The sequence below is a fragment of the Hirundo rustica genome, chromosome Z (assembly GCF_015227805.2).
Source record: "Hirundo rustica isolate bHirRus1 chromosome Z, bHirRus1.pri.v3, whole genome shotgun sequence".
In the NCBI taxonomy this organism is placed as follows: Eukaryota; Metazoa; Chordata; class Aves; order Passeriformes; family Hirundinidae; genus Hirundo; species Hirundo rustica.
The window spans coordinates 42,670,449-42,814,627 of NC_053488.1; the positions used below are offsets into that span (position 1 = coordinate 42,670,449).

General features: G+C 39.8%; 2 protein-coding genes across 13 annotated transcripts; both read left to right on the forward strand.

Annotated features, from left to right (window-relative positions):
• Positions 1–31,093: 31,093 nt before the first annotated feature.
• Positions 31,094–91,377, forward strand: SPIN1 (spindlin 1). 8 transcript variants are annotated; one of them, XM_040089911.2, is made up of 7 exons: positions 33,241–33,303; positions 44,290–44,480; positions 70,115–70,339; positions 78,332–78,380; positions 83,523–83,776; positions 84,737–84,970; positions 87,666–91,377. In XM_040089911.2, the coding sequence occupies exons 3-7, from the start codon at positions 70,288–70,290 to the stop codon at positions 87,863–87,865; spliced, it is 789 nt and encodes a 262-aa protein (XP_039945845.1). In that variant the 5' UTR covers positions 33,241–33,303; positions 44,290–44,480; positions 70,115–70,287; the 3' UTR covers positions 87,866–91,377. The 8 variants fall into 8 exon arrangements, with proteins under 8 accessions (XP_039945849.1, XP_039945848.1, XP_039945845.1 ...); XM_040089909.2 differs by lacking the exon at positions 33,241–33,303 and adding an exon at positions 33,434–33,521; XM_040089915.1 differs by lacking the exons at positions 33,241–33,303; positions 44,290–44,480 and adding an exon at positions 31,094–31,293.
• A 17,118-nt stretch (positions 91,378–108,495) lies between these two features.
• Positions 108,496–131,994, forward strand: NXNL2 (nucleoredoxin like 2). 5 transcript variants are annotated; one of them, XR_005704434.2, is made up of 5 exons: positions 108,496–108,854; positions 114,430–114,685; positions 120,718–120,779; positions 121,308–121,366; positions 123,218–123,650. XR_005704434.2 is itself a non-coding variant. In XM_040090441.2 (2 exons), exons 1-2 carry the CDS (start codon positions 108,553–108,555, stop codon positions 114,596–114,598), a joined length of 471 nt encoding a protein of 156 aa, XP_039946375.1. In that variant the 5' UTR covers positions 108,496–108,552; the 3' UTR covers positions 114,599–114,987. The 5 variants fall into 5 exon arrangements, 1 of the variants encoding a protein (XP_039946375.1); XR_005704436.2 differs by lacking the exons at positions 121,308–121,366; positions 123,218–123,650 and adding an exon at positions 131,886–131,994; XR_005704435.2 differs by lacking the exon at positions 121,308–121,366.
• Positions 131,995–144,179: the final 12,185 nt, after the last annotated feature.

Genomic DNA, 144,179 nt, shown 5'->3' on the forward strand with positions numbered 1-144,179 from the left:
ACATTTGGATAATTATAATTTCACAACATTCAAATACTATGTATCAACTCATTTCTCTTGTCAATTTTGTCTCTACATCAAGCTTGAAGGTTACAGCAAGAGCAGCCTAATTCCTTTTTTCAGAAGAACATTTCTTGAAGAAATATGGGGTTTTTCCAGCTAATTCCACCTCCCCCCCACCCCCCCCACCCCAGGAAAAAAAAATATATCACCTGAGGTGGTTATTATGATTATCTATGGAAACTACACTTACCAATTAATCTGTATGCTCTTTTACAAGCCCATTTGTCTATCTTGTTATCCCACACAACTTTTCAACCTGCTGGCTTATTCAATTAAATTATTATTTAAATTTCAAAAACTAATTTTCTAAAACTTTTGTGAAAGCAATGATTGAAAACAGCAAAAGCAGCAGAAACACTTTATTAGTAGTCCTTGGCCCAGATAAGACTCTACCATGATAAAGAAAAAGAATCTCAATGATCCAGCTTTCCTTCTCTTATGACAATGAGAGAGCTCTTGTGTCAGAGCTCCTGGTTATCTGCTGTTGCACATAAAATGCACAAATCCAACCATCCAGATGTAATTCTTCTAAGCAGCTAAAAAAAAAAAAAAAAAAAAAAAAAAAAAAAAAAAAAAGAGAGAGAGAGAGAGGGGCAGCTTTTTTTGGTTTGTGTTTTGTTTTGAGTTTTTTTGGTTTTGTTTGTTGTTTTATTTTAAGCTTTCATTTTTGGAAGAAAAAAAGGTTAAACCTTTCCTTTTTTAAAAAAAGTAAAGAGAAAAAATGTTGAAGCAGAGGATGTAAAAGACTATGGGGTTTGTTTCTAACGTTTTTTACAAAAAGAAGGGGTTTTTTTAAGTAGAGATGTCTTTTTTCTACTTTCAGAACTGTACTTCGAAGATTTATTTCTGTATTTCTTATGAACACTGAGATATATAATGAGCTTAAGATTCTGCCAGTTAACAAGGGGCCTTAACAGAGTCAACATAAAGACTAATTTAGTTTTCACAGGATTAATTAAGCCGATTTTAAGCAGCAGAAAATTTTGTTTTGTTTAACTTAGATCCCTACAATGATGCTAATAATTTAAATGAGGATTCTCCCATCGACTGACTCCCATGGTGGTAACAGGACTTGGTACTAACAGAAGATGTTTGTTTTGTTTCATTTTGTGAATTTAAGTGGGAATTTTTGCCGTGTATAATTTTGAAATTTTCTTTAATCCTTGAACTGTATGACAAACTGCTATAATGCTCATATATTACTTACATATCAGTAGTTGTCAGCTGTATTTAGGTATTTTTACTTCTGTTCACACTGATCCTTACAGTCACATTTCATCCATGAATTAGAAGATAGAGAGAAGGAATGTATGTGCATTTGCACAGGAGCATACACTGCTATCACTTTTCAGATAATAGTCATGATCTCCCTTTGTTTCACAAATGGAAAAGCAGGAGACCCCCCCGTCCCTGGGTTGGAGTGTGACTAACCAGGGAAGAATTCTCAGGAATTAAGTGGGATTATGTTGGTCTGTCATCTCTCCCAGCCCCCTGCAGAAAATGATCATGAAACTAAACATCCTCTCCAGAAGTCTTTAACTTTCCTTTTCTCAGACATTGCCATTTTAAAATAAAAATCCTCCAGATCACCCTACTTGATCACTCTTTCTCAAGGGTTATTGTCACTTTGAGACAGGGAGTTAGTACTAAGTGGAGCTTTGTAGGTTGAAAACCCCAAACTGATATTTTTGGGCTCATGGTAACAACTTCACTGGAATCTTGTTTCTATTGAAAGCCCAGTTTTCCAGAATCTGATTTAAATTTTCTGTTTAGAGCCAAAATTTCTGTATTTACTATAATTTAAATGCATTTGTTTTGGAAACATTTCCAAACTAGAGTGGCCAGTGTCTTGTCCATGAACACCTCTTCCTTGGGTCATGGTGACAGAAAGCCATCTCGGTTCTGGTCAAGATGCAAGGCTCAGTATGGATCATGAATCAACCAACCTCAAAACAAACCAACCAAACAAACCACTGGGGGGTACAGGAATGATTCACTGTCTTTGGAATCCCAGCTTCCCTGGTGGTCTCCACTTCATTTACGGTTCTCTTTCTGAGGCTCACCAACATGTGCCAGAGAGGCAGAGTGCACACAGCCAGGATTCAGCTCCTTGATTCACATATTTTTAGCAAACATTTTTTTACAGTCTCCTCTATGACTGTGTTTTCTTTCACAGCTTTTTTGGATTTTTTTTTAGTTGGTTGGGTTTTTGGTTGGTTGGTTTGGTTTGGTTGGTTTGTTTAGTTTGGTTGGTTTGTCTTACTTTTGTTTTTGTTTTTTGTGTATCAAAGAGCAAGAGTATACTTGCTTAAAAGATCAGAATTAGTCAGCAATTACGCTGACTCACTGAATAAAGCAAGCCACAGGCTTCACATTGTGAGTCCTGCATCTAATCTTGAAATGAGCTATTATGTCTTTAGATGTGTGTTGTCTCATATTTGTTCCAATATTTAATTATATGTCCCATTAAAACAGTGGTTCCTGCATAAACTTTCTTCTACCATCTCACAGCCACTGGACCTCATTACACCTTCACCTCCAAGACAAAAGAGGCACAACTGCAGCAGTGAGAGTCAGTATTATCCTCATGAATTCACACTCTTCCTCCTCTCAGGGGTTTCTTTTGTTCATAAGACTGCAGCATTCCTGCAAAGGCATTTGTTGCTAGATGTTTCTTCCATGCTCTTGCAATAGTGATGCTCTGTTTCCTAGTATTTGCATGACTCATTTCGAAGAGTCATTAAATTTGCACACTGAAGATGTGTAGGAAGTGGAGAAATAACTGTTGTGTGGAAGTAACGTTGCCTAATGAGAGACTTTTATATTAGATGTGCTCCTCAAGTCTGTTGGGTGCCTGTTGCCATTATATCCACTTGTAACTTTACCTTTCAAGATTGCAGTTTTCCTACTGCTGTAATGAGATGCAGCCTTTACTGCTTCTGTGTGGAAAGAGGCTCTTCCACAGAGGTGTGTTGATGACTAACACTACATGCGCGCTTTTCCCTACAATATTCTCCTCTAAATATTTCTGTACCCACCAACTCAGAACAGTAAGTTACTGGAACAACTTTGCCTCTCAGTTCTATTCTGCTCTTCTTCAGCACCCTATTCCAGTATTTGAGCTTTATTAATGTGATAATCGCATGCCTCACAAAAAACATGGACTTTTTTATAGTGCAAAGTGGTCTCTGAGCTACTTTCCAAACACTGCTCTTCCTTGACTTGTAAAAGTCACAGATACTTTATAAATGCAAGAAATAAGAAAAATATGTGAATTGGAAATTAAAAATTAATAAATCAATGTATTTGTTCAAGACACTAATAAACTTTCTGAGTTGAGGATCATGTTTATTTAATGTGCAATTTTTACTTCTCTTTAGGCTTTCCAATGTAACTAAACCATGAACCATGGAACATGTGAAATAATTTTCCAGCTAACAAATGACTACTGGTACTAAGACTTTCTTATAAATGTAGCCAGAAGACAAAAGAAATATTTAAACAGACTTCTCCTGAGTTTAGACAGTTCCTTACATGCTAATAACTTATTATCCGTATTTAATGTAATGATTTCTAGACTATGATAACTTTTTAAAAATATATTCTTTTTTATGAGATCATGAATGTGCTGTGTATGTATGCTCCACTTAGGAACTCAAGGTTTCCTTTTCTTTTTTCCCCAAGGTTTGTTTGTTTGTTTGTTCCTCAAGTATTATTGTTTGTTTGTTTGTTTGTTTTGTTGTTGTGTTCTGTTTCCAGTTGTGCTGGTGCTCAAGGGAGTAAAGAGCCAGTCTAACAATGAAGAATCATTAATCCTGATGGTCTTCTCCTGGAAGAAATGTGGTAGTTGTCCTTCAGCTTGGAGAATTGGTTTAAAAGCAAAAGATCACACAGGAACCAAGTCACCAGGCAAGCAGTGACTTGGATCAAGTCACTCCAGGCATACAGCTGGGTGCTGCTGAAGACACCAAGTAGAATGAGGGCTGTCTGCTCATCTCAGGTGTCTCTCCACAGCACATTCAGGAAGAGCATGAGTCAGAGCAGGATACTCTTCAGTTTAGTGGGTGTCTCATCAGTAATCTACATTTGACTGCTCCCAATATTGTAACTGAAGTGCATTCACCATTGTAAAGGTCTGGGAAGCCTACTTTTGTGATGGGAACTATGTCTGTGGCATGATCTTGGAAAGAAAAGAGTAGAAATCATACTTAAATCAGTGGAATACTAAGCTGCCATCCATTACTAATCCAGCACCTGAAATGACTGCTAGAAGGTCCAAACAAAGGCAAAGTGTGATATGAGAATGCTGTCTAGCTCTGCCAAGGGGAAAGCACACTTTATTAGGCTCATGAGTTTCTAACAAGGAGAAAGCAAGTAAGTCACCTGGAATAACACATTCTCATTCTAGTATTTCTGCTTGGGGGTCTATGTTGCCACAGTACTGCTCAGGAAGTTGTCCTAACTGGAGCTGGCACCTCCCTTTCCTCTTTTACAGGCCTCACATACCACATACTGTGGCTGCCATCTCTTTAGTCTCCTGTCCTGACAAGGCAGTGGATGGGGTCTCTTTTTCTTTCCTAGCTCATTAGGAACTTCTGAGGGTGAAGCTGTTTTAGGAAACTAAATTATTTTTCTTTGCGAAAGACGAAACAACATTTTTTAAGGACCACCGAATCATCTTGAATACAAATAATTCAGTATTTCTCTGAAGTCTTTATGTTGAAGGATAACAGCATACTGTCAAAACAGTAGCAGATTAAAAAAAAATAAACTCTTGTAGAAGGAACAGTGTAGCTAGGAAGAAAATTTGTATGTTCTGTTAATGCTGTCATCATCCTGCAGCTAGTAAACTAGTAGCCATTTGTGAGCATTCTATTCACATTGAAAAAAATTCTTAAATGGGCAGATTATTTAAATAAGTAGTTTTCCAGGGCTTGATAGAAGCTTACTCAAACACAAATATCCATCCACTTAGACAAAAATTACTCATTATCAAATTCTATTCACATATGCACACGTATTTCTTACTAACAGCATTGTTAAATACAAAGGATCATCATCAGAATTCTTGCTACATTTCCTTTCAATATTAATCCTTGTTCAATCTCCAGATTCTCATCACACTTGAAACAAACTGCTGCCACAGGAAGTCACCAACCCAAGTCTGCCTTGGTTTTACCCCATAAATACAGGTATAAAATAGGATAAAATAGATATAAATCTACACCTTCATTAAATTTTTAAAATTATGTTGATAAATAATAATAGTTATCATTATACATTAAATCCATAGAAATGTGAATTCACATGTGAGCTGAATATGTGTATGAGTTTTTTTATATTTAATCATATTTCCCTCTCTCTTCTATCATAGAATGCAAACAGTGAGATTTTCAACTCATTATATTTTTTTGCAGAACTCCCAAGTCTGATATGGAGCCAGGATTTATTCAGTGAATCTGGTTGACTACTCTTCATTTTAATAGTATTACATTGTATCTTTTTCCCTGTGTTGTTTTCATGCTATAGACTTTAGTGAATGCTTGTGTTTGAATTACCTAGCATGTGGCTGGGAGTACCTGCTTATAGAGAAAAATCCGAATATTATTTTGCCAGGTTTAAAATAGAAGACATGAGCAGCAGTTGTCCTCTGTGCTCCTCTGATTGATATTCAAAAGCATCTGAAACCTCTTTTGATTTCTCACAACAATGTGAAATGCATGTCTACTACTTTCAGCATGTTTCATGCAAAATATCCTCAGCAACTTCCACCTAAATCCTGTGTCTCACTTTCATTTATAAGGATGCTTCTTCTTATTAGGTCCTTTCAATCTCTCCACAATCCCTAGACATGCTTCGATCACTTTGGAGTTAGTGACTCAGACCCTTCTCACATAAAAGAATGGGCAAGACTGTAACTAGAGATAAAGAACAGTCATTCACAAAAGCATTGATAGTGTTATTCTGCTCAACAGCATGTATATACCACATAAAAGGCAGAACAATACTACGTAGGACCTGTAAAACAAATAGGAATATTTTAAGGTTCTAAACATTTTTAAAGGAGAAAAATGTCATTGGATTGAAAAGCAGGTAATTCAGATCAGCATCTACAGATATGAACCTGCATCTCCTTTAGTCTCTAATGGATTTCCAGATTTAATGACTATACGCTAACATTTGAATGAAGGATTGATAGTTTGATCCTTTTGCTGAATTCTTTTTCACAACAAATCTGGCTTCAAGTGGTAAATGTTGCTTCTCTTCCAATTTATAATGGAATTTGTATATTTGGATTCTTTTTTCCTATTTTCTGATGTTTGTTGGAAAACTTACAAGGATTTCATTTCTATACTAGGCCCTTCTGGTTTTTTTTAACAGCTACCTGTCCAGTATAAACATAAACATAGACATAAACATAAACATAACTAAAACTAACTATAAAACTATAACTATAACTATATCTGTCATTCAGAACCACTATTGTATCCTCTCCCAATTAGGGCAATTATTTCAGTTATGTAAAATAAAACTTGCTCAAAAAGCTTCACCACGAAGTTCATCAATACTTTTGTTGTCAAGCTGTAATACCTGTAGATATTTTTGAGTGAATCATGGTGAAGGCAGTCAAAGAGTTAGACAAACAAAAGCCTCTGAAAATTTCAGTGACAGGGATCCTTGCCAAAGTTCTCTTCAGCAACTAACACTGGAAGTCTGCTTGACAACCACCTAAAGTGGAGACCAGCCTGATCTCCCTGGAGCTACCCTTTACTACTGCATTCATGCCATTTCAGAATGGTCTAAAATACACTGAAGTAACATTTTGTTGGTAGTCTAAATCACTTGCATCACTCTTGTGTTGTGCTACAACATTGAAATTTTTTCTCTATTTTTCCACATTTTTCACTGAACTGTAGAAAATTTGGGAATAACCATTATATTGTACCTAGCTTGTTCTTGGTAGAAACATTTTCCTTTTGTAACCTTCTTCAGTGTTTATGTGATTCCACCACCTTCTTAATCAAGTTATTTCTTTGCTTACCTACATCCAGGTTTTTGATACTCCCCAAATAATACCTTATCTGCTGCAATCTAAGTAAATTGCATCTTGATTTCTCACAAGGTTCTTCCACAGTGGTGCTGTTTCATCCCTTTTGACCCTGTGTGAGACCATTCAAGCAGGAATTTGCATTCATATCTCTACTGAATCATTAAAATACAAATGTGTCCATCACCCTAAGCTGCACTTAGCTATGCTCATAGCTTTTGCTAGATTTTGTACCTGGTTTATCAAGTGGCGGAAATTGAATAAAGCAAAACTTTGTTTACAGTGTTTGACTCTTGACAAGAAAATCAGAAGGTAGCAGAAAGAGGGTGCAATATGGATAGGTGAATTTTGCAAATTAATCTTCAAAGGTAGGTATCCATTTTCATTGAAAGGTGAATACATTAATAATAATGTAGGAGAGGAAGTCTGCCATAACAGGGGAGGAAAAAAATGAAAACTTTTAGCCTTGACTAACAGAATACTATGTTCACAGAATCAGTTAGGATTTCATGGACAACTTCTTGTCTAACACTAGAAATTATATCATTTGTCCATCATTTTTATGTCAGTCTTTTTAATAAATTCAAATTTTCCCGCAAAGTTAATTTTTCAGTACTGATACATAAGCAACTTGTTGACATAAACATATCCTATGCAGAATAAAATCACACGGCAAGTACTCTTATTGTTTGAGAAAAATTGTCCCTGCAACTGGAAAAGGGACTATGCAGTTGAGACTTCTGGGTGGTCTATACTTCTGAATGCAACTTATTTGATAAAGCTGGGCTTTTCGTCTTACTTTTGATGCCACACGTTTCTCAGTAACCCCAAAAGTTTGCACATCTGTAAATAGTATTGTAATGGTTTTAATTTAAAAAAACTGGGCGGAAACTAATTAATGTAGGGGTTTTAGTGTTAATATTTTTTGTGCGAGGGAGAGATTAGGAGAAAAATAAACAAAGCAGGCTTAAGCTTAAAAATGAACAAAAATAGTTTTATTACCATATATTAAAAGACTGAGAAAAGAGGAAAAAAAAAGTTGAGAAACAAGAAAAACTAAAACAGAATGATACCTTAAAACACACTGCTTTCCACTTACAAACTACTAACTTTCTTATTGAACAACATAGAAAGACACAACTTGGGATTTTCAGTCAGTTTCACAACTTAGACATAACTACTCATTACTCTAGGAGAAGAGTCGTTCTAAGATCTTTTTATGAAGACGTTTGCTACAAGACAAAATAGTCCGGTGCTCTCATTGTTACACCTTCTGCTGCTGCCTGGAGTTTTCTCAGACTGTGATGTTTTATCCACAGAGCTTCTCAGTGTATCTGGGGTATTATTTACGAATACTTCTTCTTATCTAAAATTATCTTTGTCTCAAAAGGCTGAGACCTCCTTTTTGACCTAGGAACGTGGGTTTCAAAGTTCCCAAACAAATCTCTATTACATCAGTCCTTAATTTTGATTAGAATAGCATTCTACCCAAATAATACTAAGATGCTGCAAAGAACAGTTAATTTCTTCATAATTTACCTTAGAAAAGTCCGGTTAAAAAAGCCCACTTCTTCAATCCTATTCTAATATTATTAGTTCTTTCACTTCTTATCTAACTGACTTCATGCAGTGTCTGTTCCATGTACTTTCTGGTATTTTTTTCTTTCTTCTTTCTCTTGAGGAAGAATTGTGCTTTAAAAGTTCTGTGTTGCTAAGAAATGGTTAAATTTGCCCGGGCTTGCAAAGGCCGCTTGCACACACTGGGCTGCAGGGCTGAAGAAAAAATTGCAAGGCCACGCTGATATAGGAAGCTGGTAAAGGTCCTTTTTTCCACCCCTCGGTCTCATCTAGGGCAGTCCAGCTCAGAGTTGTTATGGAGCTGCAGGTTTGCTTTCTCCGCTGCCAGCGGTGATTAAGCTGGGCCATGTTTTGGCCCCTTGGGCCGTGGTCTGAGCACACGGCCCCGCACTGCCGAGCTGCCGCTGCCCCTCTCCCCTGCCCGCAGGCAAGGGAAAGGGGCTCAGCCGGCCCCGGCTCTCTCTGTGCGGGCAGCGGCCCTCAGACACCCACAGGCCCGGCCCGGCCGCCCAAAAGGGCAGCAAGGCCCCACCTGGGGCTGCCCGCCACCCACGATGTTATCTCATGGCTGATCCTAAAGTGAGAGAGTGAGCGGTCAGCAGCAGATTGGTTCTAAATGTTCCTACCAAAGTCACACTGACAATTCTCATTGGTCAACTTAGCTGCCAATATCCCAGCCTGCTTTTGGATAGGTCCTTGTCCTCCCCCTCCCAACTTACGATATGGTCAGGGCAGGGAAAAACATTTTACATTTCTCTATATCTAGAAAACAAAATTGTGCTAACCCATGATAAGTATTTATTCAAAACACACTACACAAAATTGCATACACTGAATTAAAAAAACCATACATGTTTCAAATCAAACTTCATCTATGTAGACACTTAAAATATAAGACATAAGGGAAAGGAAGAGCATGTATGTACAATGTCTGGCTGAGATGGAGCTGTTTTTCTTGAAGCAACCCATGCAGTGTTAAGCTTTGCATTTGTGGTTAGATCAGAATTGAAAACACACCGGTGTTTTGTCTACTGCTGAGCAGTGCTTGACAGCATCAAGGCTGTCTCTCCAACAGCCTCCATCTACCACCAAAGAAGAGTCGGCTGCAGCTGAGTAAGAATTTCACAGAACAGTCTCCAACGGACAGAAGACATACCCTGTATCACTCAGCCATAAAACTGGGGAAAAGGAGAAGCAGGGGGTGTTATGGTGCTAGTCTTTTGAAGCAACCCTATATATGTTGAGGCCTAGCTTCCAAGGCAAAGGATAGACATCTGCCTGACAATGGGAAGCACTGAATAATTCCTCTTTCTTGCTTTGTTTCCATGTGCAGCTTTTTCTTTTCTGGTTAAACTGCCTTTATCTCAGACAATGAACTTTTCCATCTTATTTCCTCCCGCTGTCTTGTTGAGGAGTAATGAGAGAGCAGCAGAGAGGGCCTCTGGCCGTCATTCAAGACAAAGTACAATGTATTACCGTTTATCCTTTTTCTGCAGTACTTGGAAAAGTACAAAAACATTGTATTTGTAACTCTTAATACTAATTTGTATGAAAAAAATTGTACCATTCTGAATACAGCACAGTTCCATTATGATAAAGGAGCAAGAGATTTGATACTTTGCTTATCACATCACCTGAACTGGTATTTATTTTCTGGGTCATTAAAGTAATTACACACCGGAAGCAGTCCTGACAGGTTTCAAGGCAGGATGGTGGTAATTCAATATAACTGAATTTATTAGCAAGTTTTTGAATAATTCACTTTTAGCACTAATTAATTTGAACAGACAAAGTATAAACTTGAGTTCTGCAGTAAATGAAAATCCTACTATCTTGATAGATTTCTGGTGTGGTTATAAAATCTGTTCCCAGGGGTGGTAAATAGTCAAAGTTGTACATTGTTGCTTTAAGACAAGCGAAGAATTGATGAGACTGGTTGAGTAAAACATGAGTGAGGCCATTGGCTTATCTTGCATCTGCAAGGCTCAAGCAAGGCTTAACAACAGAACGATGTTGGAGTGGAGACTCCCTCCTGATGTTGTTTCAGTGAGGCACAGAAAAATACTGCACCCCTGTACCAGCTAATTGTTGCACTCCCTTCACCAGGAAAAAAATAAGCCCTGGTTCATCAAGAAGATAAGGATGAGCACCTCTGAAGAAAGTCAGGCAGCCTTCGCTGCAATCTCAGTATGTGAAGGAGAACCAAAGTGTTATTCGACCTCTTTTGTCAACTATAAATCCTGACTAAAAGTAATCGAGACTCTTATTGAGTGCCATTAACAGATTAACTTGAGCATCCTCTGGGAAACAAATGAAGAACATGTGTTGTGCAATGCATATATGACCAAAGCCACCAAATCCCACACATAACATGTGATTGTTCCATCCCCTTGGGATGGGCCAAAATTTATAGTATAAAAGGTGGGTTTCAGGGCAGAAAAGGCTGGAGTGGGGAAAACACATGCAGAAGGGGGAAAAAACCTCTAGAGGAGGAAAACATCACTGGAGGGGAAAAATACCTCTGCCTGCTCGGCATTGATTGATAGACCATGTCTCTCCTCTTTCCCCTCTCCTGAAGGGATGCTCTTAGGTGAGCTTCATACCTCCAACTGCATTGTAGCACACCTGAAAATATTAAAATACATATACACACACACACACACACACACACACACACACACACACACACTCTTTTATATATATATATATATATATATATATACACACACAGAGCACTTGTTGAGGGTTAAGTTTTCCTGTGGAATTTTGCCCCCCATAAGTTGCTAGGAGACTAAATACTGATAGTTAAAGGGTGCTTAACCCCTACAAAAGAAGTGGATCACTTAGTTTAGCGGGAGGGAAAGGGTCCCGGGAGCTGAGGGTGGGGGTTCTTTTCGGCTCTCGGTTTTCCGGGGAGGATGGTCAGGTGAATGCTGGCTGCGTGGATTCCACTGTTAACGAAGGAGTTCGGTCCTGAGAATTCTATCATCTGTTGGAGTGCCCTGGAATTCGGAGTTTTTCACCTGCCCTGCTGGATTTTGGGTCAGCCCGGGTCCAGCCGCCCCGGGTTCTCCAGCACTGCCCACTTCGCCTGCCGGGACACGCCCTGCCCGCCGGGGACAACCCGCCGTTTCCAGCCATCAGCCCGGAGTTTTCCACCGTTTCGGCTTGGTGCTCTCGGGGTCCCGAGAGATCAGACTGCCCGGGACTCGTGAGACAAAGCCCCTCGGGGTTCTTGGTTCTGTCTTATAATTATTATAACTGCTGCTGTCGTTTGTCTGTCCTGTTATATTTACTAGTAAAGGACTGTTATTCCTTTCCTCATAGCTCTGACTGAAAAGGTTTTTGTTTTTTTTTTTAATCTTCCAAATTATAATAACACGGAGGGAAGGGATTGGAATTCCCCATTCCTAGAGAGGCCTGCCTCTTCCTAGCAGATACCTGTCTTTTCAAACCAAGACAGCACTATTAGAATATCTCTTAAAATAATTTCTGATGTGACACATCAGAAATATTCAGTATTCAGTATTTTTAGTGCATTTATTACTGGCAATCCTGAACATGCTCTTCTGTTACTTCAATAAACCTTATCATTGTGAATCTGGATTGTGCATGTTGCTTTTTGAGCTCAACCAGACCTACAACAATGGACTGGTAAACTGCAGCTATCCTTCAAATTCTCCTTTTGAACTTGATGGGATTTACAGTGCCAAACTGGTTATAATCAGGCAACACCCAGGCCCTCTGATCTCTGAAGGCCAGCTGGAACACAAGGGGTCTCATTTTCTGCTGAATTCCCATACTCTTAATGTGACACCAGGTAATTTGGTATGTGAAGTCTTAATTTACTGTTTTTGAAATATGCTTATGTTGACCTAAGTATAATTACAAAATTGTAACAACATTTAGATTAGATTAGACCATGCTGGATTGATGTGCTAGGTAAGTTAAATACCGAAGTAAATAAATATTTTAAAATTGTGTACTTTTCCTTTATATGATGTTTTTCCTAGTGCAACAGTAGAAAACATCAAAATTAGGTATGTTTGTATTCAGAAATATGTAATACCTTAGAATCTTGTCCAAAACAATTATATTTTAGATATACTTTTTGATCTTATTATGTATGTAATTGAAAAGTGCTAGTGACCTCCGCAGTAAGACTATCCATTATTTCCAAAAGATCTTACTAGAGATGACTATGCCTTGGAGTAAACATTTGCAAATTGTGCAAATTGGTCTTCACAATTAGGTTAAATGTCTAAGACCTAATTTACAGTTCTTTACAGATAAACAAGGCTAATCCAATCCAAGAAAAACATGTCTCATTTTTGACCATCTTGATTCATCTCTTAGGCTTCTTACGCAGAGTGGACCGATCCTAATTAGGTCAAGTTACTTATAAGGTTTTTTGCAGCATTATATGCTCTTACACATATTTGCTCTAGGATACCAGTATTACTTCTTTCCTTGAATTCAGCATACTGTAATAAAAGACACATTGGTGAATGCATATTTGTTAAAATATTGACTGAAAAGATCTTTTTTCCTTCTTCTCTTCATGCAGTTTTGGAGTGAAATGAACCAGATACACAGCTGCTGTCAGAAGGAGCAGTACAACCATTTATTTTTCTTGTCTCATTCCCACCCTTCCCAGTATGCTGATACAAATTAAAAAATCCCATTTTGTATTTTGTACAGATTATGTTTTCGGTGAAAAGGCAGTTCCCACGCACCACACAACTTCATTGTCACTAGATCCAACACAGGTTAATCAGTAGGAGTGCACATCAAAAGGGTGAAAAAAGGCAGGACCAGTTGGCAACAGCATTGCTTCAGCTTAATTTGAATCAGTCTTGAAGCATCTTCTGAGAATGAAAGATGTGAATAGGATATTTCCTACTTGTTTGTTTGTTTTTAATTTTATTTTATTTCAAGTTCAGAATAATTTTTGACTGCCTAGCAAAGTGACAGCCTGTAGACCTGTCAGATTTATTGAGTTTAATGATAGTCTATGGACATCCTGAATGTAGAAGTTGTGCGATTTCACGGGTCATAAACTTTTGTCATCATGCAAGCACTTTTCAGGCCTAAAGGCCTGGAAATGCCTTCCTGAAAAAATGGAGCATGAGTTGAATCCAAACACCTCTCCAGTCTTTCTCACTGCATATTTACTGAATATTTTACTGAAACAGTAACTGTTCATTATCATGTTATCATCAAACAATTGAATACAAAAATGGAATCAAGTAGCAGTATTGAGACCTTTGTTTTCAAATAAATGAAACTTCTCATATCTCTCCACATTATGGATAGGCTGCTCCTTACTTGAGTCTTGATGATTGATTCAAGCAATTAACTCTCCATAATTCAATAACAGTGCAAGGCTCTACAATTATCTCTGCAGTTATTTTACTTTTAAAAAAGAGGCACAAAAAGTAACTGTGAACTGACACAATTGTTTCTCATAAACACAATTAAAAGAGTAGTTCTCTATTCTAGGGGTAAGAAGATTACTTCCCTGTAACATATGAATTCACGGGCTGCATTACTCAGCTTGTAGATTGAAAATCATTAATTATTAAAAGACGCACTGATATAAAACTTATGTTAGTTTGAAAATGGAGTAAAGGTTCAGTAAGTAAGCCATGGAAATAGTACATCTTACTACTGCGCTGAAAATCCAATAAATCTGGCCAGACACTTCTGCATCCATTTGTCCTGGGAAACAATGAGATGATGAGGATGGGTTTGCAGTGAGTACTCTTACACGACACAAATAATGATGTTCTCTCATGCCAACACCTACGTTAAAAAAATTGCAAGATGAGGTTTTGATATGCTACTAATATAAGGGATTGGATACTACTGTTAACTCGTAAAGTATCCTATTTGCTACATTGTATAGATTACAAATGATTTGTAAATGAAAATGTCCTGGGTTGACTTTATGATGCTTGTATCCCCAATTGTATCCCCAATTGTCTGTTCTGTTTGTGCTGTATGCTGAGTCCTGTGCCTTTAAGTCTGGTTCTAAGAGCAAGGAGAAGCGCAGAGTTTGTTTTGAGAAAACTGCCTGACTCCTCCACATTCTCCTGCAGACGAGGTGTTCAGCGGAGGCTTGGAAAGACTGCGGGACAGAGATTTTTTTTGCTTTTAGTTAGTTTCACCTAGCTAGGACAGAGAAGTTCCCTGGACTGTTTTTTTTTTTTTCCTTTTTTCTTGGGGCTGTTTAAACCTGCTCTGGACTGAAAAACCCTGGGGAGCACTGGGGGCTGCACCTGCGGCCCACCGGGGCCTGGACCTCGGCATTTTCCAGAAGCGCTGGAGGGACTGATAAAAGACTGAGAGAGGGCTGAGCAACATCCATGGCAAGAACTTTCTCACTTTGCCATCTCACTCCAGAATGAGAGCGATCTGCTGAAGATGAGGGGTTTAAATGCCCTTTCCAAAGTCACATTGGAAAAACTAGCTGCCAATGTCTTGGCTAGCTTTCTGATTGGTCCCTGCTCCCCGCCTCTTGCCCTCCCCCCCGCCCCCGCCAAAAAAAAAAAAAAAAAAAAAAAAGGCAACTCTAAGGTCCTGGCAGGGAAAAACATTCCACATTTCTCTATAACTAGAAAATAAAACTGCCAACCCATGACAAAAGGTAAGTTTAGGACATAGAGGTGTATTTGTGTATTTGAAAATTTTGTCTTTAAAGCTGTTACCAAAGATACAATCTCTAGTCTATAATTCAGAATCATAGAATTATTTAGGTCAGAAAATACCTTTAAGATCATTGAGTTCAACCATCAATGTGACACTTACAAAAGCACATCCTTAACTGCCACATCTATGTGTCTTTTAAATATCTCCAGAGATGGTGACTCAACCATTTTCCTGGGCAGACTGTACCAGCACTTGGTAAGTCTTTCAATGAAGAAATTTTTCCTAATATCCAATCTAAACATCCCCCAGCATAACTTGAGGCTTCCTCCTGTTTAGTTACTTGTTACCTGCCAGAAGAGACCAACCCCCACTTAATTACAACCTCCTTTCAGGGAGCAGGAAGATCACCCTTCAGCCTCCTTTCCTTCAGCATAAACACCCCAAGCTCTCTCAGCTGCCCTCAGAGGACTTGTGCTCCAGACCCTTCACCAGGTCCATTGTCCTTCCCTGGACTTACTCCAGCACCTCTGTGTTTCCTCTGGACTGAGGGGCCCAGAACTGAACAACTGAACACAAGATTCAAGATATGGCCTCAACAATGCTAAGATCATGGGTATAATCACTGCCCTGGTCCTGCTGGCCACAGGGCAGGATGCCATTGGTCTACTTGGATACCTGGGCACAGCTGGCTCATGTTCAGCCACTGTCGACCAGCACCCCCAGGTCCTTTTCCACTGAGCTGTTTTCCAGCCACTCTGACCCCAGCCAGTAGCACTGCCTGGAGTTGTTGTGACCCAAAGGCAGAACCCATCACTCCACCTTTTTGAACCTCTCCTGCTAGAACTGTAACTTCCAGAATGCATAAACTAACTACTGTCACCTGAGCTTATTATAAAGGTATTAGTATATTAGTTATGTACATGTAGATTTCATACCATTGATACAAATATTATATACTAATAAATGTATCAGTTCACGCTGGATAACATATCAATTTCCAGTGTGCTGAGAAGTTCAGCAAAGCTTTAAATTGTATAGCCACAATATGTCTTTTCTAGGCTAACTGGAAGTAAGAGGACCAGAAGACACTGGGAGAATATCTGAGAAATAAGCTAAGACTTTCTGAAAGCAGAAGTCACAAAACAGCTGAAAAGCAAAACAGAAAAAAACAAAAACAAACAAACAAACAAAATTTGCTTCACACAGATTATTAATCCACTATTAATAATGTCCACATACATATGTCTTGGTTTTGAAAGACAGTTGTCTGCCAGGGAAAGCTAGAGCTTCCCTTGGAATGGAGAATGTAAGACCCCTTCCCTCCAAATTATAATAGTTTTGCAAGTAGGGGCTCTCAGGCAAGGATATGGGAATAGGACTAACAGTTCTTTACTAGGAATATTTTAAAAAAGGAAAATATAAATGTAGTAGTAAAACAAAACAAAACAAAACAACAACAAAAACCACAAAAAAAACTAAAACAAAAACAAACAAAAAAAACCCCCGACAGAGTCAGGGATATAAACTGACACCCTGTTGGTCAGGGTGTTGGAAGCAGTCCAAATAAGTCCTCCTGGAGTAAACAGATGTGGTTCTGTGGAGTAGAGATGGTCCTGTAGAAAGTTCAGTGGTGGCGAGATGGGTCCAGCCTTCCTCCTTCTGGGAAACCATTGGGAAAAAAATGGATACATTGTGTCCTTCAGTCCCAGTTTTTCTCTAGATAGGAACAGTTGGCTCCTCCCCCACTGTGCGGAGCACTTCACAATGGGATGATGGAATGTGCCATGTCATTGGTGGGCCCTAATGGCCCATTATCAGAAGATGTCCCCCTGGAGGAGGGAGGGGCGGTGAAAGAGATAAGAAACACTGCCCCACCTGGTTTTAACGGCTGGGCCATTATCAGGAGGCATCTGCCGCCCTTCCCCCCTGGAGTCACAAGAGATAAGGAAAAATCATCTCTCCAACAGCTTTCAACAGATGAAATAGAATACACTTTTTTTTTTTTTTTTTTTTTTTTTTTAACCCAAGAAAACATATTAAATATTAGGTACTTGTATGCAAATATTATGCAGATAAAAGGGATTGTGATGATGTTTCTCTGTCATAAAACTATGTTCTTCAGAGGTATTCATCTGCAAGCGCCCCAAGTTTTCTCTAGAATTTTTTATTGCTATTTAAGTATTCCCAGTGAAATTACCTTCCCAATAGGATGACTCACTGCCACAGAATAATCAAATAATTCAGACTGGAAGAGATTCCAAGATAAATTCCCAACCTTAATAGTACAATTTTCAGTATTGAATTTACATGTTTATTTCACATTGCATGCAGTAAGACTCTGTCTATTGCTGTTCTATGCGACTTTCATATGTTTTCTCAGCTGGTAATGAACCTTTATTTTAATACTGTTCCTCAGAAGACCCCAAAAAAAAAGTTTCTGGTAAAATCTTGTTTATGCAGAGCAGCTTTCTTAAACTGCTACAGGCCTCATGTGATGTCCAAGAATCAGTAAGAAATTGCTAACATTTTTTTAAAGTTAGCTTAAGATATTATACAGAAAGAAATGTTAATTTTTAATTTTATTTCTTATGCACAAACATATGATATTCATAATGTGACTCTCTAATTGAGAAATGAACAATCAACAAATTCATAGTATCTCACAATTAGATTAATGGTAGTGAACCCACTTTTGATCATCAGATAATATGAATGTGAATTAAACAGAGACAAGATTTTTTAAATTTTTCACCTGAAATAATTTCAAGAATGATTTAAACCAGCTCATTTTCCATGTTTTCTTAAAACAATTCAACTAATATTTGCCAAATAACTTCACCTTCTTACACTATGGACAAATCCACTTATTGCAAGTCACAACATAGTTCCTTTCTATTTTCCTAAGAGTAATCTGGTAATAGCAGGAAAAGAAAACAACATACAAATAAACAAAGCTACAGAATCCCCTCTGCCCTAAACATGGAAGTTTAATCAAAAATAATGATCTCCATAGAGTACATCCATTCACTAATCATCTGACCCACTTGGTTAAAGAAGAGTCACAGGAAAATAATTTTTTCTTTGGATTTTCAAAATGGGCTGCTTCAGCACTATAGAAGTACCTTAAAAAAATTAAAACTTTCTGCACTGATAGGAACAGGTATATAATGAAAATCTGAAATTATTCATGCCTGCATCAGAATTGTCTGAATTTGTGCATTTACTGAAACCTCTTTATCACAGGATTATTATGCTTTTGAAGTCAATGATCTGAGTAAAATATAATACCTTATATTCTGTAAGTGTTAATAAAGGGTTCTGGATGAAACTCACAAATAATTACAAACTCTGATTTAGATATTGTGTCTTCAATTAGCTTGTGCAGCAACTTGAAACTATATGCTAGTAATAATAAAATTATTACTTAATGTATGCAAATTAACCGCATTAGTACTGTATCTTTAAAAATGTCTGTATAATTAATTGCATTACTTCTTATTTTCCTCTGTATCTCATGCTCCTTGATCAGCTGAGGTGAACCCAAGCCCTTGGTTTCACACAGCTCAGAGCAGAAGGATGAAACTGGTTCCCACACTTATAAACAATGAGTCGGTGCAGAAGGGAAGACATTTTTTCTCTTCAACTAATGTGGTTGCCTATAGTTTAATGCCCTCTCCTGCTTGCTCCTAGAGTCTGCTGGTGTGAAAACTTTCCTAGAAGGATGCAGAAGAAAGAGCTGTCTAGAGGGCAAAAGTTGCATCTTATTTGAATTTATGGGAAGCACAGTTTAATAATCTGAAATATTTCTGAACAATATATGTTTTCTTGTCTTTTTACACTTTTTTTTTTAATATTAGTACTGTTTTTACTTTATTAGAAAATTGTAGGTTGATACTTCCCTGAATTTCTTGTTAATAGGAAAATAATGTTTCTGTGTCAAGCATTCATATGGGCAGTTTCCAGAACTTGTTTAAGAAAGCTTAGAATTGCCTCCACAGAGAAGAATGTTCAGTCCTGAAGTGGAATGGAGACATTAAATAAGTAGAATTTTCTCAACAGGATCATAGAGAAATTCTTAACATGTTAGTAGAGAAAATTATGCGGGAGAAGACCTCTGAAGTACTCAAAGCAGAGCTAACTTCAGACTTTGACAGGGCTGCTCAGGGACTTGTCTAGTTCTGAAAATCTCTGAAGATCTGGAAATTCCACAGTTTCTGGGCAGCTCATTCCAGGGTCTGGTCCATTTACCAGAAACAAGTGGTTGTTTATAGTGAGTCAGGATTTTCACTACTCTAATTTATGACTGCTGTCTCTTGGCCTTTTGCTGTGTACATCTGAGAAGTGTTTTGATGGTTAAAACTGCAACACACCCAATCACCTTGAAGAAACTGCTTACAAGCACAAGTTTGGATATCACATAATTAAAGCAAAGCACATACCTATGGCAAAAAAAAGATCCCACTTTTGAAGGAAAACAATAGGTTCCCTGTAAATCATGTTGAATTTACCTCACTTGCCAAAAGTGACTCTTCAATATATAATTGTTCCTCCATTTTCCCTTTTCCATTATGAACATCCAAAGTAAATTATCAAGAAAGTGGTTACACTGCAATAGGCAAACACTAGCATAAATAATGCGACAACTCATCACAGGCCTTATCTGAGTAAATAGGTATCCTAGAGATAGATTATGGGATCTGCATCTCTCTCTGGTGAAATGAGAGGCTTTAACCTCAAGACTCCTTTTGTGCTCACTCAGCACCTCCATTTTATACAACACCACTGTTGGTTAGACAACTTTAATTAATTACCATGCTAGAACAGGCATTTATGTTTCAACTACACTTTCACTGTAATTCAGACTTAATGGAGGAGCCTTAAGGGAGCTGTGTTCCAATCAAGTGAAGTAACACGTATTCTCATAAGAGGCCTCGGTTTATTTATTTGCAGTCTCATTTCCTCTCGTAGTCTTTCCTTTTTCAACATTTCCTTTCCTACATAGATCTCAATATTTGAAATAATATTGCAACCCTGGCAGTAAAGCTCAGATGAGACCTTATAAGAAGAAAACATTTATTTATTTTACAATAAAAGCGATTTCACCCACACTGTCATATTCATGTGCTCACCAGAGCACTCAAGTGCGTGTCCATGAGCTATGTCATCTGTCAAGCATCAGGTGCCACTAAGCGTGCTGCTAGTTTTCTTTACAGGATTCAGATGATGATGCAAAGGGCAAGGTACACAGACTATCAAGCCTCTTTACAAAAGACAATATATTCCTCATGATATGTTTATCCACTGGTTACAGCTATGTTTAGCATCTGTGTGTCTACTTTTAAATTACTTTTATCTATTTTGCCCGTTACTCTTTAAGTTTTCTTCAGCTTTAACTGCAAGGGGAACAGAAAATTTCTATTCTCTGTATTGTCTGTGTTGTCTGTCAGTGAACACAAAGGCAGAGTAGCAATCGCTTCAGCCCCACTACTGATACATATTGTCCTAGGTTACAATGTCAGGTGTGCCCAAAGTATGTATTCTACCACCATCTGCATGAGATGTTGAAACTAGGTTGGGCAGTGTTTCCCTTGCCCCCTCCCTCCAGACTATCTTCTGTTAATGGCCCATCAATGCCTTCCTACATGACTCAGAGATAACTCCCTCCAGGAGCTATCTCTGTTTAATGGGCAATCAAGGACCCATTGCAAGACTGATAAAATGATATCAGCCCATTGTGAGATGCTCCGCCCAGGGGGAGGAGCCAAGCATTCCCACCTGGATATAATCTGGGATTTGGGACAGCACAGGCAGCCTTACCCACTGGATTCCCAGAGGACAAGAGCTACTAGGCCTTTTCTGTGGGAACACTGCTTCAACAAGATCACTTCATCTGGACTGCTACCACCACAGTTTCAGGTTGTATTCTGACTCTGTCACTGATCTTTCGTACTACTGTATGTGTTTTATTTTATTTTATTTTACCTTTTTTTTCCTCTCCTATTGAATTGTTTTTTTCTGACTTGGAGCCTCTCACTGGTTTTGCCTTCAAGCCAGCACATATATGCAGCTGCAATCTAAATCCCCAGCTTGCATCCCCACTCCCCCAAAAGGATGCATGTTAGTGCTATTATTGGACAATCCATGTTACTTCTTTTCTCTCATTCATAGCTGGCCTACACAAGCAATAAAGACTTATTTTCTTCCTACATGAACAGAAATGGTATATATCTTTGGATTCTCTGGAACCATAGGTAAACAAGCTTCAAGGTTCTCCTTCCTCAATCCTGCTACAGTATACAAAAAATCATGATCGATAACTTCTGCAAGCAGTTACAGCTTCATTGATAAGTTTTTTTGGGAGTTAACTCTGAACATCCTAACAACAGGAGCTGTTAGGATGAACTCCTCCTAACAGCAGGAGCTTATAAATTATTTTTCTTTCTTAATGAATGCAAATCCACTAAGGATCAAAACCAGGAAAACTTTACCTAAGTATTTTTTGAACAATTTTCTTTCTGCTCTATCTTTGCTGGTAAGCTGGCTAGCTTATTTCAGATCCATTCTATTCATTAACACCTCAAGCCAGAACAGTTTGAAGCAACTTTCTTGTATTTTTCAATATTGATTTAATTTCCATGGCATATTATTTATTCTTCCCAATGATTGCATGATTTCATATTGTATATATTTTTATCACTGTGAATGATAGCTAAAGCAGAACTTTTTTTTTTTTTTTTTTTAAAAAAAAAAGAGGTGAAAATCTAACTCTGGCTAGACATGAATATGTTTTCCTCAATGAAATATTGGAATGACAATCCTTTGTATACTGTAGCAGGATTGAGGAAGGATTGCTTTGTAACCATCTATATTATAAATTCTGCAGGATGTAGAAAATAGTACAAAGAGTAAACAAATCAACTATGGTATCAAGAGATATGTTCCCAGATCACAAATTCATATGTTGGATCTGAAACAACACAGTGAAATCTTGTCAATTATTGTTCAGCATATTCCAAAAATGCATATTCATGGAAGGATGAGAGAAAATGCATTTTAGAGAGATCTATTCACCTGTGAGATGTTCATGTGAATTCTGATTTTTAATGTATACAGTACATGGAAATAGTCAAGATGTTTAAAAGGCACAGGTAAGCCACAGGAAAAAAACAGAAGAAACTGTTCTGCAATTATAATGATCACTAAGTACTATCACTTCGAGATTTTGGTGATCATAACCTATCTGCTTTCTAGAATTAACCTACATGTTATGTTTTGATGGTTTCCTTTCTAGTTAAGAAGTAAGGAAAATATTTAAAATGAAGGTGCTGAGAATCTCCATAAGTTAATGAGTTCCCTTAAATCTTCACAAGATTTACAGTGATCTTTATACTCCTATTAACTGTGTACTAGAAATACATGTAGTCTGACTGCTACACATTGGCTCCAGAAAATGGAAGAGTGCTCAGGCTGACTGCTCCAATATTATTAAATATAAACAGATTGAAAACAATTATTTTTAGACTGTAGACTACAGAATTTCATTGTATGAACAGTCAGTATATGCCACAGTTTGGTTAAGTCTGGCACAAGAAGCACAGGAAAGTCTTAAGAATCTTTACCTAGGTACTTGTGCCCACAAAAATGTTCATTTGTGGTACCACTAACAGGTGCTTATATAGAAATTTTTTTACTGCATCTACCAGTCCCAGAGGAAGTTGTAGGAAAAATCAAAGCAGATTAAGGTCTTTTGAGCAATCAAACAAAAATTTCACATATCATGCTAAGAACACTTACACTAAATTTAACTGAATTGTACAAATCAACATCAAAAACTAGAGAAAAAACAATGCTCCGCACCAAGAGTGTAGCAAACAATAGCAAGTGATAGAGGAAAGTAAGTGCTGGTAGGGAGTATTTGGAGTGAAATTTTAGATTACATATATAGAGGGAAACATATTAGTAACAATTTCTTCACTAAAAGGGTTGTCAAGCTGCTCAGGGAAGTGGTAGAGTCACTATCACTAGATGTATTTAGAAGACATGTAGGTATGACACAGAGAGACATAGTTAATGGTGGACTTGGCTGTGCTAGGCTAGTGTCTAGACCTGATCGTGAAGGTCTTTTCAAACCAAAAGAATTCTATGATACTAGGTTAAAATCTAGTATTTTTATAAAATTCAGTTAGGAACTTTTAGTCCCCTTGTATGAATGTTTGCTCCCAAGTGTGGTTTAGAAAGTATTTTTTTATTCTCCCCAGAAGAAAAATATTAAGGCACAAAGGACAGCTATTTTATGAAAATACTACAAATACTAAATGAATGTCTCTATCCTTTACCAGCTAGTTCAACGCTGATGAGCAGTGTTTGTTCAGCACAACACCACATTGTTTCCATGAAGACACATGATGGATCCAATGAAGTGGATCACATTCTGTTAAGTACATATATAGAATTATTATATTTTTATATTTCTGTGCTGGGAGGTACCTATTGCAATAGCTGCAAAGTTCTGCAGGTAAGTCTTCTATCCATCGTTATGGTGCAATTTGGTTGCATTTGCTGTATGGTTGCCAGGAAGCCCGACGCCAATGAGTCTCACAGGGCTGTGGGGAAATGAAGTTCCTGCTTTAAATATGTTTTATGAATTCTTATGGAATTTTCAAAGCAGAGTGGTATAAAATAACTTTGAGGTTTTGAGTGGTTTGAGTTACCACTTCATACTGTATTAATTCTACATAGGTTTTACTTAAATTTTTCTTGCCATGCTGAGTCTTGTGAATTACTTTTTCCTTGTATTACTCTTACTTGTTAATTTCTTTTCAGGTTCTGTTGCAAGTGCAGCTGAGTATAAAATTATTGAGGCTTTCATGCAAGCATATGTTTTACATGGTTGCAGGTTTTATGAAGGTGGATGTGTTATGTCTGAGTTTAAGTGTACCTAGTAGTCCACAGGTCACTATTTCTTTTCATGTTCGTCATCCTACTTAAAGCTTACTGGATAAGTATCACTATAAAAACAGAATCATTTGTATCCCTAGACCATCACTGTTGAGACCACTAAAATGTTCATCCTACCAAGGTTTGTATAGATTCCATCTTCAGTCTCAATACAGAACAGAGAAAAGTCTACTTTCCTTTTTATACAGCCCATGCATAAGAATTAGCAAACACATCTGACCTAGAAGTGACATGGCTGCAATTAAAGGAGAAGGGAAAAAAAAAAAAAAAAAAAGCAATGAAGATAATACACACAAAAAGTGAATGAACAAATGAAAATAATAAATGCCAAGTACAAGTTATGTAAATATTATGAAAAATTGAAACAGAATTAGATTTTATGCTCATAGTGCAACTTAGAAATACCTTTAAGTCCTAATTAATCCAACACTACTGGGAGAAAAATCACACAAGATAATCTACATCATATTTTCTATCTTGCATAGAAATATATTTGGCTTTCTTAAAAATAAATCAGTATTTCATGATTTTTCTTCTCCTTTCAGTATTAACTCCTTGAAAGAACAGTCTTCAAATCTTCTATGAAAGCTACTAATAAGTTGGGATGACGTGCCTTTTTTTCCCCCAAGATTTGTCACAGTGGTTTTCTTCCTTTTTCTTCCTGCTGTGTACTTTTCCAATATTATTGTTTGGTTCCCCTGGAAAGCTTTAAAGAACATTACACAGAAACCACATGTATCTCAAGTGCTCATGTACTTCCTTTAAAACAAAAATTATCATAATGGAAATGATTGTCATATATTTGCAAAATAAGTTGTTCATCAAACTTTTCATGGTTCAAAGCCCATATAACGGACATCAGGAAGAAAAGGTGTATTTTGGAGTAAATATCTTCCTTTGTTGTAATGCATTAATTGGGTTTATATTTCATGGGATTTGTAATGTTTTTTCTATGTATCATGTGATCTGTCCTTGCCCAGCAGTGCCCATCCCCCACACTGCAGTGTAACCCAACCCTGTTCCCCTCCCACATATCCCTGATTGGGTGGTGCCTCTGGGCCCTGCCCCCTGGGGGAAAGGACACAGTGGGGGAGGGGCCAGGGCACTTGGGCACCAGCGAGCGATCAGGACCGTCCAACTAATCAGAGCAGGACTTGAGAATAAAAGCTGTAAAATCCCCTTAGAAGCCCGGAGCAGACTCTCTTCTTTTGCCATCGGCAGCCATCTAATCTCGTGGGGGAAACTACATTCCTTTTCTTTCACAGAGATTTATTTCTTCTACTTATATGGAAATTATAAAGAGGAAAAAATGCTACACTTTGTCCTGCAAAAGGCTGACAACTACTTATTTTGTATATATGTGTGTGAAAGTAAGGAGGGAAGATACAACAGTGGGAGGAGAAGGGTTTAAATTTCTTGAATAGTAGTATGATCCATTTGGCATTCTCTATTGCTCTGACCAAATTAACTCTGTGAAGCAGGGTCCTATCTCATGTGACAGAAATATTTTTCTGTTTTAAAAGAATGTTGGGTTAATATCTGTGATTCTTCTCTCCAAGCACATTTCTTACACTCTTTCCCCTTCAGTAGTTTATCATTCCTTGACAATTAGTAATAGATCATTCAATTGTAAAAGGGATTTAACTAATAATGTCTTGGGTTGCCAATGCAATATCAAACCAAAAGTGTGTTGTTGTATTCTTCTAGAATGGTTTATTTTTGCCTTCCCTATATTTCATGTGGTAATGGTTTACCCCAGCTTTTGTATACTCCCTTTTGCTCCCTATATAGTTATTCCACACCCTTCCTTGTCCATCATCTAAACCCTGCCTAAACTCCCTGACAGTTACTGTAAAACCTATCCCTTTTATCCAGAAAGTTCTATGTCTGTTATGTATCCTTTGAAACCCCACTGGACTCTGTAACACAATCCCTCCAACAGATAAACCCTATTGGTTTCCCAAATTATACCATCCTCCCCTCTCCTCCTCCCCAGTTGCATCCCATTGGTTAATTGTTTAGATCAACCCCTATTACACCCCCTGCATAAAACCCCGTGCACAGAAGTGCTCCAGGCCTTTTCTTCCCTTGTGAACCCATTCACAATAAACACGTGGATTTACTTGAAAGAAGGTCCCTTCAAATTCTTTGTCCTGATCCTTGTAGACTCCAAAGGCTAAAGGAGTGTGCCTCTGCTCCTACAGGTTCCGTGCATCCTAAGGCTTTGCCGTAGGAGCACGATTTGTCACTCCTTGTGGAGATGCTGGGGTGCTGAGCTAGCTTATTCACCCTGAAAGCCAAGAAGGAATCCACAGTGTGTATTCTATTGCCATCTGCTTAAACTGGGTGGGGAGGTGTTTTTCTTTTCTTTATCTCTTGTATACCCCATTCCTCATAACTCTGGGGAGGGGGCAAGAAGCTTCGGTTAATGGGCTGGCTGTTAAAACCAGGTGAGGCAGTGTTCTTTATTTCTTCCATGACCCATCCTCCCTCCAGGAGAAATACCTGCTGCTAATGGGCTATTAAGGCTCACTGTATGACTGATAAAATTATATCACCCCCTTGTGAGATGCTCCACTCAGTGAGAGGAGCCAAGCATTCCTACCTGGATAAAACCTGGGATTCAGAACACCAGGAGAACCTGTTTGCACTAGATACCCAGAGGAAGGCCAGACCCATCTCACCAGCACTGGCCCCTTCTACAGGATCATCTCCAACAGAGCCACATCTGACACTCCAGGAGGACTTAACTGGATTGCTACCAACACCCTCACCAGCAGGGAGTCAGATCATATTCTGAATCTGTCAATGTTAGATTATTTGTACTACTACACTTTTACTTTTAATATTACTAGAAAAGAACTGTAATTCCTATTCCCATATCTTTGCCTGAAAGCTCCTAGATTTTAAAATTATAATAATTCGGAGCGGGGGGTTTTACATTCGTCATTCCAAGGGAGGCTCTGGCTCTTCCTGGCAGACACCTGTCTTTCAAAACCAAGACACTACACTAGTAAAAATGAAGACTTTTGTTAATAGTAAGAAAAATGTAATCATGAATTGAGAGTGAGCTATAGGAAAAATAATTAATTTAGCTTAAAAATCTTCATTATCAGACCTCTAAAATTTCAGTTAGTTGCTTCAAACTGAAGTTCTGATTTAGTTAATTTTAAACATTTCTTGTTTTTTACTTTTTATATGTGTTTCAATTCTAACCAGATTCATTGTAAGCCAGTCCTAGAAATTAAACACATTGATCAGAAGTCACTCTCTCTGTTAGCATATGATAGAAACCTCTGATAGATGCTGAGCTTCATTTTTCTAATAGCTGGAGAATCTCTTTAGGCTGAGCTTCATTCACCACACTGTGATATACACATAGATTAATTACAAAACCCACCAGTTCTAATATAAATCACCAGTGTTTGAACCTTATTGTTGTTTTACTTATATTGTTAGAAGACTGGTATTTGGTTCCGGTAGATGTGATACTACACAAATGTTGCAACTATGCCATTCAGCACACACATTAGGAGGCCTCTGTTTCTTTTAATTTTAAATAACTTCTGTATCAGCTTTCTAACAACTTGCTTGGAACAGACAGATTTACCAGAGAGTCAATTAAAGCTACACTTTAATACAGCAATTAAGTCCATTTAGTCCCTTAAAGAAAATGAAAAGAACAGGCAGACTGATCCAAGGATGTGGATTCAAAGTCAGGCTCAGACACAAGATGTCATTCCTCCTTCAAATTCACAAGCGAAGGTTTTCCCACTTGGTTTCCAAGAGTTCTTGATCCTACCATCAAGTCAATAGTCAATGTATTTCTTCTGGACTTAAGGCTGATTCTTCGTAGGCTATGAGGATGTTGAAAAAGAAAATGTTTCTGGAACTGGAGGGAAGCTGGTTCCTACCCAAAGCATCTCAACAGCATTCAAAGCTTGTGGGAGTTTTCAGCTGTTCAGTTCCAAAAGAACCTAAGCAGCACTTAGAGCATTACAAAATTCTAAGAAGTTTTTGTACAACACTTTATAAAAACCTAGGATACTAATAACTGGATTAAGCGGCTTTTTGAGCTCACAATATGATGGCCTCAAATTGAATTCTTCATGACTGTTAAGATACTCTTAAGGAAGCCAAAATAAGAGTGTTTTATGGGTCTCAAGGAATTAAAGTTTCTTTGTCTTATTCTGTAACATAAAAAGGTCACATTATGTCGTGTTATACTTGCCAAGCTCCAATGGAAGGCTTTCCAGCCTAATGGAACCAAAAAGCTAGGAGTACAAACAACAGTTCACCAAGGTCATCAGGACTGTGTGAAGAACTTGCAAACTGTGCTTTTTTTAGCAGGGAATTTTGAAATGTTCACCTACCCTTTTTTTTGTTTGTTTGTTGTTTGTTTGTTTGTTTCCTTGGTTCATAGATGACAAGAAGGAGACAAATTTAAAGGAATACTTCTGAAGGAACTACTCCTCCCGCATTTGAAGAAATACTGTTGTGTCTCTTCCATAAGGAAGACTATTTAATACAAAATGTAGTAATTGTGTTTGCTTTTGTCAGCATGTGAGGGGCTGTATTGGTCACAAATACTTTGCCTAGCCACATGAAATGCTAATTAGTTGTCAGCTAGCTGCACAATCCTGGTCTTCTCTGTACAGACATGACCACCAACATTTCCTCAGAAAAACAGAATGGACACAAGAGCTCCAAGCTTGTGCCAAGGAATCTACAGATTCACAGTCCAGCTGAAGCAGAAGTTCAGATCCAAAGCTGCAAGGGTTACACAATTCAATCTGCACTGTCCTGTCTACAGTCAGGCAGGAGCTCTTAGCAATTCAGAAGGAAGAACAAATAGCCTTGATGGGCAGTCATTTTAAAGAGCTTCTCAATCAAGTGATCTCCCATGCCTCAGGGATCATCACACCTCAGATGGAGCTAGGAATGGGTTGATAGAACTAAGGATCCTTTTCTATGAGGGTTTTCCAAGGTAATGGGTCTCCCATTCTTCCCAAGAGAAGAAAACAACTACTACCACGCTGACACACCTCAGGATTAACAGTAGTTACCGTTTTCCTTTTAAATTCCTCCTCCCACCTCCAACAGTATAACAAGACTATAATGTCAGCAGTGTATGCCGGATTGAAAGCAGTTTTTGCTTCTGAGACAGCAGAAACTACTTTGTTGATTTCACATGTGGTCTGGTGACTTCAGGAACAAGACCTCAATGGACTCAAACACTATTTCATTAAAAAGGCAGCTACATCCCATTTATGTTCTGTCCATAAATGAGAAACAAGCGCCTGTGGTACAATGTGAAGGCTTCTGGGTGGGCATGGTAACTGGAGCTTTTGGCAATGCACATTTTGGTCTGGCTTCCTGGGTACTTAGAAACATCTAAACTGACAAAGTGCAAGAAGTCTGGAATTGGTTCTTATGTACTCTGGCCTAAATGGAAGCCTCAGACCAAGTATAACAGAGACACCTTCCCATTGCGACAGAGGGTTCAGAAAAGACCCCCTTGCTTTCTGAACTCCTTCTCAGAGAGAAGTCTAGGTGTGGCTGTATCAAATCCTAGTCACAGACTTAATCAATAATTATGTCTAAAGAACTGCATAGGTGTGACTGAACCTTTATATGATTTTGTCCTGCAAGATTGAGGATGACAAACCAAATACAATTATATGAAGAAAGTAAATCAGTTATTCTAATTGATGATAGTGATTAGACTGAAAGACTTCAGTCAGAACCGTAACTACTATTTGTTAAATCAGTAATTTTGACGCTAGCTTAATAATTATTAAAAGGAGATTGATGTTACTTATCCATACCGATGACCATGGGCAAAGTAACCCTGAGGGGCATCACCACTCAAGGGAGGAATCTCCACATGCACTCCTAGGAGTGTGTTGCAAGTCCCTGCTGTAAGAAGAGGAGCTGGGCTTTCATAGTATAAAGGCATTGACTGTCAAATACATGTTTCTAGGCCAGCTGTGTCAGCTCATCAGCCTTTAGCTCAGCACCTTTAAATCGATTACAGTATAATCACTTGCTGGATTCTTTACTAGGATCTTTGTCTGCAGCCTCTTCAACAATGTCAGTTGCTGTCAGAACACTGTTTTTCACATCCTCAGAATGTTTAGTTTTAGGATTAAAGACTCAGGCTGGTTTCAGCATTCTTCAAAACTAAAAGCAGCATGAGCCCCTTCTCTATCACTGATAACTTTTACAAATAGGGTAAGGCTGGAGCTGCTTTAACCCCACTTAAGCAGAGCATCCTGCTACAGTCAATGACAGCTCAAAAGAACAAATACATCCTAGTGCCATTAAATTATTTCAGAAAAATAATACTGCAGGCACTACTGCTAAGCTGTTACTTAATATCCTTCCATGATGGAGAACACTCCACACCATATATTCAGATATCGGTAGTCTCTCTGAACAGTCAATGGACTGTTGGATACTCATAACCAGAAAATAGGATCCCTCAAGGATCTGTAGGCAGATGAGTACTGTTTAATGTCTTCATCAGTGTCAAAGACAGTGAGATCAAGTGCATATCTGCATATCAGCATATCTGCAAACAACACCAGGCTGAATGGTGCAACTGATCCAACTAAGGTATAAGTTACCATCCTTAAGGACCTGGACAAGCTCAACAAGTGGGCCCATGTGAATATAATGAGGTTTAACAAGACCAAGTGCAAGGCGCTACACCTGGGTCGGGACAACCCCCAGTATCAATCCAGGCTGTAGGATGAACATGTCAAAAGCAGCCCTGTGAGAAGGACTTGGGTGTGCTGGTGGGTGAGGGGATGGACATGACTCAGCCATGGGCACTCCCAGCCCAGAAAGCCAAATGTTTCCTGGGCTGCGTCCAAAGCAGTGTGGGTAGCAGGGGAGGGAGGGGATTCTGCCCTTATGCTCTGTTCTGGTGAGATCCCACCTGGAACCCTGCATCTAGCTCTGGGGGCCCAGCACAGGAAGGATCTGTTGAGGTGAGTCCAGAGGAGGGATACACAAATGATCAAATGGATGAAGTACCTCTGCTATGAAATGAGGCTGAAGGATTTGTGATGGTGCAGCCTGAGAAAGAGAAGATGCTAGGGAGGCCATATTGAAAAAGAGAAATTACTTTTTTTGTTGTTGTTTTTTGGTGGTGGTGGCATTGTTGTTTGTTTGTTGGGGTTTTGTTTGTTTTTTGTTTTTTCCCTGCTAATTAATGCCTTAGACACAATTTTGTCTGGTATGGCTTACCAAATTTCTTCCTTATGTCCCACTCCATCTAGATCATGCATGCTTCATGAATTAGAAAATACTCCCCATTAGGGCTAAGAAACTATTACTTTTCTCCTAGATGTCCTGGCATCTAATGCCAACAGTTGAAAAGATGACACACACTTATGCTCTGTCAATTGCTGAACAAGTCTAGACTACTTGCAGGTTTTTCATTACTGTTCTCTCAAGTACTGTCTCTCAGCCTGCCAGGGGCATGCAGGACGGCGCTTCAAGAGAGGGTAAGAATTTGTAACTTCTGCTTTTGTTCAGCACTGATTTTTGAAGGCTTCCCCACCTTTTTTCATGTTCTTATTGCACAGATCAACATATTTTCAGGGAACTCCTTTAAGTTTTGAAGGAACTACTTCTTCTTTCTCCCAGTAACGTTGCCTCTTCTAAAATGAGAAGACAATTTCACACAAAATGCAGTTGTTTGCTCGTATTATTTACAAATACCTTCCCTGCTCAGGTGAAGCGCTAGTTTGCCTTCTGGCATCTGCACTACACTCTTGACTTTCTTCAGCACCAAACCTGAAAGAATTCCAGAAGCGTTTGGACAGTGTTCTTAGTGTAATAAATGAAAACGATTCCTGCTAATTGCAACTATATCAATATTTTAGAAAATATTTGTTATAAAGTAATAAAGGAAAAAAAATATATGTGATCAGTGTCACACAGCAGATGGGCCCTTTGGCAGATGTTACATGTGAAAAGTAAGGATGTAGTTTGAGGTAAGCAAGTACTCCAAAGCTGGATTGGCCTTGGGATGGACAAAGTTGGGACTATTCCAAGGTAGGGAGTTTAGGTGGTGGTTTGATCTATGAAATGTACAAATTATTTTTTGGAAGATAACGCTTAGTTATGTAACACAAAACTTGGTGTGCATGCGCAACCGGTAAGGTTATTTAGAGGACACAAGGAAGAAGATGAGCCTTCATCTAAAAAAGACCATCAAAAAGCCAAGGAGACCCCCTAACAACAAGTGGAGTATGTGCTATGTAGTATAGTGAGGTAGATCTCAAGAATAGGAGGGGATTTACAGGAAATATTAACAAATATGCATCAGCATACAGTATGTAAGTTGGTTGGATTGCTTTTTGTTTGTACGTGAGGTAGGGTGAAAAGCCCCCTTCATATACCCCAGCTGATTTTGCTAATGCTTTATCTGAACCTTAATTATCTTTAATCACTGCCAAATTTTTTTGCACATGCTTGATTAGAACATGCCGCTCAAAATTGCTGCTAAATTCAACTTTGTTATTTATTAAATTAGGCACATAGAGCTTCATTTATAACACTCTTGACCTTCTTCTGTACCAAACCTGAAAGAATTCAAGAAGCATTTGAACAGTGTTCTTAGGCACATGGTGTAACTCCTGGGCATGTCCCGTGCAGGGGTGGGAGTTGGACTCCGTGATTCTTGCGGGCCCCTCCCAGCACAGGACATTCAGAGACGGTTCGGTGATCCTCCGTGCACGCAGAGGGCTGGACGCTGACCTAGGGTACCTCGGGAGGACACGCCGTGCGCCAGAATCACCCGACGGCCCAGCCGCTGACCCACGCCCGGCCGGGAGGGGCTCCCCCCACGCCCGCCGCAGTCGGGGCGGCGCACTGCGCCTGCGCGCCAGCGGGGAGGGGAGGAGAGGAGGGGGCAGCGCGGGGGAGGAGGGCGGGCCCCGGCCCTGTGTTTTGAACGGCGCGATGCGGGCGGCTCACTATTTGGCAGGAAGGTGAGGAGGCCTCCATCCTGGCGGCGGAGCTCGCGTAGGGAGAGGGGGATCCAAATGTGGCAGAGGCGACCTGGAGGCAGCAGCGGCGGCGGAGGGGGACAAGCGAGACGAGGAGAGCGGCCGTTCCCGCCGCCGCTGCTGCCGCCGCCGCAGAGAAGCTGAGCGGCCCGGCTGGGAGCGGCAGCTCTGGCACCCCCGGGCGCCCGCCCCGCCGGCAGGTGAGCGACCGGGGCGAGGGAGGGGACGGGGGAGCGCAGCCCGTCGCGCCGCCCTTGGCCTGGCCCGGCCCAGTACCGGGCAGAGCCGGAGGGAGTCGCTGTGGGGGGGGACCGGCGCTCCCAGCCCGGCCGCGCCTCGATTCCCTCGGGGCTCTCGCATCGTGGATCCCCCGCCCTCCCCACCCGGAAGCCGCGGGCAGCATCGGGGCCGCGGGGTCTCCGCTTTGGAGGTGTCGTCTCTGTTCTCCCTTCCCCCGCAAGCTCCCCGGCTGCTTGGCAACCCCCCCGCCCTTCCGGGCTTCGGGGCTCCGCCGCCCTCCCTCGGCACGGCCCGGCGCCGCATTCATCCGTAGGGGGAGCGGTGTCCTCCCCCTTTCCCCGCTGCGGAGCTATTGTGTGCGGGCTGGGGCCCGCCGAGGGGCTGCTGGCGGTTAAGCCTTTCCCGGGGGAGGTGGAGGCGGGAAACCGGGACGCAGGGGGCGTGAGGGCGGCGGGGGAGCCGGGGCCGCGGGAGACAGCGCCGGCGCGGTGTGTGTGCGCCCCGCTCGCTCTGCGCTGCTGCGATCCTTTGTCTGTGCTGCTTTCCCCTCCTCCCTCGCTCCTTTTCTCCCTCCTCCCTTCCCGCGTTCCCCTCTCCCAGGCTCCAAGCGCTGCTGCAGCTGCAGGTTTGTAAATACTGGACCAACACACATACACAGATACAACATGGCTGACGCTCGCCCTGCTCCTCCACCAGGGTCTCCGCCTTCTCCCTCAGCCTCCGCTGCTTAGCCGCTCCGTCGTGTAGGCTTTTGTTTCTTACCCCCTCCCCCTTCATCGCCCATTTAAAAAAAAAAAAAAAAAACAAAAAAAAAACCAACCAATTCACCTTCCTACCTTCCTTATTTGCGCGCATGGCGGGATTTCAAGGGTAAGGATCCTCGCTTTGGAAGCTTTCTCCTTTCGTTTTGCTGTTTACAACAAAATGAAACCTAAAATCAGAGGTGATTTGGGAACCTGTGCAAGGCCTGCGGCGAGGGAGGAAGGGAGGGAAGGAGGGGGAACTGTGTGAGCCCCGCTGAGAGAGGCTTGACTGGAATGTGCGTATCTTTTTCTCGTATTGGGTGGGGGGAGATTGATGCACCAAAGTGCCGGTATAGATGAAATACTGTGTTACACTTGGCAGAATGAACTAGGGCCTTTTCTTTCATTTCAGGGCATAATTCGGTATAAGGGGTCGACTCTGTGCAGTCACATTTAAAAGATCTGAACTGGTTATGTCAGAATAGGCATTGTGTAGGTAAAACCCGTAGCATAGACGTTTTGGATTTTTTGTATTTCCTGTATTTCCTTGTTAGTATCTGTAACTGCTTGCAAAACATGGGAGTACAAAACCAGAATTTACACTTGTCAGGTCTTCGTGTTGCTAGCTTTCTGTCACAGATTATTTTGCCCTTGTGATGACAATAGTACAAACCGAAGCATTTCCTTTTTCCTAGAAGGAGTGCTTTCAGATTTTTTTTTTTTTTTTTTTTGGTAGTTGTTGCTTTTTTATTTGTTTGGGGTTTTGTGAAAAAGGCATATTAAGTGAGCTCCCAATGGAAAACAAGACAGCATGCTTTTGACCTCTTTACTAGTGTAGGGCAGATGCTTAGTTCAGTACCCTACACCTCAGTTCCTCAGAGCACCCCCTTCTGGCTTTGATGAATATGGTTTCTTTTTTGCTGCTTGTGACGTAAAATCAAAACACTTGAAGGTAGTTCAAGCATATCTAAAGTGATCTGCCATGAAACGGTTTTATTTCTAGCTTGTAAATTAAGAGTGAACGCTGAAGGTGTGAAGACATGATACTTTATGTTTGCTTTCTAGACATGTTACTGTAATTTGAAGTAAGTGTTTAATTTTTCAAGGATCATACTTAAAGACATGGTCTTTATTTATACACATGGATAGCCATAGTTTCTGAGCACTGGATTTAAGTAACAAATGCCCTAGCTATGTCATCTTTTGTCTGCTTTGCTTTAGAAGCTTCTTATGGAGAAGCATTGGAATGGCATAACCTTGCAGCTTTTACTGAGATAGAAATATGCTAATTAAATATTGTATACTTTTGTTTATATATATATACATAATGGAAGAAGTATATGCATACTTCTTTCTTTCCATCCCCATTAATAAGCGCTGATTAGCAAACATTGATTATGGAGAATATAATATATAGAAAGAATTTATAATGACATAAACCAATAAGTCATCCAAGTTAAAATAACATTTTGGAGTGCCTGTCTACATCATGGCTTCTGAGGCAACTGTGTTAGGAAAAGTCAAAGCAGAAGTTTATGGCCTTACACATCAGTAGATGCCTGCAGCAGGCAGTTAGGGGGTTTTTTTACATTTTTCAGTCTGAAGGCAATATTGCCTAAACTAGAATAATTTTATCAGTTGTAGTTAAATTGTCCTTTATTTTGATAACTACTGCATTTTGAAATTATGCTCAGCTACTAAAAACATGAAATGCATTGAAGTATGCAACTCCTCCCTCAGAAAAGGCCTTCAGGTACTTAAACCGATTCTTAGTCTGAAGACCAAAGTAAACAAAATAAAAATAAGCCATCCACAACACATCTCTTTAAATAATAGACTTAAAAGTAGTCACATCTGTGTTACATTGCAGTTTTGTTTCTAGAGCTAAATTTTAGTCTGAAAAATTTGTCTCTATTTCATCATCTTGGTGAAGTTTCTTGTCTATAGCATCTTTACTTTAGCTTGTCATTGTATTCTTTTCTGTGACACTCAAAAGATTTTTCTTTCTGTCTTGGTTGTGTTAATTTAGTCAGAAATCAGTATTGTGGGCCTCCATATCCCAAAAGGAGCAGATGTAGTTGAAGAACTTGCCAAATCTCTGTATCTTCACTTAGTGAGGACACTCCAATGTTCTTGCCATTGTGAGTTATGTTAGGCTGTATTCAACCAAATTAAAAACCTGAGGCCAGTAAAACTTTTCTTCAAAAATTGTTTGGCAAATGAGACTGAGGAAAAAGACTGCAAGAAATGCAGTCTCAGTGATCAGTTTGCTGGAATAAGTTAGGAATTAGTAATTTTTTTAAAACCAGGCATGCTTTTCAATAGATCTTTAATCAAGTAAGTCATGGCTCAGTGTAGTTCTAAATATTTATGAAATCACCAAGTCACGTACAGGCCAAAAGGTAATAAACATTTAATGCATTCATACTCAGTACTTTATATTTTCTGAGTCCAAGTATTCTTTCATCCTGTTCTTACCCAGTATCTTTCCTAGCTATGTGTTGCGAGGCTGCACTCTTTGACATGTTCAGATCTGTACCCCTCTAGGTGATGCAAGAGCTGTGTGTTAATGTAATGCATGATTCGCTTAATGTTTGAAAAATTAAATATTTTTAGAAGGATTCTATTTACTGAAGCAAAACACCATTTTTTAATCTTCTTTTTTTCCTTTCCAAACAATGAAGCCTTTTGCTGCAAACTTCTCATCCTTCAAATTTTTTTCTTGTCTCCTTTCCTTTTTTTTTTTCACCACATAATAGAAAGATCAAACTTGATTTCTAGATGGTATAGCATGAGAACATGTTTTCATAGGTGACTAAAACCAATTCAGCAAACTGGTTTAGAAAACTGTCTTCAAAAGCTGTTCATTGAAGCTGAACCAAAAGAGAGAATACTCTTACAGAAGGTTATTTCGTGTTGCGTGGTTAGATAGCTTGTTTCTTACAGCAGGTGTGAGAGAATTTTTTGGTTTGTTGTTTTTTTTGTATTCCTTCTCTTGCTGCTCTTCAGAGGTCAGTGATTTTATGATGGAAGGGTGAATGCTGATCTTTCTTGACAGTGGTTCTCCTTATGAGTATCTCCTGTATATCAAGATGTCTCCCACTTGCTGTCCAGACGTTATCTAGATGTCATTGTGCCACCTACCTTAAAAAAATGAGGAATCTGACTTTGCTTTATGAATGTGTAGACTTCCTTCCATCTACATCCCTGACTTGAATATATGTTGAGATCCTTAAAACAGTGCAGATAAGTGGTTTGTATTTAGCTGTGAACAGTTGATTCCAGAGACAAAGGGGCCTTGTCACTGATCCATTTCAAACAATGCTAAAATAATTTAATTTGAACTGCTTTCATCATGTGGTGGCTGAAGTTAACTTCCTGTTATAGAGTAAAATGTTAATTTGCTAAAGACAAGAAGAATTAAGGAGGTGAACGGATTTGGCTTTCAGGTTGTGGAGCATAGTTCTGCAAATCCAGGTTATTTTTTTTATTATTATTTCTTTCCTGTAATACAGATTATGAAACTGCTGTAAGTCTATGTTATATGAGGTCTTGAATGACTTGGAAACTTCACTACTGTAATGGTTCCACAAAATGAAATGTATAGAACTAGTGGTATCTTCTAGCTGTAACTGATACCTAATAATATTTTAATTTTCGCAGTTATTGCACCTTGGTTGGGATGTTCTTGAAATATTTCATGAAGTTATACTCTTTTTGATAAGACTTAAAAATTCCTAAAACTTGATTAGCACGTTGATTGGGTTGGATTTGAGGTTTTTTTGGCTGGTTGAGGGAGGTTTTTAGTGTGATTTTTTTTTTTAAAATGTTATTGTGAAATATTCCAATACAGTATTCAAGTTCTGTGCCTACAAATACTGGTGAGAGTAGGTGCTTATTTCAAAAGCAGTTCTGTGAATTTCAGTGATTTAGTAAAGACTTGACTTTTGCAGAATGGGTGCTGAACTTAAGACCTTCTGTTCCATATAGTCTTTTGAACAAAATTGAACTGTATCAATTAGCTACTACTTTGTAGTATGGTAAGCTGTTCTAGGTGGTTTATGCCGTCATGCTGGTTTTGCCAAGGTCTGTGAAGTGTCACCAACATAGACTTCAAAAAAACCAGAATGACAACAAAACAAGCAAAACCCAATGCCCAACTTCTTTTCCCATTAACTTATTTGAATCAAATTTAAATGTAAAAGAACTTTGGTAGATTGTGATTTCTTACCCTAGGTGGATAAGGACAGAAAGAGTCATTAGATGTCAGACTTATAGTCCATGTGATTTATTGAAATCAAGTAATTACTTGTTTCAGAACTGTTTCAAATTTTTCCTATTTTTGTGTTTGTTTCCTACGTGGAAGTTGTTGCTAGTTAAGCAGAACTAAAGCAGCTCAAGTCCAGTATACTGTGATTTCAGTTGAAAATTTTAATTGGGGAAATTTTCACCTTTCTAGATTTAATGTTTTGTGAGCTGACTAGCACAAAAATATATATATATATATTCTAGATTAGTTCTCCAGCAAAAATTCTGTCAAATTTTGTTGATAACTTTTCCAGATACCATGACAGACACAGTGTTTGCTGAAGTCTGGAGTTGTGCTTAGGGTTCTTTTAGTAAGCAAAGGTTAAGTATGTGTTATGGACTGGGAAGTATTTATATGTATTCTGCCTATCTGTAACTTACTTCTGGTTTTAATTGTGCACTTAAAAGTGACTGCAGATTAGACCATCTTTCTTCAGTTTTTTAGGAATGATAAAAATTAGTAAAGATAATGCTTCAAATATGGAGTTTGTGTAACTCATAAAATTATACTTGGAAAAGAGTTGACTGATTCTGGACAATAGCTTGCATGTTGTGTTTAATAACAATGTATGTTTTAGACAGTGAGCTAAACATCACAGTGAAGCTAGAATGGGGCAAACAAGTTAGAGATCAATTTACTCCTTTCTCAAAACGTTCCAGTTGCAGTGAGCTTTGTTGAATGGATGTAATTACCTTTTTCTTCAGAAGTTCTTTGTCTTGTTGGTGAAAGATGACCTACAAACCCATTAATTGGTTGTTCAGGTGTCAGTAGAACTATAAATGAGATATTGTGGTGCTGAGATTTTGTGAGATATGATAGGCTAAAATATGTAGTCTGACAAGTATGCCTTCAAAAGCAGGTTAACAGTAGATTCTGACTTTTATGTGACATCACAGAAATCTGGTTTTGAGTGCTTTTAGGGTTAAGGGATATGCAGGTGTTCAGTATACTTGGAAACCACAGCTTGTTGCATATTCTTACGGTTTTATGTTGATAGGTGGAGCAGCTGGCCTCTGGGTCATCTCTCCCTGTTGCTGAAGGGAGGAATGAATAAGCGCAGAAGTCTTCAGTTCCTAGACTGCAGGAGTGCATCTCAGTTGAATTACATCTCTGTCTTCTGCACTTCCATTTTGTCAGTAAAGCATACATACTGTTAGATGCTGCACAGAAGACGAGAGGGCAAGCAGAGTTTGTTTCTGTTTGAGTTTGCGGGCATTTTACTCCTGCCTTCAGTTGTATCTATGTTTAAAGACAGTGTCTGCTAAGGAAGACAGGAGTCTCCCTTGGAATGCAAATTATGATGCCCTTCCCTCTGAAGTGTTATAATTTTGAAATTAAAGAGGCTTTCAGGCAAAAATATGAGAAATGGAGTAACAGTTCTTTACTAGTGTGTGTAACAAGGCAAACGAACAGTGGCAGTAACAACAAACGAGCAGAACACCCAGTGAAGTATCTTCCCGCTCTTGAAGTGCTTTCCCTGTTGGGGCCGTTATGGTTGCAGCCGGCAGGGGGCGCCGGTGGCTCCCGGCGGGCAGGTCGGATGCCATGGTTCCCCCGGCCTGCAGGGGGCGCTGTGGCGCGGGCCCGGCCATCTCTCTCCATGAAGACAGCGACGGATGCAGCCGGCCGAAGGGGTGGAGAAGGGGTTTCCTTTAAAAACGGCCCGGGGCAGCCGATCCTGGTGTCCCCTCTGGAAAGCAAAAGGAACTGCAGCAGGGAACTCAGAGCAGGGAGGGCAGGGATGAGCGAGTCCCAGAGTGGTGGGTGATATGTATCAGAAACTTCACAGCTGTAGCTGGAACCACAGGGTGTTCTGGCAGGCAGGATGTGCAGAGCTACAGTGTAGTGAAAACTCAGAACAGTGGCAAAAAACTCCACAAAAGGGTGGGGGTGGGGAAGCAGCAGCCCGGCTTTGAGCAGGGCGGGGAAAAGGCTCCCTGAGAGAGGAAAGGGCTTGAGTTCCACGGTTTTCTCCTGAGGCACCCCAGCAGATGATGAAAAGTCCCTTTTTTAGTGAGGTGGGTGATCATAAGGTCCCAGTTCAGTGGCTGCTCTCACAAGCAGAAGCTCAGCCCATGGCAGAAGAATGAGGGCCGGGCTGGGCTCCAACAGCGGCAGTGAATTCCCTTCTTCAAGCAGCAGCTCTAACTGTCCTCCAAAGCCGAGTGCAAGACAGCTAGGAGCTGCCCCAGCCCCTTTTTGCAGCACAATTCTCGAGGCGTCTCTGCCCTTCCCAGAGAAACTCCAGAGCTGGACCCCTCCCCTGAGCTGTGGCCATTTCTCTTGTCTCTCCTAAGTACCAGTAGTTATAGTCTCCTAGCAAAACGTATGAGAGAAGACTCCCTGAGAGAAAGAAACAAAAGAAAGAATCTTAAAACCCCAGCTCTGTGTTTACAGTCTTACACCTGTGACTTGTACAGAAAGAGATCAGACAGGTTAATGTTACTTACTGCCGCTAGGGATATGTGGCTGCATTAACAGCGGATGAAAAGTACATTTTCAAATGCTGTAACCTTGGTGGCTAATCAGCAGTGAAGAACTGAGTTTACTGGATTTGTTTGATGCAAGTTTTTTTGTTTTGCTCTTAGGTATAATTTAATTGAAGAAGGGGAAATGATGGTGTGCATAAACATCCCAAGTTTTGGTTGTACTTAAGCATCTAATCACATTTCTAGGAGAGTTTATATTTGTGTGGGGTTGGTGCAATATGGCACTGACATAAGCAAAAAAGGCAGAGTTGTAGTTGTTGTAGTTGTTGTGCTTTGATTATCTTCAGGACAGACTTCTAGAAGGCCTCACCTGATTTTATGGGGAAGAATATCCTGCTTCCTGAGATCCTGTTTGCTGGAAGATACATCACTTTTTCTCTTCTTCAGTTTCTGTATTTCTCCTCTGCTGCCCAACTGAGTAGGCTCAACTTTGTTTCAAGGACCATAAGACAATTTAGTCCTCCCTGCAAATATGCATGTGCATTTCCAAAAGGGAAGAGGGGTGTGTGTGTTTTTGGGAGGATTGCTGTTATTACCAATACGCAGGTTAATGCAGAATCTCAGGAAATATACTTAAATGTTTATTAGTGAATCTAGTTCAGATCAGACATAAAACTTTCCAGAGAGAAAATGAGATTATAAAGAAAAAGTAAAAAGACTACATTTACCTGTTGCTGCTGCTGCTGGAAGTTCTACCTCCAAGTTCTATCATAATTAATTTACTTTTTCATTTAATTTCCATTTGTGCTGCATGCGCAGTGCAGTAGTTTTAGAGCAGCATTTTGAATACAACTTGCCACCAAAGTAAGAAGGAAAGCAGGTTTACTGTGGATCAGACACAGTATGGTAGAGAACAAGTAATTCCAAGGTGATTATTGTTCTGGAAGCCTTGACATCATTTTGTTACCTTTCTGCAGCTAGAGAATGAGAACAACATAGTGGTTTAAGTCAGCTGTACTCAAACGCATACAGATGTTGTCTTAAAGTTCATTTCTTCACAGTCCAGTAAATAATTTCCCAGAGTAAGTTGAAATAGTTTGTCATTTGTTTAAATACTCCAGATCTACTAATTTGTTTCATGAGTATGCAGATATGATATTAAAATCAGAACTAATATTTTGTGCATTTTTCTTATGTGCTTTTTAAGAAATACTAGTTGTATAAGGATTGGTGTGTTCCGATGTCTTCACAGCTTTTAGGGAGAGTCACTGGTTTCACAGTTGAACTTTTTCTGTTGTCCTGCTTCTAACCAACAGTTGCTCACATGAACACACTCTTACGCAGGATGTTGTTTCACCAAAAGTGTGAAAAGACTGTACTCAAGCAAAGAAGATACTGTGTTATGTCACAGTGATGGTGGTTCTCAGAGAAGAATATATGATTGGTAGTTTAATAAGGTACCATTGCCTTTGATGAAGAATCCAATGCTGACTACGGTATTCAAATTAATACTGCAAATATATGATATAAATTCTACAGCTAGTTTCTCTTCTTTAAAGGAAGAGTTTTTCTTCTTTCACTGACCCTCCAGACTTACAGAAACCAGAGTAGTTAGCTGCAATTAGAGATCATATAATACAATGCTGAATTTTGTTTTCAGGGACTTGCTGTTATGCAGATTGCAGATTTGACATCTATTGCAGCTATTCACCATTTAAATGTGGTAATCTTTTTAGGCCAAGATTTTTAGACAGTAAATGAATACTCTCCAGCTGATCTGGAAAAACGAACATCTCATTTTTCGTTAGTAGCCATGGCAAGAGACTGCCATTCTTAAGAGCAAATGTTTTCATTTTAGTGGTTTATAATTCCACTGTAGACAGTTACATTAATGCATTTAGGAACTGATTTAATATAAGCTAAAATAGCTGAATGTGAAGAAAATAGGTAAGACAAATTAAGTTTAGAACTATTCAGTGTTTTCAAACTGTGGATTAAAGCTAAGAGATCATTTTCTCTGAATCCTTTTTTCGGTTTTGTTTTTTCGGGTTTGGTTTGGTTGGTTTTTTTCCCCCCCGTAGTCATTGCAGAGATAGGATGAAAAATGCTATTGATTTGAATTGTCTAACTATGTCTATATGCTTTTTTTAAAACCAGTTGTGTAGTGAGAAATTTTCTTATGTTTGTAATGTGAGTTTAGTACCTATCACTGTGATCATGCTTCAGTTTGCAAAAGTGGTATTGTTTGCTCCTTCATTGCAGTAATTCCCAGAAAAATTATCCATTTTCTTCTGACTAGAAGAGGCCAAAGTTTATCAGTATTTTCACTCTAATTCTTCTTGCTGCTGTCAGCTGATTTAAGAAAAGAGAGCTGTGTTTTTATTAGAGTAGGAGCAATCAGTGTGTGTGTCCAGTGGAAACCCAAGCTAATATCTGATTTATTAAAGACTGTCTTTTATGGTTGTAGCTACTGTAATGGTTATGGGAGAAATTTGGATACATGTGTCTCAAATCTGTGAATAAATCTTGTGGCAAATCTTGTCATAGTGCTAATTTAGATAGCTATTTTATAATCTTATCCCTTTTCAGTATTTTTTTGGCTTGCCTTTTTTTTTTTTTTTTTTTTTTTTCCTCCTCCTCTGTAAGTGCTAAATTTCTACTTATATGTCAATATTTTCACTGGTTACTTAGGCTGGGGTTCATAACAATTAAATTTTGATTTTGTGATCAATGCTGTGAATAATGGCTTGTCCTTATAAGATATTTGAATGTTTATGTGCTTTGTTTGCCTTAAAAGTTGGTAGGTAGTTGATGTGTTGGACAAGTATTTTCTTTGCACAAGTATTACTGTCACAAATTCTTACATTAGCTTAGGAATTTTTTGTATTATGCCTAGGTTTAATTTGGTTTTGCAGCAGCATCTTCTCAGAATGCTCACACATCAGAGAATAATTTGATACTTATGATGCACAGACTAAAAAGCTTGCAAGTGGTCCATCTAATAGAGATAATCCCCTTGCCCCTAAAAACTTCTTAATTGAAGGTGTGTGTGGTAGCACTGCTAGCCTGGATTGTTAAGTGGTTGTTACGCACTTAAAATGGCACTTAGAAAGATCAGCCAGCCTTCCCAAGAGTTGTAAATGCAAGAGTTTGGTTTGCCATGATTACTCAACCTAACAGACTTAAAAGTACAGTGACTTACCACTCTATTACGTTCTAACTGCAAGGGTACATATTTTTGCCCTAGGCTCGCTCTTCCAGAACGTTGGAGTGATCCTTTTGGCTTTGGATCCTTCTCTGACTAGCGCAATAGAAATTAAACCTAGTCTTCCAACAAAGGCTGACCAAAGTATACTCCTTGAGGAGACATGAGCAGAAAACAGAAGTGCCGTACTTTTTCAAGTGGACATCTTGCTCCCTGGTTTCCAGAGACCTGTTGTAAGTGTTTCCAAACCAAATTGGGTAAAGTTGCTTAGAGTTGTAATAAATTATTTGGGTCATTTCTGTCTGTAAAAGCATGACTAAGTACAAAATAATTGTATTGTAAAACTTAAAAGTTCACTTGCATTTACCATACAGTGGTAGCAAGCACAGTGATTGTGCGCTGCTGCTGTCATATCCTGGGTAGCTGTTATTTTTGTGCAAGGATTTTTGTGGGTTTTTTTTTTTTTTTTAAATTCAAGGGAAGGGAGCGTAGTTACCTACCAGGAAGGAAAGTTCTAGAACCACAGAATGGTTTGGTTGGAATGGACCTTAAAGATCACCTAGTTCTGACTCCCCTGCTAACTTTGCACTAGACCAGGATGCTCAAAGGCTCATTTAGAGAGACTTTGAACACTTCCAGGGAGGAGGCATCCACTGCTTCTCTGGGCAGCCTGCTCCAGTGCCTTACTAGCTGCGCAGTAAAGAATTACTTCCTAATATCTAATTTAAACCTATTCTCTCTTGTATTGAAACCACTGCCTCATGTCCTGTTGCTACTTGCCTTGGTTAAAAAGTCTTTCTCCAGCCCTCTTGTAGGTCCTCTTCAGGTACTGAAAGGCTGCTCTTTTCCAGGTGGAAAAACCCCACCTCTCAACCTGCCTTGTAGAGATGTGTTCCAGCCGTGTGATCATCAGATGAGAGGCTATCGTGGTTCATATTTGCCGTGATGCTAAAGTGTGCTCCTTCCGGTGATTACACATGCCTGTGACAACTCGTGCTGTCTGTGCAGGTTCTTGCTCTCTGCTTAAATGCAAAGTTATTTGAAGTAGACTGAAAAATTAGGAGGGGATTAAAGTTTACCTTTGCATGAAGTGATGCAAGGGAGGTTATCATGCCTTTGAATAAGTACTAGATAGATCTCTTCTACCCAATTTTTTTTAAAAGCCTTATCTTGTAAGATTACTTTAAGTGTGGAGGACCATTAAGGTCCATGATCAGGCTTTAGGTTAGAACATACATGAGATTAAATCAGCAAGTATTTTTGCATTGCCTTAAGATGATGCTTTAAAAAGAAATTATTTTACTTGAGTCTTGGTATATTGTGCAAAGTCATAGGAAGAATTGAAGCAATATAGTGAAAAGAAATATCTTCATGTTTCTAATTATACTATAAATGTTGTCACTGTTTTTAAAGCTGTTTGGCTAAACTTTAGTAGGTGATGATGATTCCACACTAGAGGGACAGAATAATACTGTAATCGAACCCTGTCTTCTCTTAGCTTGGGCAAATCATTCAGTCGTAAAAGAGGTTGTGCTTGTACATGCTGCTTGAGAGAAGAATAGAAAAGAGCTATAAGAAAAATATTTTTAAATGCACTATGTGTGTCTTTATTGTTCTTGTACTAAGGTGTGCATATGTTGCAGTATTGGGAAAATTTTTTTGTTTTCAGAATTAGTTTTGCTCTGCCATTTGTATGGATAGGAAAACATACATTTGTTCTTAGCCATTAGAAAGAAAATAGACTAGAAACTTCTTTATTTAAAAGCTACTACATGATTTAGTGTGAAACTTGAAAGTTTATGTTGGCAAACATACTTTGTTTGTTGGGGTTTTTTTTTAAGGAAGCTCCTGTTAAGCTCATTTGTCATGAGTCAGTTCTGTGACCCTTTCTGTAGCTTCATTTCTATTCAGTAGGACAGCAAATTTTGTGATTTTAATATCAGATTTAAGAATTTATTTTTTACATTTTTGGGTTCAGTTTTTTTGAATTTACTTTTTGAACCAAGAGAGAAGCAAGGAATTCTTCAAAGGGCAAATGTATGTCAAAATGTCAGTGAGTCCTTAGCCAAATGTTTAATCTGGTTGTAGTATTGCCTATGTGGAAAGCAGATCAAATAAGAAACAATTTCATTTCAATTTGTTTAATTCTAGTAAAATGCTCTACTTTTGCACAGCTTCACTGTTGATAACTTGTAAGAAGCCAGACTAAGCCTGCAAGGTTTTCTGAAATGAATTTCTAGAGAACTTCATTTCCCTTTGCTTTCTGGGCTATTTATTTATAAATGTTTAAAGTGGCAGCCCTGCAGTTTTCCTTTACCTTGAAATTTCATGTGAATTTTGGAAACATAATTGTATTTAGTCTGAGAGTAAACTTAAACTGGAGTTAATTGAGCTTTTTTAAAATTTTGTTTCTGCATTCTGGATATGCCATGTGTATGTCATTTTCTACTTTCGTTTACCTCATTAATCTTATTTTTCTTTAATTTATCACTGGTTTTGTCAGTGGGCTGGTTTTTTTCAGCTGTGCATGTTGATAACTAGCAGTTCTTTTTCAGGCAAAATCCTATGCCTATTTTTAATTGCAATCAACAGCTGATGTCTGGCTTAGTGACTATGTAATATTATCACTTCTTACTTACAATCAACCCATATGACTAGAGGTTTGGCATTTGAAAATTAGTGCTTTTTGGATGTAAACTTCATAACCACTGCCTTTAGTAATAGCATTGTATAGATGTTTTCTGTCCCCATTTCTTTCTCTGAAGAATTTCAGGAGCATATAACACATAAATAAGAAAGTTTTGAATGGAGATTCCCAGTCTCTTTCCAATTGATTCAAAGGCCCAGGCAAAGGAAGAAGCCTTGATCTGTGAACTTTTGGGCTGGGCCAGCTGTCTTGCAGGTGTGACTGTCTGTTCTTTATGGAAGATTGAGAATTTTAAAACGTCTGGACAGAGATGGGCTTATTCCCACACAACAATACTGAGCTGGATGTTCCATTAGTTTCACTATTGCTTTTTAAAGGAAAAAATAGAATGAAAAATAGATAAAGCATGATTAAAGTACACCTTTCTTCTCTTGAAAGTAAAGTCATTCCCTTTGTCCTTTTTCATGCATTTTTTGACTTCCACAAGTAGAAAGACCAGCTAGTCTTTGGGTTCATTTATTTGGTAGGAGAGGCGAATGATAACATGATGATGTACATCTGCACTTCCAGTGCTGTTGCAAAACTTGCTCAGTGTATAATGTACATAAAAGTGTTACAGATGCTAAGCAAGTTCCTGAGTTCAGAGAACTGTTAAAAATTTGCTGTTTATGTTCTACCAGCAAATTTTTATGTTGGTTTCTATATTGCTTTCACTCTAGTGATTTCTATTCCTGGTAGTTAAATAAGGGTGTAAGTTGAAAGGTTGTGGAGGTGTGGACAATTAAATAGTCATAAGTTTTACTGAAGCATTGTATGTCTGATTATTTACAGAATTTTCTACCAAAGGATGATTTTCCCAGCAGAAGTCTCTACCACTAATGGGTGGAAATGATGAAAATTTGTCTATAATCATTTAAAGGGGATTTCTCACTTTGTTAATGTAAGCTTAGTGAAACTGGTGAACTTCTAGTGCCTTTTAAGAAAGATAACTTTAAAACTATATTGAATTGTCTCCCATCTTGGATTGTATTGCTTATTAGGAGTAACAAGGCACATTTTATTGCTGTTTGCCTGAGGGTTGAGAGGTGTCCACTCTACCACTGCTATTAAAATCTGTGAAGGCAAAATGGAGAAATTGCTGTTGTTATAGGTCATTGCATTAATTTTTCTGTGTTGATGATGCAGGTATTGAGGTATACTTGTATAATGTGGTGAGTTAATAGGTGCATGTGCATACCAGATTGTCTGTCTGGAAATTTGTTGTTACTTCATCATTAATTAATTGTGTTTTTTAAAAAAGCATTTTATTTTTGCTCCATAAGGATCTGTAACTGAAGACAAAACCCTTAATATACTAGAAGTTTTTTTCTTAAATACAGTGTTGTGAGAGAGTTGTGTCAGAAAAGATAGTTTTCATCAGTCAGCTAAACTTCAGATGAAAACATGTCTTAATTTAACCTATACTTATGGGAGCTTTAAATATAAGTAATAAATTGTTGGTGTGTGTTCAGAGCTAGTTTTTGTAAGGAAGATGAGTTTCTTGAGCTGTAGAAGGTGCTTACAGGTAAGCAGGTAACTTGTTACAGCTTACAGGTAACTTGTTGCATGATCTCCTGAGTTCGGATAAATCATGGTTGCTATGTCCTTGGGATAGTTTTCCTTAAAGTTCCATTAATAATTTGAAGGATAAAAGGAAAGCATGCTTACAGAGAATAATTTTAGGCAGTGTATTTTAAAAATAAAAATAGAAAGTATAGATAAATGGTAAATAGAAATACAAGACTTGGAAATTTTGCTTTAGCTATATTAAATTTAACCTACCATCAAGTAAACGAATGAGAGTATAATTTTGAGGACTTTTAAGGCCTAATTCTCTAAGGTTATATTTTATTACACATGTTACAGGAAGGGGGAAAAGCCCTTACTATCTGTGTTTGAAGCTTTCACTGTAAAGGGTAATACAAGAGCAGTTGGAAAAGCTGTAAATGAATAAGGTAGACATAAGTTAAGAAAACAGTTGTTTTGGTTTTATATAAGTTAGTAACTTGTTTTTTTAAGAAAAACTAAAAGAAAATACTGATAAAACTAAGTCACAGAATTCTAGAATATGGTGAGCTGGAAGGGATCCATCAGTATTATTATGTCCAACTCCTGGCCCTCCACAGGATCATCCCAAGAATCACACCATGTGCCTGCCTGAGAGTTGTCCAAATGCTTCTTGAACTAGACAGACTTGGTGCTGTGACCCCTTCCCTGGGGAGCCTGTTCCAATGCCTAACCACCCTCTGGGTGTAAGACCTTTTCCTGATACCCATCCTAAACCTCCCCTGACTGAGGATCATGCTGTTTGCTCAAGGTCTGTCACTGGTCACGAGAGTGAAGAGGTTGATACCTTCCCCTCTGCTTTCCTCACAAGGAAGTTATAGTCTGCAATGAGGTCTCCCCTCAGTCTCCTCCAGGCTGAACAGACCAAGTGACCTCTGTCACTTGTCATAAGGATTCCCCTCCAGACCTTTCACCATCTTTATGGCTCTCTTTTGTATACTCTCTAATAGCTCATTGTGTTTTTTTAATACTGTGGGACCCAAAACTACACACAGCACTCAAGGTGAGGCTGTTCCAGTGCAGAGCAGAGCAGGACAATCCCCTTCCTTTTTCCTGGTCGGCGATGCTGTGCCTGATGCATCCCAGGACAGGGTTGGCCTTCCTGGCTGTCAGAGCATTGCTGGCTTATATTCAACTTCATTTTGACCAGGGCCCCCAGATCCCTTTCCACAGTGCTGCTCTCCAGGCCTCTTGTTACTCAGTCTTTACACACATTCCAGGGTTGCCCCAAGGTGCCAGAGTCAGCAGTTGCCCTTGTTAAACTTCCTAGGGTTGGTGATCACTCGCCTCTAATTTGTCGAGATACGTCTTTGTCCTTGAGGGATCAACATCTCCTCCTAATTTTGTGTCCTTGTCAAACTTATTTAGTATCCATTTGAGTCATGCATCCAAATTTTTAATGAGGATGTTGAAGAGAACTGGGCTGAGGATGAAACCTTGAATTCAGGTTAGTTAGTTTGGAGGGGATTTGATTAGGGCTTTTTTGGCATAGCAGGTTTTTTTTGTGGTATAACACTATATGGATCTTAAAAATCAGAGAATTTGAAGGGACTTCAAAGATCATCATGTTCCAACCCTCCTGTCTTGGGTGTAGGTACCTTTCACTAGACCAGGATGCTCAAAGCATCATACAGCCTGGCCTTGAACACTTTCAAAGGTAGAGCATCCACAGCTTTTCTGAGCAGCCTGTTCCGGTGCCTCACCAGCTGCACAGTAAGGAATTTCTTCCTAATACCTAATCTAAACCTACTCTCTCTTACTTTGAAGCCGTTCCCTCATCCTCTTGCTACTTGCCTTGGTTAAAAATCTTTCTCCAGCCCTCTTCAGGTACTGAAAGGGTGCTGTCAAGTTGCCCCAAAACCTTCTCTTTTCCAGGCAACACAACCCCAACTCTCTCAGCCTGACCTTGCAGCTTAGTTGTCCTCCTTGGGACTTATTCCAGCAAGACTAGTTTGTCTTCTTGTCTCTGCTGGGGGCCAGAGATCTGGATGCGGTATTGCAGGTGTGGTCTCATGAGAGTGGACTAGAGAGACAATACCACCTTCCTGGACTTCCCTGGTCATGCTACTTTTGGTGCATCCCAGAATATGATTGGTTTTCTGGACTGCAAACAAACATTACTGAGTCATGTTGATCTGTTTCTCATCCACCAAAACCCGCAAGTTTTATTCTCTGTGGCTGCTTTTGCAACCGATAGTCTGTATTTGTGCTTGAGATTCCTTCAACCCAAGTACAGCAAGCACCTTGCACTTGGCCCTCTTGGGCTTCATGAGTTTTCCACAGACCCATCTCTTAAGCCTGTCCACATCCCTCTGGATAGCAGCACTTACCTCCAGCATGTGGACTGTACCACACAGCTTGGTGCCGTCAGCAAATTTGATGAGGGTACACTTGATCCCACTGGCTGTGTTGCTGGCAAAGACGACAAACAATTCAGGTCACCGTACTGACCCCTGAGGACACCACTGGTCACTGCTCTCCACTTGGGTATTGAGCTGTTGTCCACAGCCTTTTTTGAGAGCAACCCTCCAAGCAATTTCTTACTCATTAAGTTGTCTGATCTGTCAAATCATGTCTCTTGAGTTTAGAGACAAGGGTGTTATGCGGGACAGTAATTAATACTTTGTAGAAGTCCAGGTGAATTACATTAGTCACTCTTCCTTCATTCTCCTTCTAGTGGCTGTAGGAGGCCATTAGATTTGTCAGTTATGTTTTGCCCCTGGTTATTGTCTGCTCTTGAAGTGAAAATGATCCTCTACTGTTATCCAGAAAAGCCAGTATAGTATTTTTCTTAAGTCATCAATGAAGATGTTGAAGAGAACTGGACATTATGAAATTCATTATGGTGTGATAATTACGTCATGCTTTGAGGGCCAGGATTATTTTCCTGTATTAGGTCACAGGACTGCCTGCGTGTTAGCAGAACTAAGCGTTAAGGCTTGAGTTATGGTTAAATCCAGCTGGCAACCAAGCCCTGTGCATCCACTTGCTCACTCCCGCACCAGCACAGTCAAGGTGAGAATTGGAAGGGTAAAAGCCAGAAAATTCATGGGTTGAGAGAAAGGCAGTTTTATAGGAAAAGCAAAAGCCAGGCAAACAAGCAAAGCAAAATGAGGAATTAATTACTGTTTCTGATGGGCAGGGAAGTGTTCAGCCTTCCCTAGGAGAGCAGGGCCCCATCACACATAATGGTTACTTGGGAAGGTAAATGACATCACTCCCAATGTCCCTAACCCTTCCTTCTTCCCACCACCTTTACATCCTGAGCATGATATCACAGTGTATGGGATATCCTTTTGGTCAGTTGGGGTCACCTGTCCGTGCTGTGTCCCATCCCAGCCTCCCATGTTCCTCTAGTCTTTTCAACAACATGGCAGTACAAAAAGCATAAAAAGCTTGACCCTGCGCAAGCTTGCTCAACAATAGCAAAACCATTGCTATATTATCAACTCTGTGTTCACCAGAAATCCAAAACACAGCCCTATACTAGCAACTGTGAAGAAAATTAACTCTACCACAACCAAACCTAGCACAGGGTGTAATAGAGGAAATAAAATTCACCAGGTTGTCAGTGAAGTTGCAATTTAATAGCCAGTGTCCTGGGACATTAGAGTGAAAGAAGACAGGTTTCTTTTCAAGAAAGTCGTTCTCTTAGAGCAGGGACGTTTGCTAAATCTTCAGATCTTAACAATACAGAAAAACATCAGGAAGATGCTGAGTTGCTGGAAAATTGGGCCACATGTGCATTTCATTATTCAGAGTGGGAATATTTGGCCTCTGAAATGATACTGAAAATGTGAAGCATTTCTAATATCAGTAGATTTTATTGTCACAGATTACATGCTCTACAGCATAGCAAAAGTCTTGGTTTAACTGTGATAAAAGATACTCTTGGAAATAAAACCACCTAAGAATGGCAACTGTTTCTGCTCTGAAAACTTCTTTAGCTGCAAAAAAGCAGCAAAGAAACTCCTGTGTAGTTGTAGTATGGACTGCTAGATAGGTACATGTGTAACTACATTTCAGTAAAACGAGTAGTAGGCAACTCTGAAGAATTTTATATGATTGCTTCCTGTAAAAGGGAAGCTATCCCATGTAAATAGGAAAGGAATGGATATCCTGTAGATCTAAAGCACATAGTCCTTTTTAATTATTCTGCTGGCTTTAACAGCGAAATAACTTTGTGCTCTTTATCTAGAAATACTAGTTACCTTAACTAATTCTGTGTATCTTCAGAGTGTCTCTTTCTTAATGTATGCAAAGTGTATAATTTTTCACATGTGATCATTGCAGTTTTGGGTCAGCTATAGTAGATAAGTTTTTCTGGCCTTAGAGTTGTTTTACCTTTTAAAATCTTAAGGCTTTAGAGAACAAGGGTTCACTTGAATTAACCAGTGTGCGTTTCTTTCTCTTGCTGTACATTTCATGGATGCCTATGCTTGCATTATATTCCGACCAGTATTAGTTTCAATTAGCTAGATAGATGATGCATAAATGGTTGTTAGAATGACAGCTATTTTTAGTTGCATGTTAACTCATCAAGGAAGAAATGCTAGTGAAGTTAGGCATACTGATGTGTTTAGTAGGACTTAGCCACTTAACAACATTACTTTCAGTTGATTTCCAGATTTTGGTAAAAATACTTAAACTGCAAGGAAATTTGCATAATGCATACTGCCTCTTTTGTTCTGAAAGTTGTGACTAGTAATATAAGACGAAATATGTAATAGTAAGATCAAGTTGAGTTTTATGTACTGTAATGGAAAATAGTGTTTTAATATAAAGTACAGAAGCATAGAACAACTTAAGTAATACTTCAAATAATATTTAGAAAAACACTTTCTCTTTTAGACTTTAGGAAATTGCAGTGTATGGGCCTGTGTGTGCCCTGTATGTTGCTGTTGACTGCTAAAACTTTTGAATACATAACTGAAAATTACGAATGACATGACTTGTCAGATACCAATTTTCTGACAGACATGTTTGATTCAGTACTTCACTATGAAGGTTTGTGGACTAAGAGCTAGAAATATCTTTGAAAGTATAGTCACAGGCTGCCCAGGGAAGTGTGAAAGAAATGACTGGATGTAGCACTTAGTGCTGTGGTCTGATTGACAAACAAGATGGTGTTCTGTCCAAGGACAGTTAATTTTGAAGGTCTTTAATGACCTGAATGATTCTCTGGGGTTTTTTTTTAATTATTATTATTCGCGGATGAACTGAGTACTTGTTATAGCCCTTTTATTAATTTGGATGGCCTAACTAATTAGAAATCAGACATCCTTGGGTGAAAGGCAGAAAGGGATCGTTGGTTCTAAGACTCCATAGTGAAACATTGGTCTACTGACTAAATGGTGAAAAGATTAGCGTGTAGCTGGTCAGAAAACGGTGTAAATTGAGGGATTAAAATGGCTTCCTTTTATTGTGTTTGAACTAGTAAGATGAATGTATTTGGGGAGTGCTTATAAGAAGGCATTTAAGAATTTCTTGGTACTGCTTATTTACAGTTCCTTTTGACTGCTTGTGGTTGTCATTAGTAATTCTTACTCTGGATGTATGCTTCAAAATCTTTAAAGAAAATTTATCATGAAACTTCACTCAGACTTTCTTGTTTCTTTATGATGATACAGTTAGGAAAGACTGATTTTTTTATTTTTTTTTTTCCTGCAGGAAGGAGCTATGGTTCTTGATTAAGTTTGTCAAACTTTGTATCAAAGATGTGTAATTGATGAGTATAAAGAGTATATCTTTTTTAAAGACATAGTTTTTTTAAGGAAAAAATTAGTGAACTGCTACTTTCACTTAAATTTGAAAGAAATAAGCATTGAACAACTTATGCATACTTAACCAAAAGCCTACTACAACAGAGCTTCATAAATCCCCATGTTTTCTATCCAGAGTTGTGTGGGCTGGATAAGATTGCAACCGTAATTTGTAGTTTCGCTTGTTGCACTGTTGAAGACAACCACTGAGACTTTGGGACTGTATTCAGCAATATATTTTATGCTAGTAGTTCTGATGTTGACTGAAATAACAGTTTTTCAGAGTTGATGGCTTTAAGTTTTATTTGTGACAAGTAGCCCTCAGTGAGAAGTCTGAAACCACAGAGAAGTGTGTACTGCTAGTTTTGACAAAAAAAAAAAAAATGCTGCAGCAATCCCAAAATTATTGGTGTGAGGAGCTACGTAAAAAAAGTTGAGCGACTGATTGAACTGGTCTTGCTCAAATGACTGAAGGGCTTTTTCTGTGACACAATGGTAGAATGACTTAAATGCAAGTAAGATGAAAGGCTGAAGTCAGGGAGGGAGATAAAGCAGAAAAAGTGTAAGGACAGTGCTTGAGAAGTAAGGTATTTTTAAAAGAAGTGAGAGAATTCTTGGCTTACTTTAATTCAGTATTTCAGAGTGGCAGGTAGCTTTAGAAACCATAGAATGACAAGTGGTTTTGAGAGGTAGAGACCCTGCCAATCTGGAAGGATAACCAGTGCATGGTAAATGTGGGCAGTTAGGCACATATGGTAAATGTGGGCAACTTAGGTGCTGCCTAGGTGGCACAGACTTGTTAACCTGTTAGCCTCAACAGAAGCATTTGACTGTGCATATGTGGTATCACTAGCCACTGCTGTTGTGTGCCTGTTAAGGCTTACCTCATCTCTTAAATGGTCATTATGCATCTACTTAAAATGTTGAGTAATGTAGGAAGAGTAGAGCTCTAAGGAACATGGAAATATTGAATAGTGCTTTTATAAAGAAAGCTGTGCAATTAGAATGGAGCAAGTAAGGGTTGCTTGACTTTGCCTTTAGTAGTTGTTGAACTCTTATTAAATAGCAGTGCCTCATGGCAAGTTTGAAAGATCCTACTAGGAAAGGTGCTAATACTGATTACTATGATTCAGAGAAACAGAAAAAATTCCTTGAGTTCTATAGAACAAGTCTTTAAAAATGTAATTTAGAAGCCGCCTTTAACTTGCCAAGCAGGGTCTATAGGCAAAGCTTTGCTGTTTATAGTGTTTTGATCTCTGAATTGTATTTTACTCAAATGTAATCTTTAGATAAGGTTCAGGTATTTTAGATTGTTTTCAGGATGCCCTGTATTGTAAACTGCTGCTTTGTTTCGTGTTTAGTTTTTGTGTTCTTCGAGCAATTTTTTTATCTCTGTGAAATAAGAAATCTAAAATCGAAGCATTGCTATCTTGGAGTTTCAACAGCTTGGGCAACAGCAGTTCCTGTTTCAGATCTGTTGTTTTATTGTGGGTTGTGTTTTATTTACAGTGTTCTTAGCGAAGAGTGTGCTGAAATAAGATCAGGGGAAAACTCATAGTTTTAACATACATGTTGCGAAGCAAGGTTCTTTATATGTTACTTGATCAAGAACACACTGTTGAGTTTCTACTTCCATTTAACAGCCCATACTTTCTTAAAAGGATTTGAAGTCACGACTTTAGGTAATTTTTAGTGTACAAAGTGATTCTGATACAATCCACGTGTAAGGACTTAAGAGCACAGTTGCCCATCCAGGCCTCAGAAGGAATTTGCCATAAGATAAGCTTGCATAGCAGCAACTTTAGATAGCAGAAAAGGGAGGAAATTACAGCAGGAAGATGCCAATTCTAGGCCTGGGTGAGGCAAAATCTGGTTATTGTATCCTGGTTAATGCATCCAGACAAAGAATCCTACTGTAGCAAAGTGTGTAAAAGGAAGTAACTGCTCATACTCATCAAACAGATCTCTCCAAGTTAAGGGGGTGTGCTGCCATGGATACGTGCAACTTGAACTGTCTAGGTGGTACCCCTGGAAAAATGACTGGGGGATGCCCACCAACAAGAGGCCCAGGGTGAAGAAGGGCCCATGGGACACCACTGCATCCCTCTCTCTGTCCTTCTCCCCCGCCTCTCGAGAGCTGTAGTCTGTCCCCTGGAGAAACAGTGTGGGCCCAATGGACTGATGAGTTTTTCTGAGAACCTTTTGTATGAAAACTTTTTTGTATTTTGTATGAGGACTTTTTATGTTGAAGGTACATACCCTCAGTAACTGGATCAGGTATGTGTTCAGAGACCTTAACTTGCAAATACAAAAAACTGCCAAAAAGGCATTTAGTAGGTATGGTACTATTAAAAAAACCAAGGGGTATATGGAATGTTAAATCCTAATAGAACTGAATGTTGTATCACTGTTCACAGTGCAGTGGCATTGACTGAAGAAGCCCAAGGCAGAATTAAAGAGATTGCTACCGATCAGTCCAAGCCCAAGACAGTCTTTTAGGAGTTAGTCCCAATTCCTGGATGATGTCAGTACTTTGATCCTTGGGACTCAGAGGGTAGGAGAAATGGTTACTGAGACTTGGGTTGATGATTGCCATTGGATTTGCATTTTTAATGATTGGGATAGCTATTGTACGCTATATGGTTGTTCATGTTATTGCTTCTGTCTTCTTTCCTAATACATCACCTTTGTGGCCAGCCTGTGAGTTGAGGAGCAAAGTCCCTGGAGGACAGTATTTGAGCCACGGGGTAGTGTAAGGATTTAGTGCAGTTTCCTCTCTCAAGCTGTCAAGGCCGCAGGAGGTACTTGCCTGTAAAATAAGGCATCACAGTGGAAACTTGAGGTCATGGACAGAAGGGAAGAATTTCCAACCGGAAGATGCTAGTTCTAGGCCTGGCAGAAGTGAAATCTGGTTAGCACAGCCTGGTTAATGCATTGGGACAAAAATTCCCACTGTAGCAAAATGTATGGGAAGCAGCTGCTCATACACATATCACCAGTCAGAAAGATCGTTCCAGGTTAGGGCAATACTCCTGTATTCTCCCTCACTCCCTCCCTTTTTAGCATTTAAGGCACATTTAAACTTCCGTTCTTTAATTCTTCATCCTTATTCTATGATCTTAATTTCCCACCTGACCTAATAGTGGCTAGGACAGAGTTAATTTCATCACAGTTGCCAGGAAGAAGATGGAGCCTGGAGCGGTGGTTATTTTATACTACCTATGTCATCACTAAAGCCCGTGGCTTCAAATTGGAGGAAAAGGGAACATGATGCAGAATGGCCATTAATTTGTTCTGTTTTTCCAGGAGAGCAAAGCAGCCAACAGAGCAGTGTGTGGGCAGTCCAGCTGGAGGATTTTTGCATTTTTTTTTTTTTGTCTCAGGCCTGGGGAAGGAGCTTGAGTGCAGACAGAATCACAGAATGAACTGGATTGGAAAAGACATTTTGAGATCATCAAGTCCAACCTATGACCTAACACCTCCTTATCAACTAAACCATAGCATGAAGTGCCACATCCAGTTCTTTAAACACATCCAGGGACAGTGACTCCACCACCTCCCTGGGCAGATGATTCCAGGGCTTATTCATTCTTTCTGTGAAGAATTTTTTTCTAATGTCTAACCTAAACTTCTCTTGATGCAGCTCAAGACTGTGTCCTCTTGTTCCATCAGTTATTACTTGGGAGAAGAGACCAACCCCCACCTTTCAAGTAGTTGTAGACAGTGACAAGGTCACCCTTTTCTCCAGGCTAAACAGCCCCAGCTCCCTCAGCTGTTCTTCATAGGACTTGGGTTCCAAGCTCTTGACCAGCCTTGTTGCCCCTGTTTGGACACGTTCAAGTGTCTCAGCATCCTTCCTAAACTGGGGGGGCGAGGGGGGGCAAGATGATTTATCTGCTATTGTTTTTCACTGTCTTGGGCTCAGGGAAGAAGATGGTGGCTGTGGTAATGTCTGCAATATTCTGCTTTGTCTCAGGAATCTGTGTGTCACTGGACACAGTAACACTGAGTCAGTTGTACTTCTGCATTTTTTACATGTGATCACTCTCTTTTATACACTGTTATATAATATTGTGCTACTACGGTTTATGTTCCTTGGCTTATGGCTGTTTTTCTAGTGAATTGTTGTCTCAATCCATAATCTCTGCTTTTTTGTCCCTTTCTCACTGGAGCACTTGGGGGAAAGGAAGTGGCAGTTTGAGCTGCAAGAGCCCTCAAAAAGAAATCTTTTTATGAAAAGAATTTCTGAGCATTGAGCTCATGGTTCTGTGAACTTCCAAAGTAGGGTTTCCTTACAATAACTGCATTTTAAAGTTTCATAAACAGTGATTTCTTCGAGTACATGGACAGATAATGACAAGTTAACAACAGAGCTTTTTGCAGGTTTTGTTGAGATTCTTACCTGTGTGCAAGGAACTGATAATTCAAGGTCTCTAATGATTAGGATTGGGCTTCAACCTCTGGTTTTGTTTGCTAGTATTCTTCAGGCAATATGTAGAAGGGGCTTTTTTTCCCTGCCACATTATTTAAAAAAAAGGCAACAAAACAACAGCAAAGTAAACCCTCTTGGCTGGTACAGTCTGGGCCTTTGAAGCTAAAAAGTAGTTATTTTGTGATCATACATACTTACTATTTTGAGTTGTGTTCCATTATGTTGAAATTGTTACTTTCCACACCAAAGGATCCACAAAGGAAGCAAGCCAGATGTTTTTTCTAAGGAGTACCCAAATGACAGGTGAAAAGAGTAGTATTCTTGAGGCCAGAATTCCATATTCATGTTGGATAGGGAATTTATACTATGTCCTGGGGGCAGCATAAAATATCAAGCCAGTCAGATGAGAATCAAGATGACATAATCTTAACTTTAGTTGCCCAGAAAGTCTGAAATCATCCTTTGTATGCAGTAGGATTTAGACACACTTTAAAAAGTGACCCCTTGGTATATTTCAGAAGAGTAGGCATTGGATTCTAGATACCTGAACTTTTGGTAAAGTTGTCCGGAAAGACCTTGACCCTAAAGCTGAACTTCAATAATCAATTTAAGTGATGTGGCACTAGTAAAGTCTATTTATTCTTATCTTTGTCTGGAAAAGATTTGGAAAGTTGCCACATGGCTGAGAGATGGGACTTCAAAGGAGGGGTGCAGAAAGTAGTCTAAGTAAGAAGCCCAAGCAAAGAGAAATCGAAGTCCTGAGCAAAAAGAAGTTGGAGTCATTGAAGTTCAAGCCAAAAGGGGTTGAAGTTGTTTATTTTCCTCTCAGTTTGGTTTTATATACTGTTGCAGCTCTAAGCAGTTACAGCTCAAAACAGGCACATCTTTATGCAAGAATTTCCCACTAGTTACAGAATTAGCCTATTGTTTGCGTTACTTGGCAGCCTTAAAAAACTACATAGTTTTGAAAACCTTGATACCTGTGGTATTTCTTTATGAGACCAGACGACCACCGATGGCAAAAGGAAAGAGCCTGCTCTCTCTCACCAGGGGGGATATAACAGCTTTATTCTCGGGTCCTGCCCTGCCTGGCTAGTCCTCTTCCCCGGTGGCTCACCACTGCCAGAGAGAGCGAGGCCCAGCCCATGCCGAGGCTTCTTCTCCGGGGCAGGGCCCAGAGGCAAGGACACGCCACTACCCAATCAGGGATAAAGTGGGAGTGGAACAGAGTTGGGTTACTGCTGAGCAAGGACAAACCACATGATAGAGAGAAAAGACATTACAAGTCCGATGAAACACAGTATAAACCCAATTAATGCATTACAACAGATCTCTACATATGCTGTACTTTCCCAATTCTTCTCGTATCTGTGGCTGCTTATCCCATTGCCTGTATCCTACCAAGGCCAGGATATCATTAAGTTCCGTTGTGCTCTCAGTTCTGTCCCCTGTTTGTTTTCCCATAGGGAGTCTCACATTTCACAGATGCTCTTTCATGTATGGACTTTATTCACTTTAAATTACAGTACATATTTATATGTTAATATTTTAAGACATACATCCTATCCTTCTTTGCATAGTGCTTAGAATTCTGAAATTGATTTTCCTCCCAGGAAACCTGGACATTCAAGGAACAGCCATTCCTGCCATCAAATGTGATATAATGTGTTCTTCCTGTAATTTAAACAGTTGTCCTGTGTGGTAGGGTCTGACATGATACTCGGTCTTTTGGACGTTTGTTTGGTGTTTCTCAGTAGACAGTGAAAGATCCTATTTCCTTGGGGTTTTTTCGGTTTTCGTGCTGTTGACAGTTGGGTGATCTAATGGCGGACAAGAAGACACTTACTTTTAGTACCTTGAATCTCCCACAGTGATGGGGGATATTACAATTGCATGTGCATACAAATATATGTAAGCATAAGGGTAATGTAGACACTAAAAAATATTTATAAGCTTGGAGAAAGCAACATCTTTCTATTACCATTTAGCCTATAACAGTTCTTTTTTTGAAATCAGAGGTGACTACATTCTAACATGAGGACAGAGAATCCTGTGCCCTCCTGGCCTCTTCACTGGTACTTTTATTGCAGTTTAGAACTGTAGTGAGGGAGTTCTGGAAATAGTCTTGCAAGGTAATTCTCTGATCCTATAAAGGTGTTAATTAAGTCTCTGAAATTAAAGAAGGTAAGTAGGTTTGTTTAAAGTACTGTTTTATAGTACTAGCTCTGATGAAATTTTTACTGCTGCCTTTACAAATACCTCAGATATACACTATCTGAGTTTATTTCAAATTACACCCATTGTAAATCTTAAATGCTGAATTGCATTAAGTGAGACAGGCTGCTTTAATGATATGACATGAAGGAAATGTAATGGAAGTAAAGCACAAACTATAATGGGTTCTCTAACAGCTACATTTTGCTAGTTCAGGAAGAGAAAAACAAGCCTGGATAGGAAACAATAGAAATTACACTTTTGGGATTTCTCTCTGGCTGTTCTTTCCATTCATCTTTATTTTTCACGTGTGTGAGAACTTTTGAATGCAGTATTCACAAATTATCATCTGCCTGTGATCTTGTAAGATTATACTAGTGTTTCAAATTAATGAAATTAACACAAAATAAATCCACCTTTCACCTTGATCACTCTTTTCTAACTTTAAGAGAGCTATGGTAAGGACATGTGCTAAAAGATGATAGGTTTAATGAAACTTGCTCAAACTGTTGCCTGAGATAGCAGCCTTCTGAAAGGATAGTATCCTTTTTAAAGCTACCCATCTGATTCTGAACTTTTGGGATATTTCTTCAGTGTAATTACTGTCACTAGTTATTGTTGCACAATAGTGTTAAATTATTTTGGGTTTTTCTCAGGATTTCTAAGTTATGTCAGCTTTTCTGGTTTCACTCTTGTCTTCATAACTGTGATGATTTAACACCAGCAGGAAATTAGACTCCAAATAAGCCATGTCTTCTCCCTGCCCTTCTAGTAAGAGAGGAAGGACAAAAGCAGATGCTATGGGTTGAGATAACAATTACTGAAAGCAAATGGGAGTGGAATAAGAAGCGCACAGTAATAGCAACAACGTTGATAACAAAGGTGTGGAAAATGAGAAGGGTTTACACACAAAAACAGGTGCTCACCACCATGACTTAGCTTTGCCTGGCCACCAGGATAAAGTCAAAATGGCAGCTGTTCCTGCACTTGGTGCTATGTGGTTTTCCCAAAGATGAGGTGGCAGGTGCTTATCACAGCTGGCTCTCCCTATCCCCAAGCCCAAGACAACAGAAAACAATGACAGACAAACCCTTGAAAGCAGGACCATCCATTTCACACTGCACCACTGCATCATTCTTGATGGCTGCTTCTTGAACCAGTGACACTACTTTGGACATCTCCACTCAGCTGCTCTGGACTCTGCTGTGCTTGACACTCAGAGCCACAGTCTCTTGAGGGAGTTTTTTTGCCATTTGTTTCCAGTCATGCTCACTTCAGATTTCAATAGAGTAAGCTGCTGGGATTCCCCCTGTCACCCCTGAAATATAAATGGATTCTGCCCCTACATACCTTAATGGCATCAGGGTACATGGTATATTGGTGCTAAGTAAAGCCTTATAGTCTTATTGGTCTAATGTGCCAGGCCATTAGATCCATGTTCTAGTAGACCTGATTATTCCTTTACCCATCCTGTTTAGAGGCAGGGCATCTCTCAGTCTGGTCATGGTATTTATTACTTGTAAATATGACCTGGAGGTCCCTTCAGGAGGATCAGAAATAGCATCAGCCTTTTTAATCTCTCTGAGCACTTGCCCAGGGAAAACTGGAGCATCATTTATTAACGAAGAGTTTCCTGTCGTGGTTATCCTTCCTTTCAACACAAGTGCTGCTAGAGCAGAGGTGAGTTTTCCACCCCACTTCCTCATGTGTTCTTGGTGGTTATGCTGGTAGAACAACTGATTACCTTCTGGTGTGTACTCTCTCCCCCTGTCTGGGGGGCACCTGCTGCCTAATGGTAGAAACTCTGATCTGTACTGGCAGGGCATAGGAAATTTCCTCCTTAAACTTTTGGTAGCATTTTTTAAATTGTTGGTTGTCTTTAACTGTTTTAAGTCCTTGGACAGTCATCTCACAGGTGAGATGCAGTCCTGTATTGGGATGGAGATAGTTTCTTCATGTAGCTGGAGTTTGGTAGCCAAATTGTTCAGTTTTTTCCCTCCTCCCTTTGCTTTCACTATCAGTGAGTTGGCATGTGACACTGGCGTGATCTGTAGGAACTTCACCACATGTTTTGTGTACATTGGATGTCATCTGTATTTATAGGGGACTGCTCATTATTTGAATCCTTTCAGGTTACCTCCGGCACAACTGATTCTCTCAGGTACTGGATACCTTGCCTCCATTGGTGTCCCACTTGAGTTGGTGCACTAAAAGGTAGTTTGTGCAAAGATGCTTCTCCATCAGACTTGGCAGGATTTAATTCCAGAGGCTGAGAGTTTCTGGTCTTTTCTAAGTCACTTGGTCAATGCCTGCATTCCAGGACACATATCCTAATTACTCCATTGCTTCCCAGTGGCTTCATTGCCATCCAGTTGCACCATTTGCCGTAATATCCCAGCATCAAGCACCAGGTCAGTAGGGCTCACCAGGCCAGTGGCTGTAATGTTTTTGTGTATCTCAGAGCTCACCCATGGATAGAGATCAGGTGATTATGTCTGGCCCTGTCTTTTCCTCTAGTTTTTAGTGTCCTGCTTCTTCTTCATCCCTTACAATGTGAATTTTTTTTTTCTTCTGTCTAGGGGCAGCTACTACTGGCGTAGGTGGTTCCTTGAGTTCAGCTGCAGTTTGAATGGCCTTGCTGCCTGTTGCTCTGCTTTCCTTTCCTTTCCTTTCCTCCTCCTGAGAGTGCTGTATAGTAACAGGCAGTGTCTGATGAGTAGTAGCCACAGCCCAGTGAGTTGGATAACTTTGCACCTCTCTGCAGTTGTCACAACATTTATTTTTTTCAAATATTTTGCCACTTTATCGAGGTCTTACGTTTATCAGGGGTGAGCAGTGGTTCCAACCACTGGAGCAGCATACTCCTTTAAAACCCTCCTGATTTTCTTTGCCATCCCATGCTACTTGTGACTGTTCAGCTCCAGGGCAGTTCTCTGACCACCTTCCCTGGTTGTCTCTATCCTGGATGAAAATATTGTGTAGACTTCACTTTTTCTAAATTTCTCTTATTCAAGACAGCACTGAAGAAATTTGGCAGACATTGCAGTTAGAGTACACTTTTCTTTAACACCCAAATAGAGTTCAAGATTCTCAAAAACTGTTGTAGCAGGCCCATAGAAAGAAGAAGGAGTGAAAGGCTGAGAAAAATCATTGTCTTCTGGCCTCCCTGCAGGCTGGGTACTGCATTACTGTTGTTAATGAATCCTCAGAGGTAGCAGCCAAGGCCAGAATAGGGGAACAGCACTGAACACGCATCTCAAATGACCTTCACTGCGGTTGATGTTTCCACATCATAAAATGGTACTACATCGTACAGCAACAAAGCAATCCTGATCCTTCTCCCTGCTCTGAAAAAAATAGCATCATGGCGAGCATGGATGGGAATATATACAGGGTTAAATTATCACTCCTCTGTGAACAAATAGAGCAGCTGTAACTAGGGAGTTCAGTACCTAATACACAGATTCTTAGTTCAGAGTTATCTCTACCCTTTTGTGGCTCACAGTGGGCACCAGTGAATATTGGTTTGACACCAGCCACAAATTAAACTCTCCTCTTCTTCCTGACAAAGGCAGAGACAGTGGGTTGAGATCACAATTTAGTGATAGCAAACAGCAAGAAATGTATGGTAATAGCAACAGTATTAATAAGAGAAGTATACAAGAAAAGGTGTATTATACACAAAAACAGGTGTTCGCCACCTCCATGTAGTTCTCTGTGGCAGCTGGGACAAAGATAAGATGGCAGAGGCTCCCTGCAGTACCACATGTTTTCCCCAGGCAAAGACAAGATGGCAGGCACTCCCCACAGTGCTCGCTCCCTGTTCTGCCGGCCTGAGACAATGGAAACGATGGCAGATCCCTGAAAGTAAGATCATTTGCATCGTGCTGCGCCACTGCTTTGTTCCCCATGGCTGTTTCCCACCCCAGCACCACTGCTTTTGCCCTTTTTTCTCTGCTGGGGCTCAGTTCCCAGCAGCACTTTTTTGGCTTTTAAACTGCTCTGCTGGGCTCAGCTGTGTTCACTACCCAGAGCCGCACTCTCCTGAGGGACGGGAATGGATGAGGAGCGGCAAGAGAGGGCAGGGTCCACTCAGCTGATTCCAGCAACCTTTCTGAGGAAGAGGTAAACAAAGTGGTGTCATTTCTGCAAGGTACTCACCTTTTCTTTCCCCTCAGAAAAGGTGAATACCCAAGGCCCAAATGCCCTGCATGTTGATGTAGATGCTATAGAATGGCAATATAAGCCATGCCTATGTAGTTCTGAGCTCCACCTCCTCCCTGCAACTGTGAGAACTTACTAGCAGACCTTTATATATTGTTTTTTGTTATGGTAAATAATTTGCCGGTTTGTTTATGCTAAATTTTAGTAAATAATTAGAAATTGCTGTCTCTTGGATTTTAAGGACACCTTGTCAACAAAAGACAGTGTGCATGAATTCCAGATTCTTCTAGTCTTCTGCTGAATAATCTGCAGTTTCATCACTATGGCATTGCAAGGTAGAGTTAACTTTGAATTTTGCGAGTTTATATCTGTCATGAGAGTGGTTTGTGTTAGAAGGGGCTTTTAAAGAATATCTGGTCTTAACTGCCCTGCCATTGGCAGGGATTTCATTCCCTAGACCAGGTCAAAGCCCTTTACAGCCCTTGCTGCTGTGCAGCAACCTATAAGTGCACACAGAGTTGCCCACCAGAGCTGCTTGTTTCCGTACAATCATAGAGAGCACCTCTCTGAGTACAGGTAAAACTGCAGAGGCCATCATAGTGGAGGGGTAGTTGTGCTTGATTTGGCGTCTTTCAGTTCATGTTTTTGAAATGTATTATTTTCATGGTTGTCAGCTGCAAATCACTTCTACATCAGACTTCATGTACTGAAACTGTACTTTCTTAGACATCAGATCTTACTACCTACACAAAATCCTAGTATAGAATAAAGGAAATTCCTAACAACTAATATGCTGGTTAAGCAGGTAGGATATTTCAAAAATTTGGAATTTGAGTTGCTGAATTCTTGTACCACAGGAGAGTGGGATTTTTTTATTAGGGAACGAAAAAAACCCCAACAGTAACAAACTAAAACTGGCATATTTTTATTCCCCCCATTATTTAAGAGATATCTTAATACTAAGATAACATTTGGGAAGGCATATGCAGATGACTTGCATAGAAAGATCCTTCCTGCTTATATATAAAGGATTGGGGAGTCTGAGTAACAGACTAACATGCTGAATAATGCGCTTCAATCCAACTTGTTAGCACTGAAATAAACTATACTACTGCTTCATCTGAAACGTGTAACCAGTAGCTCTGAGCTGATTTATGGAAATCACAATTACTTAACAAGGAATTTGTTTGATGCATTTCAGTTAAGAGGGATTCTTTCCCCAGAACATTGTTGTGAAGTGCTGGTCCTCTGCTGAGCAGCTAGCAGTGGAATTCTCAGCGAGTTGCATACAGAGGTATTTTAGATAGCAAAGTAAAAATGTTGATGCCCACTAGGTGGTGCCAGAAGGCCTGATCGCTGGTGGCTCTGACAGCCGGAACAGACCTGAGAAGGTGCGAGCCTGCCACTTCCATCAGAAATTGTATCATCTGAATACCAGGAACGCATGCGTATTACTCTTCTCTCCTTCCAAGCTTCTCTACCCCTGAAGCATTTCCTCAGCAAATACTTACTTCTGTGTTCACAGAGGTAAAATTTAAATACGCTGGTTAGGAGTGAGGCACTTAAAATTGTGGGCTTCGTGCCAGCATTAATTATCGCTGGTTTTGTGCAGCTAACATCCCTCTTCAGTGAATAGTAGAGCCATGAAGCTTTCACAAAAATGCTGTAAACAACATTGTGCCGTGTGTTGCAGTGAAATGCATGCAATTTTATGGAACTACAGATATGAATGTTAACTAAAAATTAAGCTAGAGAATTATTTTAGGTGGTTAAACTTAGTTTCATGGAGTTAAAAGCTCATAGAAACATTTTAATGCTTTTAAACAACTAAGTTTATAGAGAGGGTTAAGATATTTCAGTGAAAACTGAAGTCTGTGCATATTGGTTGTTCCATCATTTCCCTTTATCCTGCAAGAAATATTTTTTCATGACTTTATTTTTTTATGTCGTCATTCTGCCTATTTTGATAGTATGATTTCGCTGTTCTCAAACAGAACTGGTATGATTGACAATTTGTAATGCTAGTGGTTTTAATCTAATACTTAATAGTATCTGAAGCACTCCTCAGTGATTAGACTAGTATCAGATGAAGTAGTCCTCTAATTAAACACATTTTTTCCTAAAGTATGCTTTTGTGCAGAAAGGCTTGTAAAAACAGATGAGCAACACACCTGGGCTGGTGAGTAGCAGCTCACAAGTCAAAACAGTGTCTGTCTTTTAAGGGTGTCTGCGGCTACACTGTTTGTGACCTGTTGGGTGTTGGGGTAATGGATGTCTTGACAAGAAGGCAGTGGCACTTCTGTCAGAAAGTTATTGGCAGTCTGTAAAGTCTGGTCTGACTTGCTTTGGATGTGTCACTTTGTATCCAAAAAAACTCTACTTATGTTGAATTTGCTGTATCTGCCACTATAAACAGAATGACTAAAAAGTTGATTGTTTCATAGGTCATCTTACATACAGCCAAACAAGGAGTATCTGTCCTTTCTGAATGGAACAGCTTATTGCAGCTGAGTGCATCCAGAAGTGTTTTGCTTTTGGTTTTCCTACCTTTATGTGAAATATTATTGAGACTTAGAGTAAAAGGTTTTATTTTATGATATAATTTTCTTTTCCTGATGATTTTCCATATTAGGAGATCAAGATGTCTGTATGTTGGCATTATATCTGATATTTTGTCATTTATCACATTTGAGATCCTTAACTTTTACAGGGTTTGGTGTATTTTTAATCAAACAAGTAAGACTTACTAACATAGTCGTAAAAATTCAAAGTGTTCTTAAAGTGCATCAGTTCGTTTTCAGAAAATCAGGTTTTATGCCTCCTTGTTAGTATCTTCAGAACTGTCACTATGCAACTGAAATGTAAATTGAATTTGGAATGCTAGTGCTAGGAAAGCCCAAGTTTAATCTTCAGTAAGGCTTTGAACGGGTGACAGTTACTGCCTTAGTTTCTAGAAAACCAGTTTAAACAGTGGATCTGGTTTTAACTTCAGTAGCCTTGTGTCCATCCATGGGTTCAGAGAGCATAATTAAGCACTTTATTAAGTGCTAGCAAATGAATTGTGACTTTTCAAAATAATTAGGAATAAATTTTCTGTCTCCAAAGCATGATTTGGGGCGTAGTAATGATTGGAGATATTCTATTACAGAAAAACTTAACTAATAGAAAACATTTCTTTAGTTATTTCTCTACACATAACTGCAGAAGTACCGCAGTCAAAAAATCTAGTACTTTATATTTTTACTATGAATTGGAAATCTTGTGAGGGGGAAGTGTGTAATATAGGTGCTAGAAAATAACTCCCTTGAACAACAGTTCAACAGCTCACTGTAGAAGGGTTTATTATTTTCTAAATCTGAAGCACACATTTAGTGAGTTTGTAGAGGTGGTGATGGTTATTTGGTTTATGTTTTGGAGGGATTTTTTTTTTTTAGTTTTGTGGGGTTTTTTAGATCAGAAGATGTAGTAAGATTACAGACATTTCTCAACTAATAGCTTTTCTGGAGGAAGATAGTTGATCTCTTGTATTATGCAGTACCTGCGCGACTGAGTATGGTAGTATATCACAGCAGCACTACAAATATAGAGTTGTTTTTTCATAATCTGTGATGCTTCTATATTAATGTGTTGTATTCCATAGAGAATACATAGGAGTTCAGTAGGAAAAAATAATCCTTATGCTATATTTCCAGTAAAGTAGTTAAGCGAGCTAATTCCTTCCTATTAGCATATTGTTGAATATTGTTGCCATGGTGTCATTTAGCATTGTTGGGTGTACACTGGTAGATTTCAGGATGAGATAAAATGTGGAAAAACTAGTAAGTTTCTGTAATTAATTTTTTAATTTCACAAGTTCGTATGAATTCCAGACTGTGAATGTCTTAAGTTAGTTCTTTCTAAAAACTGCAGATTACTCCCTGCTGATTTTTCCTAGGTGTATTGCTCTTTGTTGCTGCATTGTTCCAAGAATTTAATGGGTACAATTCTTGAAAGGATTGTCAAATGTTAGATGTAAATGCGTTTTTATGTATAACAGTTTTACTATACCTCAAGGTGTGTCACCTGTATGTTCCCTTATGCAGTAAGGCACAAGCTTACTATACATTTTATCCCTCATCTGAATCACTGGTTAGGGGCATTCATCTGGTTTTAACCCCTGTATGAAAATTGACAACCATTTCCAAAACTGAAGTAAAAGAGAGAAGATAGTGCTGACTCACAGATTAGACAGGTCTCTCACAGATTAGCAATGGCATTTCTTAAGGAAATGGTCTGATCTCGCTTTGTTTGTGGGCAACACTGAAGTAGTGAATTCTTACACGTAAGTGTTTCTGGCCCAAAAATATTACTCTGAAATAAGTTAGCCTGTAATGCCTTGATTTTTTTACATGGTCAAAAATTTCTGTAATTAAACCATGTAAAGTGTATTGAAAAGTTGTCCTCGGTTACCTCCCTTATCTGAAGGAATGTGATGACTAAATGCTTTAGGAATTTGATGATCTTAGGTGGAGGGAGTTGTCAGAAATTTAAACAGATACATGAATCATCAAATCTATGAACTATCGACCTACTCAGTAAATTGCTGGCATGAACAGTCATTGCAGTGAAATCAGTGTTTTTAAAAACTCGCGTTGCATTTTTTAAACTGACTTTTAAATTTCTGTGAAGCAAAGTTATTCTTCCTTGCGAGTGGGAGCATGTTATTTCTAATCAATGGAATGAGTTGATTGGTGCATTAACTGGGTAAGGGTATTTCAGTTTCTTCTAAGTTAGTAGCCACACTTCCCTGTGTTAAGCACAGTGGTTTTCTCTATGTAATTGACATAGTGATGTGGAACATTACTGTGACTAGGAGATAAAAGTAGCAGCCCTTGTATTTATTCAGCCGTACATGTGCTCTGTTGCTGAAGGTTTTCAGAACAAAAGAATGTGAAGGAAAATCCTATTGAATATGAAAACAAGCATTTAAGTGAGACTTGGTTAAGACAGAATATTTTTGTTTCAAAGTCAAACTACTTATATTTCACCTGTTTTGTCTTTCAGAGTACTGTAATTGAAAGTGCATCGTCTACATTAGAGGAAGGACAAGTTCTTGATTGAATGGTGGATTAATAAGTGGTTGTCTCAACCTAAGACAAAAAAGAAGATATCCTGGAAGTTAGAGCTGGATTTTCACCCTAGTCCAGCAGCTTTGCTGCTCACTTAAACACAGATGAATGAAGACCCCATTTGGAAAATCGCCAGGTCAGCGGTCCAGAGCTGATGCAGGTGAGGTGTTCTTTCTGGATGGTTTTCTTTGCTTTTAATGGATAGAAAGTGTTCTTACTTTATTGACTTTCTAAATATGTTATTGATCTTCTGCATGTGTTAATGATTTTAGATGTTATCATTCCTGTTTTAAAAGAAAATTTACTTTTATTCTAATAGGTCATGGCTTGAAAAGACAAATGCAAATTTAGCAGTACAGCTCTGACCTTTGTATTTTGTGTTGTGTCAAAAGTTATAAATCAGTGACCTGTGTGGGGATAGCAACATATTTTTTATCACCAAACATTGTGAGTTGTAGAATTTTTGAAATTCTCAGGAGATCAACCAACAAGTGTAATTGGGAAAGCTCTTAAAATACCTAAGCTATAGACCATTTGGGTGCTTGCGAATACACATTTGGTTCGTTGAAAACTGAAACTAATACTGGAGGATTTCTTAGTAACCATTTGGAAACTTTAAAACATGTATTTTACCTGAGACTGTGTTAAGATTTGCTGTCACGTATTTGAAATGTGTACTGGTTCCAAAAGTAATGCAGTTACCTTTCAAGTAACAGCTACAGGTTTCAAAGGAGAGTTCCAGTGCAAAGTCTTGAACATTGGTTCACTGACCAAATCAAGACAGTGATGAGAGGAGCTCCTCAGGTGTCAGTATTGGGAGTAGGATTGTTTAACATCTTACTCAGTGGTAGGGGTGGTGGGATTGCATGCACTCTCAGCAGGTTTGCTGATGACACCAAGCTGTGTGTTGCAGTCAGCATGCTGGAGGGAAGGGATGCCATCCAGAGGAACCTGGACAGCATTGAGAGGTGGACCGCTGCATGACTGTGACGTTCAACAAAGCCAGGTGCCAAGCACTTGGATCTGCACTGGGGCAATTCCAAGCATAAATACATCCTGGACAGACAATGGACTGAGGGCAGCCTCAGGAAGAAGGACTCAGGGGTGTTGGCAAATGAGAAGTGTAACATGACCCACCCATCAGGGTATGCTCACAGCCACAATGGCCTCTCACATCCTGGGCTGCATCAAGAGCAACTTTACCAGCAAGCTGAGAGAGGTCTTACTGGCTCTCTAGTTCATGCCAGTGAGACACCACCTGGAGCGCTGCATCCAGCTCTGGGGCCCTTAGTGAAAGAGCGATGTGGACTAGTTGAAGTGAGTCCAGAGGAGGGCCATGAAGGTAATTTGAGACCTGGAGCACCTCTCCTACAAGGACAGGTTTCAAGAGCTGTGGTTGTTCAGCCTGCATAGAGAAGGCTCCAGGGTGACCTAATTATGACCTGCCGGTACCTGAAGGGGACTCAGAGCTATTTACAAGCTCATGTAATGACAGGACAAGGAGAAATGGCTTCAAAATGAAAGAGAGTAGGTCCAGAGGATGACCATTAGTGACCAAAGGGCTGGAGGTCCTCTCATGAGAAAGGCTGAGTTTTTCAGCCTGGAGAAGAGGAGGCTCCAGGGAGTGCAACCTTTTTGTTTTTAAGTGGGAGAAAGGCTGTTTGCCAAAGCCTTCAGCAACAGTACATGGGGTTATTGTTTTAAACAGAGAGTACAGTTAGGAAATCTTTTACAATCAGTATGATGAAACACAGGAACAGGTTACCCAAATGTGAGTGACTCCTCATTGGGAATGTTTAAGGTTATGTTCAAAGGGATATTAAGCATCTTGATCTAGTGAAAAGTCCCTTCTTCCATCATAGGGCTGAACCAGGTAACATTAAGAGCATCTGTGAGATTACCTAAAGAACAGCTGTAAAAGAAGAAAAAAGTAGTACTTAAAGAAATAACTTTTAAATCAGACTTGCTGAGCTTTGCAACGTGATGGATACAGATATCTTATTTATTGCCTGCTATTTTTAAAGGTGGTTTCTAGTTGCCAGGATGCTTTATGAACACATAGTGTTCCAGAATAGCAACATTTTAAGTAGAAATTAGGATTTTAAGTCTTGCCTATAAAATTGTCATCTGGGATTGGATAATAAAGCAGTAATATAGTCTTAATCAGGAGGAAAGACTAAAGAAAAAGATACAGTGAAAGAGTGGAACTAGTCTATGTGTTTTATATTTGGTATGTTAATCATGTAAAATAATAAAATTGCTGGATTCTAGGAGACTTTTGGATCATGTACAGGTTGCAAAAAACAGTCTGAAGGTAGAGATAAACCAGTGGTAGTGTCAGGTATTCATATAGGGCAACATTTAATGCATTAACAAAACATTTTTCAACTGACTTTGATTTCATCCTGTTGTAGAGACTTATCAATCAGTGACACTACAGGTTGTTAGTGTCATTGACAAAGCTAATTTTCAGGTGTCTTGTCTGTCTGCTTAGGAAGGAAATGCTTTTATGTGGTGTACAGCAGGTGTAAAGGAGGAGGTACATGTGATTTATAATATCTAGGCATTTGAAATCTCTCTCTCTAGGAAACATTCTTTGTACATAGTTCCTTTTTGAGAAACAAGGGGTAGGATTGAAGGTGGAGAAAAGAAGGTAGGTATTTAATTTTTACACAACAGTAGAGTACATGGCTACAGACTCTAGGAGTTTGTCAAAGTACAGAGTTGCTTTCCATGATATAGTTTCCATACATCAGGTGCTCTTGGCAGCGTGCCTGCCTGTCTCTCTAATCAGTGTATTGTTGTCCCAAATATAGGAGAAATACAGCCTTAAAAAAAAAATCCATGTACAGTATAGTTGATTGTAAAATAAGATGTGATTACCCTGCATTAACACAACTGACGTTTTTAAATCTAATGATCAGCTCTTTAATGCTGTGTAAGTGAAACACATGGTCCTCAGGAGACTTTATTAATAGTGTTCTCCCAGAGATACAGAATCCTACCAAACTATATGATGGTCAGGAGCAATTATAGTCTTTACTGGGATGGTTTGAAAATATAAAAGTACTCTCATAGTAAAGAAAACTTTTAACACATATATGCGCATATGTAGTTTTTTCACCCGTAAAAGCAAGTGTAAAAGTTTATGAACTAAGAAAAGAGATCATGGATGTGAATTGCTTAGAATTGCAGTGAAATCTTTTCTGCAGTTAGAATTTGGTTTATGTCTGTATTTCTGACCTACTTCAATTAAAAGACATCCCATCTTCAAATTCTTGGTAGCTGAGGTTGAGCAATACTAGGTGTGAATCAGCACACTGAAGTGTTTCTTAGGTCCCTGAAAGTAGTTCTGAAATAGTCTCCAGATACAAAGTTTGTACTTTGCTGTTCCCAGAGATGATTCTGGAATACAGCTTAAAAGCATTTGGGTTTTGCTTCTTGATGTAAACATAGGAGAGAAGTAAAATATGGTTGCTGTTTTCCGAAGAACCTGCCTGATTTTCATGGATTACATGGAGGGTACCAGCTCATGTCGCAGTAGCAAAAACAGTGCCAGTAGCTTTCTCCCATCCTTCTTATTATCCTATAGCCCCAGCTGAAATGACATGTATATTTCCCTTGAAGCCCACATCCTGAAAAATCTTTTTTTTCAGTCTTGTCATACGTGCCCTTTATCTTTTTTTTTGGAGTAAAGTAGAAGTACTCAGAAACATGATTTGTTTCTAGTTTTGCTGTTGAATTTTAAGGGTTTACTATGAGGAGCAGAATTAATGAGTGTCAGAAAACACATGTATGATCAGTAAGGCAAAACACCATATCACAATTGAATACTTAATTCTGTTGTTTTTGTCCGGAAGCTGGAGGTTGTGGTCACTTTCTATTACAAAAAAATATGTTCCTGTGCTCTTAATAATAAAAAAATAAAATAGTTTGAAATGAAAGGGACCTTTTAAAGGTCATCTTGTCCAACTCCTGCAGTTAGCAGGGACATCTTCAACTAGATCAGGTTGCTTTGTGCCCCAAACAGCCTGGACTTGGACACTTCCAGGGATGGAGCAACCACCACCTCTGGGCAAAGTGTGCTAGTGTTTCACCACACTCAATTTAAAAAGCTTCTTTCTTATACCTAATCCCATTTTAAAATCATTATCCTGTGTCCCATTGCAACATGTCCTGCCAAAAAGTCTGTCCCCATTTTTCTGGTAGGTCCCCTTCACATACTCGAAGGCTGCAATAAGGTCTCAGAGCTTTCTCTTCTACAGGCCAAACAATCCCAACTCTTGCCTTTCTTCATGCAGGAGGTCATCTTCTTGGCTTTCCTGTGACCTCATTCCAGCAGGTCTGTTCAGTGCTGGGACCCCAGAGCTGGATGCAGGGTTCCAGCTGGGGTCTCACCAGAGCAGAGCAGAGGGGTAAAATCCCCTCCCCTCCCCTGCTGCCCACGGTGCTTTGGATGCAGCCCAGGACACATTTGGCTTTCTGAGCTGGGAGTGCCCATGGCTGAGTCATGTCCAGCTGCTCCATTCATATGGGCCGATAAAGATTCAGGAAGCAGATAATTCTGATTTTGACCTTCTTACTGGAATATGTTAAACATAAGGACTGTGTGCAGTTCTGTCCCCATGTCCAGAGCTGCTGTAGAGTACAGAGACTCTTGTAGTTTCTATAGTTGTGTAGCCAAGCAGTTTAATAGTGTAACTTGATACATCCTTAAAAGGAGTTTACATCTCTGTGAGACCTATCTGAACTCAGATGGTGCAGATTAGGAGGGCAAATTGTGGCAAATCAGCATCTGCTTGGTACAAGGGTATATTTAACTTAGGATCTTCAAATACTTGCTATTGATATTTGTATTAAACATCCAAATACCATTACTTCATGTATTAAACTGTCATCTCTCTTAAGATACTGCGTGACTTAAGATGAGGAGTAGTATTTAGTTGTCTGTGTTGTCTTTGATATAGAGCTCATTACATCAGTGAACAAGTTGAATCTTACCAAAATTTGAAGATCTCAAAAGGAGAAGTTAGCAAACAGCAAAATCCCATTCCTGGAGGTTGGCATAACTTCCCTGTACTTACTGCAAATGCTATAGTAAATCTTCCTTCTGTGTTAGTCTAGTGTTTCTGTTCTTGACTTCGGAAGAGAAATGCTTCCTACCTCCCTTTTTACACATGGGTTCCAGAGTCCTTGAGAGATGGACAGAAAGCAAATGCTTGTGCTGCACCATTCTGTTGTTTTGGTGTGTTTTTACTTGAGCTTCTTTAAACAAAATCTTCCTTTTCTCTCATTAGCTGGAAATGGAAAGTGTAAAGTACGTAATATTCATCTTCTGCTGATGAAGTTTCTCTATTTTATAAGAACAATTCTTAGATTTTAAGAAATTACTTTTTTTTTTAATAAACCACCATATTTTTAATAAAATGTGTTCTATGATACTATATATTAGTAGAACACAACCACCTCATATAGAGAGAGGTAACTGAAATTATGCTTAGAAATCTCTTTTTACAGGTTGTAATAAAGTCCTAAAGTCTTACGGGTTTCTAATCAGACTTTTTGTGATGCTGTTTTTGTTCTTTACTAAGTGTTTACTAATACTCAGTTTAATTATTTGGTTTTGTAACAGTCAAAATTTGCAAGTAGGATCTTTATTGCAGTAATTGACAGATAAGGCCTAATTTTTTAAAATTAGAAACATTTCAGATATCATTACTGTTGGAAATGCAGATTCCTGATGATCTGATGCAAGCTTGAATATACTAAACATTAGATTATTTGAATTATTAATTAGTGATATTAATTCTGCCATCTCTGTAACTTTGTGTATGCCCACTTAAATGTTTCATACAAAAATGTAAATAGTAAAATACTTATGAAGACTGTGAAGAGCATTGGTACTGTCAGTGCTTGACTGCTGCATGATTCTCTTCAATATGTATGTAATTCCAGATATGCTTGGAACAGGCACATAGTGTAAATTTAAAAGAATTGATTTGTTTAGGCCAATAGAGAAATTAAAGCATTTCTCTTTAAGTGTTAATTAAAGCATTCCCAGTTAAAATTCTAGGCATAATTGTATGTGAACATGAGGAGTTACACGTGATTCAGTCCAGCACTGTGAACCTGATTGTTTTAGATAGGATAAACAAGAAGCAAAAAAACCCGAACCAGCCCAAAACAAGCTATTGTGAAGGAATCTTAGCTCCATACCATTCAAAAGCAGCATAGTGAGGAAGAGAGGGAGAATCAGGATCAAGCCAGATATCTTCTGGCCGTGTAGTCACCATCAGCCATCACTGATGGTGAAACAGGGGCTATTTCAGTCAACCCTAGTAAATGATCCCTATGCAGGTGGCCACTGGCTGTGATCTGTGGTTGCAGTTTTCATTCTATGAACTAATTTGATTTTTCTACCTGTACACATCACCTTTTTAATATGGTATTCTTTTGAAAGAGTTTTTCTGTCATTTTGTTCTTGTGTATTTCCTTTGCTGAATTCTTCATGGCTGCTCATAAGTAGCTTTCTAACAACCAACAGAAGACTGATTTCCCCTTTCCTCATTTCATCTTACTAAAAGCTTTCCATTTTTCATATTCATCCCAAATTATTACTGGGTTGAGCACAGTGTTCCTCTGTCTGTAAAAATTTTAGGTTTTTATGTGTTCTGTTAGGCACAGGTAGTGCTGATCTGGCTAACTCAGGGTGATATATTTTGGTATCTCCTTTTATTAACTTTTATTAAAATTTATTATTTTATTCACTACTGTTGCTGACTGACCATCACAAGTATCCAACGCAACACAACATCCTTGTTGTGTTTAGTTCAACTTTGATTTTAATAATTGCTGTCAGTCACTCCTTATGTTCATCACTGAGCCTCTGCATTGGGTTTGCATGGCAAGGTACCAGGGTGACTTCTGTGAGAAGCAGCTGGAACTTTCTCTTGTGACCAAGAGAGCCAGTGCCAGCCAGCTCTAAGGTGGACCTGCCACTGGCCAAAGCTGAGCCCATCCGTGATGGTGGTAGTGCCACTGGGATATTGTATTTAAAAATGGGGGAAGATTCCGCACTACAGAAATTGCAGGAGAGAAGTGAAACTATGTGAGCCTAGCAGCCCTGCAGACACCAACATCAGTGCAGAAGGAGAGGCAGGAGGAGCTCCAGGCGCTGGAGCAGAGGGCCCATGCAACCTCCTGAAGATCATGGTGAAGCAGCTGTGCCCCTGCAGTGCATGGAGGACCCTGCACTGGGGCGGATGGATGTGACTGAAGGAGTCTGTGAGCCTGCAGGAAGCCTGCACTGGAGCAGGTTTCCTGGCAGGGCCTGCGGCCCCATGAGAGAGAAGCCCATGCTGGAGCATGTCTGCTGGCAGGACTTGTGACCCTGTGGGGGGCCCAGTGCAGAGCAGCCGGTTCCAGAGAGATGTCACACTGTGGAAGAGATCCATGCTGGAGCTGTTCGTGAATAACTTGCTCCTGAGACAGATTGGCACTGGAGAAGTCTGGAGGACTGTCCTCTGTGGGAGGGGCCCCAAACTACAGTAGGGAAAGAGTGAGAGGAGTTCTAACCCTGAGGAAAAAGAGGGAAGCAGCAGAGAGACAACCTGTGATTAACTGACTGCTCCTTCATTCCCTGTTCCCTTGTGCTACCTAGGAGAGAGGAGGTAGAAAAATACTGGGAGTGAAGTTAGGCCTAGGAAGAAGGGGCAGCTGGGAGGAAGGCATTTTTAAGATTTGGCTTTATTTTGCAATATCTTACTCTGACTTGCTTGGTAATAAATTAATATTCCCTGTGTCAAGCCTGCTTTGCCTGTGATGGTAATTGGTGAGTGATGCCTCTCTGTTCCTCCTGACCCAGGATCCTTTGGTTGTATTTTCTCTCCCTGAAAGAAAAGACAGAGAAGAGAAATAAAAGCTGAGAGAAGAGACAGAGCAGCTTTGGTGGGTACCTGGCATCCAGCCAAGGTTAGCCCACCACAGCTTCTTGTGCACACAGCCAGTGTCTCTTAGAGCCTTTTCCCATTTTAGCAGGTCACTGATCAGTCAGGAAGCATTTGGATTCTTTACGTTTTGACTTTCAATGTGAAGGCTTTTATGTAAGTTTTTAAATCAATTTTCAGTAATTTCAACATCTTTTATATTGTAGGTCATGCAGGAGTGTCTGCCAGCATGATGAAGAAAAGAACATCCCACAAGTAAGTTGTTAAAATATTTACTAAAGAATAGCTCTCAGTAACCAGAAGTACTGTTCTAGAAATATATGTGTATTGTTCCACTCACCTTGTTCTTGAAAATCGTGGAATAATATTCAGTCTATTTATGTGTGGAGTCACACTTTTAATTCTTTCAGGAGGGTAGTAGGAAACAAAGCCCCGCAGATAAAGTTTTAAACATTGTTTTGACTGTTAACATTACATTTAATTAGTACAATTTTGAAATTCTGTCTGGAATCTGTAAAGAAGGATTTTCAAGCCTGAATTTAGCCACATCTACTGTAGGGTGTCTGTTCTCTGGCACATGCAGTCACAAGGTTAAAAAGAACTGCAAATCATGCTTACTAAGAACCCAGCTGGGAAGGAATCTGAGATACATCTAATCATGTACGTGTTATAACTGTAGTGTTGGAAAAGATTTTTCATTTTTTATAAATAATGTACTGAAACACTTCCATAAGAAAGGTGCTATTAGTATGTGAAGGAAGGATACCTGCTTTTGCTACACTTTCATGGCATGTATTTTTTCCGTCTTCAACATTTTAAATAGTAGCAGCTGAACACTGGTGAGTAGCTGTGTGAAAGTAGAGGTAATCTTCTGGATTATAATTGGTTTTAGTGTCATGCAGCAAGATACCATATCTGGTGAGAGAAATCTAAGCTGGGTAAGTGGGAAACTTAAAATGTTACTAGCTCTTTGTAAGTATAAAGTCATATAGTGTGTATCAATCACAAGCAATTTGTTTGGCAAGCATATTTTCCACAGTTAATCTAGTTAACCACTGTTACAGTGTTAACTGTTTCCCAGAGACAGCACCTGATGTTAAACTACTCTGATGCCTTCCACCAGCTCATCATTATCCATTCTTGTCTACCTTCATAGAAGGCAAAGAGAAACATTTATTTGTCTAGGGGCAGGTAGAGTTGGTTAAAATTTAATTTCTCTTGTTCTTTTTCAACCGCTCAGAGAAAGGAGTGTATGATGGGAAGACTAACAGAGGTGGGTTGCCTTTTGTACTTGAGGGTGGCTAGATTTGTCTTTATTGTTGTGTTAATATACACTTATTTAAATAACTAAATAGGCTGTAAATTTATTAGCATAAAGGCTTTTGTGGGACATAAGAAGTTTTGATCCTAAATGACGTAATTTTGAGGTATTTAACTTAAGCATCCAACTTAGTTTTATGTTAATTTAGCCTAGTTGAATTGTTTATTATTTAGTTAAGGGGTTTTTTGTACCAAGCCAAGATGACTTCTTGTGTGCTGCTTACTGACTTGTCTGAGAATGAATTAGAGTGGTAGAATGTTGTTTATATTTATAGTTTACCATAAATGAGTAGGCTATGAATATGATGTAATTAATACCAAATGCTGATACTACTCATATCCAATATGAGAGACCGTGAGTTAGTAATGTATACTTTGTCACTGATTTAGCTATTTATTGTCACCTCCTCATTAAAGAAAAAGAAGCCTACTGGCACTCAAAGGCCATTCAGATTTTAAAGGTTTGTTTTCAGAAGGTTTGTGGCAGGGGAAGGAATAAGGCATGATTCAATAGCTGAGGTTGTGTTAGAATGAGCATTGTGGATGAGCCTTCTGAACTCTTTAAATGGTAGTTAACTGTTGAGCCTTTTGGAGGTGGTTCCCTTGGTTATAGGAGAGTTCTCCCAAGTGCTCTGTCTGTGGGTAGTGGTGATCTCTGCCAATATGAAGCTGTCCTCATTGGCATCAGATCGATCAGTAAACTCAGAGATGTCGTTCTTTCCATCCTTAGTGTATAAGGATAGTGCAGAATCTAGCACATGTATGAAACAATCCTTTCTACATAGGCTCTTCAGATTTCTTGTAGTCAGCAGTTCAGAGACTTCGATGTGTAGGTTATAATTGTGAGTGAACTGAAACATTCTGAAATATTGATACCATTTAAAATTAACATACTCTTGGCTTCTGCAGCATCCAGAGCTGAAATTCACAAATGAACAATTTTTTTTACTTTTGAGGGAGTACTTTAAAACTTGTCTTAATTAACGTGCCTCATAGTCTGAATATTGTGAAAAGTAGTTAATAACAGTTCTCTGATCACCACTCTGTAATTACTCGTAGACATTAATAAGATAACAGTTGGATTAAGTTTTGTATCCTATTTTCAATAACTTTTCTGCTTTGTACTGTGAAAGATTTGAAAGCGTACTGACTACTGCTTCTGTAGCGTTTTATAATTTTCATTCCAGTTTTTCACAGGTGTGCCTGTTTTGCATATCTGAGAGATGTGGTTTTCTTTCATTCTTCTGGTTTTGTTTTGGGTTAGTGTTTGGTTGGGGTTTTTTTTCCCCTTGTGGGGGTTTTCTGAGATGACATGATCGGGGTAAAAAACAATCAACAACCAAATCTAAATTGGTAACTTTAGGTTACTAGACATTGCCATTCCTAAATTCTGGTTTGTGTTTTAAGCACAACCCTCGGTGATGAATGATTTTTCTGCTACCAGTCCTCTGCAGTTCTGTAATACGTTGGTTTCCTAGGTAGCGGTTGCCAAATTAAAGTTTGTGCAAGGACCATATAAACACAGTCTTAACATCTGGGCAGATTTCCTTCTGGCTGTGTAGTCTTTAGAATGTTTCCAAAATAATCTGGTTCTGATAATGAAACTTTATCACATTAGGTTTTACTTAACAGCTTACAGCCTACAAGATGAAGAAGAGGATCAGAAGCCTTTGGGAATTGAAGGGCTGTTTACAATGAGGGTGTGTCTGATGTGTGAACAATTATTTCCAGGACTTGCTATTTTTTGTTTTTCCCGGCTTCATGTTTTACATGTCTAGTTGTTTTCAAATATTCAAGAGCAAATGTCTGTGGAAATTTTAAAGATTATTTTAATGAAAGAGAAGGAAAAATTGTGTCAGTCCTTCAGGATAGATCATCATAGAAGGTTATTTGTGTACCTTGATTTATTACAAAAATTCCATGCTGTTGTGGAAAGGAGAGTTGGTTACTTGGTTGTCTTACATGGAAGAACATTCATAACTTACTAATAGTTTAGAAACTTCTGCTTGTTTTCTTACCATACTCAGATGCAAGAAGTAGGTTTTCCTTGGTAATATGCTAGTTTGAATATCTGGTTTCTTACAGTATGAACCACTTGAAATGGGAAGGTGAACAGCTGTTCAGTAATGCAATCTTCAAACAAAAATTTGAACTGCAAGTACACTTAGAGGGTACTTGACTTGTAATTAAATTATTAATGCTCTTTGCTCTATGAGGCATTTTAAACTTAGTTACCTGTTTGAACGCAGTTATGTTGTCTTCTTCCATCTTTTTTTTAGAATGACTGTAAAACTTTTTGCCTTATTGTTCCAAATTAAATATTAAAGTGGATTACTCTTTGTAAGCAGAAAGTAAAGTTGACTGGGAAGTTGAATATCAATAGCACTATAATCTTTTTCAAAGATGAAACATAAACTACTTAAAACAGACAAAGCAATGTCAGTTTAAACTTTTTATTTATAGTTGTTTTTATTCCCTTCCGAATGAAGCAGTCTTCCATTAGCACTAATTAAATTAATTGAATACAGAACAAACTCAATTTTATTGTGCTGAGAACCAGAACTCTGATCTTATTTTGTAATAGTAAGCTATTACTGACAGTTATTACAATTAGAAACACATACATATACTTGAGCAGAACTAGAATTTGAAAATGCATTCTGGTTTTTGCATAAAATTAGAACCAACTTTGTGAGAGAGTCTCTGTACAGGAACTCCAACCTGTTCCAGTTATCTGTGCTACCAAAGTTAGGAATGAAAAACTGCAGTCTGGTCTTTGAAAACGTCAAATGATAACAAAAGTGAAATTTCAAAACACCCTTGCCAAGATCTTTGTGGTGAACTAAAAGTCTGGAGGTGGGACAAGTACTGACGCTGTGTATCTTGTTTTAAATAGTTATGATTACAGTTATGATACAGTGGTAAGCATTCTAGTATCATACTCTGAGTGTATTAGTCTGAAATACTGTTGCCAAGATTTCGGTGGTATGATTGTTATCTGTGTTTTTTGGATTATATAGGGACTTCTCTGAGAGCAATCATCATACCTGGAGACCTTTCTCTTTGATCCTATGTCTAATCTAAGGAAGAATATTGCCTTCTGCAACTGATCGTCTTTTAGATGTTACTTTTAATCTAGTTGTGTGCCATTAAAATGATGTGTGCTACAAGTAGTAGCCCAAAAACTTGTTTTACAACTAGTTGACATCCAGGAGAATTTTGTATATTGTCATAATGCCCCTTAGTTTCTTCCATTTGTGTTCAAAAATGTCAGTATGTGTTTTTAATAGCTGGATAAAACTAAACTTGTACAACACTTTCATTGATTTGGAACTGTCAAATAGTTTACATTACAGTTCATCAGAATACCAGAGGGAATTTCCATGCCAATTCCATGAAAATATCAGAAGGACAAAAACATTATTTGATCTGTTTTGTGCATAAAGGAGTATCCCTTCTATGGCCATTTACATTACATGCAATTTTTCATTTTTCATACTAAATACAAAGTGTTGTTGCTGTCATATGTCTTTAAAACAACTTGGAGTCAAAATTACCTGTAAGTGAAGGAGCCTAAATTTTCTTTAGGTGAAAACTGGTCTGTTTTAGGGAAGACAAACATTTTGAAAGAATTTCAGTCAGCCACATAATGCTTGCACTGACTTCTTCCTCCTGGGAAGGAGTTGTTTACTGTTCTGCAAAGAGCAACAAGGTAGTAAACTTGTAATACTGCCAGCTAGCCTTGTGCTTTGAGATTTGATCCCCTGAATTTTACTTTGGACATTCAGTTTAGCAAGGAATAGAAAAGTTATTTTGGCTGAGGCAAACTAGATTGAGAATTTACTGCTAGGAAACTGACCTTACACAGCACATCAAAAATGTGTTACTACTTTTAAGTATGTTTTTCTTTTTTCCAATAAAGTGTGATAAGCTTTGTGCCCCAATTAGAATAAAGTATGCTAGTTTATAGCTAAGCTATAAAATATATTGTCATGTAAAAGCATACAGGTGTTTTCTGAAGTAGAATTTTGGATATGTATGTACTTGTTTAATATTAATATTTGTGTCTGTGTACAGAAAACATAGAAACAATGTGGGACCAAGCAAACCTATTTCTCAGCCACGAAGAAATATTGTAGGCTGCAGGATACAGCATGGATGGAAAGAAGGGAGTGGACCTGTAACACAATGGAAGGGCACAGTTCTTGATCAAGTTCCTGTAAATCCCTCGCTCTATCTCATAAAGTATGATGGATTTGATTGTGTGTATGGACTAGAACTTCACAAAGATGAAAGAGTTTCAGCACTTGAAGTTCTTCCAGACAGAGTTGGTAAGTGTTTGGGAGTTTTCTCCTAAATAAATACACATATTGGCTGACATTTATCACTAAATGTTTTCCACTAATCTCTCCAGACTTCCCCCAAAATAAGCTTTGATCACTTAAATGTAACTGGTCAATTTCATTTTTGTCTCATGGCAGTTAGTCTAAATGCTTTATTTTTTTTCTATTCCACAAAGTTTTGATGATGCTAGTGAGTGCAGTTGCTGTCTTCTGTCTTTAGGTAGTATGCAGTACATTCTACATACATACTACAACTACATATAGTAGTTTTTAGATTAACATTGATATTTCTGTTAAAATTTCAAGTCTAAGCCATCTAGACTATGTTTTCTATTTTGTGTGTCTAACAGTAATAAGGTTAGATTTTTCTTGTACTACTGCCATGTACTTCTAATAATGGCAGAAAGCCATTTTCTAAGCAAATGAACCTGATTAGTAAAGGTGCATTGTTTTTCAGAATTAGCACTGGATTGTTAAACTGCAGGTTTTTCAGTTCACCAAGTTCAATATCTACTCAAGCAAACACTAGTTTGTAAATAGAAAAAGCTGTTGCTCACCACAAAGGAATTGGTAGCAGTCTGTAGGGTGGCATTAGAAGGAACAAAACCCCAAAGATTAATTAATAACATTATAGAACTGCTCTGAGATTGCCCTTTTGTTTGTGCCTGTCTCTGTCTAGTGTCAGAGTCTTTGCTGCTTGCTTGATCTCTTGTTAGCTTGCATTATGATTGTTTAAACACAGGGAGTACAATAATTCGTTGTTATTTTAACAACATTCTGAAGGTCTTAGTTCTGCAGCGCTAAACTCTCTGGAATGGATGCTATTTGTTTTGTGTATGAATTTACTACTTGCCAGTCAGATTTGTGCATTAATCAGCATAAAGATTATTTTTTGCAAAGATACATATCTATACTTTTGAATGAATTTCTGAAATGCTGTCATTTCAGCTTCGTCTCGAATTAGTGACGCCCACCTGGCAGACACAATGATTGGTAAAGCTGTGGAACATATGTTTGAGACAGAGGATGGCTCGAAAGATGAATGGAGGGGGATGGTTTTGGCTCGAGCTCCTATTATGAACACATGGTTTTATATTACCTATGAGAAAGATCCTGTCTTGTACATGTACCAGCTCTTAGATGATTATAAAGAAGGTGACCTTCGCATTATGCCTGATTCAAGTAAGTAAGCGAGTTACTGCTTTCTTCTGGCAGCTTTTTTAATTAAACATTTAGCTGTGTCTTTATTTATGGACAAGAGAGCTGACAAACAAGCATCACATCTGTTATTCCATTTAATATTTTTTTTAAAGTATCACAGCTAACAAGTGTAGTAGTACAACAAACAACATCTGTGTTAACTGCTGAAATATTTATCTTTTCTTAGCAGTGACATATGCAGGGTAATAATTCTTCATAATTACTCCCAATTCTGCTGAAAAAATGGTTGTACTACTGTAGAAGACTTTAGGTTTTGGGTTTTTAGTGGAAACTGGCAAACCGGAAGTCTTCCACTGCTGTTTTCTTGTACAAGTATCATATCTGGTGGAGCTGGTTCTTGATTTGTCTCTCTGAAGCAGTTCTTGTGGGAATGAACATTTTGGGTCAAACCAATATAGTAATAACAGTTTCATTGAGCTATGTGTCTTCAGTGTGAAAAACTTCTTGAGTAGTTGCTTGTGGGAAAGAAGTACTTAAATTTTTGAAAATTTATTTTCTCTCATACTTCGTAACACACAAGTAAGAAAAATAATTTCTCCTAGTGTTTTTCTTCCCATTTTGAATGGGAAGTCATCTTCAGGACTCTTACTAATTTCGAAGGATTTTCACAGAATCGGTCTTGTTCTAGAGATTTAGATAGTCAGTACAAAAAAGAAATTATAATGAATACTTTGGGTTTACTTCTGTGTAACAAAACCCTTTCTGACAGGAGCCATCTGGGATTTAAAGAAAATTAATTGTAACTAACATATATGCAATGCATTATATAATCAACCACTGCAGTTATTCAGTTAGTAATTTGTTGAGTTTGAAAACATCTTCTTTCAAATGCACCACTAGTAATCATCTACCAGCAGAATAAAAAAGTGGCACTTATTTGCATACCTCTGTGTTAATGATCTGTGTTCAGACTACCCTCTCCTCTGCCCCTAGCAAAAAGCAACATCTCTGATGCTTTTAAGGAATGAACCACATATGTTAATGGAAAAAAAGTGACCAATTTCTTAAAGAAATAAAGGAAGCTTTTTCAGACTTGAATGCTAAAATAACTTGTCCTTTGTATTAACCACCAAAATGGACTAGGAATGTATTTTAAATGTACTTTGCTTTCTTCCACCTTGAGAGTAGGGAAAGCTCATATACTTTCTTTCCATTTAAGTTTTAATTGCTTTTAGTGCAATTTACCCTCTGTGCTCACAAAAAGATTATTACTAACTGATTTTTTTAAACACTTTTAAGTATTTGCTTCCTACCCTGAATGTGAATGCTTTCCAGATATTTTGAATCATGACCTTGAGTCGACAATTGGATGTTAGTATTTTGGAGTAGAAGTTTTCAAATCAGGATTTAGAATATCTTCAGATACTTCTGTAAATTTGATGGAACTTGCCATAGTATTATAAATTTTCTAGGGTATGTCCCTTTTCAAATATAGGTTCTGCATGTGAGGAGACCAAATCATAGATAATTTTTTCTAAGTTGTGTTTTTTTTTTCTTTTTGTAAGGGGAAAATGTATTGCTGGATCTGTTACTAAAACTTTACCTATACTTCTAAGTGAAAATATAGGGGTTGAACTTGCATCTCTGAACTTGCCAAGGAAGACTTTTCATATGAAACTAAGAGGATAATATATGTGTGTGACTGCATTTATAGAGGAACTGAAACACAAAAAATAAACTTCTGTTTGCAGAAGAATTTTTAAGTGTAAATGCAAACCAATCTATTCATTCTCTGTTGTTTTTTTGCCTTTTTTTTTTTTTCCTCCTACTTTGAGAGTTCTTTCACAGCTCTCAAAACTGAAAATAAAGTGGGTAGAATCTGTAAGGGATTGTTAATGCAAACTTGTAACAGAATTACTAATTTAAAAGCTTATGATTTTCAGAATCAAAACCACATCAGATATTACAATTGCTTTAGAAAGTGTTTCAGTGGAATACAAACTACAAGTTTATCTTAACTAGGAATCAAAGACGAGGAGCTGAGAAAGGAGAGGTGGTTCACTTCCAGTTCTCCGTACAGTTCTTTTTACCCTTTATCCTGTTTGTTTTGTGATTAGCTTGAAGCCAAACACTTGGCATGTCACAAATCACCTTTCATTAACCAGATTTAGCATAGGGATTGTCTGGTTAGGTTTTACCAGAGAGGAAAATTATACAATCAGACTTTACCAAAAGTAGTATTCAAATACGAAGTCAAAAGCCCCTTTTAATAAGGAGTTTACATCTACTACCATTTCAGAAGAGATGCTTTTGTTGCAGTTGAATGCACACATTGAACCTTTGGATAATATGTGTGGGAAGAGGGAAGTTAAGTTAGGCTACCTTTCTGCTAGGGAGGTCCAATGCCTTTTTCTGCTCATGGCTTAAATTCAGTTATCTACAGACATTTTCTACAACTTATGCATACACCTTCCTGTCAAAGATTTACTTCTCTTCTTTTATCTTAATAAAACTGAAGACAGTATTGCTTGAAAACTTTGTCTGCAACTACTTTCTACAAGCATGGAAATTGTTAGGTGCTTGTCTGAACTAAATTAAGTGATCTGTTTGCAGCTTTTAATTGTTTTGTATGCATTTTAAAGAAGACTCTGCAGTTGTCTTCCACAGTGCAAAATTTTATTAATATCTACTGAAGCATACTGGGTTTATGTTACAGATGATTCACCTCCTGCAGAACGGGAACCAGGTGAAGTTGTGGACAGCCTGGTAGGCAAACAAGTGGAATATGCCAAAGAAGATGGCTCAAAAAGGACTGGCATGGTCATTCATCAAGTTGAAGCCAAACCATCTGTCTATTTCATCAAGTTTGATGATGATTTCCATATTTATGTCTATGATTTGGTGAAGACATCCTAGACATCATCATGAACTTTTGCCAAATTTGTGGAACTATTAAATGTAAAATTTGTAGACACAAAGACTTGACTGCTTTCCAGTTTAACGAAAGCCTAAATGTCCCTGCGAACCCACAATCTCTGCCAGCAAAACTGTTTTGTTCTGAATAATACAAACATGACACATTTTGTGTAAGAGAACTCCTTTTCTTGAAGGAAGTCAGTACATTTGGGCAGGAGGGAGTTAGAAGCAAAGAACAGCTGCAAATTCAAGCTGTGTAAAGTTGGTCTAGTATTGTAATCATTAATCTAAATTTTTTTCATAGATTTTGACTTTTTCTTCAATCTTGCACTCACTTACTCAACTGCCACATGCAAGTGCAGTTTGATATTTTGATACACCTTCTTTTGTAACATTAAATTTAATTTCTTGGATACCAGCAGTCCTTGTTTTCAGGGTTGGGACAGAAGTGACTTTCCTGAAAGGTTTAAATAGTTTGTGCAGTGTCAAGGAATGCCTAACCCAAGTAATACCAATCTGCTGTGTCCTACACTTTATTTCAAATTTAGCTTTTTAAGATCTTGCAGTGTGTGGAAATGCTTGTGTGTTTTTTACTAGTCACAGGGCAGTAGGATACCAAGCGTTTGAACTACACACCTTTCAGTGAAAAGGCTTTAAACTATAAAATTACATTTAATCTGTATAAACACTTAATTAGAATATGCAGGCCCATATTTACAAGTTGTAGGAACTAGTAAAATACATGCCACAAGGCTGCCTTCAATCTTAAATGTTGTACTTCTTTCTTTGTTATACACACTTCTTAGCAAAACCCAAGTGCTTGGTGCCACAACTTTTAACGGTATGTATGCTACTTCAGGAGACTTTAGACTACGCATTGGCATCAGTAGTCTCTCATTTAATATCAAAACCTAGCAACCTGAATGTTTGTGTGTGGACTTAGAAGCCTAACAGTAGTTAACATTTTACATGGTGAATACAATCTCATGTCAGGGGAGTGGGAGGGGGTGTTCTTTTACAGTGAGGATGTAACTTCAGAGAAGGAGAAGCATTTGTTGCCTTCTGCTCAGTCTGTTGAACTCCTTTGTCTTGGTTTGCTTTTAATCATTTTGGTTCAAGAAGACATCTTCCCAGTTTGTTCTTTTTCTGGCTTTTCCACATAAGGAGTGTCTGGACAAATATACAGTTTAAAGCTGTTGTTGCCTTTTGTGGTGTACATTGTACTTGCTTTGAGGTATGCTGTTAACATGAATTTCATTCTGTGAACACTAAGAGTTCTGCATGCCAGTGGTGTACAATCTAATGGAAACTATAGGCAGTCTCAGTGGTTCAGTCATCTGCATTAGATTGTGGATGTAACTAGCAGCCCACAACTGCAAAATCTTTTCATGGTTATAATCTTGCAAGATAGTTGTAAATGAAAATTAAGAGTTTCTTAAGTGTGGCAGCTTTTAAAACAATGGAATTGGAGCAACAATCCAACACAGCAACAAGGTTGTCATGTTAGAATAAGGCAGAGCTCTGCAAGTTTCAAAAAACTGCTTCACAGAAGTACAGAATGTGAAGACAGTTAATACTGTTGATGGAAGGAACAAATACCCTGATATCCAGCCATGTGCCATTAGTGGAAGAATGCAGGAGAGGTGCTGTTAATCAGAGGGCAGAGGTGCAGATGACATATGTTGTGGGTATTCTTGATATTGAAGACTCAGTGGTTTAAGCCCCTTTCTGTCCATTTTTTTGCCTGATTTCATACTTTAGCCTTAAGGCTTGTGCCTCATTATGCTGTTGAATGGTAATAAATACTCTCCGTATAAATATGATACCTTAATTCTTTGTCCATTGCTATTATATTGCATTATGTCCAGTATTTCATCACGGGCAACCAAAGGCAGGCTATTGTCTTTCAGTGAATAGCTTCTCGATGCAGTCCTTATGCAGTAAGTACCAGAGTCGTAAATGTTTCTTGTGTTTGAACAAAGTGAGCAGATTTGCAACACAATGTTTTCATCCTGCAGATCTGTTGTGTTTTCTCTTGACTCTTGAGAGTCCTGCATGTAAATCTCAAAGCTGAGCCTGGCTCCATGAGCCCAAGTTGATATTTGTGGCGCAGGAATGAGTGAGTGTATTAATTACACACGAGATACATTAATAACCTAGTACACTGAACTTGGGGCTATATATCTGAGGAATAAGAGGTTTGTTATCTGAGATGTAGGTCTACTGGAACACTTTTGGCATTAGGCTTGCATTTGTGGGTTTTCTGCAAGCCTATTGAATACACTATGTATTCTGACAATTAGAGTATAATCTATAAACTGTAAATTTCATGGTGGTTTTTCAATGTCCCCGTTGTCTGTTGCGTGGATTTTTTTATTATTATTAATTTTTTTTTTTTTTTAATAGCTTAAACTACAGTTTTGAGGCTTGAGACTAATTCCGCTCCCTGCCCATCTGCTTTGGGCTTTGTTTTAGGCTCATGTTTCAGATCTGCATGCAGTGCTTGCGTTACCCTGGTAACTAAATGTTGGTTCCTTGTTATAGGGGTTCAACATTACTTTCCAAAATCACATAGGGCTTGTGATAGCACAAGCTATGGATCTTTGTATAAAAGTTATTCACTTTTCACATTTACCTGCTGTCGTATTGTTGTATATTGTGTGTGTGTGTGTGTGTGATGTCAGGCTGCCATGTAAAACTTAAAAGGGAAAACAAACAAACAAACAAAAAAAAACTTAAATGCAGACCATCCTTTTTTGCATGCTTAGAGGGTTAGAACATTCAGTGTAACAAACTAAAGTTGCATGTTAAAATGTTTAGGTTTTTGTTTTGTTCTCTTTTTATTTTGTGTTCAGTTTTTTGTGAATTTGCTTATTGTGCTGTTTTAATGGTTGTTAGTAGGATTAAATGCACCAGTGAGACAAGCATAGTGCCAACAGAAGGTAATTTTCCAGTTGTATGTGTCATACAGCATTTGAAGGGACCATGTACTCTGTTAAAGAAAAAATAAAATTTCAGTTGAATAGCAGAACACTACATTCTTTTTTCTTTTGAGTGCCACACCCTAAACTACGTTGGAATAGAGGTGGGGAAAACCCTTTTTGTTGGAATAGGTAGAAGCATTCTTTAAATTGTTTAAACATAGGGGCTTTATCTTCTGAGAGAATTTACTAGTTGCATCAGGGGAAAGAATTATGGTAAAAACAGTGTCTGGTTCCTTGAAAATGCTGTGCTTTTTGTATTTTACATCATTAGTGCAATTTGGATGATTCTTGGTATGTGTATAGTTCAGAGGTCTTCGTGTTCACATTTTTAAATTAGGTAATAAATTCATTTTTAGAGCTTGGTTTCTTTATTTTTATTTTATTTTGAACAATGTAGACAGTTCCCTGTTCTCTGCATTTAGAAGTATAAACACTTTAAATTGTTACTTAATTCTGTAAGTAATTTTTATAATTATGATGTAACTCTATCCTTAAAACATTTAAAATAAACCCTTTATGTGCAACTTACGCCTGTAAACTTTGTTCTCCTGAGCAAAATATAGTGATGTGATTTCCAATTATGAAGAAGCAGTTTCTTAATTTTTCTGATTGAAAGAATTTATTATTTTAATGTTGAGCCATGTATGCTGATAAAATACTTACCCTCTGAAATATGTTTGCTTGCAAAGCCAAATCCTTATTCTTTTTTCCAAATAAGTATAAGTGCTGGTAAGATGGGACTTGCCTAATGAAAAGCATACTGTTAAATTGTATTTAACTAAACACAGAAAACTCCCGCCCAGGGGCTGTGCGGGTCTGTGAAGCAGTCTCTATTTTCAGGGCACACAAAATGTCTTGGCGGGGGCGGGGGGGGCACTGCAGTAGTATTTGGCAGTGTGTTGGTGATACATTCATTTTGCTTTGAATTAAAACAACTTAAAAGCTACGTAAGTGTATTTTACTGTTGATAAAAAACAAAGTTGATGCAAGTTGGAGGTGATGAGCAGAGGAGATAACATCACCATGTTGTGGATTTTCTGAAGTCCTGCAAGTTGTGAAGACTTTACATGGTTAAATGACTAAGGCAGGCTTTCCATGTTGAACAGATTTTCTTTATTACTACCTCTTTTCTGATAATATAGGATGGCTAGCACTTAAAGGATGTGGTATAGTGGTGGACCTTGTAGGGGTATCAGCTGGACTTGATCTGAAGGATCTCTTCCAACCTAAATGATTCAATGATTTTAAAACACATTGGCATGGCTTTGGCACCAAGCTCATTGAATCGTGTACTGAAGAACATGAAGTATGCCAGCATGCATACCCCAGCCTCTTCCTTTAGTTCATTATCCAGTTTATTGTATTCTATTGCCCCTGACACTGTTCCTAGTGAAGATTTATATTGTGTACATCTTTGATTAGGGAGAGTCTAAGACTTTATTGTAGCAGGAGTATCACCTGCAAAAAACAGGTGTTTATCTCTGTGAGCAGACTGTTAAATTGTAGTTAAAAATAGGTAGACTAACATTGTGACTAATGCCTGGACCTTTTCTATATTACCACTGATAAACTAACCTCAGTTGGGTGGTATCTTTCTCTGCATAGAGACAAAGAAAAGCCTTATAAAAGCAAAGATATTTTTGGTGTCCATCACTGCAGTAATGAACTCACCCCTGAGAGCTGGTTACTTACAAGCTCACTTACAAGCAGCTTAAATGTCAGTGCTTTGTAGACAGTAATGTCCCTCAGATTTAAGAGGGTGGTAGGGGTCCTACTCAGAGCTGTTGCTTTAATGCTACTGTACTGTATTTTCAGATATGTCAGGTTCCTCCTTGTCTATATGAACTGGTTATATTTTCAGGGAAAAAAAAAAAGTGCTATTTGGTCAGTGAGTTACTATATATATATAGGATTTGCAGCCTGGGAAACCTGGGAAAGTTACCAAGCTACTCAGCACTCATCTGAGTTTTGGGCTGATGCATTTTAGTCCTATGGCACTAACTAGCTACACATGATGTATTCAGCTTTGAAATGGACTGGGGGATGACTGATTAAATTATCTTCATAAAGAACTTTACCTACTGATAAAAGCTGTCATTAATTTATTTGATTTGGCAACACTGTTCACTAACCGCTAGCTATTTTCAGCTTGCAGAGGCAGATGTCTAACTTGAACTTTCATTAATTTAATGAATTCCAAAACATTAATGTTTTAATCTGTAAGAACAAAATAAATTGGCACTAATAGCAGAAGCACTAGAGAAGATAAAGTGACTCAAAGGTTATGCTTAAAGTGTTGGAAGAATGGTAACAGCAGTTTCTACAAGCAACTTTTTTATATGATACCACTCATTTCATTACGGAAATTTGAAACGTTGTCTTGCTGGGAATCCTCAATATTCTCCAGCATTTTTCATTTCATTCAGGTTTATGCCTTAAAAGGATGTCATTCTGCCTGACCTGAAATTCTCTTTATTATAGTTAGTGTTTGTCTAACTACTAAGTAGCTATTAGACAAAAAATAAGAAAGGGAGTTACAGTGCAGTTTTCTGAAAAAGCAAGGTAGAAGAGCTAACTACTCTTGCTTCAGAACTTCTGATGGTAAGGGAAAAAAAATCCAAGCAATATAAGGACCCATTATCTACTGATTGGGAACTGAGAATAAGATTTCATTCCAAAAAAAACGGAGGGAAGATTAAACAGGAGGATGCTCATAATACGTGAGAAATGCAATGTATTAAGTTTTACTGAGGAGAAAAGAAATTAAGATTAATTGCAATAGGTAGTGCTTTCTAATGCTGTAAACCCAATTATCCTGGCCTTTCACTTGATATTACAAGACTAGCAATGTACATAGGAGAAGATTCTTAGCATTTTGGCTTCCACAGATTTCGTTTAATACATGAAAATTGTCTTATTTAAAATAGAATCAAATTATGAAGGTAAATGGCCCTAAGTAACACCATATGTTCTCCAAATTCTGATTTTTTTAGTTCAACGAATACCACTCCAGCAGATTACAAAACTACAACTACCTAAAGTTACTACTAATTGTTACTATCTAATCATACTCCTCCAGATAATACAAAAGCATGAAATGGAGAACTGAATTGCTTAATGTTTTTAATGAATATACTTGTGTGTGGAAGGAAGAAAATATCTGAAGAGTGCTAAAAACCTTACTGCAGAAAGGCTGTGATGCACCTCGTGCTTTGTTTTGAGGTGCTTCTCTCTGGAGTATAAGCATTTTTTGCACTCAGTGTAGTCTCAAGATTGCAAGGATAAGTGATGCTGATAGCTATGATCTTTTGAGTCAATTAATTTTTTTTTTTTTTTTTTAAAAAGTATATACTGTGCTGCCAGAGGCAGGAATTTGAATTCTTTAGACATCTGCTTCTCTGTAAACTATCTGATTATATCACTAAAAACATTTTGGAAATAACAAACACAATTTCAAAGTTTTTTTTATTTTTTTACTGGGAATAGTCAGTACTCCTGAATGGCAGAGTAAAGGTGCAGAGTAAGCACCAGAAAAAACAGTGCTATGGAGTGAAAAAGTGACCTGGCCAACTGACTGAAATCCTGAACTGCCTTTTGGGATGGCACTGAGGTGAGAGGCTCCTGCAAGGTATGGCAGCAACTGAACCTGCTTTTTACTGGCCTTTGGACTAGAGCTGCAAGTGTGTAAATACTTAGTTCTGAAGCAGTAATCCATTATTGATTGGACTAAATTAAGGTTGGTCCTGACCTGTGCTCTCTTTGCAGTGCTATTAACAACACAAATAAGGCTCTGTCTTGATGCTCCGGTACTGGGGGAGTCCTGTCTGACCCCAAGTCTCTTTCTTCTATTAAAGATTCAGGGCCATCTCACCAGAAGAATTTCTGCCACAGCCACTTGAAGATGCAGAATAAAATGTGGTCTTACTGTGAACGTGGAAGACTTAGGCTTTAGGGCTTTAATACTTAACTCTCTCTTTATGGAGACAACAGATCTAGCCTTCCACTGGCAGGTGACATGTACAGCATTAAGGTCCTTGCATGCTGGACCAAACTTACTGCCGTTTTTACCATGTCCTGTTCTTGCTGATCTGTTCTTATGGTTTAGCCCCAGAAGTATGCCTGGAGCAGTCATTTTTTGTTAGCAGCCTTACAGTTTCTGAATATGAAGATGATTGTGTTCAAATAATTCCTCTTCTGAATTGTTTCAACCATAGAAAAAGTTTTGGGATGAAGTTACTGGGATGCAAGAGTTTAAAATAGGGGTATTGCATGTGCATGTCAAGTGTTGGCAGTAGAGTGGTTGTAGGGGTGGTCTCTGAGAAAACAGCTAGTGCTGCCCTTGTGTAGGATGCAGCCAGCCTAAACAGTCCCACTGCAGGACACTTGATCACATTAGCCAAGCTGCTAATGCTGCCTCTGGGAATCATATTAAAGGCAACAAAATGCTGCAAGACAGCTGTGAGAGAAAAGTGAGATTATGTGAGAGCAACAGCCCTGCAGACACCAAGGTCAGAGCAAAAGAAGCAGAAGAAGGTGCTCCAGTCATTGGAGCAGAGATTCTCCTGGAGCCCTGTTACAATCCAGTTTAAACCCAGAAGAGCAAAGAAAATTAAATCTCTGCGTATAAAATGAACTTTGTAGGTTCAAAATACACTTTAAAATGTAATTAAAACCAAATGAGGTAAGATGTTCTTGCCAAAAAATTTTATTTAATAGTAAGGCTATGAGAAAGAGGAAGGAAGGAGCATAGGAGGACAGGGAGAGAGTGACAGGGATAGAAACGTATCACCCTTCCAGGGGTCCCCGCGACATCTCGCTGTTCCCCTCCATCTGGTCTTCTTGAGGGACCCCTGCAGCTGCCGTGCCGCCACACCACATGGAAAACTATAGAATGCAGTGAATGAATATACTTCTGGGCAGATGGGAACACCCCTATGGCTCCCTTGCAGTGACCCAGTTTGACACTGTCCCTTGCAACGCTGCGGGTCTGTTGCCTCGTGCTGCAGTGCCCTGATGCAGGGTCTGGGGACCCCTCTGCGGGGAACCTTTGACAGGCCGTGACAGCCCTATGTCCCTCATGAGGATGCTGCTTCTCCCGGGATGAAGGGGCCCCACAGCTGAGTCCTGAACAGCAGAGGATTCACTGCTCTGACCAGAGACCTTTTCCCTACACACCCAAAGCCTCTCTCCCCCCACCCTTTGTGTCAGGGCCTGTGTGGGCCTGGCAGCTGATAGCCCTGGGGCTGCACTCTCCACTCTGAAGGTGTTAAGCTTGTGCTCCCTGAGTTTATTCTCCTCCCCCAGCCCTCAGTTGTTACTTTCTTACCTTCATCAAGGAGCAGTGTAGGACTTCTGCCAGGGCCCCATTCAGGGTGTGGTGGTCTTCTCTGCAGCTTTTGTAGTACAGTTTTGCTATAAAAGGTAAAAGTCCTTCATGAAGTCATAAACTATAATATTTCAGTTTCTAACAAGCCTGTGGTCCAGTCAATGGTGAGGCAGCTGTGTCCCCACAGCCCGTGGAGTACCACTGAAGAGCAGAGATCCACACTGTAGTCCCATCGTGCTGAAGCAGATGGACGTGCCTTGAAGGAAGCTGTGGTCTGTGGAAAGTCTGTCCTGAAGCTCACTCCAGGCAGTACCCATGGCACTGTGGAAAGGAGTCCACAGCGGAGCAGTTTTTCTGGCAGAAACTGTAGCCCAGTAGGGACCTGGTACTGGTGCAATCTATTCCTGAAGGTCTGCAGCCCATGGAATGGACCCACACTGAACAGGTTGGAAAAGTAAAAAAGTCTGAGGAGGAACGAGGAGCAATGGCCATCAACTAAAACTCAAGAAGTTCCAGTTCAACATGAGGAAGAACTTTATGTCGAGAATGGCAGAGCACTGGCACAGGCTGCCCAGGAACATCATGGAGTCTCCCTCTCTGGTCACGTTCTGAACCGCCATGGATGCATTCCTGTCTCACCTGCTCTAGCTGACTGGCCTTGGCAGGGGCTTTGGACTGGATGATACCCAGAGATCCCTTCCAACTCTAACAGTTTTCTGATTATATGAAGGAGCAGCAGAGATGGAGTGTTATAAACAGGTAACAGCCCCTATTTTCCAGTTCCCTGCACCAGCTGAGCAGGAGAAGGAGGTAGAAAATTCAGGAGTGAAGTAGAGCTTGAGAAAAAGAAGGGCGGGAGCAAGAAATTTTTGGTTTGGTCTTTCTTTGTTACCATCCTACTCTCGGTTTTTGTTCCGAGATTCAGGTGGTTTTAGGGTCTTTCTGCCTTCTGCAAAGCTCTGAGCCAAATGCATGAGAGAGACAGAGTCTTCAGGTTCTGATTTTTCAAAGTTGCATGCTTTGTTTATTGTTTCTTATCTTACAATTTTCTCAGTGCCCAACAAAGGTCTGTGCAGCTGCTTGGGCATCTGGTGACTCCTCCCACACTGGACTGTCGCTATCTTTTATACGAATTGCTACGTGTTGTTTATTTATCATTACTTGCCAATACCTATCAGTATTACTAAACAGGTCATCCCTACTTTGACCCAATCTCTTTAAACTACTTTGTGCCACTGTCACTGCAGAAAATGGAGTGAGGGAAGAAGAAAGAAGCAGGAGACAACACCCCAAATCCTCCATCTTGCCCCCATTCATTTCAATACTAAACACCCAAACCTACTATTTTCTCACCCTGTGACAAGCTAAACTACTATCTTTCACACTCTTGTGGTTTGCAATCCTTCCCGCAGTGCAGGAAACCTTTCCCACGGACTGAGATCAAAGCCAATGTCCCTCTGGGCCCTGGGCCAGGGTCCCAGACCCCCCTCTCCAGGTCTCTGACCCTCCAGGGCAGCCAAAGGAATACTCTGGACTCCAACATCCTACTCCTGTTTTTAATTTTCAAAATATTATTTTTCCCTTGGCTAAGTCTGTCCTACTTTCCATGGTACTTAGGAAACAATGTTTGTGTTCTTCATCTCAACTGATGAACTTTCTCAACACTTTACTCCACCAGTTCTGTTGAGAAGGGGGTCTGAGAGAGCAACTGAGCGGGCTTCTGACAGTCATGCAAGGTTAACCCACCACAATAGCATAAGAATTTATTCTACTCAACAACCTTATGTATGATTCCTCTTTTCCTTGCCCAAGATGATTTTCTATGTAATTGAAAATGAGAGAATCATAAAACGTCTTAGAGACTGTAAGTTTGTCTGGTTCCAAACTCCCCACCATGGGCACAGATACCCATGAAAATGATGTGAAAGTCAGTGTTCATGAGGCAGAGAAGCTAGCAGGTGAAACCTGAGTCTTTGATATCTGTCATTCGCTGAAGTTAATTGTCATTTCAGAGCTCTAAAGTACAGTCACTGTTCTTTTAACTCATGGTCAACGAAAAGAGTAAATCTTACCTTCTTAGGCTACTTTTGGGGGGGTTTTGTAGTGGAGTTTTCAGCCTATTTAGTGACATTGCTTTCTCAATTACTTCTGTGCTTCTAATGATTTTTAAATCAGAGCACACGTTACTACAGGCTAGAGAATGTTATATATTCTGGGTATGTCTGTGCAGCGGGAAGGTTTTGGGGTTTTTACAGTGGCTCGATAAAATATGTACAACATAAATGAGAATGAATCCCAGCCTTAAAAGAACATTCCCTTAATTCAAACAGCAAAAGCAGAGATTTCTTATGAAAAGGAGCATGCTAGACAGAAAACTCTTAGGAGGTTTTCTGCAAACCCGTGAGAAAAGCATCTAGTGAGGTCAATGTGCTCTGCCAAAACTCTCATTAGGAGTTCCTGCTAGCAGCTGCAGCATAGCTGCATTGGCAGCTTGGTTTCTGGCAGAAGAGTATTCTAGTTTCAGCACTGTAAAACTTACATTGGCTTCCCTAGGACTCAGTCCTTCCTTTGCCAATAAATGATCACCTGAAATACATGGCTTAATGAAATAATTCAGTCAATCTAGCTCGAAGAGAGGCTGCTAACAAGGTGGGCAGGAGTAGATGGAGGCTGTTCCTTGTTCCTTCCACAACTGAAGACTCTATTCAAGATTTGCCAGAAGAGGTTGTGCAGTTGCCAATTGCTTATTGGCATATACAAATACTACTTATGCATCTATCAAATTACTTAAAGCAACTGAAATTGCTATTAAAATTCTGTAGCAGAATTTGCAGAGTGCTTGGGACAATCTTGACCTTTTTCTTGAACCAAAAGCTCTGACAAAAATGTAGAATTAGGTGGTGGTCGCTAGCAGCTATAGAGGATTGAGCTGGATTCTGCAGGAAGACTCAAAACCAGCTTTACACTTCTCATAAGGGGCATAAATGCAGGATCAAGGGTTGGATGACTCCAACCATGAAAGGAATGCATCTAGTCAGAGGTCTCTTCAGGCAAAAAAACCCCAACTCAAAACCCTAAATGTCTGCTTTGTTACACAAAACTGCCAAAAGTCTAGAGTGAAGTGAAAAGTGTGTCTGAACTCAAATGAACTACAGCAGAATTCTACCACAGTGTTTTTCCATTTCTTCAGGTGCAAATGTTGTTTCTTCTGCCATGCAGCTGCTGCTGTATTAGATGACATTGCATTATTTCCCCAGCATACATGTTTGGAAGTCAGAAATGCTACAGCACTGATATTTAGACTGTCTTGCACTTGTTAATTTGAGATGCACTACTCAGGAAAAGTTAGATGTAAAGGATTGTCGAATCAGACTTTTTTTACTGCAAGGAGAAGTTAATACACCTTTGCTAATTTCAAACTATGTACAATTGAAAGAATGTACTTGTAGTTGCTGCACTTCGTGTAACAGTCTTTTTGCATAGTAGGAATCTGTTAATAGGTTGCAGTATTTCCTGGTTAAAAGAAAAAAAATTCCTTACAATCTCTCAAATCCAGCTAATTTGAAAATATATGTAAGAGCCTTCTTTTACCCTTTCCATATGTATTATTTATTTACACCAAAAATGCCTATTAAACTGGGATGGAGAGTTAATGTTGCAAATGTTTACTTAAAAATTGTTATTATAGAACCACAGAATATTCTGATTTGGAAGGGACCCACAAGGATTATTGAGTCTATCTCCTGGCCCTGCACAGGACACCCTGTCCTGTGCCTGAGAGCACTGTCCAAATGCTTCATGAACTCTGTCAGGCTGGTGCTGTGAACACTTCCCTGGGGAGCCTGTTCCAGTGCCCAGCCACCCTCTGGGGTAAGAACCTTTTATTAAAACCTGACCTAGACCTCTCCTGGCATGACTTCAGGCCATTCCTGCAACGAGGTCTCTCCTCAATCTCCTCCAGGCTGAACAGATCAAGTGACCTCAGCCATTCCTCATAGGCTTCCCCTCCAGACCCTTCACCATCCTTGTTACCCTCCTTTGGATGCTCTCCAACGGCTTAGTATGTTTTTTTATATTGTAGCATCCAAAACTGCACGCAGGACACAAAGTGAGGCCTCGCCATTGCAGTGTTCTCTAATAATTATTGCCTCTTATTGGTAACAATCTGTTGCTTCATAAAAGAAGAAAAAAAAAAAAAAGGGAAAAATATATATATACCTTACAGTATCCTCTGTACTAAAAAGTTTTGTTTACTTGGTAGCTGATACAGCTACCTTTCAGTCCTGATGATGGTAGATGTCTTTGTGGTAAGAATGCTAAGCTACATCCCAGTATCTCTTATGGAGGAAAAGTAAAGGTTCCCTAACCCTATGTAACCCTCAATATCTACTGCAATAGGCACTAAAGAGTTTAAAGAAAATTAATAAAATAGTTGTTGTTTTTTTTTTCTTAAGTATGCTACTCATTTGGTTAATTTTCCTGCTTGATAAAATATAGTGTTATTTCTTTTGTGTCTGGAAGCAGCTCCAAGAACAATCATGAAGGAACATTCACTAAATATCTCTATAACTGCTGATTATGTCAAAATGACCCTGAACACAGCTGAGGAAAAGATGTTCCAAATGTGTCAGCTCTAAGGAATTCTATGAATATGCAATAACTACCTTAACTGGCAGGTTGTTTACGGTAAAATTTAATTTTCTTTGGTTCAGTAATTCTTTGTGCACTGGCTTCTTTCCCCAGCTCCTTGGTTAATGTGTTGGGTTGAGACCAGGAAACATGCTATGCCTTTTTTTCACTGTATACACTGTGGTAAGTAGCTTTGCCTGCTTTATCACCAATAACTCAGATTATAACTCTGTCTTGGTTTTGAAAAGACAGGTGTCTGCTATGGAGAGGCAGGCCTCTCTAGGAAATGAGGAATTTGAATCCTTCCCTCCGTGTTATTATAATTTGGAAGATTAAAAAATAAAACTTTTCAGTCAGAGCTATGGGGAAAAGGAATAACAGTCCTTTACTAGTAAATATAACAGGACAGACAAAAAAACAACAGCAATTATAACAATAGTAGAACAGAACCAAGAACCCCGAGGGCAAACGGTGGAAGCTCCGGCGCTGATGGCTGGAAGCCGGGCGCGGTGGACTGTCCTCCGCAGGCAAGGGGTGTCTTCGGCAGGCAGAGGTGGCAGTGCCGGAGAAGCCGCAGCGGCGGGACCCGGGCTCACCCAAAATCCAGCAGGACAGCGAAGAAACTCCGAATTCCTGGGCACTCCAACAGATGGTAGAATTCCCAGGACCAGACTCCTTCGTTAACCGTGGACTCCAGCAGCCAGCCATGGCCCGATCGGTGCTCCCCCCGGAAGAAGAAAAGAAAAGCCGCGAGATCCCCCCACCCTCAGCTCTCTCCGGGAGCTTTTTTCCCTCCCCCAAAACTAACTTATCAGTTCTTTTGTCCACGTTAAGCACTCAGCACTTAGTCTCCTAGCAACTTGGGAGGGGGGAAAAAATTCTACAGGAGACTTAAACCCCAACAAACTCTCTCCTGTAAAGCACTTTTTATGTATTATGAAAGTGAATTTAAAAAACCCGGACTATTTTATAAAATTTGATCAATAATTGCAACAAATTTAACCCTTCAATTGACTGACATGCTTCCTTTAGTCTGTGTGTTCTGGTCTCCTTTGAGATCTGATTTTCCCTGTGGCTAGTATTCACACATAATAGGATTCACCAAGGCCAGTTGCTAATATGGCTTCTTCAGGGATTGCACTACATACAGCATTGCCCAACCAGAGTTTATCTTGATTAGTTTTGTCACTTACATGTTTTCATCAGGGTATAATTAAGTAGATGATGTGCTAATGATTATTTGAACACAGAGCCAACAAGCCCTCATCCAGGTCACGTTCTCCTTCGAGTGAATTTTTTGCCTTATGGCTTCTCACTGGGTGGATAATACAGCCTGCCAACGTCAACTTTGTTATGATGTTATGCATTTCCTACAGAATGCTTAAGAATTATAAGCAAATTGAAACTTGGTGTTTTATACCTTTTCACTTAAAAATCCAATGTCATGCGTATAACCTAAGTTTTAAGAGACTCTTTATTGTAAATATTTATTGGACAAAATTCTTTACTACTCAGACCAAAGCCAGCTATGAAGAAGGTACATGAAGGAGAGAGCAATGTTCCTTAAAGTCCTAGACAGGCTTTCAGATCCTTCTCACACTTTATTTTGTGTATAGCTTATAGAGTCGTTAACTCTGCCACCATAGGTGTATGGAATTACTTTGCTTTGAACACATATTATATTTTCTTAGATTATTTAGGAGTCAGCAAGTCTGAACATTTTTTACTTCCAGTGAGACATTAATTTTGAAGAACTAAGGATTTTTAGGAAAGTTAAGATAATAAGTTGCTGAATTAGCTGAAGTAGATAGGTGAGCTTTGTTCACAGTTAACAGAAGCCGGATCTTAGATAAGCTACCCCGGATTTAGTAACTCATTGCTTGTCAGCTTTATGTTTATGTAGCTGTGCTTGTAACAAAAAACAAAATGTGGTAAATAGGACATAAGGCAGCTGCAGATTTCCTGCTTAAAGAACACTTTGAACACAGGAAACTGTAAGTTCTACCAAGGATTCATTTGTCACGAATGCATTGAAAAGGTAGAAAGGTCAAAATGAGGAAGACTCACCTTACTTCCTCATTTTGGGTGACCCCTCCCCAGAATAGACCCCCGACTCATTCTAAGAAACAAAGTACACATGCTTAATAGCCTTTTTGCCAATTAGCATATGAAGCAAGGAATGGGAGGTGACAGGGGTGTTAATATGTATTCATATTTGGGGTATTCAACACTTTTGTAAATAAAAGGCTTTGTAATTACCTGTGAATTTCGCAGTTCGAATTAGGGAAATATCCCGTGTGCTGCCCGGCTGTAATAAACATACACTTTCTAACTTTAAACTGTTAGAGAGTTTTTGTCCATCACAGTTGGGTATCGATACTAGATCAATACCCATATGTCTTTAATAAGTCACAAGTTCATTTCTTCTACAGGTCTTTCTCAGCGTGCTGCCCTATTTCATTAAAAGCACGAGTTTATGATTCAGGCTCTTCTTTTTTTCTTTTTTTTTTTTTTTTTTTTTTTTTTTTTTTTTTTTTTTAATTCTCAAATGTGAGTCAAAATCTAGATATGTAATTAACTTCAGTGTTAATTGAAGCAAAACTCACAAGGAAAGTAGGATCATCTTGCAATATGAACACAAATAAACTAGAAATCTTGGGCTTAGATTGAAAACAGAACTAAATACTGTTACCTTAAAATAGTACAGTAAATTCAATAATAAAAAGCTCTTTTCTAGCAAAATCACAAATGAAAATTTTTGTTGTAGGAAGTTTTTATTTAATTCCCCAGACACTTTGACTGGATGAGCATTGTGTACAGATTTTCTGAGAGAGTCACATCAGAGCTAACACAGTCCCTTTGAGAGGACCACATGTTCTGTGTAAAGAAGCTCCATTATTTTCAGTCCAAGTGGAGATTAGGGGATGGAATAAATCACCACGGTGTTAACACCTTGTCTTGAGTTGAAAGACAGGTATCTGCTAAGGATGGGAGGGGCCTCTCTAGGGATGGGGAATTCCAATCCCCTCCCTCCAAGTTATTATAATTTAGAAGATTAAAGAGGCTTTTCAGAGAGGGCTATGGGGAAAGGAATAACAGTTCTTTACTAGTAAGTATAACAAGGCAAACAAACAACAACAACTACAGCATTAATAATAAACAGAACCAGGAACCTTGAGGTTCCAGGGCAGTCTGATCCCTCGGGACTCTGTGAGCACCAGGCTGAAATGGTGGAAACTCTCGGGCTGGTGGCTGGGACGGCAGGATGTCCCCAGCAGGCAGGGGCAGGAGGCTAAGGGGCTACAGCGTAGCAAAAAGAGCAGTGCTGAATAAGCTATGACTCCTGGACAGGGCTGGCCCAGTTCCAGCAGGGCAGGTGAAGGAAATCAGAATTCCTGGGCACATGAGCAGATGATGGTAGATTTCCCAGGACTGGACTTTCTGTTGACAGTGGACTCCTCATGCAGCGAGCAGCAGCCTGGCTGTCCTCTTCAATGCCAAGAGCAGGAAGAACACCTAGCTCCCCCAGCCCTGTCCTTTTCCTGCCCCAAAACTCGTGTGATCTTCCCCCTCCCGATTTTTTAGGCCACCTCCTTTGTGTTGGTCAAGCACCATCTAAGCACCAGTACTCAGTTTCTTAGCAACTCATGTAGAAAAATTCTATAGGGAAAAAAAAAAAAAAAAAGGAACAAACCTAACCGCCAACACACCTCTAATAAGAACAGTCCTAGAAAATATTTCTAACTGAAACGGGTCTTAGTCTCTTTGGTATGAATCATAAAGTGAGGCATTTCTTACTGGTCTGTACTAGTGTCATGAAGAAATTACTCTCTAGTCAAATCAAAGGCAGGTGCAAGACAAGATTTTCCATGGTATGCAGCATTTTCAGTGAATCTTCGCTATCTTTACAGAGTTGTTCACCTTAAGCTTCCTGATGAGGTCTCAAAGACAATCTCAGTATGTTCTTTTCTAATGGCACAGCCCTGTTTCTGGCTAACCAGCTTTCTAACCTGTAAAGATGGAAGAGCTGGAAGTTCCTTGGACCACTGCTTCCACTCATAATACCTGAGAAAATACACTTTCACCACCGATGGAAGGAGAAATTGATAAGAATATCAAGAATATAACTAGGGTAGCCTGAACTTGTATGGAAACTTTTTTTTTTTTTTTTTTTTTTTTTTTTTTTTTTTTTTTTTTTTTTTTTTTTTTTTTTTTTTTTGCATGATGATGATGATGATTCTACAGGCTCCAAATGCTATGGCTCCATCCTATTTCACACTGGTCTCACAAAGGCAAAGAGTATGTCAAGGCAAAGACTCAGGTGAGCCAAATTCCTCACCTCTGCTATTTTAAGAACAGACAAGCTTCACAGCTCCTTTTGTCTTCTACTTTTGACATCAGGAAGAATTTTGAAGTGGGGAACTGCACAAAACAGCACTCAAAAGTTGGAGAAAGGACTGACAGGAGATGTGACAGATGGGAGGACTACATTGTTTTAAATGTCACTTCTGTATTGGAAGCAGATGAGTATCTGGGTTTGAAAACAACGTAGCTTAACTCTCCATGAAAAATGGAGAAACACAGTATTTGAATAAAAGCCACTTTTTAAACACCTAAGCATTTCTGTTTGTTTGTTTTCCAGTAGAATATCAGAATTGTAGTAACATATTAGTCCAGATATGTAGAAATTGCTCCTCTGCTGTGGACTCCAGGACGGTGTGGATGAATGTAGAAGAGAGATCTCTGAAGTTGGGTTTTAGAAGACGAGGTTTATTGTAAGGGATGTGAGGCCTTGCTCTGAGCTGCCAGGCTGCAGCTCATGGCAAGGCCTAGGGAGGTGGGGGAAGAGAGAGGTAGGGAGAGGAAATTCCAAGAGAGAAAAGTCCTCGAGGAAGGGTGCCAGGCAAAGAGAGCGTCCAGACCCCTTGGGACCCCTTGATAAGGGGTCTCAAGGTGGGCTGGAACAGGACTTGGGCCAATGGGGTTACAGATACCTGATACTTCAGGGGAGGGTTACAGGTGTGGGATGAACAATACATTGGGGGGTGAGACAGAACATTCCATTTGACCTCTGGGTCTGGCTGCAGGTAACCTTCAGCTGGTCACATAACTGTTTTCCCAGACGTCCACTATCTAATACATCTCAAACATCAAAACTTACTTTCAATTCTATCTCACTTACAGGTTTCACATTCTCAGAATCTAAGCAATCATATTTATAGGGCTTTCTGGCTTCATCCTCCCCAACACAGATATACTTGGAAATAAATAAAAAGGCCTGCTTTGTAAAGATTAATGTAAAAGTATCTCTTACAAAATAGTGATCACTGAACTATTTTCTTTTAAATGTGTGAACTTTTGCACAAGAAATAAACGGTCTTTTAATTAGCACTATATCTTCATTAAAAAAGGCAAAAGTGGTAAGAGAAATGCAAGGAATGCATCTCCTAATCCAAAGTGACCCTACCACTTGTTCTAATGTGCCTTCTAAAACACCCCTGAGATTGTTGTGTTACTTCTGAGGTTCATCTTTGGGCTTTCTCTCACGTGTTGAAATATTTTAAATGATATATTTGTTCTTTTTCTCCCAGGACAGAATGTAGATAAACACTTTTTTTTTTTTTTTTTTTTTGGTCAAAGCCATGGGAAAAAACCATGTTTCAAAAAGACCTCCAAAGGAAATACATGGAGGAGAAAACTCATGCTCAGTTTATTCTTATACAAAATCAAACTGGAATTTTTGACTTGAAGTATTGCTGTTCTCACTGTTCATCCTATACGGTCAGAAGACAATCAGATGTAGAAATTGGACTTTAATTTTACAATAAACTTGGTTGCAATTTACTTAACCAAGCACTCATCATTGTTAGGAAAATTAATCCACGAACACCAGAGGTTTATGTCCAAAAAGGAGACAGAGGAGTCCTTTTACTTTATTCAAATAAAGGGAGAGGCCATGGGGCATTTTCCCTGGGGCCTCTCAGTTTTTCGGAGGACGCAGCCTCCTTTTTATCCCAATTTCCTGGCCGCATTTCCCTCTCTCTTTCCCCATTGGCTGAGATACTTGAGAGGTACAGACTTCCCGAAATGCCTAAAACCTAAGATTCCCCTTTTAATGTATAACGTTAACTTTTAATTTTTATGGGATTTTTGGGTTTTCCCCATTGTTGCTTTCATCTTTCAATATTCAATTTCATTTACAAACAAACCTATGGTTTGTTTGTAAAGGCAAGTATCTTTTTTTCCATTCATCAATCAGTAGAATCCTTCCTATTGTTTTTCTTATCTCTCAGTGCTAGTTTTATCTACTAGCAGACTCAGGGCTTGTTCGTAAAGACAAATCTCATTCCTCTCATCATGATTAACATCCATTCAATAGTAGTGTTCAGTATTTGAACCATTACATATACTTGTCACAATTTTATCTTTTCTATAATTAAAATTGACAGATTTTTGAGAGACTGCAGATTAAAACAGGGGAACAACTGAAGAATAAAACTTGTACACACAGTTTTAATGTGAAATATTTTTAAGCTAGCTTCATTAGACACTTGAAGTATCCATTATAAATACTAGAATTTATTTTGGGGGATACTGATAATTTTTTAAAGATAATTTCTCTTTTAATTGGGTTTTGCACAATTCATGGAAAGGAGAAAACGTACCAGGTTTGATTATCACCCCATCGTGATCCTTTAATTAGACTGTAATTTAATGCCCCTACCACCAAATCACCCTTCATTTCCGTTTTTGCGGGTTGCTTTAGGCAGAAAAAAGGATTGAATATTTGTAATACAATTTTTATTAATTTTTAACTCAGTGTCAGCTGGAGGAAAAAAAGCATTATTCAACCCAAACACGTAAGTGCTGTGGAATAAAATGAGAATTCCTTTTATCTACTGGGACAGAGACAGTCCCTTATTATATCCGGAATCCAGATAATTATCCGTACTACCCCCCCAAAAAAAAAACCCAAAGAAAAACCAAACCAACCAACCAACCAAAAACAAACAAACAAAAAAACCCCAAACAAACAAAAAAACCGCCCCAAACGTGCTGGACGTCTGATTATAAAAAGTTTATTGCCAAAACCGGCCAAGCCTTGTGCTGAGACCTCCCTCCTTCAGGGGAGAGGCGGTGAGGTCAACGGCGAGCTGAAGGGGCCTGGCGCACGCGATTACTGTTTAAATTTATCCGAAGTTCGACGTCTTCACAAGCCTTGAGCCGTACTTACCGCTCCGAAAGCCGCCCTGGCGCTCAGAGGCGCAGGGGGAGGGGCCGCGCCTCCTCGGCGGCGCGGAGCGCTGGGGCGGAGCGCCGGCGGAGCGCCGGGCGGAGCGCTGGGCGGAGCGCCGGGCGGAGCGCTGGGCGGGCCCGGGCGGAGCGCTGGCGGAGCGCTGGGCGGGCCCGGGCGGATGCGCTGGGCGGAGCGCTGGGCGGGCCCGGGCGGAGCGCTGGGCGGAGCGCTGGGCGGGCCCGGGCGGAGCGCTGGGCGGAGCGCTGGGCGGAGCGCTGGGCGAGCGCTGGGCGGAGCGCCGGGCGGAGCGCTGGGCGGAGCGCCGGGCGGAGCGCTGGGCGGAGCGCCGGGCGGAGCGCTGGGCGGAGCGCTGGGCGGAGCGCCGGGCGGGCCCGGGCGGTGGCGGGCGCGATAAAGCGGCGGCGGCGGCGCCGGGGGAGGGGGGCGTGTCCCGGCGCGCGCTGGGGCTCGCCGCCGCCGCGGTGCCCGCTGCGGTTCCGGCCGTGCCAGCATGGTGGATGTGTTCAGCGGGCGGCTCCTGGTCAGCAAGGATGGCCGCAGCGTGGACCCCGAGGAGGCTCTGCAGAACAAGGTCGTGGGCTTGTACTTCTCCGCCGGCTGGTGCTCGCCGTGCCGCGACTTCACTCCCGTCCTCTGCAACTTCTACGTGGAGCTGCTGGAGGAGACCGAGCCCCCCGCGCCCTTCGAGGTCGTCTTCATCTCCTCCGACCACAGCGCAGAGGAGATGGTGGGCTACATGCGCGCCATGCACGGGGACTGGCTGGCTCTGCCCTTCCACGACCCCTACAAGCAGTGAGTATCGGCGACCGCCCCCGCCCGCAGCCCAGGGCGGTCTGGCCCCGCCGGGAGCCGGCGTCCCTGCCCCGAGGGCCGGGAGAGGGCGGGCGGGGGGGACGCCTGAACAGCCGTAACAGGGAAGTCCCTGATACAGAAGCTCCCCGGAACCTCCACCTCTGCCCCGTTAGCCCGCGCCTGCCTTTCCCGCTGCAGTCCCTGGGCCCAGGTTGCGGCGTCTCCCGGCCGTGCCCTCGCCCCAGCCGCGGCTGCCGCTGGCTGTCATACACCGAGACGGCTTGCTCGTTTGGTTTTAGCCCGTCCCATATGTAAAGAACGGGCTTTTGCGCACGTCGTTTGGAAACTAAAAGATCTTTGAACAGGAATTAGTAATGACCCCATGTGTCAGAGTGAGGTAAAAAGAAATGAGGGGCAAATGAGGATCAAGTGGTTGCTTTCCAGCACGCCAGTGTTTGTTACTAAGGTTGGTCTGTATTGCCTAGTTTAGTGCTCTGGGAAAAAGCCAAATGAAGAAGCACCAAAACTTATAACTGAACTACTTGGAGCAGAGCAAACTGAAGAATTTCAGGCAGATACAGTATAAGCTGGGGTTTAGCACCTGGTAATTGGGCTGTAACATTTCTGTGCTGTTCAGTTTCCAAAGCGGCATGCCAGTAGGCAGCTTGCTCATGAAAACAGCAAAAATAAGGACATGACTGTGTGTAAGTAACAGGGTGAAGGATGATACCGTGAAGTGTTTTGATGACCTCAGTCAAGGGTGGAGACTGATTTGGATGCATTCAGAAATCTGATTTAGCTCCTATAAGTATAGACTGGGATTACAGGACCACAAGCAAGATGTTCAGGGTTACTTAACTGCCTGTAACTGGAGACTTGAAATACAGATAAAGGGATTCTTGTCCCCCAATCTATAAATGAGTAGATTGTAGAAATGTTTTTCTAGGGGGTATCAAAGCCAGGAAGGTAATACGACTTTTAAATGTAGATTGGGTAATAAAACTTTGAGCCAAATTAATACTTCTAATAAAGAACTCTTTTCTAGTGCTTCTAGTAACTTCTGACTTTCCTTTTAATTCTAACTCGATCCCAGTGTGCTACCTGGTGTGTAGCACCCCAGCTACTCAACAGGGAGCATGTTTGCTAATCTTGGTGGGGGTTTTTTTCAGTGCAGTATGACAAACTCAAGAGCAAGTGACTTGAAGCCATAAACAGTTTCATCCTTTCTTGGCTCATTCCTGGATGCCAACTGCCAGTTGATGTTAGGCCTTTTAAATGACAGTTCCCACTGGCTTAAACAGTGTTTTCCGTAGTTCTCTACAACCTTTCCAGGCAGTAATTGTTTTTTGATATCTTCTAATCATAATAGAATGCAGGCAGATTTCCTGTTGGAAATGTAGCATTTGAAGTCCCTGCACCCGGAAAGCTGTTCAGCATGGCTCATGGGAATGCGCTTACATCTTAATGCTCTGTGGATTAGAGGTCTATTTCTGCTCTTGCTTGAGTCATGCAGAGTGGAGGCAAAGAGATCGTTTAATTGGCTTTTCTGTGGCATCTTGTAATGTCCTTCACAGTTCTGTAGAGAAGCATGGCTTGTCCTGCCAGATGACTGAAATCACTTACTGAAGAACAAAGTGCAGACGGATATGAACAAGCAATGTTTTTGAAGTTGTGTTTCTTGCATGTAACAATAAAGGACTGTGTGGAGCTGTTCAAGGTGCTTAGGTTGGATTAACTGGTAGTTTGGTGTCAGGGGTACTGGTGAATCATTGTAGACTTACCACAGGTGTGTGTATTCACTAAACCTAACTATAATTCTGGCTAGTTACTAGTTCTAATTAAGAATATAGTTTTAAAAACTAGATAAGATAGTAATAGTATTATTAATATTTTTAAATTATTAATATTTTTAAAGGTTCTATTGCAATTAATTGAGTTGGTTATTGTTTTTTTGACTGCGTAAAGAAGCCATTTAGTATCTTCAGTGAGGTTAAAATATCCTAGCTGTTCGCTTCAGTGGTTAAGATACATTATTGCATCATACACTGATGTCTCTTCTAGACACAACAGAGCCAATTTTCAGTATGCCATCTGAAATACTTTTCAAGAACAGAAGCATGGAATTTCTTGGTGATGAATTTTGCCTTAAGAAATAGCCAGCATTCTTACTTGTAGTGTGTGAACCTTAACATTGCAGCATCAAGCCTACCTTCAGAGAAGGGAAATACTGAATTCAAACTATGATCTACAGACTCTTCCATGCTGTCAGTCCTGACTATTTCCCAGAGGTGGGACTGCACCTTTATTACTTCATGTGGCTGTGGCATGACTAATAGGAAAAATTGCTCCTGATGCTTTTACTGTATGCAGATTCATGTAAATTTTTTTGTTGCCTGAGGCACGGGATTTTGAGTCTTGAAGTGGGATATGAAGACAATTTGGTAGAAAGTGAGCACTCGGAAGAGAAAGAGGGTAGTAGAGGGGAAAAGAAAGTGTAGGACAGAGCATGTCAATAACAAATGATGTTAAATAGGACTGATGTTTTGATAATGGTACACAAAGACATACTGCTGTGTTTGTACTGAAACCTGTGGTGAAAGGCATCAGTTTTTGTCAGGGTGCCTGGCATGGACAGTGGTTCTTGCAGGCTTCCAGCTGGGCAAGTATTTACTGAGTTACCTGTACAGCTCAGTAAAAATTAGAATCAGAGAATGACCATAAAAGGAAAATAAAAAAAGTTATGTGTATGTTTTATATTAGGAAGCGTTACGTTATGAGGGTGGATTGGCACCTGCAGAAATACTGGGGAGGATGAGGTGTTAAAAACCAAAATTGTTCTGAGAAGTTAAGAGCAATTGCTTAGTTCTTAGACTTTTTAGACCGCTATTGCAAAATCTCAGCAGTCACTGTAAAATTGAATCCCAAGCATATGATGTGCATGCTTATGACTAAGATTTAACAATGCAGAAATTTCACAGCTAAAAGAAAATCCAGCTGTGTATTACAGGGCATACTGCTACAAGTATGAAGCAGCTACAAGTTGAACAAGTTGCCCATCACTTTCATGTGACAGCACTTCCAAGTGAAAGCTGTTACAGTTCAAGTGTTGTCAGACATCAGATTACACATCTATATAAAATTTACCATTTGTGTTCCGAAGATTATATTGTATCTGCTCTGTGTTGTCTACATCTCAGGAACCCTCTTGCATATAGATCTTAAACCCTTACATAAACATACTCACTTGTGTTGTGACTCAGCCTGGGCAGGCAGTCAGGCCCCAGACAGCTCCTGGGTCACTCCCTGTCTCCGTGGGATGGGGGAGAGAATGTGAAGGGTGAAAGTGAGAACACAGGCAAAGCAAGATAATGAATTAATTCACTACTTCCCATTCACTGACAGATGTTTAACCGTTTCCAGCACAGGGAGGCCTCATCCTGTAATGATTGCATGGGAAGCTAGATCTCCTGGCTCTGAATGTTGGTGCCTTCCCCCTTCTTTCTTCAGCTTTTGCAGCTGATCATAGTTGTTACATGGGTATGGAACATCCTTTGGTCATTTGAGATCAGCTGTCCCAGCTGTGCCTCCTCACAGGTTCTTGTAGGTTCATGCCTACTCACTGCCATGGTAGCACGAGAAACAGAAAAGGCCCTGGTGCTGTGCAAGCACTGCTCAGCAATAGCTAAAACACTGGTGTGTTATCAGTGCTGTTTTGGTACACATCATGCAAGTTGCTATGAAGAAAATTAGCTCCCAGCCAATGTCAGTATTATCTAGAAATACAAAATCTCTGCTCTCAGAAACTTTCATCCAGCCTTCTCAATAAGAATCAAAAGATCTAACAATGACTATGATTTCTAGTTTCCTTCAGTCTTTGTGTCATGGGTTTTTATTTCTATTTATGGTTTAATGATACCATGAGTTGCCATTAGAGTTAGTCATGGCATGTATGTGGTTTGTGCAAGTGAGTCATGAGATTTTAGGTCCCTGTCAGAGAGAATAAGTTTTAAGAAGTCATTTTTGTAAGCACATGTCCCTATGTACACAATGAATAAGCATTGACTGCACACGTCTTTCTGAGCCTTCTTTAGGTCCACTTGTCTTGCAAATGGGTAAGATTTTACTTACAAATGTAAGGAAAATCTGTGCATGCTTCAGTCTGGTTTGATGTAAGCAACCTTCCACCCTAAGGCTATCTGAACAAGATGCCATGCTGGGCTGGGTATATGCATTCCCTTAGGAAAGTGAAGTGTCAGTCTCCTTGTGCTCTGATTGCTACACTTGTGTTTATCATCCGCTGAACCAGTAAAAAGCTTTTTCCACCCAGCTTGTTTTGTCATTCAGGTGGTATGGGGTGATGGTTTTACATGGCTTCTATGCACACTTACTTTGGAATGTGGTTTTTTCACAATTTAGCGGATTTCTGAAAGTCTGTGGGGATTGTTGGTTGATTGTATGTCAGTTTGCTGAGAAAGCAAACTTGGTCCATGCCTGTTATTGCTGCTTCCATAGGATTTCCTGCATTATTGCTCTGCCAACGTAACTTCAGAGCAGTGTCCTTCACCTGTTGATTTTTCTTCTCTTAAGAAAAAATACAGAAGAGAATGCACAATTCAGGAATGCCTTACCTGGATCAGTATTTCACTTAAGTCTTATTTTTCAGTACTTTTTTTTTTCCTCCCAGGAAGTCATTGAGAATGCCTATATATTAGTGTCAAGTATTTTTTAACAATGTCTGCAATATTTTTCTATTCAAATTTCTTAGGCATTAACCTCATACAGCAAATGTTCTTGCTGGTGGTGATGAGGCTCAGATCACATATTTCCACTTAGTAGTCTAAGTATGTTTTGAGAGAGGTGTTGTTAGTATTTTGGAATTTGGCTATTCTGTTATTGCTTGTTTTCTGTCTGTCCTCTGGTTCTTCTAGAGGAGGAGTTGAATTTTTTTTCTTTGGCAACACAAATGGGTGGTTCTTATTCCAAATATTTTGATTGCTCACTTTTCTGTATTTAGAAGGTTTGTTTCACTGAGGGAGTTTAAGGAATTTCTTCCATTTCTTCCATTTACATAAAAAGGTTATGATCATGCTTTAATGGTGACTGCAGGAAGTAGCACTATGGGACACTTGAGTGTATTTGTAGGGAGATTAATATCAAATGCTAATCTAAGTGAGGTCCTTCTCCTCTCCTGTAAAAAGGGCCCAGAATGACATCTGGTTTGGGCTAGTAAAATCAGGGTGGTACAGTGTCTGTCAAACTTTGCTTCTATGGACATCTTTTACATCTCCAAGAGCCTCTGCCCCTGTGGAAACTGCAAGCAGCAGTGATGGGCATTTACAGGAAGGATGCTGCAGCTCTCTGAACTCTGAGCTACATTTCACTGTAGGCTTCCAACTGCAGCCTTGTTCACCTCCTTGCGCTACCCAGTGCTCTGCCTCAAACTCTGAGGGGGCCCAGGCACCCGTCACTTCTGCTCTCCCCTGTGTCCTGGCCAGAGTAGCCTTCATAAGAGACTATGCATTTTCTTAAAATGCTCCTAATGGTGTGTTTTATTTTTAATTTTTTTTCCCCTCAGTGATCTGAAGAAGAAGTACAACATAACAGCAATTCCTAAACTGGTGATTGTGAAACAATCTGGAGAAGTCATTACTGACAAGGGAAGAAAACAGATCAGAGACAAAGGGGTATCCTGTTTCCGGAACTGGCTTGAGGGTGCAGATATCTTTCAGAATTTTTCTAGCTAAAATGCTGACAAATAAAAGCAAGAAAAGGCATTGTGGAAAACTCAGTAGAGCTCTGAAAAGACTTTTGCTTTGTTAAGAATGAGAAGGGTAAGTCTTATTTTTTATCTTTGCATGTAAACAAATTTTGGATTTGACTTGAAGACCAGTGTCATAAAATGCAACTATCATTATATTTGTATTGTTCTATCTATGGTACTTAGTATGAACCAGACATTCCAAATAATAATGAAGAGCTTCAAAAGAATAGGTTGTTTAGACAGTAATAATATAAACCTGTGAAATCTATGCAAACGCTTACTTTGCAAAGTCAGCACAGTAAAAATAAATGCTGAATCCCTATTTATTGATGACTTCTTTTTTTTCAGGTGATTAGCACATTTTATTTAGAAAATGAGACTGTTTGCTTTAATAAATTACTGTTTATGAAGTGTGTCTCGTGTATTTCCTTACCTACCTTAACAAGAATAATCAGAAAACATAATGACTTTAAAACAGAACACATTTGCTTGTTAGTACTGAAGAAATATTCTTCTACTTTATTTTATGGGATTTATTTACAGTTCTGCTCAATTTTCCTTACCCCTGGATTTTAAAACTTGGCCGTATAAACTAAGTGTAGGATTGGGACCAGATGATCTTCAAGGTTCTTTCTAACACAAGCCATTCTATGGGTCTATGATGTTAGCCCTCAAGTTAACATCAGATCAGGATAAGAAACTGTTTTCCATCTTTTCTTTTCGCCAAAATATATAGAAGCAAACATGAAAAATTATACCCGGTCTCTGATGAATGCTTATGTTGTATCTAAAGCACAGCTTCATTTGCCATCTCTTCGTGGTTGGGTTTCTAGCCTAGACATCCATGCAATTCATGAGCCACAAAAACTCACTTCCCATGCAAGCCAAGTGCTTGTTGATTTGAATTTAAAGACTTTAACAGAGTTGTTATTATTTCAATTACATTACTAACACCTGAAGTCTGGTTGACTCAGTTTGGAGCAAGAGAGCCTGTAGCACTCACTACATGCATAGTTGCGTGTAGTGTCCCAGCAAATCTTTCTGACCCCAAGGGGGTCACAGTCCTCTAACTGCACCCAGAATTCTGACTTCCTGTCTGTCCCCTGGGCTATATGCATTGGTGTAGAGGCAATTCAGTGCTGATTCCATGGAATGTGGTGGTTCCACAGACAATTCTTTGCAAGCCTGTGCTTGAAGGATTACCATTTCAGGCTTTTTTTGTTGGTTGCTATGTCCCATCTGCTGTCATTGGCTTACTGACCCTGTACACAACTGTCTCCCTTGTTTCTTGATGTCCATTTGCCTTACCATGAGGAAACAAAGAGGGTCTGAAATTTAATATGTGTGAATAATTGTATAATTTAATAACAAATCTGTATCATTTTCTTGTAACAGAGGGGGGAAAAATTCCCTGAAGAGTGGGAATGTAAAAAGTCGAATGTATTTCACAGTAGGTAAGAAGCGAGTACTCTCAAGAAACTGATTTTGAAATGAAAAATTACTCTAGAAAGTGTTCAGCAAAGTTGTGTGTTCTGAGCATCTTTTAGCTGATTTTAAAATGACATCTGGGTATACCACAGACAATTTCTAATTTTTGCCATCTCACCGTATAAATAATATTCACGTTCTTTCCTAATGAATGCTAACCTCCTTATTGAATTTTTTGGGCAAGTGAGATGTAAGCACTGTCTGCTGTTCTGAGACCTCCCAATGGCAGATATATTTCAAATATAAGATGAGAAAAAACATAATAGAAGTTTTACCAAAAGTTTTAAGATAGGTCACCTGAGTATGGAGTAATTTATTTATCAATAAGTAATTATTTATTATGGAGTAATTATTTATCAAAAGTATCCACTGCACCCTATTATGAGGTATTAAGCATTACTTCAGTCAAGATATCTTGGTCCATTGTTTGTCTATATACACGTATATGAAAGAACTCAGTATTTTATAACAGAGATGGACTTAGGCCTTTGGATAATTGACCCCAATTGAGTAATACAGGTTCCAAATGAAATTCAGCTAGGAATTCATAATGATGAAACAAAGATAAACAGTGTACAAAAAGCTTGGTGTGACTTCAGTCAAAGAGTGTTGGTTTTGCACATCAGTGTTTGGATTATCAGAAAATTGTTTTCCTTGTCAGTGCTAAAACAATCCATGTTTGACCTAGGTGAAGTACAGAGTAGTGGAAAATATTTTCTTATTAGCAATACTCTGTGAAATTAGGGAAGCAAATCTTAGTGGGTCAGCTGTAAGGCTTATTATTACTTGGAATGTGTGTCCTTTAGAAATGGAACTTTACAGTGTACTTATTTTAGAATGTACAGAATTGTCCTTTTAGCTTTCTTAAGTTATTTTTCAGTTCACTGATGACTTTCTACCCACTATCTTTAGTCACAGTTACCTTGAATATTAGTGATTCCTAGTGAGAAAGAGTGGGAAAGAAAACCTCATTTTTTAAATACAGCAATAGACAGTAGCACAGTGATACTGGTTGAGGAGGAGTAAACTAAAAAACAAGAGGTGGAGCATTCCTCCTAATTCCACTGGATAAGATTTTGTCCATTATTAGTAAATTATTTATGGGTCAATATACGCTAAGATTGCATAAGAACCAAGGGTGTTGAATTTGTTACAGACTTTATGGGAATTACTTCACCATGAAAAATGGCAAGGATTGTAAGTTGATACTTTGTGAATTGATAAATAGACTGAATCTTGTAGATACTTGCTGAAGGTGAGTGCTGCAGGCTCTCCTGTTACTCTTTTATTTTAAGAAGAGGCAAAGCAGACTGGTCAGATTCAGACATGAAATAAACATCAAAAAAGGCAATGAACATCTCTCTTTGTTAATAATTTATTCCTTCCCCCTGCTACCCCAAAAATATTCCTTCTTCCTCCTCCAGAGCTGCTGTTGTCAAACTTTAATAGTATTATGATGTATTTAAATATATGTGTGTAAAAATTGTTGGGGGGAGTCAGGTCTTTAGTGTCTGTTTATTCACCTAAACTCTTCAATTATGAGATTTTGGACTGAAGAAAAAAACCTAAAGTAGGTGCTTGGAAAGTTCTTGATATGCTGTTATGATATCCTGATACGCATTTTTCATACTAACTTAATCTTTCACTTTTCTTCTCAGCTGAGATTACGTACAAAATACCAATAGGTCTTCCTGAGAATAAGTTAAATCTAGACTACAAGAAGGTGTTCTGCAGAACACAAGTAGTACTTGGTACATACATGACAGGGTGGTTATTTTTGCTTTTCATTTAATTTCCGCAGCCCAGTTTTGCCTTTTGTACAACTGAGTTTTTTGTTGAGACTAAACAATGATAGGAGTTTAACAGTTACATCTTCTCTCTGCAAGCAATATTCATAAAAGGGCAACCCTAATTTTTTTTTTTCTGTCAGTTTCTGTGAAGATGGACATATAAATGACCAAAACCAAACAGCAACACTCTTAAGCCTTCTACCTCCTCAATGTAATTTAAATTTCTCTAGTGCATGAAGTTCAATGATCAATCTCATGACTCTCCTAAATTAATGAATGCTGTCAGTGTCAGGTGAAGTAGTTGCTATGGATGATGTCATTTCTATCCAAGAAAAAAACTGTATTTAACCATTGTGGTACAGTCCCAAAGAAATACTTCAAAGAGAAGTTGAAGTAACTTGGCACAGGGGTGTTCTTATGTAGACTCCTCTCTGGGCAGGAACTGAGATGGTAGCCCTAACAATTCAAACAGATAAACAAAACATGTAGGCAGGTTGTGAACAGATACAAGCACTGTCCTGGAAATGTTTGTACTAGCTGTTCCAGTAACTCTGCCTACTTGGATTTGTAGGACATTGACAAATCAATAGATTCTTAGAATAATCAACAACCATTTTTCATAGGCGGTAGCCAAATCTCCCCAGCCCTTCTTGTGCAAATAACCTTAAGTGTATGCACAGGGCAGCAAAGGACATATTTTTCAGACATTACTGGTTTTCCCAAGCATAACACTCATGAGCACATTGAATGGGGCGCATTTCCCATGCAAAAAATATAATTTACCAGTATTGTTATGCTTGGATGAAAATTATTTTCAAAGGAAGTTATTTTACTCAAATAAGTGGGGCTTTGTCCCAGAACAAGGCCATTTACTGAGATTCTCTTCTTTGTTCTGTAGTAGCTTCAGCTTGGTTTTGAAAGGCACTCAGGTTTCTAGCAAGTCCTAAGTCCTCTTCAAAAGATAGCACACCTGCTTAAGCATAGAAGAGGATGGGTTTAGTAATTTTTCATTAGTGCAGCCATATACTAGTTGTGCTTATTTCTTACTTGTAGGGCATTAATTGGGTTTGTATTGTGTTCCATTTTTATATTGGGGTTTGTAGTGTTTTCCTCTATATCCCCGGTTCCCCTTGGAAACTGTATCACGTGGTTTGTCCCTGCTCAGCCGCACCCAGCCCCCACACTGGAATGTAACCCAACTCTGTTCCACTCCCACCTTATCCCTGATTGGGCAGTGGCTTGTCCCTGCCTCTGGGCCTGTCCCCCCTGGGAAAAAGCCCTGGGACCACAGAGGGCCCGGTCTCCCTGGCGCCAGTGGGGACGGGAAAGGAGCTAAGTAAGAGCTCTGGCCGGCGGGGGCCCGACCCCAGAATAAAGCCGTGATATCCCCCCTGCGAGAGAGCAGGCTCTGTGCCTTTTGCCATCGACGGTCATCTGGGTCTCTCAAAGAACCACCACAGAAATCAACAGCAATATTGCCAGCCTCAAATAGTGCATTGGGTCTTACAATCTATTTCACTGTGCAAGTGACTGTCTCTCTGCCCCTGGTTTCTCCCAGTATAATATGTAATACCCCACTGAATGCCATCTCTGAAGACTGAAGTGTTTGAAGGGTGCTTTGAAGCTCCAGGTATGCTGATGAAATGCCAATGGGTCACATATTTTGTGAGCAGTGCAGTCTGCATATATTGGAATGCAGCTGTATCTTGTTGGCAATATCAAAATTCCATGATCTACATCTAGATACCTCCTCTCTACAGTTTCATAAAGCTGCTATCACATATAGTCCTATCTGGTGAAGAAAGCAGAGAATGAAGGGCAGGCAAGGGGAATGAGTTGAGATCTTGATTGGATCCTGGTGTCCCTGTCCTGGCTTTGCTTATCAACACTGAAAAGCACATACTCTGTTCCCTGGGTCCAAATTAAGTGCTGCAGCTGGTTGTGCTTATGAAAAGTGCTGCTTTTACTGCTACCTTAATTAACACCTATCACTAGAAGGGTATTCACATTAACAGTATCTTCATGTATATTTGAAGCTGACACATTATCATGTCCTCCAAGAGAAATTCAAGCAATTTCACATTTAAGGCCACACAAAAATTTGAGTATATGGAGGATTTTACTGTGAATGATGCAGAGGGAGACATCAGCTGTAGAGACCAAGGCAGAATTGTCCCACATGTGAAAAGAAGCAAGAACAAACTGCTTGAGGCTGAATTAGTTCTAACACCATGAAAGAAGTTTGAAGTCGGTGGGACTTGGCTGGAAGAAGTGTGGGGTTGTGACAGTAAAATTCTACTGTATCTGTTTCAGACATCCTGTATTCAAGACAGCATGACTTTTCTTTAAAAATGAACAAGACTGACCAAAACAAGCCCCCCTCCAAACCCTTCAGTTAGATGGTTATAAATTACAAAACTTCAAACCTTTGACTTTCGCTCAAGTTAAGAAAGTAAGTGCCAACCTTGTCTGAATCTTCTAGCAATGTCCAAAACTAAACTACTTTCTGGCTGGTATGTGGAACCAGGCCTTGGTGTGGTCAAAATTGGGTCAAGGACACAGCAGCATCACAAGTGAGAGACAGAGAAGCTGGGCAGAGGTCTGTGAGTTCACATGGATGCCATTTGTGGGTTACCAGGAAAAGATGGGTACATCTGCTGAAACACCGTTCCCTTCTATACAGATGGTGCTGCCCTGATGTATCGCTCCCCTTCACAGAGCAATTTGTATCTGCTATAAATGTATGTAAGTCCTAGGAGTGTTGTGTTATGTCATGGTTTGTAATGATAGAGGACTGAACCTCTTTCTCCTTTCTGTCCTACAGCTGTTGAAAAACCTCCTGCCTGACCAGAATCTGTGAAGTAGGCTGTGTTTGCAGTATGACAGGTACTTTGTGTAAGAATGCACACAAGTGCAATAGCCTACCCCACCTCTTAGTGATTTATTTTCTGTTGTACTTTAAGCTTGGAAATTTCTGACCACACAAACTCAACTCTGTGAGCCCATGCAGAATGTTTCCTGCTCCCAAATTGAGCTGTGGTTCATAATCTACTTACCAGATGTGTTTTAAAAAGTCGTGCACTTGACCTTTGAAGGAAGACATTAGTTTGAGGTATTTATTTTCAATCTCAACCTAGAATATTCTTGTCTAGTGGTCAGATACCAAAACACAATATGCAGTTCAAAATGGAGGGCTCTAGAAGTTATGTTAGAAAGCATTTGTTTCATCTGTGAGGGCTTAAAGAAGAACTTAATGGGACCATCAAGTGCAGTCTGGTTATGCCAGTTTATTTTCAACTGTACTTGTTGACGAACAGTATTTAGTGACAAAAAATTTGTTGCTGCAGTCCAGCTGCACTTCATGAAGGTAATCCAAAATTGCTTGGCTTCCAGAAGCATTTTTCTGTCTTTCAGAAGTGTGGTGTAATTATCATGCTGGATGGAGCTCAGGTGATTACTGAAGTGGAACATAGGTAGGTCTCTTCTGCTTAAAATAGTAAGGGAGTGGGTGTTTGAGAGTTATGCAAGCTAGCAAGAGGCACAGCCATCTGCAGCTGCTCCTGACTAGGAGGGAGAGAGGAAAGGGGGAACATATATTGACCTGGAGTTGCTATTAACCTGGCCTTCAGGCTGGTTGCTGCTGCTGTAGACCAAAGGCCAAGAGTAGCTCAAACTACAAGCAGGGTGAAGAATGGAGGGACCAGACATACCCCTCTGTATTTGCTCTGTTTTCTGTATGGAACAGAAAAGCCAAGATCCAGCAACAGAGTCCAAACCTGAATCCTCATCAAATGGTAAAAAAGAGACAGGCTTAGTCCTTTGCTAGGGAAGGCAAGGAACAAAAACATTGTAGACTGTATTTGTCACATCCTCCCTCTCCTTACTCCATGCTAAGGCCATGTTAGGAAACCCTACCAGTTCAGCTGCTCTAAGATGCTCAGATTCCTCTCTGAACACTTAAATGTTTTATCTAGAGAAGAGATTGTCAGTTCCTGAGGATTCATGGAAAAGGCTATTTTAATCTCACCAGCTCACTAAACACAGGGTCAGTTAATGCAGGGGTTAGCCCTGGCCTAGTAGTCACCTGCCGGTTTTAAGCATAAACCCTTTATTTTTCCCCTTGTTTCTCCGGTTTTCATCATCCATATTTATCACTCTTCTACTTACCATTTTATACTGAAGTACACTATCTCCCAATATTTCATGCATTAGTAATATTTCATGCACTCACTGTGAGTTACAATGCATGTTAAAAGAAAAATGGATTCCCTTTCAAAAAATGAACGTATAAAGTTAGACCAGTGAATTACAATCTGGAAGTCAGGATGGAAAATTAAGTTAAACAATTCAAGATCTGTGCAAGTATCTGATTTAAATAGGCAGAACTGTGATTTATGTCACTTGATAGTAAGCAACGTCTTCAGGAGATCATCTTAAAGCAAACAAAAACTAAGTTATCCAACAGTATTCTACTTTTAGACTTAAATTACTCTTATAGGACCTTAAAAATAAATGTGAAACAATTGCTGAATGAGCATAAATTATTCAGAACTAAGAAAGTAAAGAGGCATGTTGATCAGACAGGTAAGCATTTCTAGTTCAAATCACTTACCCAGGATGGGACAGCAGCTAGCAAATACAAAACTCTAAAGGGAAAAAAAAAAAAAAAAAAAAAAAAAAGGTCATCTTTCTCCCATGCTGATTTCATGACTCATTCATAACTTTATCAGGTTGGGGTTTTTTTTGCAAACTTCTACCCTTACTGGTATTATTTCTGACACACACCACACTAAAAATCCCTCTGTCTTTGAGCTTGACTTGAAAAATTAAACTCTTACTTAATAATCTATTTTATTGAAAAGATAATATGGATTCACACAGCTTGTACCTTATTATGGCTTTCTGAAATTTGAAAAAGGCACAAAACCCAAATTGCTTGGTTTTCAACTGCCTTGAAACACCTTTTTTTCCCAGTGATTATCCAGGAAAAAATACCACTTCTTTAAAGAAATATTGTACTATATACTGAGGTTACATGGAGCTCCAAGTTTCTTTGCCTCACTTAAAACCAATAATAAACTCGAGAATTGTCAGTTTTTAATTTAAGTCTCTGGATGAAAACTATTTATGCAATATGCCACTGACCTGTTGCCCTACAAGGTAACTTTCTGATCCCAGCGTGAATACTTAAGGTTTCTTATCCTTCTAGTTTATCATAGCAGGAAATATGTTTCTCTGTGTAAAACCAATGGTAAAACAGTGCTTCTATTTAAAATGATTTTAACATTTAATATTTTTTATTCACTCCTCTCTTTTCCTTCTAGTCCACAGGGTGAGATAACACATTATTAGTAACAGGTACATCTGAAACTGCAGACACTCTTCCAGAAGATAGTTCATCATCACTGGCTCAGGCAGGTGATTGTATCCAGAGAAAAACGAAATCACATTCATACTATCCCTGCAATGCGCAAATGTCCAAATGGGACCAGACAGATTCTTGAAGAGAAATTCTCCCTTATGCTAAAACAAGCCCATTGACTGTAGCAGGATTTTTGGAGACAGACACAGAGAGGCCTGACAATGCTGGGAAAGTTCTGTTGTTTTAGCACTGTCAAGGACGATGAGCCTGAGAACCAGGACACTGAGCCTGAGAACCAGCTTTTTCCCTCAATAAAGTGTAAACAGGTAACTGCAAAGGAATGCTTATGCAGATAACACTAGCCAATAGCGAGTAGTAAAATGCCATGTGAACAGCTTATGCACAAGAATGATATATGTATAAAAGAACCCTGTGTACCCTCAATAAATGGAGCAATCACCACTACTTCTGTGAAGAAGGTGTTTGACTCTGGTTGTTCCCCATGGTTTTCAAAAATCACCTTTAATTGTCCATTTAAATTAAATTTAGTTCTAAAAATAGGATTTAAGAGAGATTTAAATAATTGAAGAAAGATTTTCAGCACAGCACTGAAATTTATATTTCTCCCTGGCACTGATCTCGCCACAATCATTACATTGATCTCCAGGGACACAGTTTTCTCAGCTTACGCCCTGTTTCTCTTTGAGAACATTTCTACAATTTACATAAACATTAACCAGAATTTTAGAAGAAAATGCATTTTAAAATGTGTCCTATAATGTAGCAAAGTAACTATTATTTCCCATGTAAAATGTACTGGTATCAGCATTTTTATCTGTATGCTCAGAAATCATGATTCTTTTAATTGAATATTGCAAGTGTGGAACAGCAATCTTCTTTCAATATTTTACACCAAGTGGAAATCTTGAGCTGTGTTGCTATAGACAAAAATAACAGCAAAGGCAAATTGATGGAAGTAGCAATGATAAGAAGCAGAATGTTTTTTCTCTTAGGACTCATAACTGCAAAAATAAATGGAAGGGAATTGTTTTTAGTATGAAACCAGCGAATAGATTCACAAATAGAAACTAGTAAGCACAAGAAGAATAGCAGACTTGAGGTCAGATTTTTAAGGTTCATTTCCCAATTAAACAATAGGATTTGCCCACTTGGAAAAATGATCTGTTATGTGAAACAATGAAGCAATCAATGTTTTAATTTAGTCTTTTAAAACAAATCTTTCCTTCCAAATATTGGAATCTGAAAAGCTGTAAACTAGTCAGGGAGATGCTTAAAATTTCACAATCAAAAATGGTTAAGGCATTTTGCTTTTGAAATATTTTAACAGATTATGTCATTACCCAGCTTCAGGGAAGGCAAGGCAGCAGCTAAAGTCAGAATTATTTTCTTCTACATAGCTGTTTGTTTCGACTTACTCATCTTGTAGCTGAATCTGCCTGTTTTTTGCAACTGTTAAGCCAGGTGTTTTTTTTTTTTTTTAACACCTGGTTTAATGAAAGATTATGAGCATTCTTTTTTCTTTGGCATTGGCTGTTTTTTAAATTTCCTAAACTCCTTTCCTTAAATTCTGGTAAAATCTTACTCTGGAAGGGTTTATTTGATGGCAAAATCTCATAATGGCACTCTGTGCCTCTCTGGCCACATCCACCCAGATTTCACCATTATCAAAACACCAGTCATCCTAACAGTCCTGGGAAGCAGCTGATATGATCTATATTAATTTTACTGAGAGAGAAAACAAGACATAATGAAAGTGTCTGGAAAAGTTTCCTGTGAATTTTGTAGCAATGCCAGGACCTGAACACAAATTGTGGTGTGATTTGATTCTTAAGCCAGTGGTTACCAAACTACAATTAGAGACTCGTTGCACAATTGTGGTAAAGAGTCTACAGATAATTCACAAAACCATACTGCCTTTACAGTGTTTTCAGTTAGAGAAGTTGATTGTAAGAGACTGTGAGAAGTTATGCTCTCTTGGTCTGAAATATTTGGAAAGAACCACATTTTCATGTGAGTATGAAAAAGATAATAGCCAAAAGACCTGTACCTTTAATTGCTAATAAGTTTGAGCTTTCATACTGTGTATGAAGTATTTTTGTCTTTAGAGAAGTATGAATGAAAAATGCCATCATATCAAGCTGTGTTACATGATAACATCAACAAATGCATGTATATCCTAAGAAAGAAAAAGGAGAGAAAATACTTACTCCAAGAAAACTTACCTAGTTGCAGTATAGGTAAAGAACATTTACTCCAAGAAATATGGTGAAGTTCCATAGCACACATGACACCAGACATAACGTAGGACTCAGGAAGGATGCATAGTCACTACAGGTATCTTCTAAGCCCGGGGAATACTGGCTGGTTGTCTTAAAGGCATACTTAAATCCTCTTGTACTGTAGCTACTGCATCCATTTTTCCAGGACATGTTCTCCTCTCCTGCTCCCAGTGTTTTGCCCAGGCAGATTTTTGGTAAAAGCAGTTCATGCCTGTGGTTTTTAACCCCTGTGAAAGAAAGAGTGATTGTGTGAGAGGGAGAGCAGCAGTACCTGTGTTAGCAGAGCAGGAGAAGCTGAGTGAGCAGCGACTGGCTTCTGGACAGAGACCTTAGGTTGGAGTGAGAAGACAAGGGAAGATGGCCAGCTTAGATGAAGAATTTAGGGAGACACGTGAAAGATGTGAGATCATCCAGAGTGTGAGAAATAGGTGTGGGTTTTTTTTTTTTTTTTTTTTTTTTTTTTTTTTTTTTTTCTTGCAGCCATATAATTCTGAGTTTGGTTACACTGAGAGTCTCAGGACAAGCCAGGACTGGAGCAGAAGGGCCTGGGGGCTGCATGTTACATGAGGGTCCAGGAGGGATGGGTTTACACTGGAACAGTTCCACTTTATTCACTCAGACAACTAGACATTCTAAGGCTTGTGGCCCAGAGACTTGACAAAACACCCATTAAAGCTGGGAGGCCAGGTACTACCTTACTTTCTTTTTTGATCCTGGAACCTTGTTCTGTCACCAGGAGACATATCAGAAGGAGCCATAAGGTGATTGCTGCACCAGGTAACACCCACTGAGTGCACAGGGTATTTTTCTGGCTGTTTGCCGTGTTGTGAATAGACCCTGAGGACTCAGAAGAGATGCTGAGGGCCACTAGGGAGCTTGCAGGGCAGCTCTGTTTTGGCTCTCTGATCTGCTCTGGACCTTGAGCACTGCTCTGATCACCACTCTGCGGTGTGAGTGGTGGCAGTGCGAGGGTGGGAGGGGGCCGGGGTGCTGCGCTGTGTGTTTGGGCTGGGGTCAGCACCACACCGCCCCACACCACACCACACCACACCACACCACACCACACCACACCACACCACACCACACCACACCACAGGAACTGCTTCACCCACTGCAGCATGATGTGTTTGCTATAGCTGAGCTCGGGAAATTGAGTAGAAGTGGACTTGAAACACTTCCTCTTGCTCATAACTTTAACCCAGCCGGTTTTATCTAGAGATACATTATTGCTACTGTTTTTCTCTCTTTAAACTTTATTGGTGAAATAGCCAACACGGTAAAGTTAGCTTAAAAAAAAAAAAAAAAAAAAAAAAAAAAAAAAAGAGTGCTCTCCTTCTTCTCTATTGTGTTATCCTGAAAGACGTCTGAATATTTTCTTTCTGTGTGCACTGGTCAGTTAGGAGTCCTCTTATCGCCCATCTCAGCTTTACAACAGCCAGTTGAATATTCAAAACACTATTTGGTGTATGAACAAGGTATAGTTTGTTCTCTCGTCATGTGTCCTCCATCCCAAATAACTTGAAATTGAGACAGCTTGAACAAAGACTTCAAGAGAGTAAGATTTTACTTAGTGTCTGCAGTTCCTACCTGCATCTATACATACATGCATACATATATATATGTATATATATGCATATATACACATGCACATATGTATATACACACACACATATATATGGAGAATAGAAGAAAAGCTATTCTAAAATCAGAACATATCTAGTTTAATTTATTCCTGTGTAGTTTTGCTGTGGTTCTTAACAGCTACTCCCCAAAATAGATGACAAGTGTTGGGAATATTTTTCTTGTGTTGAGAAGAGAATGTTTATTAATGGTTACTATTCTGGCAGCCATGCTTATTAAAACAATCCTCTATATACTGTTAACAGAGACCCATCTGTAGGCCTTTGTGTCTCCTTCATAAGGGTATCCTGAGACTATCTATCATGGGTTGGCACAATTTTGTTTTCTGGATATGGAGAAATGTAAAATGTTTTTCCCTGCCCTGACCGTAGAGTGGGTTGGGGGGGGGACGACAGGAACCTATCAAAAAGCTGGCTGAGATATTGGCAGCTAAGGTGACCAATGAGAAGTGTCAATGCGACTTTGGAAGGGACATTGGAAACTCACTTTGGAAATCAGCCATGAAGTAACATCGTGGGTGGCGGGCAGCCTCAGGTGGGGCTCTGCTGCCCTTTTGGGCGGCCGGGCCGGGCCTGTGGGTGTCTGAGGGCCGCTGCCCGCACAGAGAGAGCCGGGGCCGGCTGAGCCCCTTTCCCTTGCTTGTGGGCAGGGGAGAGGGGCAGCGGCAGCTCGGCAGTGCGGGGCCATGTGCTCAGGCCACGGCCCAAGGGGCCAAAACATGGCCCAGCTTAATCACCGCTGGCAGCGGAGAAAGAAAGCCTGCAGCTCCATAACAACTCTGAGCTGAGCCACCCTGGATGAGACCGAGGGGTGGAAAAAAGGACTTTTACCAGCTTCTTCCATCAGCACAACTTTGCATTTTCTTCAGCTCCTTCAGCCGTGGTTTTTGCAAGCCTGTTATAAACGGGTTCTATTCAAATGATCTATGTTTTCGTTACTTAATTGTTAAGCAATTCCATTAAGATTGTTAATGCTAGTTCTCTTTAAAGAATTTGCCTTATTCCTGTTTTAATATTCATTATTCATCTTATTTACTTGTTTGTTAATTAAGAATTCACCTTATTACTTGTATCTCTGCTCTCATTCGTCAGATAGTGTCTGAATATGCAAATAAAAAGAACACTGGAATTCTGGGAACTACTCAAGAACGAGAGACTCTTAAAAGCAGGGAACCAAAGTAGAATCCAGGACTGAAGTTGCACTTTAGACTAGTGCAAGGGGTACAGGGGTCCGCCAAAGCAGCTTTATTTAGTCACCGTGACCTGAGGAGGAGTCCCCCATCACTGGATGACCCCTGATCAGCGAAGCGAAATGGACTCCCTGGCAAAGGGAAAAAGCCCGCGAGGGGTATGGGAGTCCCAGATTCGCTGTGGAGCGAAGCTGTGTGTACCTCCTCCTCCGCGTTGCCAAGGGAGCAAGCAAGCTCCCCCAGGGCCAGGCTAGATAACAAAAACATAAAAAAGAGCAATTCTCTCTGGCTCTTTTTTTTCCATAACAAGCCCTAACAGATTTTACCCTTTTCTAGCAACATGGAACTTTTAAAGCACAATTCTTCCTTGAGAGAAAGAAGAAAGAAAACCAGAAAGTACATAGAAATAGACACTACATGAAGTCAGTTAGATTAGAAGTGAAAGAACTAATAATATTGGAATAGGATTGAAGAAGTGGACATTTTTAACTGGACTTTTCTAAGGTAAATTATGGAGAAATGAACTGCTCTTTGCAGCATCTTAGTATTGTTGGGTCTCGGTTTTTGTTCTGAGATTCAGGTGGTTTTAGAGTCTTTTTGCCTTCTGCAAAGCTCTGAGCCAGACATAAAAAAAGAGATGGAGTCTTCAGGTTCTGATTTTTCAAGGTTGTATGCTTTGTTTATTGTTTCTTATCTTACAATTTTCTCAGTGCCCAACAAAGGTCTGTGCAGCTGCTTGGGCATCTGGTGACTCCTTGACTTCTTCCGGACTGGGCTGTTGCTATCTTTTATACTAATTGCTACGTGTTCTTTTTTTATCATTATTTGCCAATACCTATCACTTATACTAAACAGGTCATCTCTACTTTGACCCATTCTCTTTAAACTACTTTGTGCCACCGTCACTGCAGAAAATGGAGTGAGGGAAGAAGAAAGAAGAAGCAGGAGACAACGCCCCAAATCCTCCATCTTGCCCCCATTCACTTCAATACTAAAAACCCAAATCTACTATTTTCTCACCCTGTGATAAGCTTAACTACTATCTTTCACATTCTTGTGGCTTGCAATCCTTCCCGCAGTGCAGGAAGCCTTTCCCACAGACTGAGATCAAAGCCAATGTCCCTCTGGGCTCTGGGCCAGGGTCCCAGACCCCCCTGTCTAGGTCTCTGACCCTCCAGGGCAGCCAGAGGAATGCCCTGGACTCCAACAGTTGGGTAGAATGCTATTCTAATCAAAATTAAGGACTGATGTAATTGAGATTTATTTGGGAACTTTGAAACCCCAGCTCCTGGGTTAAAGGAGGTCTCAGCCTTTGAGACAAAGATGATTTTAGACTAGAAGAAGTATTTGTAAATAATATCCCAGATACACTGAGGAGCTTTGCTGATAGAACATTACAGTCTGCAAAAACTCCGGGTGGCAGCAGATGTGTGACATTGAGAGCACTGGACTATTTTGTCTTGTGACATACGTCTTCACAGAAAGATCTTAGAAAGACTCTTCTCCTAAAGTAATGAGTGGTTATGTCTAAACAGTGAAACGGACTGAAAATCCTAAGTTGTGTCTTTCTATGTTGTTCAATAAGAAAGTTAATAGTTTGTAAGAGGAAAGAAGTGTATTTTAAGGTATCATTCTGTTTTAGTTTAAGTTTTTCTTTTTCTCAACTTTTTTTTTCCTCATTATTTTAATATAGGTTAATAAAACTATTTTTGTTCATTTTAAGCTTAAGCCTGCTTTGGTGGTGTTTTTTGGGTGTTGTTTTTTTTTTTTGTGTGTGTGTGTGTGTGTGTGTGTGTGTGTGTGTGTGTGTTGTGTGTTTGTTTGGGTTTTTGTTTTGTTTTGTTTTGTTTTGTTTTGTTTTGGTGGTGGGTTTTTTCCTCCTAATCTCTCCCTCCCACAAAAAGAAAATTAATACCAGAACCCCTACATTAATTGGTGTTTCTGCCCAGTTTTATTAAATCAAAACCATTACACTGTCCTGCATTTTCATCACTGCAACCATGTGGACTTCAGAAACATATCTGGGCACCAGTAATACCTTGCTTTCCTTAAGGCAAAACCAAGCTAGGTTGCTCTCAGTCTTCCTGTCCTCAGCCTGTCTTGCTTTTGCTTACTCTCTTTCACCTTGAGTTTGCTGGTTGAATAGTTCATCTTTTACAAAGTTTTCTGAAGAGATCTGGGTAAAAATCAAAATCAGCTTCCTTATAAAATGTAACTCCTCAGGACAGCCCATTTTTAGTGTCCTTAACTATCATGGCTGGACAGTAACCCGCTCTATAGCATGTTTTTCAATACAGTCCATAATAAGTCTGCTGAAATTAACCCTAAGTCACCTCTATCCCACCACTCTGTACAATGTGAATTATACTTTTAGGAGATATGAACTGAATTGCGTCGTGACAGAACAGAGGTGATATTTTTAAAGCAAAGCTGTCTTAGCAGGATTTGACTCTCAGTTGCACAGCTCTGTGTCATAGCTTTTAGGTTAAAACATTAAAAAGTGTGCTTCTCATTCTGTTCATTCAGTAAAGAGAATCCTGACTTCAAATATCTGGCTTTTAAAGGGATGCTTATGAGCCATAGCCCCACAGTTTTATCCCTAGCCAACACACTGAATTTTTTAGTAAAGATTTAATCATAGTCCTGTAGCACGCCACATATTCTCAACTCTGAATGACCCGAGCATACGGAACGAAGATATCAGGAGGTTTGAGTACGTGCTGTAATGAGACTCGCAGGATTAACAAAACTTGCCGCTATCAGCCTGCTGCCTCTTTGCCGCTTTCCACTTCAGCGGTTTCCCACGAGAGGGCGATGTCATCCCTATTTTCCAACTTTCAGTGGCAGACTGCTCCAGAGCATTTTCAGCCTGCACATTTCCTCCTCGGCTGACCGATCCACGCTCAGTTTGCTGCGTTGTTCCTATATAGCTGGCTCTATTCAACATTGTCATTATTAATCTTCAACAACTGCTCTACCATTTGCTGGCAAAGGAAATATTAATAACTGGGAGACTGTTCGCTGGCAAAGGCACTGTAAGCTCAAAAATTATCTGTCATTATGTGAGCCCTGAACTTGGTGTGTTCCTTTGAAATATTGTAATTTGCTTTCTGTATAGATTTATAAAAGGAAAGCAGCTTCAGACATTAGTCCTGCCTGGCTATCTGTAAACAATACAATTATCAAGCAGATAAACAGGACGTGTGTTTTCATATAGTTGTTACTGAAAGGGAGTTGTGGGGGAAAAAAAGTTGTGAGGAAGAAGATGGGAGTTACTGTTCAGTGATTTGAAAATCATCAGTGCCAAACTTGTCCTGTAAACCAACCTCATGTTTCAATAAAATCTACTATAAGAGCTCTTCATATATATCAGGAACAAGCTATGTGTTCGCTGTTTTGAACCCAAGGTGACTCAGTCATACCCTACCCCTTCCCCCTGTACCTGTCTGTTAAAAAGTGCAGGTTTTATAGCTGGTTTTTTGTTCTTTTTGCCTTTACAGGCAGGCAGGACAAACTAGCAATGCCGTCCATCCCAGTGATACCAGTTATTTTGCCATCTGGCCTGTCAGCAGTGCAAGCACAATATTGCAACATCCAACTCCTCCACATCATTCTCTCTTCACCACAGCAGCAGGAAAGATAAATGGCATTTCAGAAGAAACATCTCAGCAGAAATCCATGCCAGTGCTACATCTCTGTGTCTCACAGAAAGCCTTTAATATCTTTCTGGATTCAGCCTATGTGAATTACCCAAGTGAGTGTGTGTCATGTCCAGGGCTAGGTATTAGAGATTCCTGGCTCCAGACCTGCTTTGACACAGCTCTTTCAAAAGGTAACTGTAGACACTGGTAAGTTTTCAGAATTGCAACTAGTGAAGCTTACACAAATACTTTTCTTCACTCAAAGCATGCATGCTGCAAGTTTTAAATCCCTAATATGAAGGAGGAGGGAATCCGTTCCAGTTTGAGTTGCACTGTTCTCATTACTCTAATTGAGTTATACGCTATTTTAATAGCCAAAACTACCTGTCCAAAGCAGAGAAAATACTAAAATTGGACTAATTTATTTTTCTCTGAGACATGTCCAATTTGGTATTTCAGGGATCAGAAAATTCAAACCGTTGGTGTTTTGAAAATGTTCCCACAGACGCCTTTTCTGCATTCCTCCCACCTCTGTAGATCATGTTCATTCAGAGCATTTTTGGCTGGTGTGATTATTCATGTGCTGCAGTGGTGATGCTCTCTGGAACATTCAGTTGCTGCTGGAGATGTGTGATGGAAAAGGAATACTGCTGCCTGCTGTAAGCAATAAATACTCTGTGGACTCTTTAGGCAGCTTTGTGGTTTCCATTGTCTGAACATCCTTCTAGACTCCTACAGAGTCTCTTCTGCTACCTGAACGGTGTAAAACAATTAGAAGAGGTTCATAAACATCCACAGAGTTCATGTTACAATTGCCATTCATCTCCTATCTTGCTTTATCTATAGATTATTTCTTAGTTTAATTCTCCAATATGGTAATAGTGATTGAACACATTTACAGAGCCATTTTTTTCCTCCTTTTCCCTGCTTTGGTTTTTTTTTTGTTTGGTTTTGGTTTTGGTTTTTGGTGGCTTTTTTGTTGTTGTTTTGGGGTGGGGTTTTTTGAGTGTTACACGTATTAAAAAAATGCAAAGATTATTTTTTGCCACTGAAGTGCAGCTCCTGAGTTGCTTATTAGTTTCATGTTTTGTCTAGGTACAGCCTTAAAGATGTAGCAATTAAATGCAATTCTAACCGAACAAGCTAAACAGTCTCTCAGCAGTTACACCTATGGAATACAGCCAAATTAAGGCAGGCAGAGGCCTGGCGACTGAGCTGAGCTTAACTAGTGCATGCCAAACAGCTGTGCAGCAGCAGGGCACCTTTGGCACAAATGCCATCTTGTGTTCACCGACCCTCACATCCTGCATTTGGAATAAGTTTGATGGGAAGGAATAAGAAGTGCATTTCAAAGCTTTCTTTGTCTACATGAAACAAACCATGTCTCTAACATAACTTAACTAACTGTTAAGTTAACTGTTAACTGTCCCTTGCAGTCTTGAAACTTGTGCTGTAACTTTAAACTTGGAACTTTAACTGTAAAAAAACCCTGCGTGTTTGTGGATTAAAGCATACTGTTTTCACAGAGCATGTACTCTAGTTTTTGGGGCCCTGGTTCACAGATTTTTTATGTGTGATATATTTGGAATAGATTTTGTTTTGCACATGGAGGATTCTGTTTTAATAAATCTAGATTTCATTGCCTGTGCCATAAAAATATGGACCATGACATGCATGATTATGAGAGCCTCTCAGCTAGATTTGGCAAGTCATACTACTGTAAAGATATTTAAACATGCCAATGAACTGTCCAAATAGTGACACTGTGGTTTTGTTGAATGCTTTTTAAACCACTGTCATTTTTCTGGACTATGTGAGTATGCTTTGAAACAGAACCTTTTGAAATGAGCTCAAAATGCACTTTGAAAATAAGACAGTTGGAATCAAGTGGGTTTTGGGGGTTTTTTTGGTGGTTGTTTTTTTGTGGTTTTTTCTTGTTGTTGTTTGTTTTTTTGTTTGTTTGTTTGTTTGTTTTTTAATTGGATCCTGTGATTATTAACCTCTTGGTTGCTGGGAAAGAAATCTAGATAAAAGTGTCAGTCACTCTTATTTGCTGATAGAAACTGACATGTTTTCATTTTATCTTTCACAGATTTCAGCAGAGGAATCTAAATGTGCCCTTTGTTCTTTTCTTTAAGCAGAAAACCTAGGAAATAGTTTGAAAATTGTGATTTAAAAACAGGTTTATATATCAAAAAGACAAATGCATTTGATAGGTCTGCAAATGCTGTACATTGTTATAGTTCTACATTTCTGAAGTCTTGAATTTTATTTTTGTTCCTTTTAATTACATCAGTATTTCTCTGAGGAGAAAGAGAAAACTCATGCACGGAATGAGAGAACAAGATAGAAGTTTGGGTTCTTAAGCACTTCTGCAGTAAAAAAACCCCAAAAGATCTGTACAATAAATCATTCAGCCTGCAGTGGTAAGCTGCTGATTGTTACTCATGCAATGATCCCTACAAATTGTGCCATTATCCTTTAAAAGCAACATACCAAAAGATTAAAACCTTGTGAAAGTGTCATAACTCACAGTTTTCCTACCATGATAAGGGAGACAAGTCTATTTCTCACCAAATCCCAGTCCTGCCTGTCTCTTGTTTACCATGTCAGCTCCTAAAGCATCACTGATGGTTTCTTCCCTTTTTTTTTTTTACCCACTACCCACTTCCTCTCCTTACAGCAGGTGGGTTTGACTGTGTTACAGGATATGTTTGTGATGCTCTTTGCCATTCATAACTGGTAAGTGGTTACCTCTGGAGTGGTGCAGAAGACATGTCAGTGACTGGGAGCTGGAACTGTGCAAATTAGCATATTCCCTTTCTACTGGGTGTCAGATGAAAAAGTTAACAGCTGTAATCCTCAAAATGGTAAGCCACAGCACACCACTGGGCAAAAGTGGGTAGAGCACAACAGACAGTGCCTATTAGTTCAAATTAGAAAGCAATTTTCAACAACTTGTTGTATGACAGTAAAAAAAGGAGATGCTTGGTCATCAGAGGATGACCGCATTTGGTGGCTTGGCCCCTATGAGTTTCTACCATTTACTGGAGCATTACTTGAACCATGAGTATAGGCTGCTTCTGTTCTCTAGCTGGTGAATGCATCTTCTGAAGTCTAACAGAATAACTCTCCTACAGAGAAATCAGAACTTGATGAATGAAGGGTAGGAGCTGTCATCAGGTTCTTGGGCAAAAGAAAGTCCAGCCATATTAACCACAGTAAACAAGCTCTGGGCTTTACGGCTTTTTTGATGAGGACATCCATGCAGTAGGGTTAGCACTCAAGAATCCCTCAACATGCAAGGTGTAGGAGAATTCTTTTAAAAAATCAAAATTTGGGAGAGGACAACTCTTTGTTGTGTTTTGTGCACCAAGGATCACTTCTCTGCTTAGAGCTTGCAGCAGCGAATGCAATATGATGAACCATCCAAATTTCATTGCCAGCCTGTGAAATATGGATCAGATGGATTACACTTAACAGTTAAAATCAACCGTTGATTGTGATTAGTGTGACTAATTAGAGTACCTTAACAAGATAAATGGCTTGCAAGATGAAATCTCCATATTCTCATGGAGATTTGTTATTTTTGTGATTTGTACTGTGCAAGCTCTTAAAAGATACAGTGTGAATATAAGAAAGCTGTGTCATGACCCTTACTTATAGCAGTGAAGTGTTGTTTTTCTTTCTTGGGGAGTTTTTACAGAAAGCACTGAGCTCATCATCCTGTATGTTCTATACTACAGATAGATAGATACATACAATACATGTATAAAAAAAATTCCTTTATATGTAGGGTCTGTCCTATGACTGAAGAAACAGTGAGTTATTGTTTCCTAAGGGAAAGCTGCATGAACCAGTGATGAAGGAAAGATACTCCAAGTCATGCTAGTTTATTTTATTTCCAGTTTACGAAATTCATTTACTCTGTGGCCTTGAACAAATCTTACAGCTGCTGTTTACCATGAATTAAACACAGTCTTTTTTTTTTTTTTTTTTTTTTTTTTTTTTTTTTTTTTTTAAATTGAAAAATGCTTTGAAATTAGAGGATACCAAAATCATGGACACCATCTTAGCAATTAAAAGTGACCTGCTGTGCTCAGATTGGGTACTGTAGATGTAGGCCTAATCATTCCCCACAGTTTAACACAACTAAGACTACAATAGTGTTGTAAGGAGTTTCCTTCTTTTTGTTTCCCGGATTTTAACCCCTTTTGTCCTTCTAACTCCCCCAGACCTATTTTGAAGCTTCTGGCATAGATGTGGCATAGTACCACTGTTTAAAATTAAAGCAAGAAAGCTACAAAAAACACCCCAGTTTCAAAATGCACGCAATAATATCTGAACCCTGCCACCTTCCCTGTAAATGGAAACTAATGAGGATGAGTCTGGGAAGCAAACCTTTTGTTAAAGATGGAGTCTCTAATCAGCCGTAGCCATGCTGTGAGATCCCAGCACTTATAAATATGATTTTCTTGCTGCAAAGTAGAGAGAAAGGGCTCCATGCTCTACTCTTGTTCCTTGATTCCTGTGGAAGTTACTCTACGGCAAGGGGATGGTCCTGACGGCTCCTTATGGCAGGAGTGACATTGACACCACACGTCTCCTTCTGCTTTCATTGATTCAGATGGTGAGATGCTTAGTGGAAGCCCCCTGGACTGACAACCACAGCAAGAACAGACTTGTCCAGTCAATGATTTATCTGCTCCATGGAAAGGTGACAAGGGATCGGGCCCTCTTCTGCAGATGATTTGAACTTTGACAACTGTTGATAAATATGTGTTGTGTCCCATGTTACATGTTCTCAGAGGATCTCATGATGTATTAGGATCTGTCAGATCTTACACACACAGAATGAATTGAGATTAACTCCCCCCATACTGTGCAAGCAGTCTTAATTATCCTCTGGGTAGCTGTAAAGAAGCTTGCACCATGCTCACGGTGCTTTTCACTTCTACTTACCTTACTTCTAAGCCATTTCATTTTGTTCTTTCTGAATTCCAGCAAAGTGAATACACTCTAAAAGAGAAATCTGGCGGACAATAAGGTACAGAGTCTGAAGTAATACACTCCTGTTTTTTCTTCCTACCTGACCAGAGATTGCAGAGCTTTCTTCCTTTGCTGGGCAGTCTGTTGGAGGATCTATTTTGCTCCACAGTCACCTCTCCTTTTCCCTCATCCAGGCTACAGTTTTCTATAGCAAATCCTTCCCTGATAAAGACAGTGATAAAGACACTGTATAGTGAGAGGTAGTGTAGAGCTGCACATACAGACAATCTTCTCCTAAAAACCTTCAGAGAATTGAAAAGCGAGCAGCCTTAATGGAAGGTATGATTTCAGACCATCTCCATTATCTCCACAGGAGCCCAACTGCTACTGACATGAAGAAAGAAAAGGAATTTTTCTTCCTTGATCCAGGCTAGGCACCATATGGTATTGTTCTAATAGAAAAAGTGGGTAAAACATTATTTCTTGCTGTTTTTTAAGGGAGAATGAAAGAATTATTTCAATTGTGATGCTTCATATTGCAACCATTCTTTTCTTGTAAGTGCATTATTATCATGTATTGATAGTGCCTATGGCATGTTTTCCTACCCAAAGGCTGTGGTGGTCTGTTTTTCTTTAAACATATTTTTGTAAATCCTTTTGAATGGTTTGTTCATATTTTTCCCATCAAGTGGATGGTTTTACCCAAAGTTTTCTCCTCCCTCACCCAGTTGTCCATCACTCCCTAGACCCACCTGTCACCTCATTTACATGTTGTCAATTCTCCCTAATCCCTGCCCTTCACTCTAGAAAGTTCCCTGTCAGTCCTTGTTGTCCCAACCCCCTGCCTAAACCCCTCCCGGAAATTCCCCTATTCCACGATGCCCCATTGGTCCATGTGACCCTTTCCATTCCCACTGTCTTTCCTATCGGCTGTCATATTGTGAACCCCTCCTTAATCTCCTCCCAGCTGTAGCCCTGATTGGTTGAAGAATTGTACCCTCCCCATGTACACCTATTTAAAAGACTGTCCAGACCTCTGATTTTTGTGTTTTTTGTCACTGCCTCCCTTGGGGAATAAATTCCTTTGAGAAGCACACAAAAGGTCCTCTCTGTTTGTTGCCCTGATCCGAGATGCTGTACCACCGGCTGCTGCTGAGAGCAGAGAGAGCCCTGCTCTGCACAGCCACTCAGGTCAAAGCTGCGACCTCGGGGGCGGCCATACCTGGCATGGACCAGGAGCATGAGAGCCATCTTGGGGGATTTCCTCAGCCAGCCATGTCAGCTGGTGCCCAATGTGGGGCTCTTTGGATTTATTTCTGTGGAATACAGTCCTGGTGCGGCAGGGGTCCCTGTGTCAGCACATTGCTTTTTGTCAGCAGTGCTCCCAGATGCATAGGGGCAACCCTTCAGTGCACAGGATGATCTCTCCAGGATCAGGGACCTTCTATGCAGATTTTTGTTCCAGAGCCGCCAGGATTTGGTGAGAGGGGGACTGGTTTCCCCGGGGGTACAGGTACATTGTCCCTGGGAAGGGGGACTGAAGGGCAACAGGTTACATTTGTCAGCTGTGCAGAGTGCTGCGGCATCCCAGGTCTCTGGACCCTTTTTGCCTTTAGTTCTCTTTTTTACTGCAAGGGAGGGCACAGCAGTTGCTGCACTGACAGAATGGGTGTGCAGTTGTCAGTGTGGCAGTTGGAGATATTTGACCAAGTTGTGGATACCCTGGTGAGGGGGAAATGAAATTTTCTCAGGGTTTGTTAAAATGTTTTGTTAGGTGGTTGTTTCTCCATTTTCCACAAATATCCCCAAAAGATGTTAAGGCTGTTTTATTTTGGAATGCTGTGGGAACTATATTGATAAATCTGACTAAAGGAGGGGATAAATTTTATCCTTTGTTTATTAAAATCCAATTGGTGGTGAGAGACCAAGAGAGAGAAAAGGACCGAGGGAAAGTGGAAAATCAACCAGTGAAGTTTTCCCTAGTTCTCCCCAAAGCCCCTCCTTCCCAGTCCCTTTGTCCTAACCCCTCATTCCCTACACCAGATGGGTTGGAGGGAGCAACCTGTGGAAATATAAAAGCACAGGGCTATAATGGACTCCCTGGCTCCCCACAACCTCCTTGGTACCCTTGTCCTGGCAGCAAGGTGCTGGCTGCCAGGGATCCTTCCCTAAACCTTCCATCCGTCCCCTTTGTCCCAGCTGAAAATCCCCAGTAGTTGAGTCTAAAGGCAGTTTACTCCCCACTCTACAAAATGACCCCCAGAGGGCATAAAATGGTGGCAGCCATGCAACAGCGCCCCCAACATGTGCTTCTTCTTCCCATAATCCCTTTCTCCCTATCTCGTCCCTTCCTCCCACCCTTTGGCTCCTCCCCCTGTGTCAATCAACCTGGTTCCTCCCTTTTCTCCACCCATTGCTCCACCCCAATGGCATCACCAGAAATCTCCACCCCCTTTGGTAACTCCATCCATCTTTCTGCCCCTTGTTCATGTAGCTCTGCCCACCTTCTTCTGACTTCCAGTTCCCATGCTTCTACTTCTGGTTCCCATGGTATGGTGTTGTAGTGCATTAATTGGGTTTATATTGTGTTTCATTGGATTTGTAATGTTTTCCCTGTTCCCCTTGGAAACTGTATCATGTGGTTTGTCCTTGCTCAGCTGCACCCATCCCCCACACTGGAATGTAACCCAACTCTGTTCCACTCCCACCTTGTCCCTGACTGGGTAGTGGCTTGTCTCTGCCACTAGGCCCGATCCCCCCCAGGGAAAAAGCCCCGGGACAGGCAGGGCAGGGGTCTCTCTGGCACCGGCGTGGACAGGGAAAGAACTCCAGACGGCAGGAGCAGGACTCCAGAATAAAGCCATGATATCCCCCTGGTGAGAGAGCAGTCTCTTTCCTTTTGCCATCGGCGGTCGTCTGGGTCTCTCTAAAGAAATACAACAGTATGGAAACAAGAAGTGACTGGTCCAGGAACCTGAACCTGAACCTGGAAGAGGAGGCAATTCCTTTTGCTGCCCCTCCTACTCCTAGGGGAACCCATCCTAAATGGGAGTCTTTCTCCTACCAAAATAAAAAGGAGCTTTGCAGGGCACAGAGAGAGTTTGGCCAAAAAGTCAAATTTTTAAAGGTTTGCTGAAAGCCACCTTTTCATCAAGTGTGTTGGTCCCTAGTGATCTCAAAGATTTATTTTCATGTCTTCTCACCCTCGCAGAATATATTCTGTGGGAGAGGACACAGAAGAGGTTGCTCAGGGATCTCCTTCCTGAGCTCTTGCAAAGTCCTGAAAAGTGCATTTGACGCAGAAAATAATCTTCTTACAATGGATCATATAAGCGGCAAAGGTGAATGGGCTCAAGCACACAAGCAGGCTGAGGGAATCCCTTGGCCTGTTCTTGAATGCGTTCAAGGAGCTGACAAATAAGCATTTCAGATTATGCCTACAAAGGATCCTAGGCAAAGTTACATTTCTATTAAACAATCCCCTTCTTGAGCTCTTCCTAGATTTCATTAATAGTCTTCATGCAGTGGTGGAGAGTCAAATAAAGTACCAGGATTTGCAGCAAAAAATGATTCTGGAGGCGGTGCAAAGTAACGCAAATGACGTTTGCAAGAGAATCATCTTGGGACTTCCTGTTGATCCACCACCAACCCTAGACCTCCTCATTGAGACATGCATGAAGCGGGCCATCATGGACCCAGGAGATCAGCGGTAAGAACCCAGGCTTAGGGGCCAGATTGCAGTGCCAGTCACCATTCCATCTCTATCACCAATGGTTGGGAGAGTTAAATGTTACCAGTGTGGGCGGGAGGGACATATGATTCATTTCTGTCCTTTTAAAAATAAAACACCACATACTCCAGTGGGAGAAGGGGAGATGGAGCATGTTCCAACATCAGAAAACTAGAGGGGGAACACGAGCCTGTTTCATGTGACAAGATAAATGAGACAGGTCTCTGGGTTGTTTGGGTTGTGGGGAAGCACAATATTCAAAAGATATTGGACCCTCAGGAACCCTCAAAGCTGGTTACAACCAAAAGCTTATATGAGCCTTTCAGGCTCAAGTTGACAAGTAGTATGATTTTCAATACACCAGACTGGTACGTGGTCACTGTTGATCCTAGACACATGACCAATCTGCATCAGACTGACAGTATCTTGTTGTTGGGGACTCTAAAAACACTCCTCCTGAGATCGAGATCACTCCAGGAGTTTTGCCATCAGATCTGGAGAGACTTGTTCTCTTGGCACGTTGTGTCCATCCTCCCCTCCTCCTACCGAAAGGCCAAGTCATCGCCCAGGCCCTACCATTGCTCCAACCTGGAGCATGCCCTTGGATGGTCTGGGACTTTCAGTCTATTGGGCAGAAATGGTGGGAAAGAATTAGCCTGTGGTTTGGTGTGGCCTTAGGAGGGAGAGGGATTTCATCCAGCTCCAGGGGATGATCGATACAGGATCATATGTGACGGTCATCCCACCACATAAATGGCTGTGACACTGGAAGCTGCAACCCATGGCTGGCAAGGTTACAGGTACAGGGGGCACACAATTAATAAAGCAGTCTAAGAGCACTGTGCAAATTGAGGGACCAGATGGGTAATTGACCTCTGTATGCCCATTTGTTTTACATTCAAAATTTACCCTGGCAAGGGGAGAGATGCCATGTCCCAATGGAAGGTTAAACTAGAGATCCCGAAAAACCCTAGGGATTTTTAATTGTGGCCACTTAAGAGCGCCCCATCCAGAAACTGAATTGGTAGACTGATTCTCCGGTATGGTTGAATCACTGGCCACTAAGCAAACAGAAATTGAAGGCTCTCAGCAGACTCGTGGAGGAGCAATTAGTTAAAGGAAACATCGTGGAGATAAACAGCCCTTGGAATTCTCTGGTGTTTGTTATCAGGAAGCCAGAGAAGGACAAGTGGCGCCTCCTCCACGACCTTCGCAAGATTAACGAGGTCATTGAGGACATGGGGTCTCTGCAACCAGGTATGCCATCCCCTTCAATGCTCCCTCAAATTTGGAATCTGGCTGTTATTGATATAAAAGGTTGTTTCTTTTAAATTCCCTTAGACCCAGCCCATGCTCCGCAGTTTGCGTCCTCTGTCCCCTCCATCAACAGGGAAGATCCTATGATGCGCTACCATTGGCGAGTTTTCCCCTAAGAGGTAAAGAACAGTGATACATTGCCAAAATACTGTCCCCAGTGCGTGTCAAGGTGGGGGAGGCCATCATCCTTCATCATATGGATGATGTGCTTGTGTGTGCCCCCAATGACAACATACTGACACAGATATTAGATGAGACTATTACTGCTCTGGCTGCTGTGGGATTTGAGTTGCAGCAGGAAAAGGTGAAGAGGCTGCCACCTTGGAAGTACCTAGGGCTTGAGATTGCCAACCAGACAATAACGCCACAGAAGCTGGCAATCAGTGATAGGCCTAAGACTTTGAAGGATTTCCCTCCATCAGCTGTGTGGATCCTCGAACTGGATCAGGCCCTGGCTGGGGCTCACCATGGAGGACTTAGCCCCCCTCTTCAATTTGTTGAAGTGGGGAGAGGAACTAGATTCTCTGAGGACTCTGACTCCAGAGACCCAGCAGACACTGGAGAAGGTGCAGTTGGCACTGTCAAGCCAGCAGGCCTATCGTTGCCAGCCAGATCTCTCATTTAGTTTTATCATTGTGGAAAAATTGACACATCTCCATGGGTTCATTTTTCAGTGGGACAAGGACCAGAGAGACCCTTTCTTAATAATAGAGTGGATATTCCTCAGTCACCAACTGTCCAAAAGTATCACCAGGCCACAAGAGTTGATGGTGCAGCTGATCAGCAAAGTTAGGGTCAGTATGCAAATGCTGCCGGGGTGTGACTTTGCATGTATTCATGTGCCACTGAAATTATCGACTGGAAGTTTAACAAACGAGACTTTGGAACAATTGCTCTGTGAAAATGAAATGTTACAATTTGCTCTGGATATCTACCCAGGGAAAATTTCAATTCATTGTCCTGGTCACAAATTTTTTAACTCAGAATTTAATCTGATCCCAAAAGAAAAACAGAGCCATAGACATCTTAAAGCCTTGACTGTTTTCACTGATGTGTCCAGAAGATCTCACAAGTCAGTAATGACTTGGAAGGATCCTCAAATTCAGCAGTGGGAGCCTGTTGTTGAAATAGTTGAAGTCTCCCCTCAAGTCACTGAGTTGGCTGTAGTCATCAGGGCCTTTGAGAGGTTTCCAGAACCAATAGATTTAGTAACTGATTTGGCATATATAAGAGGGGTAGTGTCCAGAACAGAGAATGCGGTGCAAAAAGAAGTCTCAAATCCAGTCATCTTTAATTTGCTCTCAAAGTTGATCCATCTAGTCTCCCACCAAGAGCAACCATATTGCATAATGCATGTAAGGTCACACACACCACACACAGACCTTCTGGATTTCATCACAGAGGTTAACCGCAGAGCAGATGCCCTAACTGCTCCTGTGCAACTGGCTGGCCTACCCAACATCTTTCAATGGGCAAAGCTAAGACATCAACAATCCCATCAAAATATTCCAGGTCTGATCTGTCAATTCCACCTAAGGTGAGATCAGGCCAAGGTGACTGTAGACACATGTCCAAACTGTCGAAAGTTCTCCCTGCCATCACTAGGGTCAGGAGTGAATCTGAGAGGACTTGGCAGTTGTGAGGTGTGGCAGACAGATGTTACTCATATTTCCCAGACTGGAAAGTTCAAGTATGTGCATGTGTCAGTTGACACCTTCTCGGGTGCTGCTTATGACTCGGCCCACACAGCGAGAAGACCACAGATGCAAAAAAACATCTTGTGCAGGCCTTCTCCATGTTAGGGATCCCAAAAATTACCAAGAAAAATAATGGTCCGACTTATGTCTCTAAGGCATTCTGTGAGTTCCTGCAGCAGTGAGGGGTAGAACACCATAAGGACATCCCTTACTGCACTGCTGGCCAGGCAGTAATAGAAAAAACCCACCAGGCATTAAAGAAAACCTTAGCACAACAAAGAGGCGATGTTAAGCTTTGCAGTCTGCATTTAAGGTTATGTAAGGCCTTGTTTACAATAAATTTTCTGAATTGTTCATTTGAAAATCTTAACCCCCTCCAGTGCTAAGACATTCCAGCCAAAGTCAGAGTTAGAAACTGGA

What these genes read in the sequence shown, in the direction of transcription:
- SPIN1 (XM_040089915.1), top strand. Translation starts at nt 70,288, where the DNA reads ATGAAGACCCCATTTGGAAAATCGCCAGGTCAGCGGTCCAGAGCTGAT. An exon ending in GCGGTCCAGAGCTGATGCAG is followed by an intron (nt 70,340 to 78,331) that starts GTGAGGTGTTCT and finishes TTTATATTGTAG; the next exon opens with GTCATGCAGGAGTGTCTGCC. An exon ending in TCGCATTATGCCTGATTCAA is followed by an intron (nt 84,971 to 87,665) that starts GTAAGTAAGCGA and finishes TTTATGTTACAG; the next exon opens with ATGATTCACCTCCTGCAGAA.
- NXNL2 (XM_040090441.2), top strand. Translation starts at nt 108,553, where the DNA reads ATGGTGGATGTGTTCAGCGGGCGGCTCCTGGTCAGCAAGGATGGCCGC. An exon ending in TTCCACGACCCCTACAAGCA is followed by an intron (nt 108,855 to 114,429) that starts GTGAGTATCGGC and finishes TTTTCCCCTCAG; the next exon opens with TGATCTGAAGAAGAAGTACA.